We start from the raw sequence: 144,179 nt of genomic DNA, 5'->3' as shown, positions 1-144,179 counted from the left end.
AACTTTTACTCAGTCTGTGACCTCTCCTTCTTCTTTTCATTGTAAAACAGGCTCCTTCCCTTGACATATTCCTGTGGATGGTCTCCAGCTTCTCACTCTCAGTGTTGTCAGGTCCCAGTGGCGGCTTTATTGGATGACAGGCATTTCTCCCAGGCCATCTCCTCTCTCCTTTTATCTGCGCCTCTGGACCCCTCCAGAAGTTCTTACACAGCTGTGGAAAAGACAGTGATTGTTCTTGCGAGCAAGAAGTAATGGGTTAGCTGGTCCAATATTCCTAGCAGGGCAAAGTCAAGCAGATCATGTTATGGTCTGGTTGGGGCCAGGCTGGAAGGTTTGATTTTTTTCCTGGCTGTGTCAATCCTTTCTCTACGAATGAGTGGTCATGTTTCTAAATTTAAACTAGGTCTTCCTTTTTTGCAGTTCTATTGTTGTGACAGCTTTCTTCTGTGGTGGACGAAGGAGAGGATCAAAGTGCAGCGTGGTTAGTGTTCATCATCTTTAATAACAACAAAAAACGTGAACACTACAAAATACTAAACAATAAATGTGGAAAAACCGAAACAGTCCTATCTGGTGCATAGACACAAAGACAGAAGACAACCACCCACAAAACAGGCTACCTAAATATGGCTCCCAATCAGAGACAAACGACTAACCTGCCTCTGATTGGGAACCATATCAGGCCAAACACAGACACAGGAAAACTAGACAAACAACATAGAATGCCCACTCAGCTCACGTCCTGACCAACACTAAAACAAAGAAAACACAAAAGAACTATGGTCAGAACGTGACAATTGTTGGCACAGTGCAGTGTAGTTTGATTCCCAACCCCAGTCAGAGGTTTATTTACTGGTTACTGGTCATTCTTTTTGTGTCTCACCGCATAGCAGAGCAGTCTCCTCACATGGCACTTTTTTGGGACAAGCCCAGTCAAAGTATTTGAACCCAGTTCTGGTCTGGTGTGAGTAAGTCAAAGTGAGAAAGAAATCTCTCACGACGACACTGACATGGGGAATGTCTGAAAAGGACTCATTTCCTGTCAGTGTGAGGTCACTTTCTGTGACAAGTCTGGTAGTGGGCACAACAGTGTCCGTCACTGAGCCAGGCTGGATTGTCATGAGGGCTCTGAGGGCTTGTGGGACACAGTTACTCAGCTATGGGAGATCTTTAACCATTGTGGCACAGCAACAGGGAAAAATGCAAGGCTCAAACTGAGCCCCCATTACAGACTGCATCAATCAGGGGCCCCCACAAGAATTGATCAACGTCAAAGATTTTCAAAAAGTCAACAATTTTGAAATCAGGCACCCCCAAGAGTCAATGTGTAATGTGAACTATGTCTTCCCAAAAGAAGCAAACTCTACACTTTAACCTCTTTGATAATCTAAATTTACATAAAAAAGGTAGTAGACTAATCCAGTCATAACACATGAATGACATTATGATGAGGACAACCTAAGGATCAATTAAATGATTTACGCAGCAGCTCTTTTCTTCATGCTCAAATAAAATCTGAGACTAAAAACCTACAACTTCTACTAGGTAGATTCCCCTCACAGGTATGCTATTAAGGAGTTTGTAAACAAAGAATGCTAACCATTGCTATGACAGGTTTGACTTAATTTATTGAGGAAAAATGTACCTACTATGACACCTTTTGAATTTATAGTGTATGTGGACACCCCTTCAAATGATTGGATTCGACTATTTCAGCCACACCCGGTGCTGACAGGCATATACATGTATATAAAAAATATAAAAAATTATAATCAAGCACAAGGCCATGCAATCTCCATAGACAAACATTGGCAGTAGAATGGCATTACTGAAGAGCTCAGTGACTTTAAATGTGGCAGAGTCATAGGATGCCACCTTCCCAACAAGTCAGTTTGTCAAATTTCTGCCCTGCTATGGTTGCCCCGGTCAACTGTAAGTGCTGTTATTGTGAAGTGGAAACGTCTAAGAGCAACAAAGGCTCAGCCACGGAGTGGTAGGCCTCACAAGCTCACAGAACAGGACAGCAGAGTACTGAAGTGCATAACGCATAAACATTGTTTGTCCTCGGTTGCAGCACTCACTACCAAGTCAAACTGCCTCTGGAAGCAACGTCAGCACAAGATCTGTTCGTCGGGAGCTTCATGAAATGGTTTTCCATGGCCGAGCAGCCGCACACAAGCCTGAGATCACTATGCGAAATGCCAAGCGTCGGCTGGAGTGGTGTAAAGCTCGCTGCCATTGGACTCTGGAGCAGAAGGAAACACGTTCTTTGGAGTAATGAATCACGCATCTGGCAGTCTGACGGACAAATCTGGGTTTGGCGGAAGCCAGGAGAACGCTAACTGCCTGAATGTATAGTTCCAACTGTAAAGTTTGGCGGAGGAGGAACAATGGTCTGGGGCTGTATTTCATGGTTCAGGCTCCTTAGTTCCAGTGAAGGGAAATCTTAATGCTACAGCAAACAATGACATTGTAGATGATTCTGTGCTTCCAACTTTGTGGCAAAAGTTTGGCAAGGCCCTTTCCTGTTTGCGTATGACAATTCCCCCGTGCACAAAGCGAGCTCCATACAGAAATGTTTTGTCGAGATCAGTGTGGAAGAAGTTGACTGGCCTGCAGAGCCCTGACCTCAACTCCATCGAACACCTTTGGGATGAATTGGAATGCCAACTGCGAGCCAGGCCTAATTGCCCAACATCAGTGCCCGACCTCACTAATGCTCGTGGCTGAATGGAAGCAAGTCCCTGCAGCAGTGTTCCAACTAGAGGTCGACCGATTATGATTTTTCAACGCCGATACCGATTATTGGAGGACCAAAAAAGCCGATACCGATTAATTGGATGATTTTTAAATGTATTTGTAATAATGACAATTACAACAATACTGAATGCACACTTATTTTAACTTAATATAATACATCAATAAAATCAACTTAGCCTCAAGTAAATAATGAAACATGTTCAATTTGGTATAAAGAGGCCAGTGATTTCAAGTCTATGTATATAGGCAGCAGCCTCTAATTTAACAGTCTGATGGCCTTGAGATAGAAGCTGTTTTTCAGTCTCTCGGTCCCAGCTTTGATGACCCTGTACAGACCTCGCCATCAAATCAAATTTTATTGGTCACATACACATGGTTAGTTAATGTTAATGCGAGTGTAGCGAAATGCTTGTACTTCTAGTTCCAACCATGCAGTAATATCTAACAAGTAATCTAACAATTTCACAACAACTACCTTATACACACAAGTGTAAGGAATTAATAAGAATATGTACATATAAATATATGGATGAGCGATGGCCAAACGGCATGGGCAAGATGCAGTAGATGGTATAGAGTACAGTATATGTATCCATATGAGATGAGTAATGTAGGGTATGTAAACATTATATAAAGTGCATTGTTTAAAGTGACTAGTGATTACATTTATTACATCCACTTTTAATTATTAAAGTGGCTAGAGATTTGAGTCAGTATGTTGGCAGCAGCCACTCAATGTTGGTGATGGCTGTTTAACAGTCTGATGGCCTTGAGATAGAAGCTGTTTTTCAGTCTCTCGGTCCCAGCTTTGATGCACCTGTACTGACCTCGCCTTCTGGATGATAGCGGGGTGAACAGGCAGTGGCTCGGGTGGTTGTTGTCCTTGATGATCCTTTTGGCCTTCCTGTGACATCGAGTGGTGTAGGTGTCTTGGAAGGCAGGTAGTTTGCCCCCGGTGATGCATTGTGCAGACCTCACTACCCGCTGGAGAGCCTTGCGGTTGTGGGCGGAGCAGTTGCCATACCAGGCGGTGATACAGCCAGACAGGATGCTCTAGATTGTGCATCTGTAAAAATTTGTGAGTGTTTTTGGTGACAAGACAAATTTCTTCAGCATCCTGAGGTTGAAGAGGCGCTGTTGCGCCTTATTCACCACGCTGTCTGTGTGGTTGGACCATTTCAGTTTGTCCATGATGTGTACGCTGAGGAACTTAAAACTTTCCACCTTCTTGACTACTGTCCCGTCGATGTGGATAGGGGGGTGCTCCCTCTGCTGTTTCCTGAAGTCCACGATCATCTCCTTTGTTTTGTTGACATTTAGTTTGAGTTTGTTTTCCTGACACCACACTCCAAGGGCTCTCACCTACTCCCTGTACGCCGTCTCGTCGTTGTTGGTAATCAAGCCTACCACTGTAGTGTCGTCTGCAAACTTGATTATTGAGTTGGAGGCGTTCATGGCCACGCAGTCATGGGTGAACAGGGAGTACAGGAGAGGGCTGAGAACGCACTCTTGTGGGGCCCCAGTGTTGAGGATCAGCGGGGTGGAGATGATGTTTCCTACCCTCACCACCGGGGGGTGGCCCGTCAGAAAGTCCAGGACCCAGTTGCACAGGGCGGGGTCGAGACCCAGGGTCTCGAGCTTAATGATGAGTTTGGAGGGTACTATGGTGTTAAATGCTGAGCTGTAGTCGATGAACAGCATTCTTACATAGGTATTCCTCTTGTCCAGATGGGTTAGGGCGGTGTGCAGTGTGATTGCGATTGTGTCGTCTGTGGACCTATTGGGGCGGTAAGCAAATTGGAGTGGGTCTAGGGTGTCAGGTAGGGTGGAGGTGATATAATCCTTGACTAGTCTCTCAAAGCACTTCATGATGACGGAAGTGAGTGCTACGGGGCGATAGTCGTTTAGCTCAGTTACCTTAGCTTTCTTGGGAACAGGAACAATGGTGGCCCTCTTGATGCATGTGGGGACAGCAGACTCGGATAGGGATTGATTGAATATGTCCCTAAACACACCAGCCAGCTGGTCTGCGCATGCTCTGAGGACGCGGCTAGGGATGCCGTCTGGGCCGGCAGCCTTGCGAGGGTTAACACGTTTAAATATTTTACTCACGTTGGCTGCGGTGAAGGAGAGTCCTCAGGTTTTGGTAGCAGGCCGTGTCGGTGGCACTGTATTGTCCTCAAAGCGAGCAAAGAAGTTGTTTAGTTTGTCTGGGCGCAAGACATCGGGGTCCGCGACGGGGCTGGTTTTCTTTTTGTACTCCGTGATTGACTGTAGACCCTGCCACATTCCTCTCGTGTCTGAGCCGTTGAATTGCTACTGTACTTTGTCTATACTGAGGCTTAGCTTGTTTGATTGCCTTGCGGAGGGAATAGCAACACTGTTTGTATTCGGTCATGTTGCCCTGATTAAAAGCAGTGGTTTGCGCTTTCAGTTTTGTGCGAATGCTGCCATCAATCCACAGTTTCTGGTTGGGGAAGGTTTTAATGGTCGCTGTTGTTACAACATCATCGATGCACTTGCTAATAAACTCTCTCACCGAATCAGTGTATACATCAATGTTGTTGTTCGACGCTATCCGGTACATATCCCAGTCCACGTGAACGAAGCAATCTTGAAGCGTGGAATCAGATTGGTCGGCCCAGCGTTGAACAGACCTGAACACGTGCATTTCCTGTTTTAGTTTCTGTCTATAGGCTGGGAGCAACAAAATGGAGTCGTGGTCAGATTTGCCAAAAGGAGGGCGAGGGATGGCTTTGTATGCATCGCGGAAGTTTGAGTAACAATGATCCAGAATTTTCAATTCGATATGCTAATCAAATTTAGGGAGCCGTGTTTTCAGATTAGCCTTGTTAAACTCCCCAGATACAATAAATGCAGCCTCAGGATGTTGTTTCCAGTTTACACAGAGTCCAATGAAGTTCTTTCAGGGCATAGAGATCATTTCATAGAGATGTATAGAGATCATTAAATTGGAAATAACCTGTTTTTGCATGGACATTGTCATTGAGGGCTTCCACCATTTTAAAGTAGTCAACTGGGTGGTGATTCCTATAGGTTGAGAGCGACCAGCCAATGATCAGAGATTTGTCTTCTTCAAATTGGTTTGCCTAGTTGGAAATGGCTTTTACGCTACAATAAATTAATGACAAGATTTGGTTTAAGACTCCAACACTGCATGTGGTAGTAAGTCATCATTATTAGCTTTGTACTTTTTTCAAACATCAAAAGACTACTTTACCTTAAAATGGAGATAGCATAGTGTCAATGGTGCTGCCCATGCTGTCACAGTCACCACAATGGCACAGATATCCCTATGGTTACGATACCAAATGGTTTATACTTTTGTCTACAACTCACAAGGTTTGTTAATCTTACAACCTTTATGATTATTTTTGTATCTCAAATATGAGGGTGAGAAGTTTGTTCAAAATCCAAACATTCTCATTCACCAGAAACTTCCACTCGTGCCTAATAAACCTGGGGATAAAATGTGCACTAGGCCAAAGAGCAGGGGCGTAGGAGCGACTGACATTGGGGGACACACATTTTGCTACGTTTAAAATATATAAAAAAAGGTTTAAACATCCATTTTGTACTCTGTATGCTAATGTATAACTAATTTCCTATTATTTTCAGATTGATTCACTCCATGACAGATCATCAGTATATGAACTCTATGGCCTTGGAGAAGCACTTCTCACCATCTTACCTGTTGGTGTGTGGTCTTTCCCTCTCTCTCCCTCTCTGCCTGTCTGTCTGTTCATGGCTGTCACTCTCCTGCCATGATCATGATGGCACCAAATAAAGTCTATACCTTCATGACCCATAATCACTGTGATGAAGTTGAAGACATCTAAGCTGAAAGCACTCAAATTTGCCAGCTAGTTTGCTAGGGTTGGTGTTAGGGCTGTTGCCAAGAACCTTACTTGCAGTCCTTCTCTTCTTGACTGGTGGCACATCCATTGCTAACTTGCTGACCCGAAGTAATTCTGTAGCTAGCAAGTATTCGTGCCTTCAAGACACAGCCAGAACTACCCAGCATGAGCTAGTCAGATAAAACCGAACTCTAAAAAACTCTAGACGGCATTATGCTTTCTCTCTACAGTTCTCAGCCATTTTAACTTTGCACACGACTGCCTCATGTGAACTACAATCCTGACGCTGCGTTGTAACTTTTAGAAACATCAATAATCATTGCTTGCGATACAGCTTTCGAAACATATGGACCTTATCTTTCATCAGCGAGAAATAATCCTATAAAAAATACACTTACTGTAGCAGTTTTGCACAGATCCATACAACTGAGTGCCTCCATCCAAGGAAACTTCCCAAGGTACACTTACGGTACATGTACATTAGAACATGGTAAATTGCCACGTGCTTCTCCGGCAGCCCAGAGTGGATCGCTTGTGGGTGTGCTGGCAGCATATAGCACCACGTTCAATTGTGTGTCAAGAATTCAGCATAGCAAATTTGTATGACGGTCTGGTTATTAAATTGGTAAATAGTTTAATCCATTCTTAATTTTATTGAATTTATTCGGAGGTAAATAGTAATATGCGCTAAACCGCTCTGGTGACAAACAAACTTTGCTGCCCTTTTTCCAATCGTCCAAATCCAATCGTCCAAAAAGTAAATACATTTAGAAAATGTAAAAAAATAAAATAATGTATTATTAGCTAACTAGCTACAGTGCATGCTAACTCAAATGAGCTGCTAACGTAGCTAGCTAGCTATCTAGCCAACTTTACATACTGTATAGCTAGCTAAGTGAACTCAATATCACCAGCTACCTAACTTATATTAGCTAGCTATATCTATGTATTTTTCATTGTAAAAAACAACCTCCAAATGCATTTGTAGGTACCTAGCTAACAGACATGGAGGAGGGTGAAAGGATAGCAGCCCTAATTGTCAAAGTGAAAGAGTAGGCTATTCTGGATATGGCAGGTACTTTTGTGTAGTTCCAGGCCCTAGAAGTGAGGCCAGAGATAATAGTAACATAATATTCATTGCTGTCTAATTTGAGTATAAGGAAGTCTGTTTCTTGTGATGTTTTCTGTCCTCAGATACAGAGAGCTGTGAAAGCCTGTCTGCAGATGAAGAGGTCCCAATAAAGAGCAGTGGGTCTCAATCCTGGTCCTGGGGTCTCAAAGGGGTGCACATTGTGTTTTTTGCCTGAGCACTACAAAGCTTTTTCCTCAAGTTTCAAATGGTATTTATGTACTCATTTGTGATGCTGTGGTTGATATGATCCCGCTGTTGTCACATGCTACACATGCATCTATCAATTCAATGTTATCATGATTTGTTATAAGATATGATACTTTAGTAATGCACAATGACCTGGTGATGTAAAAGTCTAATAATGACATTATCTTCCATATTACTACAGATAACTTGCAACTGGATTGCCTAAAGTTACCGTGTAGTGCACAGCAAGGTTGGGTGACCAGGGCCATCTGGGACTGCCTCCTGGGGGAATTCAGGCGTGTGAAGGCTACCTGTGTCCCGTAATCTGTGTGCAGGAGATCTTCACTTCCAACACCATAGACTACACTATGCCAACCAAAGGCTCATTTAAGAGCCATCTACATTGCAATAAGAGTATTCTTCCGTTTACTTAGCTATGTCAACTGCAGTTATTCAATTCGCAGTTTCTCTCCCTGTAAAGCGAAATATATTTTGCTCATATGATTTGAAAAATGAATCATCAGGAGTAGGCAGGTCCATAAAGTAAGTGAGTAAACTGAGATATGACTAAGGGGTTAATCAGGGTAATTTCCCCATAAATAGACAGCTATTTACCTCTCCATGGTTGCAGGATCTTGTCTATTTTTACAAGTTTTCTATTGAAATTCATTGTAGAAATGAATTTATATCTTTTGTGATATGAATACCAAGTATGTCTACTTCACCGTCAGCCCATTTTATAGGTAAACTGCATGGTAATGTAAAAGTTTTATTTTTTTAAAGATCCAATACACCTTGTACACTTATCATAATTAGGTTTTAGTCAAGATAGTCCATAAAAGTTATCTAGATCTTCAATGAGACATTGCAGGGATCTAGCTTATGGACGTAATAAAAAAACTTGAGTCATCGGCATACATGGACACCTTTGTTTTTTAGCCTTGGATTTCTAATCCTCTGTTGTTATTGAGCTAGCATTTCGATGGCCATAACAAATAGATATGGTGACAGCGGACACCCTTGTTTAACTCCTGACAATTCAAAACTCTCTGAGAAGTAGCCTCTATTTACTATTTTACACCTGGGGTTGCTATACATTACTTTTACCCATTTTATAAAGAATCACCGAAATTGAAAAAATCCAGGCATTTATAAATAACATTTATTCTTACTTTATCAAAGGCCTCTTCAAAATTTGCTATAAATACCAGGCCTGGCTTCTTAGATGTTTCATGGTGTTCTATTATTTCTAGTAGTCTAGTAGTCGTATATTATCTCCAACGTATCGTCCATGTAAAAAACCTGTCTGATCAGGATGAACAATACCTGGTAAAACCTTTTTAATTCTGAGTGCTTATGCATTTCACTAGTATTTTTGCATCACAACATTGAAGTGTAAGGGGCATCCAGCTTTTTTAGATAGACTGGACCTTTATATTTGCCATCTGGGTCTTGTTTTAATAATAGTGAAATCAGACCTTCCTGCTGAGTACCTGACAAACTACCATTTCTATAGGAGTAGTGAAAACAATCTATCAATGGAGCTTTTAGTATATCAAAAAATGCTTGATATACCTCTACCGGTATGCCATCAAGCCCTGGTTTTACAGACTGAAAGATTTAATAGCCTCAAAGTTATTCCTCTGTAATTTGGCCTTCACACTGATTTTTCTGTATATTTGTTATATATATATATATATATATATATTTTATTATTTGGAAAGAATTCCTTACCCCAATCTTTCATTCAGTGGGAGAGGATGAGACGGAAAAGAGCACATCTGCTTAAAATAATTAGGTTCTTCTTTTAAAATATAATTAGGAGAATCATAGATGAATCCGTCTTCAGTAACGAGTTTCAGAAAATTATTTTTGTTAGCGTTCCTGTGTTGGAGATTCAGGAGGAATATTTGGGAATTTTTCTCTATATTTTTATGTTTGTAATAGATTACATTAGTTCGTTCTTGAGTAAGTTCCTGAAGTTCTTTTTGTTTTTCCTCCAACTTAAAGTTCCTCCAACAATAAAGTTATATTATATTCTACTCAATCCATGAACTCATTATACCATTCAGACTGTTTTGAAGTTGATACAACCGGCTATGATAGCTGAGGATCATTACTAGGTTCCATACTAATATTTAAAGCAAACGTTTAGGGTCCATACACAGATCGGCTACATAGCTAGCTACACATTCATAGGTGTATAGGTATCTTTATCCTCCACCACCCAATAAGCCAGAAAATAGTTAGCTAGCTACGTTACTTCAGCTGCATTTCATTGCAAATATCAGCAAGGCAAGCTTACAAAATTGTACATACAATTTCCAGTAAATGCTTTAGGTAGATTCTTTACATCCACTTTCACAAGACGACAGCCTAGTTTGCTGGTTTTCTCTGGAGTCCCTAAAAAATTAAACAACATGTTAGGAATTTTGTTAATAAATAGTTAAAACAAATTCTAGCTTTAGATAAAACTATAACTAATTGAACTCTGCATGCCTGGTGAAAAGAGATTTGTGTTGTGGGTCATAAAATAAGCAGAAAGGGTCGTTAAACTATGGTTGAACTGACCCAACTTAGCCCTGAGGTGTTTAGATAACTTTTTAGGTTTTCCATTATCTTGAGTTGTCTGCTAAAGTGGTAATCAATTATAGTGAGCCTTCAGGATAAATGATTATATGGTGTTTCATGTGAGTGCCCTGTGAGGTTAGAATGAACTTTTGAACCTGTTTTCTATTTGTCAGGACAATGAGACTTAATTCTGTAATCTATGACGTCATATCTTGTATATAAACCTGTGTTAAGGATCAAATGGCAGCTTGCTCCGAGAATAAACCCTATTATCTAATTTTAATACGACTGTATCCTGTCTATTTTATGTTAATAAGTATCTTACAAATTCTTATAAATAGACAGATTGAATTTAATTAATGAGTACATTAGAGGAATGATTTAATTCCACTAACACAACACTAATTAGCTAGCTAGCTGGCTAATGTTAGCTAGTCAACTTGCTTGCTAAATAGCGATTTTCTTAAATTAACTTAATGACAAAAAATATCCATAATCGTTTGTCTCCACATTAACTTATTTCTCTCAACTGTATATTTTTTTGCATGATTTGTTATGACGTCATAATTACTTACATTTATATCCATTCGAGTATTTTTGTCAGCCATCTTTGCTGAAGAAAGTCTCCAACGTTGGGTCGCATAGCATTATATTCGTTGTGGGAACCACTCGATATGATTGGTCATCGCCCAGCAGTTGCCGCTGGTGATTTGCATGAAGTTGGGAAATGCTGAGCTTTTTCACCACCTCCCACGCCACGTTCGCCCGCACAACGGTCCCCTGCCCAACGGTCCCCTGCCCTCTCCGCTTCTCATAGCTTTCCCTGCACTGAAAATGATTGGGAAGTTTCACTGTGTTTCACCGAGCTGCACTGCGTGCTGGTGTACAGTCATGGCCAAAGGTTTTGAGAATGACACAAATATTAATTTTCAAAGTTTGCTGCTTCAGTGTCTTCAGATGTTTTTGTCAGATGTTACTATGCAATACTGAAGTATAATTACATGCATTTCATACGTTTCAAAGGCTTTTATTGACAATTACAAGAAGTTGATGCAAAGAGTCAGTATTTGCAGTGTTGACCCTTCTTTTTCAAGACCTCTGCAATCCGTCCTGGCATGCTGTCAATTATTCTTCTGGGCTACATCCTGACTGATGGCAGCCCATTCTTGCATAATCAATGCTTGGAGTTTGTCAGAATTTGTGGGTTTTAGTTTGTCCACCCGCCTCTTGCAGATTGACCACAAGTTCTCAATGGGATTAAGGTCTGGGGAGTTTCCTGGCCATTGACCCAAAATATCGATGTTTTGTTCCCCGAGCCACTTAGTTATCACTTTTGTCTTATGGCAAGGTGCTCCATCATCCTGGAAAAGGTATTGTTCGTCACCAAACTGTTCCTGGATGGTTGGGAGAAGTTGCTCTCAGAGGATGTGTTGGTACCATTCTTTATTCATGGCTGTGTTCTTAGGCAAAATTGTGGTTGAGCCCACTCCCTTTGCTGAGAAGCAACCCCACACACGAATGGTCTCAGGATGCTTTACTGTTGGCATGACACAGGACTGATGGTAGCGCTCACCTTGTCTTCTCCGGACAAGCTTTTTTCCGGATGCCATAAGCAATTGGATTCATCAGAGAAAATGACTTTACCCCAGTCCTCAGTAGTCCAATCCCTGTACCTTTTGCAGAATATCAGTCTGTCAGTGATGTTTTTCCTGGAGAGAAGTGGCTTCTTTGCTGCCCTTCTTGACACCAGGCCATCCTCCAAAAGTCTTCGCCTCACTGTGCGTGCAGATGCACTCACACCTGCCTGCTGCCATTCCTGGTGGTGCCCTGATCCCGCAGCTGAATCAACTTTAGGAGACAGTCCTGGCGCTTACTGGACTTTCTTGGGCGCCCTGAAGCCTTCTTCGCAAACATTTAACCGCTCTCCTTGAAGTTCTTGATGATCCGATAAACGGTTGATTTAGGTGCAATCTTACTGGCCCTTTTTGTGCAGCCCTTTTTGTGCAAAGCAATGATGACGGCATGTGTTTCCTTCCAGGTAACCATGGTTGACAGAGGAAGAACAATGATTCCAAGCACCACCTTCCTTTTGAAGCGTCCAGTCTGTTATTCGAACTCAATCAGCATGACAGAGTGACTCCAACCTTGTCATCGTCAACACTCAGACTCAGCTGGTGCTTTTGTGGCAGGGCTGAAATGCAGTGGAAATGTTTTTGGGGATTCAGTTAATTTGCATGGCAAAGAGGGACTTTTCAATTAATTGCAATTCATCTGATCACTCTTCGTAACATTCTGAGATATATGCAAATTGCCATCATACAAACTGAGGCAGCAGACTTTGTGAAAATCACTATTTGTGTCATTCTCAAAACTTTTGGCCACGACTGTACATGAAGGAACACACAGGCATCCGCGCGTGGTAGCTAGCTAACTAGCACAGGTGGTCACCTTGTCTTCTGTCTATTTTCCGTAAACAAATCTTGTAACATAGAGATTTTATGTTATGAAAGAAGGTCCTTATGGTTCCAATACTGTACCACAAGCGATGTGTGTTCATGTTCAGATTGAGTGTCGGGGATCTTAACAAAACTCCCCCCTACAGAATACGCTTTCATCCAGTGATTCACATGTAATGTAACGGAACTAGATAAAACCTTACACAGATAAAAATGACAAAACTGTAAATGTAAAGCTAATAGCTAAACGCCAGGAGAAAGCTTATAGTTGCTCATGTCCTGGCAGTGTGTCCATCCTATTGACCTTCATACTCTTTTTACTTAAACTTCCTTTGTTGTTGCCACAGAACAATTACTTTACCTGGTCCGGTGAGTAATGATGGTGGTGCTGCACAGTGCTTTTCTTCACTCACACCCTGCCAGTCTTCTTCTTCTTCGTCTGTAATATAATGGTGGCCCACAAACAAATGTTTAAGGTGCATGTTTAAGGTGCATGTTTAAGGTGCATGTTTAAGGTGCAGCACCTACTGTGCTGGAGTGTGTGGTTAATCACGGTTTACAACATTAGCTCCACAATTCTAAATCCTCTTACCTAACTCAATACTTCTGAGAAAATAAAGAGCCCTACTAACTTTTAAAATACCCTCCCCCATCCCCCAAATCCCTTCAAAAAGCCTTCCAACCTCAATGACCTACACTTCAATCTTCCCCTCTCTTCAACATACTTAAAACAATAAAAACAACACTCCAGAGACAAACCATTCACATGCTTGCCAACCAGATGTAATGACGAGTTCAATGTACAATGTCCTAGGCACAATCGATCTACAAACACCTCTTCCTTCCTAAACTGGCCTTTGAATCTTGGTACACAAACCTTTCTTTGGAGGGCAAATAAACACGTATTTTCTGCTACACATCTATCAAAATGTTTCTGATCTGACATTTGTTCTCACCTCAACCCAGTGGAACATGAATATCAATTATATCTCATTTCAAAGCTCTTTTGGCTATCTCAAATCAAAGTTTATTTGTCACGTGCTCCGAATACAACAGGTGTATGCTTACTTACAGGCTCTAACCAATAGTGCAAAAAAGGTATTAGGTGAACAATAGGTAAGTAAGTAAATAAATAAAAACAACAGTAAAAAGACAGTGAAAAACAGTAGTGAGGCTATATACAGTAGCGAGGCTATAAAAGCAGCGAGGCTACATATATATTTTACCTCTTGGGGATGTCATTCGAAAACATAATGTTAACTTTCACTGCTATGCGGATGACACACAGCTGTACATTTCAATGAAACATGGTGAAGCCCCAAAATTGCCCTCGCTAGAAGCCTGTGTTTCAGACATAAGAAGTGGATGGCTGAAAACTTTCTACTTTTAAACTCGGACAAAACAGAGATGCTTGTTCTAGGTCCCAAGAAACAAAGAGATATTCTATTAAATCTGACAATTAATCTTGATGGTTGTAAAGTCGTCTCAAATAAAACTGTGAAGGACCTCGGCGTTATTCTGGACCCTGATCTCTCTTTTGACGAACATATCAAGACTGTTTCAAGGACAGCTTTTTTCCATCTACGTAACATTGCAAAAATCAGACATTTTCTGTCCAAAAATGATGCAGAAAAATTCATCCATGATTTTGTTACTTCTAGGTTACTTTCCGGCTACCCGGATAAAGCACTAAATAATCTTCAGTTAGTGCTAAATACGGCTGCTAGAATCCTGACTAGAACCAAGAAATTTGATCATATTACTCCAGTGCTAGCTTCCCTACACTGGCTTCCTGTTAAGGCAAGGGCTGATATCAAGGTTTTACTGTTAACCTATAAAGCGTTACATGGGCTTGCTCCTACCTATCTTTCCGAGTTGGTCCTGCCGTACATACCTACACGTGCGCTACTTTCACAAGACGCAGGCCTCCTAATTGTCCCTAGAATTTCTAAGCAAACAGCTGGAGGCAGGGCTTTCTCCTATAGATCTCAATTTTTATGGAATAGCCTACCCATGTGAGAGACGCAGACTCACTCTCAACCTTCAAGTCTTTACTGAAGACTTATCTCTTCAGTAGGTCATATGATTGAGTGTAGTCTGGCCCAGGAGTGTGAAGGTGAACGGAAAGGCTCTCGAGCAACGAACCGCCCTTGCTGTCTCTGCCTGGCCGGTTCCCCTCTCTCCACTGGGATTCTCTGCCTCTAACCCTATTACAGGGGCTGAGTCACTGGCTTACTGGTGCTCTTTCATGCCGTCCCTAGGAGGGGTGCGTCACTTGAGTGGGTTGAGTTACTGACGTGATCTTCCTGTCTGGGTTGGCGCCCCACCTTGGTTTGTGCTGTGGTGGAGATCTTTGTGGGCTATACTCGGCCTTGTCTCAGGATGGTAAGTCGGTGGTTGAAGATATCCCTCTAGTGGTGTGGGGGCTGTGCTTTGGCAAAGTGGGTGGGGTTATATCCTTCCTGTTTGGCCCTGTCCGGGGGTATCATCGGATGGGGCCACAGTGTCTCCTGACCCCTCCTGTCTCAGCCTCCAGTATTTATGCTGCAGTAGTTTATGTGTCGGGGGGCTAGGGTCAGTTGGTTATATTTGGAGTACTTCTCCTGTCTTATCCGGTGTCCTGTGTGAATTTAAGTATGCTCTCTCTAATTCTCTTCTTCTCTCTTTCTTTCTTTCTCTCGGAGGACCTGAGCCCTAGGACCATGCGTCAGGACTACCGGGCATGATGACTCCTTGCTGTCCCCAGTCCACCTGGCCCTGCTGCTGTTCCAGTTTCAACTGTTCTGCCTGCGGCTATGGAACCCTGACCTGTCCACCGGACGTGCTACCTGTCCCAGACCTGCTGTTTTCAACTCTCTAGAGACCGCAGGAGCAGTAGAGATACTCTTAATGATCGGCTATGAAAAGCCAACTGACACTTATTCCTGATTATTATTTGACCATGCTGGTCATTTATGAACATTTGAACATCTTGGCCATGTTCTGTTATAATCTCCACCCGGCACAGCGAGAAGAGGACTGGCCACCCCTCATAGCCTGGTTCCTCTCTAGGTTTCTTCCTAGGTTTTGGCCTTTCTAGGGAGTTTTTCCTAGCCGCCGTGCTTCTACACCTGCATTGCTTGCTGTTTGGGGTTTTAGGCTGGGTTTCTGTACAGCACTTCGAGATATTAGCTGATGTACGAAGGGCTATATAAAATAAACTTGATTTGATTTGATTTGCTACATACAGTCACCGGTTAGTCAGGCTGATTGAGGTAGTATGTACATGTCGATATGGTTAAAGTGACTATGCATATACGATGAACAGAGAGTAGCAGTAGCGTAAAAGAGGGGGTGGTGGGTGGCGGGACACAATGCATATAGCCCGGTTAGCCAATGTGCGGTAGCACTGGTTGGTCGGGCCAACTGAGGTAATATGTACATGAACGTATAGTTAAAGTGACTATGCATATATGATAAACAGAGAGTAGCAGCAGCGAAAAGGGTTTGGGGGGACACAGAATGCAAATAGTCCGGGTAGCCATTTGATTACCTGTTCAGGAGTCTTATGGCTTGGGGGTAAAAACTGTTGAAGCCTTTTTGTCCTAGACTTGGCACTCCGGTACCTCTTGCTGTGCGATAGTAGAGAGAACAGTCTATGACTGGGGTGGCTGGGGTCTTTGACAATTTTTAGGGCCTTGAACGCTGAGCTGTAGTCAATGAATAGCATTCTCACATAAGTGTTCCTTTTGTCCAGGTGGGAAAGGGCAGTGTGGAGTGCAATAGAGATTGCATCATCTGTGGGTCTGTTTGGGCGGTATGCAAATTGCAGTGGGTCTAGGGTTTCTGGGATAATGGTGTTGATGTGAGCCATTACCAACCTTTCAAAGCACTTCATGGCTACAGAAGTGAGTGCTACGGGTCTGTAGTCATTTAGGCAGGTTGCCTTTGTGTTCTTGGGCACGGGGACTGTGGTGGTCCGCTCAAAAAATGTTGGTATTACAGACTCAATCAGGGACATGTTGAAAATGTCAGTGAAGACACCTGCCAGTTGGTCAGCACATGCCAGGAGCACACATCCTGGTAATCTGTCTGACCTCGCAGCCTTGTGTATGTTGACCTGGCTACGGAGAGCGTGATCACACAGCCGTCCAGAACAGCTGATGCTCTCATGCATGCCTCAGTGTTGCTTGCCTCGAAGCTAGCATAGAAGTGATTTAGCTCATCTGGTAGGTTCGTGTCACTGCGGCTGTGCTTCCCTTTGTAGTCTGTAATAGTTTGCAAGCCCTGCCGCATAAAATGAGTATCGAAGCCGGTGTAATACAATTCAATCTTAGCCCTGTAATGACGCTTGCCTGTTTGATGGTTCGTCGCATGGCATAGCGGGATTTCTTGTAAGCTTCCGGGTTAGAGTCCCGCACCTTGAAAGCAGCAGCTCTACCCTTTAGCTCAGTGCGAATGTTGCCTGTAATCCATGGCTTCTGGTTTGGGTATGTACGTACAGTCACTGTGGGGACAACGTCCTCAGTGCACGTATTGATAAAGCCAGTGACTGATGTGGTGTACTCCTCAATATCATCGGAAGAATCCTGGAACATGTTCCATTCTGTGATAGCAAAACAGTCCTGTAGTTTAGCATCTGCTTCATCTGACCACTTTTTTATAGACAGAGTCACTGGTGCATCCTGCTATAATTTTTGCTTTATGGCTGGAATCAGGAGGATAGAGTTGGGATCGGATTTACCTAATGGAGGGCGGGGGAGAGCTTTGTACGCGTCTCTGTGTGTGGAGTACAGGTGATCTAGAATTTTTTTCCCTCTGGTTGCACATTTAACATGTTGATAGAAATTTGGTAGAACTTATTTAAGTTTCCCTGCATTAAAGTGTCCGGCCACTAGGAGCGCTGCCTCTGGGTGAGTGGTTTCCTGTTTGCTTATTTCCTTATACAGCTATCTGAGTGCGGTCTTAGTGCCAGCATCTGTCTGTGGTGGTAAATAAACAGCCACGAAAAGTATAGCTGAAAACTCTCTCTAGGCAAGTAGTGTGGCATGCAATGTATCACAATATACTCTACTTCAGGCGAGCAAAATCTAGACTTCCTTAGATTTCGTGCACCAGCTGTTGTTTACAAATATGCACAGACCGCCGCCCCGCCCCGCCCCCTCGTCTTACCGGAGTGTGCTGTTCTGTCTTGCCGGTGCAGTGTGTATCCCGCTAGCTGAATATCCATGTCGTCTCTCAGCCACGATTCCGTGAAACATAGGATATTACAATTTTTGATGTCCCGTTGGCAGGATATTCGTGATCGTACCTCGTCTATTTTATTGTCCAATGATTGCACGTTGGTAAGTAATATTGACGGTAACGGCAGCTTTCCCACTCGCCTTCTGCGGGTCCCCACGAGTCATCCCGCTCTGTGTCCCCTGTACCTGCGTTTCTTCCTCTTGCAAATATCGGGTGTTTGGAGAATGTCCTGTGCCTCCTGCTTGTTGAAGAAAAAATCTTTGTCTGATCCAAGGTGAGTGACCGCTGCTCTTTTTTTGCCGTAAGATAGAGACATTATGTACAAAATAATTTACAAAAAAACACATAATAGCACAATTGGTTCCGGCGCCATTTTAGTCTACAATTGGTCTACAATTGCATGGCCTGCCACACCTGAATGGGCTGGGACCCAGTAGAATCTCACTACTACGCCCAGTCTTTCGATTCTCCATAATAACATTAATGCCTCATAGATAGGTCACTCCTTTTAGATTTGCCAGATGATATACTATTCAACACAGACAGAGAATCTGAGCATACTATAACTCTGACAAGTTGAGCGTCCTCCACCCACTGGAGGGCAAATACTATCGCTAACAGTTCAACTGAGTATACTGACAGTTCATCTATTAGTCTTCTGTATATCTGCACATCAAGTTCAGGAATGTAAACGCCTGCTCCTGTGCGCCCACTATCTGGGTCCTTGGATCAATCTGTGAAAAGCGGTAAAAATGCATAGAAACTTCCACCAATGTAATTGTCAACCAGTTTCCCTATAAAACAGACTTCTGACCAATCTTTCCTTTTCTCTATCAAGGTTAGATCAACAACAATAGCTGGGAGTAACCATGGAGGAACATCCCCTGTCACCGCAGAAGGGCCAACCTCCAACTCCCTAAAACCACTCTCATCAGCAAGCTTTTCAACTGTCCAACCAAAACCACTGCCTTGTGTACTAGTATATTCCCAACAGCCATCTAGAACAGGAGCAGTGGGATGCTCAACCTCACAGCCTTTCAACCTAACCCAATAACCGAAAGACACTTTTTTACACCGTATATCCAAAGGCATCTCACCTACCTCCATTAGTAAGACACATACAGATGTGGATTTAAATGCATATCCATAAATAAATGCATGTGCATAAATAGATATCCTTAAAAGCTATATACTGGATTCTGTCCAGCTTCTGAAGCCAAACCTTCGCCGCATTTCCATAAACTATACACCCGTAATCAATTGTCATCCTGAAACCCTCCCCATAGGCTGTCCAAACAGAAACAACATATTAAAAAACAATATATTATCAGCAACTTCCTTCTTTGAGAAGAACACACAGCGAGACTTGGCCACTGGCAATTTAAAACCCCAGTTAATCGACCATCTTTCAACATCCACTATAGCTTGTTGAATAGATTTGGTCACGAGAGACTTTCCTTCCCCTCTTCCAAATAGCTCCATCATCAGCATATAGGGACCTACATTTTGAAAACACATCATTAATCATAGTTGAACAAAAAATTGGACTGACAGCACTGCCTTCAGGAATACCATTGTCGACTCCCATAGGCTTCATATAAAAAAAGTGATTAAATTAGGCCAAAACCCAGTTATATAACCTCCCACCAATACCAAGTGTTTTCCATCTTAATCGGGAGGCCTTCTCTCCACATAGTGTCGTATGCCTTTTCAATGTCAAAAAAGACAATAGCCATTCCTTCTTTCATGACCAGATAATTTTTCTCCTTCATTGCGCACCATTACTAATGCATCAACAAATCAATCAATGACTCAATAAACCTCTATGTTCCAGGAAATAAGGTTGTCTGTTGACTATGATCTTTCCCATCAGTTTACACAAGTTAGAGGTCAGTGCTGTTGGTCTGTAACTATTAGCACATGAAGGATCCTTTACCAGGCTTTGCAAAATGTAATATTACTGCACATTTCCATCCAGAAGGTATAACCCCCTCACTCCAACTCTCATTAAATTATCCCACGAGAACATGTTTGACCTCATCAGGTAGACGCTTAAACATTACATAGCACAACTGATCATGACTTGGGGCCGTATATCCACAGCCTATTAAGGCTAAACACATATCGTGTATGTGTAACGATGTGCGCTGAGAGTTCAGGGAGTGAGCGTTTTAATAAATAAATGCAACATAATACAAAACAAGAAACACAAACAACGCACAGACAAGACACTGAATTGAACCCAATCAAACATCTCTGTAGAGACATGAAAATAGCTGTGCAGCGATACTCCCCATCCAACCTGACAGAGCTTGAGAGGATCTGCAGAGAAGAATGGGAGAAACTCCCCAAATACAGCTGTGCCAAGCTTATACCCAAGACGTCTCGAGGTTGTAATCGCTGCCAAAGGTGCTTCAGCAAAGTACTGGGTAAAGGGTCTGAATACTTATGTAAATGTGATATTTCCGGTTTAAATAATATATATAAATGCGCAAACATTTCTAAAAAACAGTTTTTTCTTTATGGGGTATTGTGTGTAGATTGATGGGAGGGGGGGGGGGGTCTATTTAATCCCTTTTAAAATAAGGCTGTAACAAAACAAAATGTGATAGAAGTCAAACGGTCAGAATACTTTCCGAATGCACTGTACTTCGTTCAAAATTACCCCACTATGTACCCTATCAAATGTCTTCCCCAAGAAGTCATCTTTTTCTTTATCAATCAATTTTCAATCAATTTTATTTTATATAGCCCTTCGTACATCAGATAATATCTCGAAGTGCTGTACAGAAACCCAGCCTAAAACCCCAAACAGCTAGAATGCAGGTGTAGAAGCACGGTGGCTAGGAAAAACTCCCTAGAAAGGCCAAAACCTAGGAAGAAACCTAGAGAGGAACCAGGCTATGAGGGGTGGCCAGTCCTCTTCTGGCTGTGCCGGGTGGAGATTATAACAGAACTATGCCAAGATGTTCAAAAATGTTCATAAGTGACAAGCATGGTCAAATAATAATCATGAATAATTTTCAGTTGGCTTTTCATAGCTGATCATTAAGAGTTGAAAAACAACAGGTCTGGGACAGGTAGGGGTTTCGTAACCGCAGGCAGAAACAGTTGAAACTGGAATAGCAGCAAGGCCGGGCGGCAGTCCCGACGCATGGTCCTAGGGCCCAGGTCCTCCGAGAGAAAGAAAGAGAGAAGGAGAAAATTAGAGAGAGCCAAGATTTTCAAAATGTTCATAAATGACAAGCATGGTCAAATAATAATCAGGAATAAATCTCAGTTGGCTTTTCATAGCCGGTCATTAAGAGTTGAAAACAGCAGGTCTGGGACAGGTAGGGGTTTCGTAACCGCAGGCAGAAACAGTTGAAACTGGAATAGCAGCAAGGCCGGGCGGACTGGGGACAGCAAGGTGTCAGCATGCCCGGTAGTCCTGACGTATGGTCCTAGGGCTCAGGTTCTCAGAGAGAAAGAGAGAACGAGAGAATTAGAGAGAGCATACTTAAATTCACACAGGACACTGGATAAGACAGGAGAAGTATTCCAGGTATAACCAACTGACCCTAGCCCCCCGACACATAAACTACTGCAGCATAAATACTGGAGGCTGAGACAGGAGCGGTCAGGAGACACTGTGGCCCCATCCGAAGAAACCCCCGGACAGGGCCAAACAGGAAGGATATAACCCCACCCACTCTGCCAAAGCACAGCCCCCACACCACTAGAGGGATATCCTCAACCACCAACTTACAATCCTGAGACAAGGCCGAGTATAGCCCACAAAGGTCTCCACCACAGCACAACCAAGGGGGGGCGCCAACCCAGACAGGAAGTTCACGTCAGTAACTCAACCCACTCAAGTGACGCACCCCTCCTAGGGACGGCATGAAAGAGCACCAGCAAGCCAGTGACTCAGCCCCAGTAACAGGGTTAGAGGCAGAGAATCCCAGTGGAGAGAGGTTACGGTTACGGAACATTGTTTTACCCACAACCAAAACTGGAATTCGAGTGGACTTGCTTCCCCAAACTCAGTATCCCTGCCTATTGCAGAGAAGAACTGTCTCCATGTATTTCTCTTGCCAGACTACGTACTAAAGCGCTCTTCCTTTGAAAATCAACTAGATTCTCAGGAGTCATATTCCTACGCAGCACTCTGTAAGCCCTATTTCTTTCTCGAATAGCCGCAGTGCACTCTTCAGTCCACCAAAGAACCACCTTCCTTTTCTCACCCACTTCACTCACTTGCAAATCAGAGAGGTCACAGAAGCAGCACATTCTAGAGTAAGAAGCCAGTGTGAGGTCCAGGCAGGATGTAACCCCTTTAACAACATCAATTCTTGTACCACATCCATCGTTAAGACATACTAATGCTCTTGTTTCCATCATATTCTCCACAATACTACCATTAGCATCTGTATGTGCGCTTCCCCACTATTATGGGCATTAAAGTTGCCTCACCATATCTCTCTAGAGCCCAATTCTCTTGATATTTCATCAAACACCTCTGCAGATAGTTGATGACAAGGCTTGTACAAATTTAGCAACTTAATATTACTTCCTGCACTAGATTTCCACCATCACACATTTGTATTCAGATAGGACAGGTATATTACGATATACAAGACCTTCCCTTATGAACGTAGCACAACCACCCTGTCCAGTGGATCTATCATATCTGATTGAACAATAACCAGGAATAATACAATCAAGATGTGGTGTAAGGCATGTTTCTTGAAAAAGTATCTCATCAGGTTTGATCTCTAAATCGATTACATATTTCTTCAACTCCTGACCGTTAGCAATAAAGCTTCTGGCACTCACACTGAAGGATGACAAAAACCATAACTCTAGTTATCGTCATACTGAGACATTCCATCATTAGTATTATTAGGAAGTCAATCCGATTTAACTATCAAGGTTTCCTTTGGCACGACACATTTGTGAGAGCAAGATTTCTGAACAGGTCTGGTATCCGTGTCTGGACCAACATAGGCAACATTTTTTACAGTAGGTCCCCTTATTCCAGGACTGACCCTATTATCTCCACCATTCTGCCTAATAGGTCCACCAATCTGCCTTGCATTCTCTGCATAAGAGACATTACGAGTGACTTTAAATCTTTGGGCCACTCTAACCTCTTTTTGCACCTTGCGTCCACCAAATGCTACACTGTGTTCCCCCCATAATTACGACAGTTAGCCATAAACATTTTTCCACACAGCCACCATAATCATGTTCCCCTCCATACTTGGCATGTCTTCTTTTTCACTGAGCAGCTACATGTCCCATTCTTTGGCATTTAAAACACCTTAATGGGGGTGGGTGGCACACCCTGATCTGTTTCACCTGTCTTGTGCTTGTTTCCACCCCCCTCTAGGTGTCACTCATTTTCTCCATTATCCCCTGTGCATTTATACCTGTATTTTCTGTTTGTCTGTTGCCAGTTCGTCTTGTCTCGTCAAGCACACCAGCGTGGTTTCCCATACTCCTGTTTCTCTCTAGCACTTGTTTTTCCAGCCTGCCCTGACCCTGCTTGCCGTTCTGTACCTGTCTGACACTGCCCTGGATTACCGACCTCGGCCTGGCCTGACCCTGAACCGGCCTGCCGTTCTGTACCTTTCTGACACTGCCCTTGATTACCGACCTCAGCCTGCCATTGACCTGTCATCTGCCTTCCCCCGGTTTTGTTAGGAAACATCTGTTATTCGAACTGTCTGAATCTGGGTCTTATCCTGAGGTCTGATAGTACGAACTGGCCATGACTGACCCAACAGACTCGGACCAGCTCGGCAACGCCATCTCCTCCAAGGGAGCCACCTTTGGATGACACAAGGAATTCCTTCAAGGTCTTATGGAAGGATTCCAGACCTTTTTATTTTTTTTACTTTTTTTATTTAACCTTTATTTAACCAGGTAGGCTAGTTGAGAACACGTTTTCAGTTTTCAGCTGTGCTAACGTAATTGCAAAAGGGTTTTCTAATGATCAATTAGCCTTTTAAAATGATAAACTTGGATTAGCTAACACAACGTTCCATTGGAACACAGGAGTGATGGTTGCTGATCTACATAGGCCTCTGTACGCCTATGTAGATATTTTTTTTAAAATCAGATGTTTCCAGCTTCAATAGTCATTTACAACATTAACAATGTCTACACTGTATTTCTGATCAATTTGATGTTATTTTAATGGACAAAAGGACATTTTTTTTCATTTAAAAAACAAGGACATTTCTAAGTGACCCCACACTTTTGAACGGTAGTGTATGTCTACCCCAAAAATATATGGGGGATTGGAAGTGATGCAGGCGATTACATTGATGGAAGAAACAATCTATCCACAATACTAAAGCTGATCCACTCTCTGAAAAACAACAAACAATACTACTTGAGTAAAAGTATTTGGTTTAAAATGTACTTAAGTATCAAAAGTAAATGTAATCTATAAAATATGCTTAAGTGCCAAAAGTACAAGTATAAATCATTTAAAATTCTTTATATTAAGCAAGCCAGACGGTACGATTTTATTTTTATTTTTAATTTACGGATAGCCAGGGGCACACTTCAACACTCAGACATAATTTACAAATGAAGCGTTTGTGTTTAGTGAGTCTGCCAAATCAGAGGCAGTATGGATGACCAGGGATGTTCTCTTGAAAAGTTTTTTGAATTAGACAATTTTCCTGTCCTGCTAAGCATTCAAAATGGAACTAGTACTTTTGGGAGTCAGAGAAAATGGAAGGAGTAAAAAGTACATTCTTTTCATTAGGAATGTAGTGAAGTAGAAGTTGTCAAAAATATAATTAGTAAAGTACAGATACCCCCCAAAACTGCTTAAGTTGTACTTTAAAGTATTTTTACTTAAGTACTTTACACCACTGTCTCACAGCCCTCTGACCTCTGCCTGCCCTTGACCTGTCGTCCGCCTGCCCCGCTTTGTTAGTAAACATATGTTATTCGAATTGTCTGCATCTGGGTCGTATGCTGAGGTCTGATTGTGGGACAAATTCTATAACGGTGAAAGCCAGGAAGTTCATCTGTACTTTCTTAGGCAAAACCTTCTCAAACATTAATAGTACTGAACAGCCTTTTGGCTTCAACCACTACGCCCCCTTCTGCATTTTATTTTATATAATCTATGGACATAGATAGTGGAACCCCAGAAATGACACCACTCAGCTAGGCTGAAGCTCCAGGGACATGACTTGTGATTTTCTTCCCATTGAGAGTTTTCATTTTCATAATCTTCCCTCATTTTCATAATATTCCATTTCTCTTTGCTTATTTCAGCTGTTCTTGCCATTATATGGACTTGGTCTTTTATCAAATAGGGCTATCTTCTGTATACCACCCCTACCTTGTCACAACACAACTGACTGGCTCAAACGCATAAACTTTTAACAAGGCACACCTGTTAATTGCATTCCAGGTGACTACCTCATGAGCTGGTTGAGAGAATGCCAAGAGTGTGCAAAGCTGTCAAGGAAAAGGGTGGATACATTGAATAATTTAAAATATATTTGGATTTGTTTACATGATTCCATATGTGTTATTTCATAGTTTTGATGTCTTCACTATTATTCTACAATGTAGAATATAGTACAAATAAAGAAAAACCCTGGAATGAGTAGGTTTGTCCAAACTTTGACTGGTACTGTATTTTGGGGGGGACAATTTTACCTGCTTCAAACATTGGGGGCCCCTCCTACGCCCTTGCCAAAGAGCATCTGACTAGGCCTTCTATCCTGCTTTACTAGGTACATTGTTTTACAAGCATCAGAAAGGAATTCACCACATGGACAACATTTTAGAATGCCATTTTAATGTCATTGTCTTTTCAAGAATCAAATATAAATGCATACAAATACATTTATTTTCACCTAAGCCACATGTAACCACTATTGCAATGAACATCACAACACAAATACAATATTTTAACAGAAGTTGCCTTTCAAGCTCGAATGGTCAAAAGGGGCAACATGCACACATGCATTCATTCATACAAGGACACACACACACACACACACACACACACACACACACACACACACACACACACACACACACACACACACACACACACACACACACACACACACACACACACACACACACACACACACACACACACACATTATAGATGGGACTTTTTACAGCATTAAAGAGGTATGGCTCTAACAATACTATGTGGAGGGAGGGAGTGGGAAAGAGGGAGGAATTGTGGTAGCAGTAGATGGAAGGGCGGGGGATCGGGGGAGGGAGAAGTGGTAATAGGAAGGAACAGCTAAAGTGTACATAAAACACATATTTCTATATTAGTCAAGCCAACTTTTTACTCAGTAAGTATAAATATTCTTCATCCAAAAGTCAGTGCAGTGTCTTCTGCTCTAGCCTGAGTCCCAGTTAGCTAGCAAGACAGCACAAACAGATCTGGGTCTCAAGCTACTTCTGCTGCAGGGCAGGCTTCAACCGGGTCCTCTTATTTACCACGCCTGGTTTCACCCAGGTCCTATTCGCGTTCCACTACAATACACCCGGTCCGTGTTAGACCTGGTCCATGAAACATCTGTTTCACTTTACACACAAATCACTTTACATACGTTTTTCTTGTCATTTTCCTGCCGTTCTTGTCTTTTTTCTCTTTCTATCCTTTCTTTTTTTTGTCACCAAATACCTCAAAGGTCCAGCTGAGAAGTACTAGTTGTTTGTTTTCTGAGTGTTGTTTCGTTTGTTTTCCAACCAATCAATCAATTTTGGCAGATATAAAAAAGAACGATAAATTTACAAGTGTACATTTTTCTTTCCCTTCTCCTGATTTCCCTTTTCTAGCTCCGAAAAGTACTCCTGTCCGGCGTGTGGTGCGCTAATCCTACTGGATACCTCTGAAGAGACACATGGCAAAGACCATGGCAAACAGCTGTGGAGAAGAACAGAGGAGTGTCAGAACAGCAGTCAGGACAGAGAACAAGACACAAAGTAAGTGTTTAAATTCTGCTAGCCTAATAAACTGGTCGACTGTTCTGCAGCCAAACGATGATGATGATGAAACTAGACAAAATAAACCAAACTATCTACATGATGACGATTAGACAATTCAGCTCTGGCTTAATCTAATAAATCGACTAGATTGCCATATCCATAATTATGACTTCAGAGATACCTCCCCAGTATATTATCCTATGTAATGTATGGTGTGTAACAGTCCTGCAACACCAATATTCTCCACTAAGTGGGGCAATCGTACTATAAACGGGGAAGTGACCAGCACTTGCTTCAAATGATACATTCTCCAGTATTTCAGATTCCGTTGCTGTGTACTGTGTGGGGAAGATAAACTACATGGATTTTTCTAAACAGCTTACATTACCAATCACACGAAAAATGTGTTGATTTGGAGGCTACTCACAAAGGCGCTTATTATAAGTAACAAAATATTAAATCCTACCTCAATGGTGAGCACCACGATGGCCAGCGCTCCAGCCACATAGATGTACAGCTCAAAGTAGTCCACCACCGCTGAGTAGCAGCCCTGAAAACACACAGAGAGGAAAGAGTCTCAGTCACAATTCAATAGTATGAGTCAATATGAGAGAGTATTGAAATGTGTGTGTTTGTGTGTCTGTGTGTGCACGCATGTGCATAAATGCATGCATGTGTGTGTGTGCTGAAATGCATGGACAATATAAATAGCATCAGAGCCATAACTGAATGCGTCAGTGAACAATAGACTAGATGAATGGGCTGAGAGACAGAGACTGAGACAGGGACCCTGGCCTCATTGGCTTTTAATGAGGCTCTGTGTGTGAATGGGAGAGAGACAGACGCCTTCCGGAGATACTGCATTGTTCCACAGGCCTTAACAACAACAGTTGGAGCCTCTTCTTCCCATCAGTGTTGACTGTAATTACATTTCCCTCTCAAGACAGTGATTAAAACAGGCAAGCACACACAGAGATAAATATAGACCCGCACACACAAGCACACAAACGTGTGCATTCCGTTTGTCAATATGGCTAAATCCATTTGTCAATATGTCTAAATCTGTTTGTCAATATGGCTAAATACTGTATGTTTCTACCTCCACACACACGCACACCCACTTCCATACCCTACTCCAAGCCCGCACTACCCTACCCTACTCCAATCTACATAGTCAAACACAAGCATGCATAAGTATACACACACACACTGCACTACTCTACACTACACAGTAAAACATACTTCCTTGACACCCAGAACATAGAAAAGCACTAATTAGTCTACCGGTATGAGGACAGTGCCAGTAGAGAAGCAGTCCCATTATATCATCACTCCAACATACACTCTTCTGCTCTAGTTTAGCTGATAGGCCAGAGGAGGGTTTTGTCTCCCAGTGTGACAGGGAGAGGGGGCAGTGGTAGCCTCGTGGTTAGAGTGACGGACATGCAACTGGAAGGTAGCCAGTTCAAATCCTAGGGTAGGAATGTGGAGGGCTGCCAGTTATCTCAGGTGCCACCCACTGCTGATGTGATGCACTACCTGTTCTGTGGGAACTGCTCTAGGTGCCCTGCTCTGGAGGTCCTGCTCCAGGGGCGACATTTTTTTATTTCCATGCTCTTTGTTGAATGGGTCAATAAAGATGATTCAAGGGTTCATAGTAGTATTTTTGAAGTACCAGTACCCACCTTGTTGTTTCTGAACAGCATGTTCCCCATCAGACACTCCTCCTGGGGGATGTAGGCTGAGTCTCCGGGGTGACTACCCCTCCTGCAGCAGGCCGCAGGGACCATCTCATTAGGGTTGATCAGTCTGAACAGGCTCTCCTCAAAGTCCACCGGGCTGTTCACGCCACAGCAGTCAAACTGGGGAGGAGAGCTGGGTAAATTACACCGAGTATACAAAACATTAAGAACACATGCTCTTTCCATGACATAGACTGGCCAGGTGAATCCAGGTGAAAGCTATGGTCCCTTATTGATGTCACTTCAATCAGTGGAGATGAACGGGAGGAGACAGATTAAATAAATGTTTAATCCTTGTGAACATTGAGACATGGATTGTGTATGTGTGCCATTTAGAGGGTGAATGGGCAAGACAAAATATTGAAGTGCTTTTGAACGGGGTATGGTAGTAGGTGCCAGGCACACTTGTTTGTGTCAAGAACTGCAGCGCTCCTGAGTTTCTCAGGCTCAACAGTTTCCCATGTGTATCATTAACCTATACGGTCCAAATAATGAAGATTCAAGCTTCTTTGAAAATATTTAAGAATTTATCTATTACCCTGCCTAGAATGCCAGCATCCCGGAGTCGCCTCTTCACTGTTTTGCCGGGACTATTTAATGAAGCTGCCAGTTGAGGACTTGTGAAGCGTCTGTTTCTCAAACTAGACACTCTAATGTACTTGTCCTCTTGCTCAGTTGTGCACAGCAATAATTAAATATTAAACTATAGGAAGATTATGCAATAGTCATGTAAACACCTTACTCTGCTTATCTTAATCGGCCTATGGTCAAAATTGTATTTTTTCCCCTCATCAATCTACACACAATACTGACAAAGCAAAAACATATATATATATTTTAAATTTTGCAAATGTTGTAAAAAAGAAGAAAAAAAGATCACATTTACTCAGTACTTTGTTGAAGCACCTTTGGCAGCCTTGAGTCTTCTTGGGTATGACGCTACAAGCTTGGCACACCTGTACTTGGGGAGTTTCTCCCATTCTTCTCTACAGATCCTCTTAAGCTCTGTCAGGTTGGATGGGAAGCGTCGCTGCACAGCTATTTTCATAATCCAAGATGGCGTAGCAGTGGGAGCAGTCTGTTTTGATTGTCTTGTCGTGTCCCTTGTATATATCGTCTTTATCTTCGTATATATTTTTTATCTAATTTTCCATCTACGGACTGAACATACTCTCCTGCAACCCGCCTCACCCAATGTGGTATGGATCTGCTATTTTTTCTCTACCACATCTCCGGATTCCTACCGCAAGCTCTGAACCTTTACCCCGGATCATCGCAGCTAGCTAGCTGCTATCCGAGTGGCTACTCCTGTCTAACGTCTCTGTCCCGAAGCAAGCACCAGTTAGCCTGGAGCTAGCCTCGAACTAGGCCCATCTCCCGGCTAGCCGAAGAGATCTATCAAGCAATTTCTGGGCTTCAAATACCTCTTTTCCCAATTGGCCTGGACCCTTTGCTGCCGACACGGAGCCTAGCCGGCCATCACGACAGGTCTGCCGACGTAACCTTCCGAGGGGGTTTCAACAGGCTCTCCCAATGCAACGTCCCCCTGAGGCCCATCTGCTAACCCCGGCCTGCTAGCTGTCTGAATCGCCGTGCCTCCAGCTCGCCTAGCTACTCACTGGACCCTATGATCACTCGGCTACACATGCCCCTCCCTAATGTCAATATGCCTTGTCTATTGCTGTTTTGGTTAGTCATTTTTATCTTATTTCACTGTAGAGCTTCCAGCCCTGCTCAATATACCTTAGCTAGCCCTTATGTTCCACCCCCCACACATGCGGTGACCGCACCCTGCTTAAATGGTGCCTCTAGAGACAAAACCTCTCATCGTCACTCAATGCCTAGGCTTACCTACACTGTACTCACATCCTACCATACCCTTGTCTATACATTGTGCCTTGAATTTATTCTTCCGCACCCAGAAACCTGCTCCTTTTACTCTCTGTTCCAAACGCACTATACGACCAGTTCTTTCAGCCTTTTACGTACTCTTATCCTACTCCTCCTTTGTTCCTCTGGTGATTTAGAGGTTAACCCAGGCCCTGCAGCCCCCAGCATCACTCCCATTCCCCAGGCGCTCTCATTTGTTGACTTCTGTAACCTAAAAAGCATTTGTTTCATGCATGTTAACATTAGACGCCTCCTCCCTGAGTTTGTTTTATTCACTGCTTTAGCACACTCCACCAACCCGGATGTCCTAGCCGTGTCTGAATCCTGACTTAGGAAGGCCACCAAAAATCCTGAAATGTCCATCCCTAACTATAACATTTTCCGACAAGATACAATTGCCAAAGGGGGCGGAGTTAGCCTGCAGAACTCTGTCATACTATCCAGGTCTGTGCCCAAACAATTCGAGCTTCTACTTCGGCCACAGCTGTGCCCTGGACACCATATGCGAATTGAACGCCCCCCATCTATCTTCAGAGTTTGTACTGTTAGGTGACCTAAACTGGGACATGCTTAACATCCCGGCCATCCTACAATCTAAGATAGATGCCCTCAGTCTCACACAAATCATCAAGGAACCTACCAAGTACAACCCTAAATCCGTAACCATGGGCACCCTCTTAGATATCATCCTGACCAACCTTCCCTCTAAATACACCCCTGCTCTCTTCAACCAGGATCTCAGTGATCATTGCCAGTGTGCGTAATGGGTCCGCGGTCAAACACCCCTCATCACTGTCAAATGCTCCCTAAAACACTTCGGCGAGCAGGCCTTTCTAATCGACCTGGCACGGGTATCCTGGAAGGATATTGACCTCATCCTATCAGTAAAGGATGCCTGGTTGCTCTTCAAAAGTTTATTCTCCATCTTAAATAAGCATGCCCCATTCAAAAAATGTAGAACTAAGAACAGATATAGCATTTGGTTCACCCCAGACTTGACTGCCCTTGACTAGCACAAAAACATCCTGTGGCGTTCTGCATTAGCATCGATTAGCCCCCGCGATATGCAACTTTTCAGGTAAGTCAGGAACCAATACACTCAGTCAGTTAGGAAAGCTAAGGCTAGCTTTTTCAAACAGAAATTTGCTTCCTTTAGCACTAATTCCAAAAAGTTTTGGGACACTGTAAAGTCCATAGAGAATAAGAGCACCTCCTCCCAGCTACCCATTGCACTATTAATAAATCTATGATAATCGGTAATTTCAATAAGCATTTATCCACGGCTGGCCATGCTTTCCACCCCCCCCCCCCCCCCACTACTTCTTCACCCAAATCCAGACAGCTGATGTTCTGAAAGAGCTGCAACATCTGGATCCCTACAAATCAGCTGGGCTAGGCAATCTGGACCCTCTCTTTCTAAAATTATCAGCCGAAATTGTTGCAACGCCTATTCAACCTCTCTTTCGTATCATCTAAGATCCCCAAAGATTGGAAAGCTGCTGCAGTCATCACCCACTTCAAAGGGGGAGACACCCAAACTGTTACAGACCTATATCCATCCTGCCCTGCCTTTCTAAAATCTTCAAAAGCCAAGTTAATAAACAGATTACCGACCATTTCGAATCCCAAAGTACCTTCTCCACTATGCAATCTGGTTTCCAAGCTGGTCACGGGTGCACCTCAGCCACACTCAAGGTCCTAAACGATATCATAACCGCCATCGATAAAAGACAGTACTGTGCAGCTGTATTCCTCGACCTGGCCAAGGCTTTTAACTCTGTCAATCACCGCATTCTTATCGGCAGACTCACTAGCCTTGGCTTTTTAAATGACTGCCTCGCCTGGTTCACCAACTACTTCTCAGAGTTCAGTTTGTCAAATCGTAGGGCCTGTTGTCCGGACCTCTGGCAGTCTCAATGGGGGTGCCACCGGGTTTAATTCTCGGGCTGACTCTTTTCTCTGTATATATCAATGATGGCGCTCTTGCTGCTGGTGATTCTCTGATCCACCTCTATGCAGATGACACCATTCTGTATACATCTGGCCCTTCTTTGGACACTGTGCTAACAAACCTCCAAACGAGCTTCAACGCCATACAACACTCCTTCCGTGGCCTCTAACTGCTTTTAAATGCAAGTAAAACTAAGTGCATGCTCTTCAACCGATTTCTGCCTGCACCCTCCCGCCCGACTAGCATCACTACTCTGGACGGTTCTGACCTAGAATATGTGGACAACTACAAATACCTAGGTGTCTGGTTAGACTGTAAACGCTCTTTCCAGACTCACATTAAGCATCTCCAATCCAAAATTAAATCTAGAATCAGCTTCCTATTTTGCAAAAAAGTCTCCTTCACTCATGCCGCCAAACATACCCTCGTAAACTGACTCTCCTACCGATCCTTGACTTTGGCGATGTCATTTACAACATAGCCTCCAACACTCTACTCAGCAAACTGGATGTAGTCTATCACAGTGCCATCCGTTTTATCACCAAAGCCCCATATACTACCCGCCACTGCGACCTGTATGCTCTCATTGGCTGGCCCTCACTACATATCTGTCGCCAAACCCACTGGCTCCAGGTCATCTATAAGTCTTTGCTAGGTAAAGCCCCGCCTTATCTCAGCTCACTGGACACCATAGCAACACCCACCCGTAGCACGCGCTGCAGCAGGTATATCGGTCATGCACTGGTCATCCTCAAAGTCAACACTTCCTTTGGCCGCCTTTACTTCCAGTTCTCTGCTGCCAATGACTGGAATGAATTGCAACAATCTCTGAAGCTGGAGTCTTATATCTCCTTTAAGCATCATCTGTCAGAGCAGCTTACCGATCACTGTCCCTGTACACAGTAAATAGCACACCCGACTACCCATCCCCATATTATTACTTACCCCTCTTGCTCTTTTGCACCCCAGTAACTCTACCTGCACATCTAGCACTCCATTATTAATGCTAAATTGTAATTATTTTCGCCTCTAGGGCCTATTTATTGCCTACCTCCCTACTCTTCTACATTTGCACACACTGTACATAGTACTGTACACTTTTTATTTTATTTTGTGTTATTGACTGTACGTTTGTTTGTGTAACTGTGTTTTTGTCGCACTGCTTTGCTTTATTTATTGCAGTTGTAAATGAGAACTTGTTCTCAACTGGCCTACCTGGTTAAAAATGTTCAACTCTCCAGAGATGTTTGATCGGGTTCAAGTCCGGACTCTGGCTGGGCCACTCAAGGACATTCAGAGACTTGTCCCGAAGTTACTCCTGCGTTGTCTTGGCTATGTGCTTAGGGTCATTGTCCTGTTGGAAGGTGAACCTTCGCCACCAGTCTGAGATCCTGAGCGCTCTGGAGCAGGTTTTCATCAAGGATCTCTCTGTACTTTGCTGCGTTCATCTTCCCCTCGTTCCGGGCTAGTCTCCCAGTCCCTGCCACTGAAAAACATCCCCCTAGCATGATGCTGCCACCACCATGCTTCACCGTAGGGATGGTGCCAGGTTTCCTCCAGACTTGAAGCTTGGCATTCAGGCCAAAGAGCTCAATCTTGGTTTCCTCAGACCATAGATTCTTGTTTATCATGGTCTGAGAGACCTTTAGGTGCTTTTTAGCAAAATACTGAGGTGTGGGTTCCGTCAGGCCACTCTACCATAAAAGCCTGATTGGTTATTTCCTGTCAGAGTGACCATCGGGTTCTTGGTCACCTCCCTGATCAAGGCCCTTCTCCCCCGATTGCTCAGTTTGGCCGAGCGGCCAGCTCTAGGAAGAGTCTCGGTGGTTCCAAACTTCTTCCATTTAAGAATGATGGAGGCCACTGTGTTCTTGGGGACCTTCAATGCTGCAGAATTGTGCCCTTCCCCAGATCTGTGCCTCGACACAATCCTGTCTCGAAGCTCTACGGACAATTCCTTCGACCTCCTGGCTTGGTTTTTGCTCTGACATGCACTGTCAATTGTGGAACTTTATATAGACAGGTGTGTGCCTTTCCAAATCGTGTCCAATCAATTGAATTTACCAGTTGTAGAAACATCTCAAGAATGATCAATGGAAACAGGATGCCCCTGAGCACAATTTCGAGTCTCATAGCAAAAGGGTCTGAATACTTGTATAAAAAACAGAAATACCTTATTTAAATATTTGTAAACATTTCTAAAAACCTGTTTTCGCTTTGTCATTATGGGGTATTGTGTGTAGATTAATGAGGATTTTTTTTTATTTAGTTCCCAGTGATGTACTAGGCCGTCTTCACCACCGGCTGGAGGGCATTGCGGTCATGGAAGGAGCAATTCCCGTACCAGGCCGTGATGCAACTGGTCAGGACTCTCTCGATGGTGCAGCTGTAGTATTTGGAGAGGGTCTGGGGTGGCATGCCAAATTTCTTCAGCTGCCTTAGGAAGTAGAGATGCTGTTGCGCCCTCTTGACAAGAGTGGTGGTGTTGTTGGTCCATGTCAAGTCCTAAGTGATGTTGACACCGATGTATTTAAAACTCCTGACTCTTTCTACTGCAGTACTGTTGATCGGGGCATGTTCCCTCATCTGCTTCCTGAAGTGAACAATCAATTCCTTTGTTTTGCTGAGGTTGAGGGAGAGGTTGTTCTCCTGGCACCACAATGCCAGTTCACTTACCTTGAATTGAGTATATTGACATGGAATTGACCTCAAGCTTAGCAAGTACAGTATTTTAGCCTTACAGTGTTCATGATAGCGTTCCACGTTCCAGTGAAGACATCAGTGTTATTGTAGCCCAGGTAGTGCATCTTCAGCTCCTTAGTGAAGTACTCTCTGGTCAGCTAGACAGGAACATGGAGAATGTTGGTATTAGTGCTGTATGGTCCGAGGTTTTACTGTATCACCATGATGAAGGGGACAGTGTTTGCACACTACAGTGGATGGTCACAGGATCCATATAAGGACAGAATTTACTCACGTGCTCCCGGAATATGAAGGCCAGGATGGCTGCAGCTAGTTCCGCCAGGAAGATGACCAGGATGAGCATGAAGAACTGCAGGGACACAGGAGAGAGAGGGCAGGAGGGAGGGAGAGAGAGAGAGAGAGGGAGGGAGTGGTGGACAAGACATTTAGTGAGAGGAGAGACGGAGAGAGATAAAGGGAGAGAACGAGTAACAGAGTTCGTGTCAGCAAAAGTGAGTGCGAGTCACAAAAAATTCAACATTAAGTATGCATGTGGCCTGGTGCGTCGAAGGCAAATTATTATGGCTTATTTATTTTCCATCTATCTCAGGCCAGCATGACTCTCTCTCTCTCTCTCTCTCTCTCGCTCACACACAAAGAGCAGCAGACGCTTGTTCTCAATAATGACTCCACAGCAGCAAAGGAATGTTTATAACACTGTTATAACGCTGCTATAATATAACACAGTGTGGGCCTACTTACAAACATCAGCAGACACTTGTTCTCCCGGATGGCTCCACAGCAGCCCAGGAAGCCCAATAGGAAAAGCATTCCCCCCAGGGCCAGGATGATGTAGACTCCTGTGAAGAGCAGAGGGTTGGCTGCTACGATCTCCTTGAAGCCTGTAGGGTCCACCAGCACCCACACACCCACACCCAGGAGGAAGGAGCCTCCCAGCTGGGAAAAAGAGGGGGGAGGGGGGAAGTGGGAGGGAGAGGGATAAGGTTAGTTTATCTGCATATAATAATTACAATTAATGGAAGAAACAGAACACGTGCAGTTGAGGTAGGAAACCTAACAGGGGAACCTAAAACCTCACCAAAGAGGGATGGAGGGAGGGAGAGTTAAATCACAATTTCTACTTATTGAATACGGTACTGAACTCCTTGTATGTGACTCCTCCATCTTGGCTCCATGTCCATCTTATCAGCAGTAAAAGTAATATTTACATGATAACTGTATGTCAGTGTCACTGGCTCTGTAGTAGATCCTGAGGAAGTCTGTGGGACTAGGAAATTGGGTCAGCACTCCCTCTAATGGTGTCTCTGGCTCTGGTCCAGTCTCCCTATCTTTGCAACTGTTCCCCCAAGAGATCATTTCAGCTCTTTCATACTACCAATCTGTTACATTTGTATACCCCTTGCAGGGGAGTAACATGTAAAATGTGTGTTCCTTATGTTTCCTTATGTGGTAGTATGGCAAAGTAACTGAATGTTGAGGGCTTCAATGAAAAGTCATAGCAAGCCAAGAGCAGTCTCCGGGAGATATTTCCACCTCTGAGAGAAGTCGCTGGTGTAGAGCCGGCTGCTTCCTCCAGCCAATCTTCCAGCTTTCCATCAGCCCTGAGTGCCCTGCCCACCTCGCTGCCATGCCCTGCCCACCTCTCCACTTTCTTTGCCAGCTACCTGACAAACAGGGATCTCTGTAATCTGTAACTACGGAGACGGCGACTCCTAGCATCGTTCACCCACTTCCACGAGAGTCCCCACCAATAAAAAAAAAAACTGTTTATTACTGTGTGGTAATAATGTCTGTTGGCTTTCTGACCTGCTAACACAGAGAGTGGGGGAATGAATTTAAAGTAGTACTACCGACACATGGAAGTGGGTTTGGGGAAGCCAAAAAAAAGAGGTGACCAGGGTGGAGTATAACTACTGAGTAAAGGGGCCGCCCCCAGGTGGTGAGGGTAGGTAGCAACACATCTGCCACGCTGATCCTCAACACTGGAGCTCCCCAGGGGTGCGTGCTCAGTGCCCTCCTGTACTCCCTGTTCACCCACGACTGCATGGCCAGGCACGACTCCAACACCATCATTAAGTTTGCAGACGACACAACAGTGGTAGGCCTGATCACCGACAACAACGAGACAGCGAGGAGGTCAGCGGGAGGAGGTCAGAGACCTGGCCGGGTGGTGCCAGAATAACAACCTATCCCTCAACATAACCAAGACTAAGGAGATGATTGTGGACTACAGGAAAAGGAGGACCGAGCACGCCCCCATTATCATCAACGGGGCTGTAGTGGAGCAGGTTGAGCGCTTCAAGTTCCTTGGTGTCCACATCAACAACAAACTAGAATGGTCCAAACACACCAAGACAATTATGAAGAGGGCACGACAAAGCCTATTCCCCCTCAGGAAACTAAAAAGATTTGGCATGGGTTCTGAGATCCTCAAAAGGTTCTACAGCTGCAACATCGAGAGCATCCTGACTGGTTGCATCACTGCCTGGTACGGCAATTGCTCGGCCTCTGACCGCAGGGCACTACAGAAGGCAATGCGTACGGCCCAGTACATCACTGGGGCTAAGCTGCCTGCTATCCAGGACCTCTACAACAGGCAGTGTCAGAGGAAGGCCCTAAAAATTGTCAAAGACCCCAGCCACTGACTGTTCTCTCTACTACCGCATGGCAAGCGGTACCGGAGTGCCAAGTCTAGGACAAAAAGGCTTCTCAACAGTTTTTCCCCACAAGCCATAAGACTCCTGAACAGGTAATCAAATGGCTACCCGGACTATTTGCATTGTGTGTCCCCCCAACCCCTCTTTTACACTACTGCTACTCTCTGTTTATCATATATGCACAGTCGCTTTAACTATACATTCATGTACATACTACCTCAATTGGGCCGACCAACCGGTGTCTGTATGTAGCCTCGCTACTTTTATAGCTTCGCTACTGTATATAGCCTGTCTTTTTACTGTTGTTTTATTTCTTTACTTACCTATTGTTCACCTAACACCTTTTTTGCACTATTGGTTAGAGCCTGTAAGTAAGCATTTCACTGTAAGGTCTACACCTGATGTATTCGGCGCACGTGACAAATAAACTGATTTGATACCTCAATAAAGAGATATTTCGATGCCCACTCTTGCTGGAACATTGTCTACTTTCCTTTTCTTTGAAATCTTTTGAAAAACTAATTTTTCCGCAATTTCTAGCTAGCTACTATTTGTAACGGTGACGTGTGTGTCAGCCTGTCAGTCAATGTCTGTCCTCGTGCAGTTGTTATTACATGCCTTCAAAATAAACGTCCCACAAGCGGTGGGAGTTAAATCATTACCCAAAGGCCAGTATTCATTGGGCTTTTAATTTGAATAACAAATACGTCTTTCAAAACTTTACTATCGCAAGTTCTTTATGTGATCTGAGCATGATTCCGCGGGCTGTATTGAATTAGGTCGCGGGCCGCATACGGCCCCGTACCGGCCTTTGCCCAGTCTGTAGTAGATCATACAAATAAAACATGTTTTTTAATTTGTAACATTGTGTGTTGATTTCAGAGGTGGCACCACACGTCCCAGAGTGGTGGGGTGGAAATTGTTTTCCTAAATCAGCTGTAAAAAATTGGTTTTGTAATGGAGTGCGTAACTGGCTGCAGGGAAGTCAGGCGCAGGAGAACAGAGATGCGTAGCAAACGGAGCCCTTTATTGAGGCGAACAAAACATGGCACTCAGAAAACTAACCACACACGGGTTACAATAACCCGGCGCAAACCAGCCTGGAGTACACATATATTTGCACATAACATTTCCACACAGACATGGGGGGAAACAGAGGGTTATATGCAAGACGAGTAATGAGGGAATGCAAACCAGGTGTGCGGGAAAACAAGACAAAACAAATGGAAAATGAAAGGTGAATCGGCGATGGCTAGAAGAACGGTGATGTCGACCGCCGAACGCCGCCCGAACAAGGAGAGGAACCGACCTCGGCGGAAGTCGTGACAGATGGGACCAGATTTCTTCTAATCAGGTCATATGCTTTTTTTTTTTACTCCTGTTAAAACTCCTGGCCCTAGGGAGGATTAAAACATGAAAATCCTGTCAAACAAGTCGAATCAGTCTAAACAGTACTTTGTCCCTCTTTTCAATGCTTTTTGTCTATTTTTTTATTAAACCGAATCAAAAGTGCTGGTGCAAATGCCAGCTTGCCACACGTACTGCTGTGCTGATCTCTGCAACAAATTAAGAAACATAACCTACATGTATGATTTATATGTATCTTATTTTGGGGTCGCTGGAATGAGCTTCGATACAAACACCTCATGTCAACTACCCGGTGAATTATACCCCCGTTTTCAGTCGTAATTTGCATTTACCACATAGCCCAATGATTTGCATGATATTGATTAAAATGAAGCATGGTTTGTTGTAAGGTAGGCCTACTGTACTTTCATATTTGTATTAGAAGGGTAATCATTCATTTTTTTTTTATAGGCTAACGTTACTTGATGAAGCTTTAGCTAGCAGTAAACTCTGCTTTTGTCTTGAAGCTAAAATGTAATGAGTGTAAAGACGAGAAAACACTTTAATTGTCTGCATATGTTTGTGAATTGTTGCGTTAATAGTGTAATATGGTAGATGCATGAAAAATTGCTTGCTTAATGGTAGCTAGTTGCTAGCTGGTTTAATAGTTGAATCGTTTGTAATACTTAGCCTCCTGGCTAGTGGCTACTGTGACATTTACGCTACTTTTGAGTTGCAAAGCAAGAACACCAAACGAACCCTCTCTCGGCTCTTGACATTCCCGTCGCTAATGTGAATTGAAAAGTGTATGTGCAGATTATGTAAATATACATTTCATCCCAATAACTCCATTCAGAGGTGAATATGTCTATCTGTAGTCTTTATGCGCATGAGCAGGGGGTGGGTTAAGGCACATACAGTGCCTTCAGAAAGTAGTCACACCCCTTGACTTTTCCCACATTTTGTTGTGTTACAGCCTAAGTTTAAAATTGATTAAATTGAGAATTTTCGTGACACATCCCACAATGTCAAAGTGGAATTGTGTTTTTTTTTTAATTTTTACAAATTATAAAAAAATGAAAAGCTCACGCCTTGAGTCAATACGTATTCAATCCCTTTGTTATGGCAAGCCTAAATGAGTTCATGAGTAAAAATGTGCTTAACAATTCACATTGCATGGACTCCGTGTTCAATAATTGTCATGGTGTATCAATAAACCCAGTCACTACAAAGATATAGGTGTCCTTCCAAACTCAGTCGCCAGAGAGGAAGGAAACCACTCAGGGATTTTATCATGAGGCCAATGGTAACTTTATAACTGTTCCAGAGTTTAATGGCTGTGATAGGAGACAACTGAGGATGGATCAACAACATTGTAGTTACTCCACAATACTAACCTAAATGACAGAGTGAAAAGAAGGAAGCCTGTACAGAATAAAAACATTCTAAAACATGCATCCTGTTTGCAACAAGGCACTAAAGTAATACTGCAAAGCAATTCACTTTTTGTCCTGAATAAAAAATGTTTTATTGGATTTGCCCCAAACATAACACATTACTAAGTACCATTCTCCATATGTTCAACCATAGTGGTGGCTGCATCATGTATGGGAATGTGTGTAATCGTTAAGGACTGGGGAGTTTTTCAGGATAAAGAAACAGAACGGAGCTAAGCACAGAAAAAATCCTAGAGCAAAACCAGGTTCAGCCTGCTTTCCACCAGAAATTGAAAGATGAATTCACCTTTCAGCAGGTCAATAACCTAAAACACAAGGCCAAATCTACACTGGAGTTGCTTACCAAGAAGACAGTGAATGTTTGAGTGACCGAGTTACAGTTCTGACTTAAATCTGCTTGAAAATCTATGGCGAGACTTGAAAATTGTTGTCTAGCAATGATCAACAATCAATTTGACAGAGCTTGAAGAATTTTGAAAAGAATAATGGGCAAATATTATACAATACAAGTGTGCAAAGAACTCAAGGACATACCCAGACTCACAACTGTAATTGCTGCCAAAGTTGATTCTAACACCTATTAACTCAGAGGTGTGAATACTTAGAATTGAATTAGATATTTAATTTTCAATAAAATTTTTATATATTTGCAAAAATGTCTAAACATGTTTTCCCTTTGTTATTATGGGGTATTGTGTTACAACCTGGATTTAAAACGGATTTCATATATTTGTAATCACAACACAACAAAATGTGGAATAAGTCCAGGGGTATGAATACTTTTTCAAGGCACTGTAAGGTAGGTCAGCGGGGGGCTTCAGCTAACTGCCTTTGCCCCCTTTCCTCTAACCTCTCAAAGGGAATCCACCCTTCCCTCCATTCCTCCCTCCTGAACATTCTCTTATCTCCATCCTCCCACTTTCACTAAACCCTATCGGCAGCACCAGTGGGTGACTCTTTAGTGATTAGAAGAAGGGGGATAGGAAGGAAAGGAGAAGAGGGGGTAGAGATATGAGCATCACACACTCATCCTCACACCATTCCCTTCCTCCTGGAAAAGAACCTGTCTTTCAATAAACGTCCAAGAAAACATTCCGTCAAAGGCAGAGCTTAGAGCTATAGAGGCAACCATTGTCTCATGGGATGGTGGGAGGGTAGAATTGTCTGAGAGTATAAACAAAGGAATGGACATGGTAACAGTCACTGGTTGCTACTGAGAAGTTATACAACCCTCCCCACTACATTTAATTATATGACCCTCCTCACCACTACCCCCATACCCCCAGTTATTGGCTCTCTCTGGAGTTACCTTTGATTGTCTGATCAAAACTGAACAAGCAAAACGTCAATTGCAAGCTGCATACCCAGTGGAACTGTAAATATGTGTCATCACCAAAATCAATTCAACGATTTTAATAGAATAAAAAATGCCTCCCTGTGTCTTATTAAATACATGCGAGACCACAATAGAGAGATGGAAAGAGTACTGTTAGATACCATAGGAGGATATACAGGATATACAGAGTATATACAGTGTACTGTATATAGGAGGACAGCTTATAATATAGGGCGTAAGAGAATACTTACGAAGATGAGAAAGTTGAAGACAAACATTAGGTATTTGATGCAGCTGAGACAGTCTCTGTCCATGGCTGTACCTCTCGCTGAAGCCTCTCCCAGCCCCTGAGAGAGAGAACACACAGAGACAGAGCAGTCATTTAAACTGATTTTGTTCTGCAAGAACACACACAATGCAAAACCCAGCACTCACTTTTTCACGAGTTCAGCCCTTCAAATATACAGTACCATTCAAAAGTTTGGACACACCTACTAATTCAAGGGTTTTTCTTTATTTTTACCATTTTCTACATTGTAGAATAATAGTGAAGACATCAAAACTATGAAATAACACATATGGAATCATGTAGTAACCAAAAAAGTGTAAAACGAATAAAAATATATTTTTGATTTGAGTTTCTTCAAAGTAGCCACCCGTTGCATTGACATCTTTGCACACTCTTCACATTCTCTCAACCAACACATTAAATGCTTTTCCAACTGTCTTGAAGGAGTTCCCACATATGCTGAGCACTTGTTGGCTGCTTTTCCTTCACTTTGCGATTCAATTCATCACCAACCATCTCAATTGGGTTGAGGTCGGATGATTGTGGAGGCTAGGTCATCTGATGCAGCACTCCATTACTCTCCTTCTTGGTCAAATAGTGTTGGATCATTGTCCTTTTGAAAAATAAATTATAGTCCCACTAAGAACAAACCAGATGGGATGGCGTATCACTGCATAATGCTGTGGTAGCCATGCTGATTAACCTCTCTTGGGCACGTGAGACGTTAGCGTCCCACCTCTTCAACAGCCAGTGAAACTGCTGGGCGCCAAATTCAAATACAGAAATACTCAATATAAATGTGAATCCAACCACGGTGTCAGATTTAAAAAATGCTTTACGGCGAAAGCATACCTTACGATTATTTGAGAACATAGCCCACTAGACAAATCATTACAAACAGTAACCAGCCATGTAGAACAGTTACACCATTTAAAAATAGAGATAAAATTAATCCCTTACCTTTGATGATCTTCATATGGTTGCACTCAGCAGACATTCATTTACTCAATAAATGTTCCTTTTGTTCGATAAAGTCTCTTTACTCCCAAAAACCTCCGTTTTGTTTTGCTCGTTTTCTTCAGTAATCCACAGGCTCAAACGCAGTCAAAACAGGAAGACAAAAAAAATCTAAATTGTATCCGTAAAGTTCATAGAAACATGTCAAACGATGTTTATATTCAATCCTCAGGTTGTTTTTAGCCTAAATAATCAATAATATTTCAACCGGACAATAACGCTGTCAATATAAAATGTAAACAAGAAAGGCACTCTCTCGGTTGTGCGCATGAAAAAGCTCCGTGACACTTTAGGGTCCACTCATTCAGACTGCTCTTACTTCCTAATTTTTCAAGTTACAAGCCTGAAACAATTTCTAAAGACTGTTGACATCTAGTGGAAGGCATAGAAACTGCAATTTGGGTCCTAAGTCAATGGATACTGTAATGGCATTGAATAGAAAACTACAAAACCAACAAAAAAACTACTTCCTGAATGGATTTTTCTCAGTTTTTCGCCTGCCAAATCAGTTCTGTTATACTCACAGACACTATTTTAACAGTTCTGGAAACTTTAGAGTGTTTTCTATCCAAATCTACCAGTTATATGCATATCATATCTTCTGGGCCCGAGAAGCAGGCAGTTTAATTTGGGCATGCATTTCATCCAAAATTCTGAATGCTGCCCCTTACCCCAGATAAGTTAAGTGTGCCTTGAATTCTAAACAAATCACTGACAGTGTCACTAGCAAAGCACCCCCACACCATAACACCTCCTCCTCCATGCTTCACGGTGGGAACCACACATGCAGAGATCATCCATTCACCTACTCTGTCTCACACAAAGACACAGCGTTTGGAACCAAAGATCTCAAATTTGGACTCATCAGACCAAAGGACAGATTTCCACCAGTCTGATGTCCATTGCTCGTGTTTCTTGGCCCAAGCAAGTCTCCTCTTCTTATTGGTGTCCTTTAGTAGTGGTTTCTTTTCAGCAATTAGACCATGAATGCCTGATTCACACACTCCTCTGAACAGTTGATGTTGACATGTGTCTTACTTGATCTCTGTGAAGCATTTACTTGGGCTGCAATTTCTGAGGCTGGTAACTCTAATGAACTTATCCTCTGCAACAGAGGTAACTCTGGGTCTTCCTTTCCTGTGGCTTTCCTCATGAGAGACAGTTTCATCATTGCGCTGGATGGTTTTTGCGATTGCACTTCAAGAAACTTTCAAAGTTCTTGAAATTTTCCGGATTGACTGACCTTCATGTCTTAATTTTTGGGATAGGGGGCAGCATTCGTAATTTTGGATGAAAAGCGTGCCCAAAGTAAACTGCCTGCTACTCAGGCCCAGAAGCTAGGATATGCATTTGGATAGAAAATACTCTAAAGTTTCCAAAACTGTTACAATATTGTCTGTGAGTATAACTGAACTGATATGGCAGGCGAAAACCTGAGGAAAATCCATCCAGGAAATGCTATTATTTTGAAATGGCTGTTTTTCCATTGAAAGCTTATCCACCATACAAAGACTTATGACCCAGTTCCCGATCCCTATGGCTTCCACTACATGTGGCCAGTCTTTAGGCATTGTTTCAGGCTTTTACTCTGAAAAATGAGGGAGAAACACCACTTTCAATGAGAGGACAGTGGAAATTTCCAGACATGAGTCCTGCGCTTGACGGGGAGTGCGCCTTTCTTGTTTTTCCTTTTCTATTGACGAAGCTATTGTCTGGTTGAAATATGATCGATTATTTATGACAAAAACAACCTGAGGATTGATTATATACATCGTTTCACATGTTTCTACGAATTTTTATGGTACTTTTTAGATTTTTCGTCTGCCTGCTGTGACCGCGCTTTGTTCCAATGGATTACTGAACAAAACGCACCAACAAAACTGAGGTTTTTGGACATAAAGAGGTACTTTATCGAACAAAATGAACATTTATTGTGTAACATGGAGTCTTGGGAGTGCAACCATATGAAGATCATCAAAGGTAAGTGATACATTTTATCGCTATTTCTGACTTGTTACTCCTCTACTTGGCTGGTTACTGTTTGTAATGATTTGTCTGCTGGGCGCTGTTCTCAGATAATCGCATGGTTTGCTTTCGCCGTAAAGCCTTTTTGAAATCTGACACAGCGTTTGGATTAACAAGAAGTTTATCTTTAAGCTGATGTATAAACACTTGTATCTTTTATGTATGTTTATTATGAGAATTTCTGTTTTGTTGAGTTTCACAACCTGCAATTTCACCTGGATGTTGTTTGAGACAGTGGATTACTGAACAAAACGCGCTAACAAAACTGAGGTTTTTGGATGTAAAGAGGGACTTTATCGAACAAAACAAACATTTATTGGGTAACTGGGAGTCTTGTGAGTGCAACCATATGAAGATCACCAAAGGTAAGTGATTAATTTTATCGCTATTTCTGACTTTTGTTACTCCTCTACTTGGCTGGTTACTGTTTGTAATGTTTTGTGTGCTGAGCGCTGGCCTCAGATAATCGCATGGTATGCTTTCGCCGTAAAGTATTTTTGAATTCTGACACAGCGGCTGGATTAACAAGATAAGCTTTATTTTGATGTATTGCACTTGTGGTTTTATGAAAGTTAAATATTTACAGTAATTTGAATTTGGCGCTCTGCAATTTCACCGGATGTGGTCGAGGTGGGATGCTAGCATCCCACTGTTCCATAAGAAGTTAAAGTAATGATGGAGTGTAGTTTCTCTTTGCTTATTTGAGCTGTTCTTGCCATAATATGGACTTGGTCTTTTACCAAATAGGGCAGTCTTCTGTATACCACCCCTACCTTGTCACAACACAACTGATTTGCTCAAACGCATTAAGGCAAGAAATTCTACAAATTAACTTTTAACAAGGCACACCTGTTAAATGAAATGCATTCCAGGTGACTACCTCATGAAGCTGGTTGAGAGAATGCCAAGAGTGTGCAAAGCTGTCATCAAGTCAAAGGGTGGCTACTTTGAAGAATCTCAAATCTCAAATATATTTTGATTTGTTTAACACTTTTTTGGGGGATACTACATGATTCCAAATGTGTTATTTCATAGTTTCGATGTCTTCACTATTATTCTACAATGTAGAAAATAGTAAAAATAAAGAAAACCCCTGGAATGAGTAGGCGTGTCCAAAATTTTGACTCGAATTGTACGTAAACAAAGTGAGTATCTTAATTTCAGCCAATATAATCGCAACAGAAAAACACCAAAATCATACCCACAGGCATTCTGCACCAGCAACAGTTTCTGAACTATCCCATAAACCAGAAACCTACAGTATAGGTTGGGACAACAAAATATTCTCAGTGTCAGAACCACACAACCTGACATGGCACACAACTCGGTGAGCCCCCAAATTGTGACTGACAACTTATGTCAGTGTTTAACTTTGCTAGTATCGGCCCCTCCCAGGGTATTTTCTTGAACAAAATGGGGCTTAGGTAATGAGCGTGGCAGGGGAATTATAGGACTTCCTGTTGGCCGCAGTGACAAAATGTAGCTGTTTTAAAGCTAATTTCCCATAAATCTACATATTTTGCCATGGCTTATGCTATCGGAGTGACTCTAAACAGTATGACAAAATCAATTGCACTTTTGGAGCTACAAACATAAGCCATGAAAAAAATACTCCTGAATGCATCATTTTTTAAAATGTAAGATTCTCCCAGACTGTCTAGCTTTCATTTTGGTGATTGTTAGTTCTCAAAGATGCTCTTATTTAATCATATATAGGTCCATTATCTTTTTTACATACTTTATATCTGTTTTTAGTCGTTTAAGTTTACACTGAAATATTCAGACATTGCTCGTTCTGATATTTCGTAATTTTTATTTTGGGGGGATTTGTGTGTATTATTTAGTATTGTTAGGTATACTGAACTTTTGGAGCTACAAACATAAGCATTTTGCTGCACCTGTGATATCTGCAAAATATGTGTACGCGACCAATAAAACTTGATTTGTTTCCATTTTTTTTTACTGTTTGCACATAGACTTTGAACGTCACAGCAGTGGGGATCAGACATTCAGGTCCAAACACAGTTGAGGCTCCAAGCTTTTCCCCTGATAGCTTAAAACCATCAAGCCCTGGATTGGTAGATATTGCCCTGGTTTTAACCACTGACTCAGAGTTCCTGAGAGAAATGGAGATAACTCCTCTAGGCTTTCACAGCAGATAAGGCTAGAGGAAAAGGCACCTAGAAGATTAGGAGTCTGAAGCTAGAAAGGAAGACAGGGAAAATGGAAGCCATTTCAACTTTTTTTTAACAGATTGGCAGTGTCTCTGAGGAGTTGTCTGGTTGCCCAACCCAGGTCTATTCATAACTCCTACACTCCCTAAAGGTAGATTTACTTAATGCCGTCTCGGAAGAGTTAAGTACCGTCGCTTATATGTGAAATAAATACGGGCATGTCGGGGAAAAGTATTTTGTTTTTGTTGGTTTTACCTCTGACACCAGTGGCGATTGGTACCATTTAAGATGAGGGAGGATGATAGTTTGTTTTCTTGAGCATGGCCTTATTTCTATTACAGCATAGTGGATGACTGTCATTCAGATTCCATTCACCCAGCTCAATGTAACATCAATAGGTTTAGGCTACTACATGAAACCAAAATGTTCCCTATACCCATCATGAGGTTGCTACAACCTCATCTATGAATGGAAATTTACAACGTAGGTCGAGAGAAATTTGTATAATAAAGGTGACAGACAGTGACACATTCAATAATGCCTTGCACACTCTTGCCTGCATCTAGCTTATCTAGGGTATAATCATTAGTCCAACGGTTGCAAAAGAGAGTTTCTATTGGACAAACTCAGGTATGTTTATCGCCGTTTCGTTCAGTTTGCTTCCATTTAAGAAAGCAAAATCGTCTGAATGAATACACCCCTGATCACATGCAAAGACAGTTCACTTACATAGCAGCCACATACAAACAGCATGATCACTTTGATCATTGTAGCTATAATTCCTTCTCGCATCTACGCGCTCTCCTCCTCTCACATTTTCCCTTTGCTTGTGGACTTCAGTGCACAACACAACACATCACCAAACCTTCATATTATAATTGCTAACCACTACACACAGCCTACATCGTTATCACCATTAATAGCTAACATCAAAGTCAACATACACTACATGACCAAAGGTATGTGGACACCTGCTCGTCGAACATCTAATTCTAAAATCATGGGCATTAATATGGATTTGGTCCCTCCATTTGCTGCTATAACAGCCTCCACTCTTCTTGGAACGCTTTCCACTATATGTTGGAACATTTCTGCGGGGACTTGCATCCATTCAGCCACGAGCATTAGTGAGGTCGGGCACTGATGTTGGGCGATTAGGCCTGGCTCGCAGTTGGCGTCAATTCATCCCGAAGGTGTTCGATGGAGTTGAGGTCAGGGCTCTGTGCAGGCCACTCAAGTTCTTCCACACTGATCTCGACAAACCATTTCTGTATGGAGCTCGCTTTGTGCACGGGGGCATTGTCATGCAAAAACAGGAAAGGGCCTTTCCCAAACTGTTGCCACAAAGTTGGAAGCACAGAACCGTCTAGAATGTCATTGTATGCTGTAGCGTTAAGATTTCCCTTCACTGGAACTAAGGGGCCTAGCCCAAACCATGAAAAACAGCCCCAGACCATTATTCCTTCTCCACCAAACTTAACAGTTGGCACTATGCATTCGGGCAGGTAGCGTTCTCCTGGCATCCGCCAAACCCATATTCGTCCTTACCACTTTGTGGCTGAGCCGTTGCTGCTTCTAGACGTTTCCACTTCACAATAACAGCACTTACAGTTGAGCTCAGCTCGAGCAGCGCAGACATTTGACGAACTGACTTGCTGGAAAGGTGGCATCCTATGATGGTGCCACGTTGAAAGTCACTGAGCTCTTCAGTAAGGCCATTCTACTGCCAATGTTTGTCTATGGAGGTTGCATGGCCGTGTGCTCGATTGTATGCACTTGTCAGCAACAGCTGTGGCTGAAATAGCCGAATCCACTGATTTGAAGAGGTGTCCACATACTTTTGTATATATAGTGTAGCTGGTCTGATGTACAGAAGCTCCTTTTCTGTCATAGGAAATTATGGCAGAAACATTATGTACAAAAAAAGTTATGATCAGCACAAAAAAAACACAACCTAGCAGAATTGGTGAGGAGCCTGTAAAACAGAAGCTATCCATTTTAGTGACATTCTATTCTTTATAACCTTAATTTAACTAGGCAAGTCAGTTAAGAACAAATAAGACAGTGGCTTAACTGCCTTGTTCAGGGGCAGAACAACAGATTTTTTACTTTGTCAGCTCAGGGATTCGATCTAGCAACCTTTCGGTTACCGGCCCAACGCTCTAACCACTAGGCTACCTGCCGCCCCATACCATGACTTATATTATATTTCTCCTTGTAATACTGAGGATGTCTCTCATGTCATCCCTGTTTAAAAGTAAGGTACTATATAGGGAATAGTGTACCATTTGGTACACCATCTGCTCCACATTCTCCATACGATCGATCTGCTCTACAGGCAATAATCTCTGCACTCTACACAGACCAAGCCAGTGATAGTCTCTCAACCCTCTCCCCCTCTTTATGAAAAAGGTAAGAGACACTAACACACAAACTGGCCTCTCTTACAAAATATATTTTATCTCAATGAGAATAACCTGCAAAGGTTACATTTAAGGAGGATGGGGGAGATGGTGAAGAGGAGAGATAGGGAGGGGGAGTTAATGGTAGTGGTTGGGTTCTCTTTCAGAACTGAACACCCTTGGCTGCATGGTGGTTTCTCCTTGAGAGTGACACTTTCAGCTCAATTAATGAAGTGACTCTATTGCCCCCCTCCTCCCTCCCCCATCTCTCCTCTCCACCATCTCCCCCATCCTCCCATCTCTCCTCCCATCATCCCTCTCTCCTGACCAAGGACAGTAATGAAGTGACTATTATCCCCATCTCCTCCGTCTCTCCCCCTCCCTCCCTCATCTCACCCATCATCTCTCCCCTACCCCCCCATTCAGGACAGATGTACCAGCAGGACAAGGACACTGTGTCTGCTCTGAGCCAAATGGCACCCTATTCCCTATTTGGTGCACTACTTTGGACCAGGGCCCAGCCAAAAGTAGTGCACTATATAGGGAATAGGGTGCCATTTGGGAGGTAGCTGTGTCTGATCTGAGCCAAACTCCCCCAGTCACCTTCACCCTCCCTCAACCCCGACCATGAGCCTGCATACCAAATCCTCACCCTCCCTCCCTCACCTTCCCCCACCCTGCTGCTCACCCTCCTTACCCTCCCTCCCTCCTCAAACCCCCTGCCCAGACCATGAGCCATGAGGCTGCATAGCAAGTCATCATTAACCCATCAGACACTGCTAGGATCATGAGGATGGAACTTGACCCCTCTCAAAGGCCTATAATTGACCCCTAGGGACCCAGGCTGATTGTCCCCTCTCCACCGTGCAGGGGGAGCAGGTGTGTGTGTGTGTGTGTGTATGTGTGGTACATTGTTTGCATCAGTCTGGATACATAAGGTGCACACACCACGTACACACACGGGTGATACTGCTAATACCTCCTGATACGGATGCAGAGGGAGGACCACACACACCTGTAACATCACCCTTCATCTCAATGAAATACTCATTTTCATATTGTAGCATTGACGCCTTTAAAATGTGTCTTAAATAAGTAAACAGCCCAGAATGAAGAAAGAGAGAAAGTACAAACATATGAAAGAAATGGAGGGAGAAAAATAGAGAAAGAAACAGAAACAAAGAGAGACACTGAGAAAGAGAGCGGTTTGAAATCAAGAGTTCTCCCTTGAGGAGCAGACTGTCCCTAAATGTCCCCTAAATGACCCTAAATGTCCCCTAAATGACCCTAAATGTCCCCTAAATGACCCCTAAATGCCCCCTAAATGACCCTAAATGTCCCCTAAATGACCCTAAATGTCCCCTAAATGACCCTAAATGCCCCCGAAATGTCCCCTAAATGACCCTAAATGTCCCCTAAATGACCCTAAATGACCCTTCTCTCCAATTAAGAGAGAATGCTGCTGTGCTACTGTCAAACTGTGGTAAAGTGGTGGTGCATGCTAAACTGCTAACTAGCTACTTGATATACACACTCCTATAGAGGGCATACAGCTCACTGACAGACAGAAGGAGTGTACTATGTAACTACTCCACACACCTATACACACTACATTAGACGGCATCAAATCAAAGTTTATTTCTCACGTGCGCCGAATACAACAGGTTACAGTGAAATGCTTACTTACAGGCTCTAACCAGTAGTGCAAAAAAGGTATTAGGTGAACAGTAGGTAAGTAAAGAAATAAAAACAACAGTAAAAAGACAGCGAAAAATAACAGTAGCGAGGCTATATACAGTAGCGAGGCTATATACAGTAGCGAGGCTACATACAGACACCGGTTAGTCAGGCTGATTGAGGTAGTATGTACATGTATGTATAGAAGTGACTATGCATATATGATCAACAGAGAGCAGCAGCAGCGTAAAAGAGGGGGGGGGGGGGGGGGACACACAATGCAAATAGTCCGGGTAGCCATTTGATTACCTGTTCAGGAGTCTTATGGCTTGGGGTGAAAACTGTTGAGAAGCCTTTTTGTCCTAGACTTGGCACTCCGGTACCACTTGCCATGTGGTAGTAGAGACAACCGTCATTGACTGCGGTGGCTGGGGTCTTTGACAATTTTTAGGGCCTTCCTCTGACACCCTGGTTTAGAGGTCCTGGATGGAAGGCAGCTTAGCCCCAGTGATGTACTGGGCCGTATGCACTACCCTCTGTGCCTTGTGGTTGGAGGCCAAGCAACTGCCGTACCAGGCAGTGATGCAACCAGTCAGGATGCTCTCAATGTTGCAGCTGTAGAACCTTTTGAGGAACTCAGGACCCATGCCAAATCTTTTTAGTTTCCTGAGGGGGAATAGGCTTTGTCGTGCCATCTTCACGACTGTCTTGGTGTGTTTGGACCATTCTAGTTTGTTGTTGATGTGGACACCAAGGAACTTGAAGCTCTCAACCTGCTCCACTACAGCCCCGTCAATGAGAATGGGGGCGTGTTCGGTCCTCCTTTTCCTGTAGTCCACAATCATCTCCTTAGTCTTGGTTACGTTGAGGGAGAGGTTGTTATTCTGGCACCACCCGGCCAGGTCTCTCACCTCCTCCCTATAGGCTGTCTGGTCGTTGTCGGTGATCAGGCCTACCACTGTTGTGTCGTCTGCAAACTTAATGATGGTGTTGGAGTCGTGCCTGGCCATGCAGTTGTGGGTGAACAGGGAGTACAGGAGGGGACTGAGCACACATCCCTGGGGGGCTCCAGTGTGGATGATCAGCGTGGCAGATGTGTTGCTACCTACCCTCACCACCTGGGGGCGGCCCGTCAGGAAGTCCAGGATCCAGTTGCAGAGGGAGGTGTTTAGTCCTGGGATCCTTAGCTTAGTGATGAGCTTTGAGGGTACTATGGTGTTGAACGCTGAGCTGTAGTCAATGAATAGCATTCTCAAGTGTTCCTTTTGTCCAGGTGTGAAAGGGCAGTGTGGAGTCCAATAGAGAGTGCATCATCTGTGGATCTGTTTGGGCGGTATGAAAATTGGAGTGCGTTTGGGTTTCTGGGATAATGCTGTTGATGTGAGCCATTACCAGCCTTTCAAAGCACTTCATGGCTATGGACGTGAGTGCTACGGGTCTGTAGTAATTTAGACAGGTTGCCTTTGTGTTCTTGGGAACAGGGACTGTGGTGGTCTGTTTGAAATATGTTGGTATTACAGACTCAATCAGGAACATGTTGAAAATGTCAATGAAGGCACCTGCCAGTTGGTCAGCACACGTCCTGGTAATCCGTCTGGCCCCGTAGCCTTGTGTATGTTGACCTGTTTAAAGGTCTTACTCATGTTGGCTACGGAGAGCGTGATCACACAGTCATCTGGAACAGTTGATGCTCTCATGCATGCCTCAGTGTTGCTTGCCTCGAAGCGAGCATAGAAGTGATTTAGCTCATCTGGTAGGCTCGTGTCACTGGGCAGCTCGCGGCTTTGCTTCGCTTTGTAGTCTGTAATAGTTTGCAAGCCCTGCCACATAAGACGAGCGTCGGAGCCGGTGTAGTACGATTCAATCTTAGCCCTGTATTGACGCTTTGCCTGTTTGATGGTTCGTCGCAGGGCATAGCAGGATTTCTTGTAAGCTTCCGGGTTAAAGTCCCGCACCTTGAAAGCGGCAGCTCTACCCTTTAGCTCATTGTGAATGTCACCTGTAATCCATGGCTTCTTGTTGGGGGTATGTACGTACAGTCACTGTGGGGACGACGTCCTCAATGCACTTATTGATAAAGCCAGTGACTGATGTGGTGTACTCCTCAATGCCATCGGAAGAATCCCAGAACATGTTCCAGTCTGTGATAGCAAAACAGTCCTGTAGTTTAGCATCTGCTTCATCTGACCACTTTTTTATAGACCGAGTCACTGGTGCTTACTGCTTTAATTTTGCTTGTAAGCAGGAATCAGGAGGATAGAGTTGTGGTCGGATTTACCAACTGGAGGGCGAGGGAGAGCGTTGTGTCTCTGTGTATGGAGTACAGGTGATCTAGAACTTTTTTCCCTCTGGTTGCACATATAACATGGTGATAGAAATTTGGTAGAACTGATTTAAGTTTCCCTCATTAGTCTCCGGCCACTAGAAGCACCGCCTCTGGGTGAGTGGTTTCCTGTTTGCTTATTTCATACTGCTGACTGAGCGCGGTCTTAGTGCCAGCATCTGTCTGTGGTGGTAAATAAACAGCCACGAAAAGTATAGCTGAAAACTCTCTAGGCAAGTAGTGTGGCCTGCAATTTATCACAATATACTCTACTTCAGGCGAGCAAAATCTAGAGACTTCTTTAGATTTCGTGCACCAGCTGTTGTTTACAAATATGCACAGACCGCCCCCCCTCGTCTCTCCCGGAGTGTTCTGATCTATCTAGCTGGTGCAGCGTATATCCCTGCTAGCTGAATATCCATGTCATCATTCAGCCACAATTCTGTGAAACATAGGATATACAGTTTTTGATGTCCCGTTGGTAGGATATTCGTGATCGTACCTCGTCTAATTTATTGTCCAATGATTGCACGTCGGCGAGTAATATTGACGGTAACGGCAGATTTCCCACTCGCCTTCTGGCGGGTCCTCACGAGGTATCCGGCTCTGTGTCCCCTGTACCTGCGCCTCTTCCTCTTGCAAATAACGGGGATGTCGGCCCTGTCGGGTGTTTGGAGAATGTCCCGTGCGTCCTGTTTGTTGTAGAAAATAACTTTATCAAAGGAAGATTGACAGACAGACAACTTTGACTAAACACTCAGGGAATGAGAAGTTCTACAAGCAGATCTCATATGAAGAAAGTGTTTAGCTTCAAGCTTCACGGTATGGGACTCACAGAGAGGATACAGTGTTCTCACGGTCAAACTGTAACTCTTTTGGATCTGGTTGTTAGGGAAACTGTATGTGGCTGGCTGGCCATAGCCCAAATGCTGTTTAAAAGCCCAGGTGGAAACATACAATACTGCTACTCCTCTGCCATAAGGCAAGGTACTTTAATTGGTTCCGAGAAGGCTATACAATATAGCTCTTATAGATGTAAGATGAGATCTTACAGATGACCTCTGCAGGCGCTGTACTGTACACCAAGACAAGTGGGTAAGATTGGTCTCAGTTATCCGCGCTCAGTAGACCCATTAATCATTTCTATTCATTGTACAAATAATCTTTGTTAAGACTAGAAAAAAAATCAGTAAAGGCATTTGGAGACAAAACAGCTATTGGGAAAAGGTATAATGTGTATTACAATTTCAGAAACTGTAGCATGCCAGTGTACAGTGAACAGTAATCCCCTTTATTGCCTCTAGGGAGCGCTTTTCATGCTGGTACAGTCCCAATGAGTAAGTCTGAGGCCCATGGATAAAAGTTGTCCTCTGACCAAGCAGCTGACACAGTCCTGAACAATAGTCTGATTTACTAACAGTCTTTCGAGTCTGGATACAGAGTCCTGACCCAGTCGAGAGAGAGAGAACCAGCTTTTGGAACTTCTGTGAGTGTAATGTTTACTGTTAATTGTTATTGTTTATTTCACTTTTGTTTATTATCTACTTCACTTGCTTTGGCAATGTTAACATATGTTTCCCATGCCAATAAAGCCCTTGAATTGAGTGAGTGAGTGAGAGTGAGTGAATGAGTGAATGAGTGAGTGAATGAGTGAGTGAGTGAGTGAGTGAGTGAGTGAGTGAGTGAGTGCGAGAGTGAGAGAGTGAGAGAGGGAGTGAGAGAGTGAGAGTGAGAGAGAGAGTGTATCCAGACCATATGTTATCAACAAGAATGCAGGCCAAGGTCTCTGCCATCTAGCATTTTTCAATTCAATTCAGTACAACCTCAGGAGTAAGGGGAAAGATCCTGGCTGATATCCATGCTCGGTGTGGTGGTGATCCTTGTCCTCCTTCGTCTTCTCCCTCACCCTCCTCCCTCCCCCTCCTCCCCCTCCTAGTTCTCAGTCTTTTCCCTCCCCTCCTCCGTCTTTTCCCTCCTCCACTTCCATTCCACCCTCTTCCATCTCCTCCTCCACATTCTCCTTCATACAGCAGATACATAGGCTTTGCTCCAGTTCTCACTTAATAGTGTCAACACCTGTATCAGACAGAGTGGAGATAGTAACATGCTCAGGGAGGATGGATCGATTCATAGCCCACGGATGGCAGACGGTCAATGGGCATTGATCCACTGAATCACCCCCTCTCCTCCTTAGTCCTCTCTCTCTCTTTCTCTCTCTCTGTGTATGCGGTAGTGTTGAACAATGAACACAAACACATTTGTGGTCTGCTGTGTGGCTCAATTGGTAACAGGATGTCTCTAGCAACACACGACTAGGTTGTGGGTTTAATTCCCGCAGGGATCACAAACACTTCAACACAGAGGCCTGTTAGGGCGCAACCAGTGTGTTCCCAAGGGGGCTGTAGACACACACACACGCATACATACACGCACACACTGGGGCTTTCCATGAGAATGAGCTCTAAGTCAATGTAAATCATGTGTGAAATGATAATGAGTTGATGTCAATGGGGTATATTATTAGACTGACTGCATTCCTGTTGGGTTCAGACCATTTGAACCGGAATGCTCTGGGAATGGACGTATGGAATGGATTGTCTGCCTAGGCATGTGTTGATAGAATCAATGATTATCAAAGCACACACATCGTTCATTGCATTACAAACTCCTTTGAATATTGTCCAAATCGAAGAACACACATCATTACGTTGGAACCTTCTCAGAATGACCCACAGCATCTACTATCACAAAACGGTCTTCTGCTACTTCTAAAATCTAGATACTACTGTAATAGCGACCAAGCTAGTCCAGTAAAACTGTCACACCTGCTCCCGCTCTCCCTCTCTGGCTCTCGAGGGCGCCAGGCTGCCCTTCATTACGCACACCTGTCACTAACATTACGCGCAGAAGCGCTCATTGGACTCACCTGGACTCCTTCCCTTTGTTGATTGGCCGGTCTAGTTGTCTGCTCCCCTGGTTGTTCCCTGTGTCTGCGTTAATGTCGTTATGTGTTTATGTCGAGACGCTGTCCTGTCCTGTTCCACGTCCGTGCTAATTAAATGTTCGCTCCCTGTACTTGCTTCTCATCGCCAGCGTCGACCCTTACAAAACCCACTGGGCACAGACATCATTTCAACGTCTAGTTTTGATTTATTTTTGGTTGAGATTCAGGTGAAAAGTTAGGTGAAAAAAATACTCAATTCCCTTACGTTGATTACTTTTTGGAAATCCAATCAGTTTTTCCATGTTAATTCAATGTCATCAGATACATTTTGTTGTTGAAATTATGTGGAAACAACGAAGATGGAAGTAAACAGCGGCAGAAACAGGTCCTTATAGGGACGTACAACCCCCTCTGCCCATGAGCAGTATACACACACACACGCACGCAGGCACGCACACACACTTCTGGCAGGGTTATACGTAGAGTGCAATAGAGGAACTGAGACAGATTTTGTTCTAAATAGCATAAGACTCCTAGCTGAGTAGTCAGCCCAGATTGGGCAAACATGTAAACACGTTTTTAGGGGTAAGAATCGACCGTGTTGTTGATGCACTGTGCATACTTTTTAGTCCAAGACTAGGCTTAATCTGTCTGGGAAACTACCCCTTTATGTCTGTTTTATAATCCCTAAAAAAACAAATACAGAGTGAACATAAAAAAAGGGGTGAAAATGTAACATGGGACTCTATGACCGTTTTTTTTATCGTAATATCCCCCTGGGATTTTCAACAACATTTAGAAAACTTTCCAAGACTACGAGCTCTGCAAAAAAGACTGAGCACGGGCTGAGGTGTTGTGTGCTGTGGGGAGGGGGTGAGAGTGTATTTTGTCTTTGCAGACTAGTGTTTGGCATCTCCACTTAGCACTACCCAATGGGCACACACATGTTTGAATCGACATTGTTTCTTCGCCATTTAATGAAATGACGTTGAACCAACGTGGAATAGACGTTGAATTGACGTCTGTGCCCAGGCGATAGTTTCTGTTGCTGCAAACAAAGAACTCCAGGGTGAAGTTTCCCCTAGGTACAGATCTAGGATCAGCTTCCCTTGCCCCTATCCTAACCTTAACCATTAGTGAGGAAAATGCTCAACTGACCCAAGATCAGCGTCTAGGAGTAAATTCACCCTACACCAACAAAAGCACAGCACATCAGAGCTGCGGGAGAACTTTAGCGTTAGGAACAGCTTGGATGGCCATTTGTCTAATGAGTGATCACTCACGCGGCTCAGCTCCCTATTACCAGGCCATATGTTAGTTAGATAGAGGACCAGAACCACAGGCCAAACCATGCCTGAAACCTGTTACTCTTTACTTTGCTGGTTTGTCAGCTAAGCCTCTCACCGTGAAGCTTTTTTTTGAAGGGACACATTCATATTCAAGATAGGCTACAAGACAGAGGGATCAGACGGAGTGCACGGAAAGAGAAACGATCAAAACAACCACAGTGGGGCCTAGTCGTGTTACAGGTTGTACCTTTTGAGGGAGTCAAAAACCAAAAGCCTGGAGAAAGTGTGTGTGGTGGGGGAGGGGGGCGGGGCGGTCTGTGTGTGGGCGTGCGTTTGTGTCTCAAAAGAAAAAGGAAGATGGCCATCTGCTACGCACATGTAAGTACACCACTTATTAAATAAAACAAGTAAAATTCCACGTGCAAAGTGCATTCCACGGGGCACGTTTATAAGTCAGTGTTCCAAAAAATAATCAAATTAGGAAAAGTTATGGCACACCTGAGAGTTGGGGAACCACTGCTCTAGGCTACCATCTGGAAATGGACATACATTATTTCATCCATAAAAGTCATCAGGCAAAAACACACACGCGCGCGCACACACGCTTGTTTTCTACCTTTTAAAGGGAAAGCTGTATGGTGAAAGGTTTCCATGTCTGTCTACAGGCTACGTTGTGGCTTTGTCTGAAGTCCACTTTAACCTCTCAATCTATGCATGTCTGCTGCCTAGGCGTGCATGGAATGCTAATGCTATAGATCTCTATGTCAATAAAGGGTCTAACCCTAACCCACTGCACCGCTGTGACAGGCTGAGGGGTCAAAGCCCACTGGTGGTGTCTTAATAGGACCCAGCCATCCTTCTCTGAGCTCTGGTGGTGTGCGTAAGACCCATCTATCCCTTGCCATTCCCTTGGTTCATATCAAGGCGCGGATGTACCGTGTGTTGCAATGGAATGCAGACTGTTGGTAATCTCTGTAGAAAGCTTGAGACTCAGATCATTCACCAGAATCCTTCTCCAAGCCTATAAGTCTCAGCCATCCATCTCCAACCCTATAAGACCCAGCCATCCTTCTCCAAGCCTATAAGAACCAGCCATCCTTCTACAAGCCTATAAGACTCAGCCATCCTTCTCCAAGCCTATAAGACCCTGCCATCCTTCTCCAAGACTATAAGACCCAGCAGTCCTTCTCCAAGCCTATAAGACCCAACTATTCTTCTACAAGCCTATAAAAACCAGCCATCCTTCTCCAAGCCTATAAGACCCAGCCATCCAACTCTAAGCCTACAAGACCCAGCCATCCTTCTCTAAGCCTACAAGACCCAGTCATCCTTCTCCAAGCCTATAAGACCCTGCCATCCTTCTCCAAGCCTATAAGACCCCACCATCCTTCTCCAAGCCTATAAGACCCAGTCATCCTTCTCCAAGCCTATAGACCCAGCCATCCTTCTCCAAGCCTATAAGACCCAGCCATCCTTCTCCAAGCCTATAAGACCCAGCCATCCTTCTCCAAGCCTATAAGAACCAGCCATCCTTCTAAAAGCCTATAAGACCCAGCCATCCTTCTACAAGCCTATAAGACCCAGCCATCCTTATCCAAGCCTATAAGACCCAGCCATCCTTCTCCAAGCCTATAAGACCCTGCCATCCTTTTTCAAGCCTATAAGACGCAGCCATCCTTCACCAAGCCAACTGGTGGTGTGTATATGGTATATGGATCCTTGGTCAAACCTCCATGCCTCCTGTTGACGCACGTGCGCGCACACACACACACACACACACACACACACACACACACACACACACACACACACACACACACACACACACACACACACACACACACACACACACACACACACACACACACACACACACACACACCAGTGTGCTTGATTAAACTGGGGCTGGAGGAAGAGGATAGCAGTTTGGGCCTAAACACCTCCACAATTCTCTGGGCTAAGATAGACATGCACAGGGAAATAACTGATGTGAGAAAAACACAGAGGGAGAGGAGGCTTTGAGAAATGGGCAATTATAAAGAAATGGAAGTGTTTTTGAGAGAAAAGTATTAGTCAGGCAAACCAAGTGTTGAAGCTATATGCTGCGAGATCATGAGTTGAGATTTGGATGGAAGTGACAGCAACATACCATGAGTTTCTGTTTCTGCTTCTTCGTTCAGATGAAGCAGATGACTTCTCTGTTTCCCCTCCTCTCCTGTTTTCATTTAGCTGTGGACATAAAGACGGACACAGGTCAGAGGTCATAGATCACGTGCAGAACCCTAATGGTTACAGTTTCTCTATTTTCACTCAATTACAGAGAAACTGTCTACAGAACAGGCATGAAGAACATGTGCTGAACCACAACAATGACAGTCAGTTTCTCTGTGCTGAAAACCTGTAGGACCCGGGTATTAAGAACAACAAAAGTATAAACTTAACATGTAAAGCGTTGGTCCCATGTTTCATGAGCTGAAATAAAAGATACTAGAAATGTTCCATACGCACAAAAAGCTTACTTCTCTCAAGTTTTGTGCATACATTTTTTAATATCCCTGTTAGTGAGCATTTCTCCTTTGCCAAGATAATCCATACACCTGACAGATATGGCATATCAAGAAGCTGATTAAACAGCATGATCATTACACAGGTGCACCTTGTGCTGGGGACAATAAAAGGAGCGTGCAATTGGCATGCAGGACTGTCCACCAGAGCTGTTGCCAGATAATTGAATGTTCATTTCTCTACCATAGGCCGCCACCAACATCGTTTTAGATCATTTGGCAGTTCATCCAACTGGCCTCACAACCGCTGACCACGTGTAATCACGCCAGCCCGGGACCTCGACATCCGGCTTCTTCAAATGAGGGATCGTCTGAGACTCAACGGCTGGCCATGCTTTTTAACCTGGCTACCCCTACCCGGTCAACTGCCCGGCACCCTCCACAGCAACCCGTCAAAGCCCCCACCATTTCTCCTTCTCCCAAATCCAGATAGCTGATGTTCTGAAAGAGCTGCAAAATCTGGACCCCTACAAATCAGCCGGGCTAGACAATCTTGACCCTCTCTTTCTAAAATGATCTGCCAAAATTGTTGCAACCCCTATTACTAGCCTGTTCAACCTCTCTTTCGTATCGTCTGAGATTCCCAAAGATTGGAAAGCTGCCGCGGTCATCCCCCTCTTCAAAGGGGGTGACACTCTCGACCCAAACTGCTACAGACCTATATCTATCCTACCCTGTCTTTCTAAGGTCTTCAAAAGCCAAGTTAACTTCTTGCGAATATAGGGGGTGCTGTTTCGACTTAGCATAAATCGGGCTCCAGATTAAACGGCTTCCTACTCAATTCTTGCTCGTACAATATGCATATTATTATTATTATTGGATAGAAAACACTCTAGTTTCTATAGCCGTTGGAATTTTGTCTCTGAGTGAAACAGAACTCCTTCTACAGCACTTTTCATGACAGGGAGTGAGATTTCAGACATCTTGGCCCCTGTTCCCAGGTCGGTTGTAATGTCCCTGTAAATGCTATGGAGAAACAGACACTGCCTACGTCTTCCTCTGGATGTCAGTACGTGGTGACGCTTTGAATGGAGTCGATTGCGCAATCAGGGCCTGTATAAAACACCAAATACCGGAAGTAGCTTTCTTTTGCTGCCTGCGCCTGACGCACGAAGGACTTCGGACTTGCCTCCTTCCAAGCAGTTGTTTAGCCAGTAATATTTCTCCGGTCATGTTTTTACTCGTTATAGGTGTTAAAAACATCATAAGGTTGTTCATTTGAACCGTTTTATAGCAATTTATATCCGTTTAGGGCGATTTTATGGCATTTCTGTGTAATACACTTTGAAGCGCTGGGCACTTTTCGAGTGCATGGTGAACGTTAGTGACCATTTCGACCGGACAACAGGAGATCTTTCGACCAAAAGACAATTAGACCGGAGAAAGGATTCATTGCCCAAGATTCCTATGGAAGAACAGCTCATAGTAAGAACAATTTATGATGATAAATCGTGTTTCTGTCGAAAAATGTTAAACGCTTATGCCGCCATTTTGTTTGGTATAGCTTCGCTTGGCGCAACCTGTATTGAAAAGTAAGGATAAGTAAAAAATGTAATTCAGCGATTGTATTAAGAATTAAATTGTCTATCAATCGCTGTCCACCCTGTATTTTTTAGTCAAGTTTATGAGTATTTATGTATAAGACTAGATCACTGTCTAATATGGCGCCCGACATTTTCTGACCAGCTGGTCTACTTTTCTCATTGTCTAACCATGATTTTGGTGGCTAAATATGCACATTTTCGAACAAACTGTATTTGTACGTTGTAATATGATGTTACAGGAGTGTCATCTGAAGAATTCTGAGAAGGTTAGTGAAAAAACTAATACATTTTGGTGGTGATAATGCTATCGCTCTTTTTGCCGTGAATCAATGCTGGGGTAATGTTTGCACATGTGCTATGCGAATATAACGATTTATTGTGTTTTCGCTGTAAGACACTTAGAAAATCTGAAATATTAGCTGGATTCACAGGATCTGTGTCTTTCAATTAGTGTACGCTGTGTATTTTTAAGAAATGTTTTATGATTAGTAATTAGGTAATACACGTTGCTCTCTGTATTTTTTCTAGTCGAGTTGTGATGGTGGGTGCAATTGTAAACTATGATTTATACCTGAAATATGCACATTTTTCTAACAAAACCTATCCTATACCATAAATATGTTATCAGACTGTCATCTGATGAGGTTTTTTCTTGGTTAGTGGCTATCAATATCTTTATTTGGCCGAATTGGTGATAGCTACTGATGCAGTAAGAAAATGGTGGAGTAAGAAAATTGTTGTCTTTTGCTAACAGTGGTTAGCTAATAGATTTACATATTGTGTCTTCCCTGTAAAACATTTTACAAATCAGAGATGATGGCTTGAATCACAAGATCTGTATCTTTCATTTGGTGTCTTGGACTTGTGATTTCATGAACATTTTATTTTATGATATCCCTGTAACTTTAGGCTAGGCTATGCTAGTCAGCTTTTGTGTTGGGGGGGATCCCGGATCCGGGTTAGGGAGGCGTTAGAGGTTAGCGACCATTTCGAATCCCACCGTACCTTCTCCGCTATGCAATCTGGTTTCAGAGCTGGTCATGGGTGCACCTCAGCCACGCTCAAGGTACTAAACGACATCATAACCGCCACCGATAAGAGACATTACTGCGCAGCCATATTCATCGACCTGGCCAAGGCTTTCGACTCTGTCAATCACCACATTCTTATTGCCAGACTCGACAGCCTTGGTTTCTCAAATGATTGCCTCGCCTGGTTTACCAACTACTTCTCTGATAGAGTTCAGTGTGTCAAATCGGAGGGCCTGTTGTCCGGACCTCTGGCAGTCTCTATGGGGGTGCCACAGGGTTCAATCCTTGGACCGACTCTCTTCTCTGTATACATCAATGATGTTGCTCTTGCTGCTGGTGATTCTCTGATACACCTCTACGCAGACAACACCATTCTGTATACTTCTGGCCCCTCTTTGGACACTGTGTTAACCTCTCTGGGGCAGGTGGACCGGCCAATAGCCAGGGAAAATACAGAGCGCCAAATTCAAATAACATGATATAAAAATCAAACTTTCATTAAATCACACATGTAAGATACCAAATTAAAGCTACACTCGTTGTGAATCCAGCCAACATGTCAGATTTCAAAAAGGCTTTTCGGCGAAAGCATAAGATGCTATTATCTGATGATAGCACAACAGTAAACAAAGAGAGTAGCATAATTCAACACTGCAAGCACGACACAAAATGCAGAAATAAAATATAAATCATGCCTTACCTTTGCCGAAATTCTTTTGTTGGCCCACCAATATGTCCCATAAACATCACAAATGGTCCTTTTGTTCGATTAATTCCGTCGATATATATCCAAAATGTCAATTTATTTGGACCGTTTCATCCAGAAAAACACAGCTTCCAACTTTCGCAACGTCACTACAAAATATATCAAAAGTTACATGTAAACTTTACCAAAACATTTCAAACTACTTTTGTAATACAACGTTAGGTATTTTTAAAATGTTAATAATCGATCAATTTGAAGACGGGATGATCTGTGTTCAATACAAAAAGAAAACAAACTGACGCAACTTTTTTCGTAACGTGCCTCTTCTCAAAAAATGTACTTCATGTGACCCTCATTTACGATAGCCCTACTTCTTCACTACACAAAGGAATAACCTCAACCGATTTCCAAGGACTGGTGACATCCAGTGGAAGCGGTAGGAACTGAAAGCAAGTCCATTAGAAATCTGGTGTCTCTAAGAAAACTCATTGAAAAGACAGTGACATCAAAAAAATACAAATTCTGAATGGTTTGTCCTCAGGGTTTTGCCTGCTACATATGTTCTGTTATTCTCACAGACATGATTCAAACAGTTTTAGAAACTTCAGAGTGTTTTCTATCCAAATCTACTAATAATATGCATATCTTATATTCTGGAGATGAGTAGCAAGCAGTTGAATTTTGGCATGCTATTTTTCCGAAAGTGAAAATGCTGCCCCTGCCCTCAAGAAGTTAACTAACCTCCAGACGAGCTTCAATGCCATACAACTCTCCTTCCGTGGCCTCCAACTCCGCTTAAACGCAAGTAAAACTAAATGCATGCTATTCAACCGATCACTGCCCGCACCTGCTCACCCGTCCAGCATCACTACTCTGGACGGCTCTGACGTAGAATACGTGGACACTTACAAATACCTAGGTGTAGGGTTAGACTGTAAACTCTCCTTCCAGACTCACATTAAGCATCTCAAATCCAAAATTAAATCTAGAATCGGCTTCCTATATCGCAACAAAGCATCCTTCACTCATGCTGCCAAACATACCCTCGTAAAACTGACCATCCTACCGATCCTCAACTTCGGTGATGTCATCTATAAAATAGCCTCCAACACTCTACTCTACAAACTGGATGCAGTCTATCACAGTGCCATCCGTTTTGTCACCAAAGCCCCATACACTACCCACCATTGCGACCTGTACGCTCTCGTTGGTTGGCCCTCGCTTCATACTCGTCGCCAAACCCACTGGCTACAGGTTATCTACAAGTCTCTGCTAGGTAAAGCCCCGCCTTATCTCAACTCACTGGTCACCATAGCAGCACCCACTCGTAGCATGCGCTCCAGCAGGTATATCTCACTGGTCAGCCCCAAAGCCAATTCCTCCTTTGGTCGTCTTTCCTTCCAGTTCTCTGCTGCCAATGACTGGAATGAACTACAAAAATCTCTGAATCTGGAAACACTTATCTCCCTCACTAGCTTTAAGCACCAGCTGTCAGAGCAGCTCTCAGATTACTACACATGTACATAGCCCATCTATAATTTAGCCCAAACAACTACCTCTTCCCCTACTGTATTAATTTTTTTATTTTGCTCCTTTGCACCCCATTATTTCTATTTCTACTTTGCACATTCTTCCACTGCAAATCTACCATTCCAGTGTTTTACTTGCTATATTGTATTTACCTCGCCACCATGGCCTTTTTTGACTTTACCTCCCTTATCTCACCTCATTTGCTCACTTGTATATAGACTTATTTTTCTACTGTATTATTGACTGTATGTTTTTTTTACTCCATGTGTAACTCTGTGTTGTTGTATGTGTCGAACTGCTATGCTTTATCTTGGCCAGGTCGCAGTTGCATATGAGAACTAGTTCTCAACTAGCCTACCTGGTTAAATAAAGGTGAAATAAAAAAAAGACCAGCCACCCGGACAGCTGATGAAACTGTGAGATTGCTCAACTGAATAATTTCTGCAAAAACTGTCAAACCGTCTCAGGGAAGCTCATCTGTGTGCTCGTTGTCCTCACCAGGGTCTTAACCTGACTGTAGTTTGGCGTCGTAACCGACTTCAGTGGGCAAATGCTCACCTTTGATGGCCACTGGCATGCTGGAGAAGTGTGCTCTTCATGGATTAATCCCGGTTTCAACTGTACCGAGCAGATGGCAGACAGCATGTGTGGCGCTATGTGGATGAGCGGTTTGCTTTTGTCAACGTTTTTAAAAGAGTGCCCCATGGTGGCGGTGGGGTTATGGTATGAGCAGGCATAAGTGTCTGTGCATTTTATCAATGGCAATTTGAATGCACAGAGATACTGTGACGAGATCCTGAGGCCCATTGTCGTGCCATTCATTCGCCGCCATCACTTCATGTTTCAGAATGATACTGCACCGCCCCATGTCGCAAGGATCTGTACACAATTCCTGGAAGCTGAAAATGTCCCAGTTCTTCCATGGCCTGCGTACTCACCAGGCATATCACCCATTGAGCGTGTTTGGGATGCTCTGGATCGAGGTGTATGACAGCATGTTCCAGTTCCCGCCAATATCCAGCAACTTCACACAGCCATTGAAGAGGGTGAGACAACATTCCACAGGCCACAATCAACTCTATGTGAAAGAAATGTGTCGTGCTACATGAGGCAAATGGTGGTCACACCAGATACTGACTGGTTTACCGATCCACGCCCCTACTTTTTTTCCCTAAGGTACTTTATCTGTGACCAACAGATGCATATCTGCATTCCCAGTCATGTGAAATCCATAGATTAGGGCCTAATGAATTTATTTCAATTGACTGATTTCCTTGTATGAACTATAACTCAGTGAAATGTTCGAAATTATTGCAAGTTGCGTTTCTATTTTAGTTAAGTGTATAAAATAAGCCTCTATAAGGCGGTTCAAATGGTGAGATTTGGCGAGCCAATCACAGAGACTGCGCCAGCGTTTTACCCATGGGAATATTACGCTGATACTCAGCTGGAGGGAGAAATAGAAGGGGACAGAGAATAAAAAATGCATGCAGCTGCCGCCTCAAATAGTTCCAATCGTGTATGTGTCTGTGCCTGTGTCTGTGGCTGTGCCTGTGTCTGTGCCTGAGCCTGTGTCTGTGCGCACGCATGCGTGTGCGTGTGTGCGTGTGCGTGTGTTACCAGTCAAGTACAATTATAATGCCTGCCGCCAAGGTAGCCTGGAGGGTAGGAGCGTTGGGTCAGTAACCAAAAGGTTGCTGGATCGAAACCCAGAGCTGATAAGGGGAAAGGTATCCCCCTTGAACCATACGGTTCAGTTAATTGGTCCTTTATTTGTGTGTAACACAGTCTCTCTCTCTCTCCTCACACTGGTTCTATCTGATGCTAACCTTGATTAGGATTACCATTATTTCTATCTCTACTTTGCACATTCTTCCACTGCAAATCTACCATTCCAGTGTTTTACTTGCTATATTGTATTTACTTCGCCACCATGGCCTTTTTTTTGCCTTTACCTCCCTTATCTCACCTCATTTGCTCACATTGTATATAGACTTATTTTTCTACTGTATTATTGACTGTATGTTTGTTTTACTCCATGTGTAACTCTGTGTTGTTGTATGTGTCGAACTGCTTTGCTTTATCTTGGCCAGGTCGCAGTTGTAAATGAGAACTTGTTCTCAACTTGCCTACCTGGTTAAATAAAGGTGAAATAAAAATAAATAAAAAATGAGCATCTCATGCATTATACATAGGTAAACTAGCATACATTGCTAAATACACGTTGCTAGCACTAACTGACTTGTCAAAATGGATATTCAACTTAGTGTGGCTAATGAGCCTCAATGCTTTTAACTTTTCCTACTTTGCTCTTCTGTTCTTTTCAGTTTCCTTTCTTTGCCACAAGTGTCTAAGTTAGTCCCTGCTGAAAATAATTATATGGCAGCGCAATGGAGGGCCAACTACATTACTGCTAGTAGCTATTCCTGCCTGTTTGAACTATTCTATTCTATTCTGATGGAATGACAATACTTTGGAGTGGATTTCAAAGTGATTGACTGGCTTTGACAACTGTACCGTCAAATATCTACAGATAGAAGCGCTAGCTGTCTGTGGAGGCATTCTCCCCCATTAGATGTACAATTCCAGGCTGTGTGTATTCTACCTCTTACAGACGCTGGGATAGAATGGAGAATCATAATGTCCCGAGAGTATTCCGGAACCAAAGCCTAAGCCATCACTGTCGCCATCATCATCCTTCTATCCATCCACACCATATTGCCAGCAGTATTCTACAGAACCAACAAGACACCAAACTGACACTTGCAGCTCCCCAACCACCCATAGAACAAAAACAAGAACACACTCACACCAGCCCCCATATAGCATATGCACACATTTTGTGATTACATCTACACATCTACACAATGCAATCACGGCCTGAGTAGGTAACTAAGCGAGGAAGAGAGATGCTCCGAAATTATACACTGTTATCACAGGGTTTGCACTGTGAGGCTCTTCACAGTAAACACCCAGGGAATCAATAAACCTCCACAGTCGTACAGAGGATATAGAGGCACACATCTACAGTATGTGGAACCAAAATCCAACTGTAGGAGAGCAACAGAGGTGTTTTAAACCAATTTTACAGCCTACTTGTTTACAAACAATCCAATATCATCGGCTCTATTTGCTTCCTGGACAGACAGACAATAGATCTGTCTCACTATCAGGCAAGTCTATCAATACCTAACTCCCCCCCCCCCCCTCCCATATATCAACAACAGCCATACTTAGAAGTGTGTACTGAAACAAAAGGGGTCAAAGTCTATCTATCCTGCCAAGCTGGTAGCAAAAACGCCTCTCCAATGCCCTGTGCTTAGTGCTATTGTGGTTGGCAGGTAGCCTAGCGGTTAAGGGCATTGGGCCAGTAACCGAAAGGTCGCTGGTTTGAATCCCCGGGCTGACTGGGTGTAAACTTGGCCGATGTTCCCTTGAGTAAGGCACTTGACCCTCATTTCTCCAAGGTTGCGGTCAATAATGACTGATCCTTAGCTGTGACCACACTCTCTGAGGATGTCTCAGGAGGAGTGGCATATGCAAAAAAAAAAAACATGTATAATACACACATGAAATAGGACACACGAAAGCACCCACCTAATTACTATCTGCTAGAGTAGCTGGTGGAGAGAAGGCAACAGTAGAGAGGGTCTGCATTATTTTCAGATCTCCATGGTAACCTTGCACAGGGGGAAAGTGGAGCACCAATAGGATCAGAGAGAGAGACTCAGCAAGGCGGCGGTATCGGGTGTATGTTACGTGGGGTGAGGGGGAGATCGGCAACCTTTGCACACACACACACACACACAGCAACAACTAAAGGGTGGCGGTATAGTATAGATCCTTGCCTCGTGGGAGACTAGAAAGGCCAGGCCATTGAGGGTCCGAGTGAAAGAGAGAAAATAGAGAATGAAAGACCACCAGGCAATAGGTTTCATCTACATCCACTCAACATAAACCCTTTCACGTAGGGCTTCTAAATCCCTTTTACGCGCCAATCGTTGACATTTAAGCATCGACCGCTGTGTGAGAGATTTACAAATCAAGCCTGTAGGTAATTGAATATTCAGGCTCTGAGTGAGTTTATTGTTGCATCTACTGTCAGACTCATTGAAAATCGGCTGTGGAGTACCAGAAGGATGTGGTTCGGGACCTTGTTCGGGATCTAATGTCGTCTTACACACTTTGATCATCCTACCTCATTTATTTCAGGGCACTCCTATGCAGAGGGCCTTGCAATGTGACAATACTTCGATCTTACAAACGGCTAAGCGTTCTTCAATAACAGCTTTCGCTTCTCTTTTTGTCATTCTTTGAAAAGTACCAGATGACTTAGACGTAGATAGAAGAGGAGTTAAAACCAATAAAGGATTTCCATTCCATGTTTGTTGTGGGATCACTTCCTCTGACTCTGAGCGTTGTCCATCCACCCCCATCGCTTCGCCTCTCGCTTCTCCTCTTCCTCTCTGTGAACACTGACCCGCTGTTGGACGAGCGAGCTACACCCAAAGCAGGACATCTATTGCTGTAAAATGATGACTTTTAAGAGAGCAGCTCCACAGCCACCAAACAACCTTAAGATTCTGACAGATCGTAGGGCTCTGGTTAAAAGTAGTGCACTATAGGGAATAGGATGCTATTTCGGACACAGCCCAAAGAGCAAAAGAGCAGAGCAATAGAGCAAGAGCTTTTTCAGCTATGTTTCTCCTGGATGTCACAGGTTTTAATGAGCAGAGTGCTGAGACAGACTTATGGCTCTTTTAGCAGATCCAGATTTATTGATCTACAGTGTATAAATCAACCGCCCAGGACAGACGGACAGGGATAAACTGCTGAGGTTGGAGGTTCAATCCCCACACACATCTGATTGAATCCGAAAACTCATCATTCATTTACCTCCCCCTCTCTTTGGTCCTAGCTCTCAATAGATTGGTAAACAGTGGGCACCTTGGGTAAACAAATGGGTAAACCCTAACTCAACAAACACATGTCTAGAATAGTAGGTGGGTAAACCAGATTCACAAAATAAAAAAGGTGTTTCCGCAACATCACTGTCTTCTCAGGCTTTCATTCCAGTTACATATTGAACTCAATCACCCATCTTAAAATATTCTGATTGAACTCATTACGCTGTCCTCTGTCTTCTCAGTGTTAATGTTTTGAGGGGCGATGGGAAACCTGAGAGATGGCAGATGCTGGCCTTCTAGGCAGAGTTGCAAAGAAAATGCCATATCTCAGACTGGCCAATAAAAAGAAAAGATTAAGATGGGCAAAAGAACACAGACACTGGACAGAGGAACTCTGGAGCAGTGGAAACACGTTCTCTGCTGGAGTGATGAATTACACTTCACCATCTGGCAGTCCCACGGACAAATCTGCGTTTGGCAGATGCCTGGAGAATGCTACCTGCCCGAATGCATAGTGCCCACTATAAAGTTTGGTGGAGGAGGAATTATGGTCTGGGGCTGTTTTTCAGGCTAGGCCCCTTAGTTCCAGTGAAGGGAAATCTTAACCTGTTGGGGGTGGGGGCGCTGTTTAGACTATTTATGCTAATTGGGTAATTTTTGAAACGGCTTCCCACAAAATCCTTGATCGTACAATATGCATATTATTATTATTATTGGATAGAAAACAGTCTATAGTTTCTATAGGAGTTGAAATTTTGTCTCTAAGTGGAACAGAGCCCATTCTACAGCAATTTCCCTGACATGGATTCAGATTTCAGAAATGTTGGCCACTGTTCTGAAGTCAGTTAAAAGGGCACTGATATTGCTATGACTATACGGACACTTCTTACGTCTTCCCCTGGATGCCTTTACGTGATGACGATTCCAATGGGGTCGATTGCGCGTTCACAGGCCCTATAAATCAAAAAACCCTGTAGCTAGCAAGTCTTTTCTTGGTGCGTCACGCGCGTGGAGGACACCGACCCTCTCCTGTTCCAAGCGTTAGTTTAGCCTGTTATATTTCTCCGGTCATCTTTTCACTCGTTATAGGAGTTAAAAACATCATAAGGTAGTTAATTTAAAGCGTTTTATAGCAATTTATATCCGTTTAGTGCGATTTTGGGACATTTATTTTTGAAACGATGTGAATAGTTGGGCACGCTTTTCAGTTCATCCCGAACGCAGTTGGCATTTCCACATGGCAAGAGGACAGCTTTCCACCAAAAGACGTTTACTCCCAAGAAAGGATCCTTTGCCCAAGATACTGATGGAAGAACAGCTCAAGGTAGGACATTTTTATTATGATAAATCGTGTTTCTGTCGAAACATTTTAGTGGCTTAGGACGCCATGTTTTTTGACGTAGCTTCGCTTGGCGCAAACTGTATTGAAAAGTAAGGATAAATTAAAAAATGTAATTCCGCAATTGTATTAAGAATTAAATTGTCTATCAATCCCTGTCCACCCTGTATTTTTTAGTCACGTTTATGAGTATTTATGTATAAGAGTAGATCACTGTCTAAGTGGCGCAAGGACATTTTCTGACCAGCTTGTCTACATTTCACATTGTCTAACCATGATTTTGGTGGCTAAATATAAACATTTGCGATCAAACTCTATATGGATTGTGTAATATGATGTTACAGGAGTGTCATCGGAAGAATTCTGAGAAGGTTAGTGAAAAAATTAATGTCTTTTGGCGATGTTGACTTTTATCGCTCACTTTGGCTAGAATCAATGCTGGGCTGCTATGTGCTATGTGCTATGCTAATATAACGATTTATTGTGTTTTCGCTGTAAGACACTTAGAAAATCTGAAATATTGTCTGTATTCACAGGATCTGTGTCTTTCGATTCGTGTATGCTGTGTATTTTTACGAAATGTTTGATGATTAGTAAGTAGGTAAACACGTTGCTCTAAGTAGTTTTTCTATTCCATTTGTGACGGTGGGTGCAATTGTAACCTATGCCATCTACCTGAAATATGCACTTTTTTCTAACAAAACCTATCCCATACCATAAATATGTTATCAGACTGTCATCTAATGAGTTTTTTTGTTGGTTAGGGGCTATAAATATCTTAGTTTAGCCGAATTGGTGATGGCTACTGGTGTTGGTGGACAAATAAAAGATGGTGGATTATGCTAATGTGTTTTTAGGTAATAGATGTACATCTTTACATATTGTGTCTTCCCTGTAAAACATTTTAAAAATCGGACATGTTGACTGGATTCACAAGATCTGTGTCTTTCATTAGCTGTATTGGACTTTAATGTGTGAAAGTTAAATATTTAAAAAAAAATTTTTTTTTGAATTTCGCGGCACTGGTTTTTCAGTGGGGGGGGGGGGGGGTGTGCCGCTAGCGCCACGCTGATCCTAGACAGGTTAACGCTACAGCATACAATGACATTCTAGAGGATTCTGTGCTTCCAACTTTGTGGAAACAATTTGGGGAAGGCCCTTTCCTGTTTCAGCATGACAATGCCCCTGTGCACAAAGTGAGGTCCACACAGAAATGGTTTGTCGAGATCGTTGTGGAAGTACTTGACTGGTCTGCACAGAGCCCTGACTTCAACCCCATTGAACACCGTCGGGATGAATTGGAACGCTGACTGCGAGCTATGCCTAACTGCCCAACGTCAGTGCCTGGCCTCACTAATGTTTCTGTGGCTGAATGGAAGCAAGTCCCCGCAGCAATGTTCCAACATCTAGTGGAAAGCCTACCCATAAGAGTGGAAGCTGTTATAGCGTCAAAGAGAGGCACAACTCCATATTAATACCCATGAGTTTTGAATAAGATGTTCAACGAGCAGGTGTCCACATACCTTTGTGTATATATATACATATCGTGTAAATGGGTAAAAACATACCCATTTTTACCCATATACACATATCGTGTAAACGGGTAAAAATTAAAAATCAGACACCGAATATTCCTTTGAAAATGGTGAAGTTATTATTTACACTTTGTATGGTGTATCGATACACACAGTCACTACAAAGATTCAGGCGTCCTTCATAACTCAGTTGCCGGAGAGGAAGGAAACCGCTCAGGGATTTCACCATGAGGCCATTGGTGATTTTAAAACAGTTACAAAGTTGAATGGCTGTGATAGGAGAGTACTTAGGATTGATCAACCACATTGCAGTTAATCCAAAGAAGGAAGGAAGCCTGTACTGAATAAAATTTTCCAAAACATGCATCCTGTTTGCAATGAAGCACTAAAGTAAAATTTTAAATAATGTGGCATGAAATGAACTATATGTCCTGAATACAGGACATGTTTGGGGAAAATCCAACATAACATATCACCTAGTACCACTCTTAATATTTTCAAGCATGGTGGTGACTGCATCATGTTATGGGTATGCTTGTCATCGGCAATGACTAGAGAGTTTTCTCTTCATAAAAAGAAACGCAATAGAGCTAAGCACAGGCAAAATCCTAGAGGAAAATCTGGTTCAGTCTGCTTTCAGACACTGGGAGAAAAATTCACCTTTCAGCAGGACAATAACCTAAAACACAAGGGCAAACATACACTGGAGTTGCTTACCAAGACGACACTGAAGCCTCATCTCTCTCTCTCTCTCTCTCCCTCTTGTTCCTGCTCTCTTCATCTATCGATTCTCTCTTCATTCATCGTCCACCAGACAAACAGACTAAGTGGCCTAGTTACAGTTTTGACTTAAATCGGCTTGAAAATCTATGGCAAGACTTGAAAATGGCTGTCTAGCAATGATCAACACCAACATGACAGAGCTTGAAGAATGTGCAAATATTGTACAATCCAGGTGTACAAAGCTCTTAAAGTCTTACCCGGAAAGACTCCCAGCTGTAATCGCTGCCAAAGGCAATTCTAACACGTATGGACTCGGGTGTGAATACTTATGTAAATGAGATATTTCTGTATTTTATTTTAGATACATTTGGAAACATTTCGTAGGCTGCCGCAGCTACGACACCTTTTACCAAAATGCCTTTTTATTTTACTTGACACATACCAGAAGCACGAACATGCATTTAAATGACTACAAAAATGACTACAAACATGATACATTATCAGTCACATAGTGACTCCATGTCTTTCATGTGCATATGTAATAAATGCACATTTTAAAAAGTATTTATCTGTACTTCCCTCTGTGATTATGAAGCTGAACATGTGCTCTTTATATCACAGAATGTTGCAATTAGGTGCAATCAATTACTCCCCATCACAATTTAAATTCTATCACTTCCCAAATTTTGGTTTGGTGTGCCCCAAAAAATTTCTCCATTGATCAATGCGTAAAGATGTAATTTAAGAAGCCGAATTAGAAACCACTTTGGCTACTAGATATCATAGCCATGCATTTGTGGAATATTGTCAGGGATTCCATGCATTTTCAGTAGAGATGCAAATGTATCTAAATATATCTTCCTCTATTCAAAGATGGAGGCAAATGGAAGCAAACGTTCACAAATGCCTAGAACGTGTCATCATCAAAGATGCCGATCAGATCCTTTCAGATCTCCGCAAGGGCAAAGGTCAATTTGGGATTGGGCCAAAGGCTGGTGAAGTGTGTCCTGTTCTACTGAGACCTCACCTCTCTAACATCTGTGAATGTCTCCTATAATTACACCAGGCACATGTCGTCTGACATGACGGTCACTTTGACTAACAGCCATGCCGCCAGCTACCCGTTGATGTAATATCTGCCTCTAGTGTGGAAAAGAAGACAGACTCCACACCTTCAATCAGCATCAAAGTAACTCCTTTAGGTATTTATGGAGCTGCAGTCTCACAGGTTTCCATTGCCCCTTAAGCCATTTAGATGGTGAGGGGTGTCCTTTTTGTCCACACCAAACTTGGTGCAAAACCACACCCATGAGTAACGCAGCAACATTCAAAGCCGCACTGATTGAGTTTGGACATTCCCTTTGACAAAGTAAATGCTCGCTATATAGGAAGAACATTAGAGAGGGAATCCCGGGAACAGAGTTCGGAGTTCACTCGTGCCTGCCACAAACTGCGGGAGATGCACAGTTTCGCAGCCTCGTTTGAAATGAACCGGTGAGAGAACCTGACTTAAACGAGACTTCTTCACAGAGCTCCTTGAAATCTCTTCTCTTGTTGCTAGTTATTGAACAAATGATAAAGGAAAATCAACATGACAAGGTAAACACAATCGATCATTATTTAAAAATGGTGTTGTTTACAAAGTCAATGAAGTAGGCTATTTGGGATTTTCAGATTATCAATCATTTATCGATCATGATGAATGATTGAAGTTTGTGATCATAAGCTAAGACCTAACGTTAGCCAACTAGGTAGCTAAAGTTCTTAGTAAAAAAGCATGATAAAGAGTTACATTTGTGTCTTGGATGGTTATATGAATGAAGAGAGTATGGATAGATGAATGAAGAGAGTATGGATAGATGAATGAAGAGAGTATGGATAGATGAATGACGAGAGTATGGATAGATGAATGAAGAGAGTATGGATAGATGAATGAAGAGAGTATGGATAGATGAATGAAGAGAGTGTGGATAGATGAATGAAGAGAGTGTGGATAGATGAATGACGAGAGTATGGATAGATGAATGAAGAGAGTATGGATAGATGAATGAAGAGAGTATGGATAGATGAATGAAGAGAGTATGGATAGATGAATGAAGAGAGTATGGATAGATGAATGAAGAGAGTATGGATAGATGAATGAAGAGAGTGTGGATAGATGAATGAAGAGAGTGTGGATAACATTAAGAGGAAACAAGGAGGGGCATAGGAAATGACTTGTCTGTCCCTTCTTTATTCACATCTCATAATCTCTCTTAAGCCTCATCTCCCTGTCTGTCTCTCCCTCTTGTTCCTGCTCTCTACATCTATCCATACTCTCTTCATTCATTGTCCATCAGACAAACAGACAAGTCATTTCCTATGCCCCTCCTCCTTTCCCCTTAATGTTCATCACAAATGTGGGGGCATTCCTAAAAGATTATATATTATTATTTTGTCATTATCCGGAAGTGGGTAATGCTCTACTATTTCAGTGAAAGTTGCTGGAAAGGGAATCGACACTTGACACCTTGCATTCCCAACAAGGAACAGTTCAAGTCTGTGAACCCATCATCCATATGTGACTATCCTCACTTGAAGGTAGGCCACATTGTCCAAATGATCCTTTATTGTAGCCTATGGCCTACAGATGTAGGTCCATAACCATATGCACTGTAAGTTTGTGATGAAGTAACCCAAGTGTGAATGTTGTCCACCCTTCCTAGGATAAAAAACACAATGTATGTAATATGTCAGAATTCAACAAACTCCTCACAAACCCTTATAGACTTCTACCATAGGGCTGCTTGGCTGATGGTTTTGACTACAATTTTGGCTCTTATGAGAACACACATTAAACTGAAGACCACCAAGACTGAGGCAATTCTCAGAATATCCATCTGTGGAGGAGGTACATCAGTGGGTGAAGAGAACCAAGGATTGACATGTGACATGGAGGGTGGAGAGGACCAGACTGAGGAAGGGGCATCAGATCATTTTTAGGGTACAGTAGGTCCACAACTTCAGCATTGTTCCTTTCTAACTCTGTTTTTCTGAGTGTAGTGAAATGACATGATCAACAGAATGGAATGCGCTCAGACCGGTTTTTACACTCAATAAATGCATGCAACAGCAATAAATTCATGTCTGAAATGGTTATTTATTTGTCAAATTCTTTTGTACTTTTCAGACGGACTACAGGTGTCAACACAACACCAGACGGTGCTCCTCAGAAGCATCAAAACATTGATCAAAAAACACACTGTCCTGCTAAAATGTCATTTTGCTGAGGACTGAGATAAGTCATGGCAAAGATAGCAGCTCAATAATTTACATATACACTACATGACCAAAAGTATGTGGACACCTGTTCGTCGAGCATCGCATTCCAAAATCATGGGCATTAATATGGAGGTGGTCCCCCCCTTTGCTGCTATAACAGCCTCCACTCTTCTGGGAAGGCTTTCCACTAGATGTTGGAACATTGCTGCGGGGACTTGCTTCCATTCAGCCACAAGAGCATTAGTGAGGTCAGGCACTGATGTTGGGTGATTAGGCCTGGCTCACAGTCAACGTTCCAATTCATCCCAAAGGTGTTCGATGGGGTTGAGGTCAGAGCTTTGTGCAGGCCAGTCAAGTACTTCCACACCGATCTCGACAAACCATTTCTGTATGGACATCGTTTTTTGCACGGGGTCATTGCCATGCGGAAACCAGAAAGGGCCTTCCCAAAACTGTCGCCACAAAGTTGGAAGCACAGAATGTCATTGTATGCTGTAGCGTTGATTTTCCTTCACTGGAACTAAGGCCAAACCATGAAAAACAGCCCCAGACCATTATTCCTCCTCTACCAAACGTTACAGTTGGCACTATGCATTCGGGGCAGGTAGCGTTCTCCTGACTTCCGCCAAACCCAGATTAGTCAGTCGAACTGCCAGATGGTAAAGTGTGATTCATCACTCCAGAGAACGTGTTTCCACTGCTCCAGAGTCCAATGGCGGGCAAACTTTACACCACTCCAGCCGACGCTTGGCATTGTGCATGGTGAACTTAGGCTTGTGTGGCTGCTCGGCCATGGAAATCCATTTCATGAAGCTCCCGACAAACAGATCTTGTGCTGACATTGCTTCCAGAGGCAGTTTGTAACTCGGTAGTGAGTGTTGCAACTGAGGAAAGACCATTTATACGGGCTACACACTTCAGCACTTGGTGGTCCTCTTCTGTGAGCTTGTGTAGCCTACCACAACATCTAGGAGCCGTTGTTGCTCCGGGGCAGCTCTAGCAGTGCAGAAATCTGATGAACTGACTTGTTGGAAAGGTGGCATCCTATGACGGTGCCACGTTGAAAGTCACTGAGCTCTTCAGTAAGGCCATTAAAGTGTCAATGTTTGTCTATGGAGATTGCATGGCTGTGTTCTCAATTTGATACCTGTCGGCAACGGGTGTGGCTGAAATAGCTGAATCCACTAATTTGAAGGGGTGTCCACATACTTTTGTATAGATAGTGTATATGTTCAAATACAAAACATATCACATCATCAAAATAATAAATAATCATAAACACTGAACACTTACATAAAAATACAAACAAAAGTTGCAGTACATTGTAGTTAGAGTAGTGGTCTCTAAGTCCAACCCTATTCACAATGGGGTAGCAAAGGTCCAAGCTACCTACCCAAAACGCCAGTGACACCCAGCCCATTCAAATAATGGTGGGTTCTCTAGAGTCTTTCCACACCTTCTCCAACATTGGGCTGTACCTGCATGAGTGCATTTCCCTTGCATAGCATGAGTTCTGCAAATGCAAGTCTGCAATTTCCAGGCAAATAGCACTTCAGAAAGTATTCATACCCCTGGATTTATTCCACATTTTGTTGTGATACCACCGGATTTCACAATTGATTCAATATTTTAAAAATCTCATCCATCTACACACAAAACTACATCATGAAAAAGTGAAAATATGTTTCAGAAATGTTTGCACATTTTTTGAAAATGAAAAATGTATTCACACCCCGTGTTTCAATACATGTTATAATCACCTATGGCAGTCATGATTACAGCGGTGAGTCAATATTTATTTTGATTCTGAGTCAATAAATATATTTATTCTGTACAGGCTTCCTTCTTTTCACTCTGTCAATTAGGTTAGTGTTGTAGAATTAATACAAATTTGTTGATCCATCCTCAGCCATTAAACTCTGTAACTGTTTTAAATTCATCATTGGCCTCATGGTGAAATCCCTGAGTGGTTTCCTTCCTCTCCGGCAACTGAGTTAGGAAGGATGACTGCATCTTTGTAGTGACTGGTTGTATTGACACACCATCAAAAGTGTAATTAATACCATGCACCATGCTCAAAGGGATATTCAATGTCTTCTTCCCCCCCATCTACCAATAGGTGCCCTTCTTTGCCAGGTATTGGGAAACCTCGCTGGTCTTTGTAGTTGAATCTGTGATTGAAATTTACTGGTTGACGAGGAACCTTCAACCAGAAGGAGTGCCTTCAGAAAGTATTCACACCCCTTCAAAAACATGCATCTGTTTGCAACAAGGCACTAAAGTAATACTGCAAATAATGTGGCAAAGCAGTTAACTTTTTGTCCTGAATACAAAGTTATGTTTGGGGCAAATCTAATACAACACATTCCAGAGTACCACTCTCCATATTTACTAGCATAGTGATGGCTGCATCATGTTATGGGTATGCTTGTAATCATTATGGACTGGGGAGTTTTTCAGGATACAAAATTGAATTGAGCTAACACAGACAAAATACTAAAGGAAAACCTGGTTCAGTCTGCTTTCCACCAGACACTGGGAGATTAATTCACCTTTCAGCAGGACAATAACCTAAAACACAAGGGGAAATGTACACTGGAGTTGCTTACCAAGAAGGCAATAAATGTTCATGAGTTGCCGAGTTACAGTTTTGACTTAAGTCTGCTTGAAAATCTAAGTCTAGAGCTGAAAATTGTAGTCTAGCAATTATAAACAATCAATTTGACAGAGCTTAAAGAATTTTGAAAATAATGAATGGCAAATGTTGCAATATTCCGGTGCACTGCTCTTAGAGACTTACCGAGAAAGACTGACAGCTGTAATCACTGGTGATTCTAACATGTATTGACTCAGGGGGTTGAATAGTTACATAATCAAGATATGTTTATTCTTATTCTTTTTTTTTTTACACGTTAGAATTTTTCTTCCACTTTGACAGAGTATTTTGTGTAGATCGTTGACAAAAAAATTACAATTAAATCCATTTTAATCCCACTTGGTAACACAATAATAATTCAGGCAGTAACACAACAAAAAATACATATGTTCTATGTGCTCTATTTCTATGCTTCCCGTTAAGTTTTGTTTTTGCGAGTTTTACTTTCTGTGTTGTACACCAGCTTCAAACAGCTGAAAAAATACAATATTTTTGGTTATTGAAAATATATTTCACAGCAGTTTACATGATACCATGATACCATGACACTACACATTGCATGTTTTGTCACATAAACACAAATTATCAAAACAATTAGAATTTTAGCAGAGCAATTTCTGCATATTGCACCTTTAACGTAATCTCAAATGCAATCTAGGTCATTTGATTTTGCTATTAGATGAAGCACAGTGATAACACAATCTGTTGTATAAATAAACAAAATATCTGACATTGTATTACCAATTGAACTTTGCTGTGCTTTTAGATTGTTGAAAACACAGTGATAGACATTTCCAGGTTGCAATGACATGGGGGCCATCACAACAACAGTGAAGCTTTGCAGTGGAGCGATTAAAGGGGGAAAACCTGTCGAAGCAGCAGGCTGAAGGAGTGAGGTTGGAGGGGGCTGAGGCAAGGGAAGGAGAGGGAGGGAGAGGAAAGAAGAGGGTGAGGATCACTGAGGGAATGGGCTGAATGAATGTTGGTAATGTTGGACAGGGGGAGGGGGAGGGTGAAGGAGAGGGAGGGAAGCAGATCGCTGCGAGGGACAGGAAAGGCTGTGAACAGTGAGAGCGCGGGCCCGTAGGACACAATTAGGAGTTGGAACTCTCAGAGAGAGGGTTACAAAAACATAGCAAGCAAGGTTGCCGGGAGCTAGAAACAGCCTCACTCCACCCAACTCTCCCTCCCTACCTCTCCCTCCCTCTCTCCCCACGCCAAAGTAAAAGTTCATTACCACAGACTCAGAGGGGGCTGGGGAAGTTAAACTCTTCCCCCATTCCTTCCCTACCCACAGCCCTGCAAGATGATGTTGAACAGGAGCACCTTAACCATTTCCATCACAAGCCCTAGCTATAAAGCTTCAGAGGTACACAGCTTAAAACATCACAGAGACTATGACATACTGACTGACTGAGTCCTTCTCGAAGAGCTGCGGGCTGAGGCAGGCTGTCAGTAGCAAGAGGGAGGTACGTGGTGGTCGGTGTGTGTCCGCGTACGCCATCGTGTGCATGTTGATTTTGTCTATCCCTGCCAGACGCAATCATGACACGCAGGTTAAAATACCCAAATCAACTGTGAATCAATTCTATTCATTTTGGGGCAGGTCGAAACACACATGAAACATTCATGGACATTTAGCTAGCTAGCTGTTTTGTTGTTATTTGACCTGACATGCATATGTGACCAACCACCTCGATTTGTTTTTTTGCAAAATGTTAAATGGTGTTTTTCACATTGGATAAAAGTAAAGACTCAGCTACAAAATGGTATATCACAATCTGCAGTTGAAGAACAATGAGAAAGTCATTCTGCTTTGAAAGTTGATAGATTTGTAACCCCACGTTTGCAAAAATGGCCCATGAATGTTTTGGTAAAACTACTGGAGAATTAATCTTTGTCTACACACCTATTCAGCATTGTTCACACCCTCTTAAGCCTTAGCCCCACCCATCTCTTTAAGTGTTCACATGTGAGGCCATGTGCTAAACAGAGTGAATAAGGTAGTGTAGTAAACAACCAAAGTTTTTAAAACTAAAAAAGTGGTGAAAGTAGTAGTCTAGAATAAGGAAAAACTCCAGGCAAAAATACACTTTTCTTGGCCTATATCCTAATCTGACTTTGGTGCAGGTCATGTTGTTCTTCACATTAATGTCTCTGGTAAACACATACCGGTACTATATAAAATAACATCTAAGTGTATTTTTCACATGCACAGGATACAGGTGTAAACGGTACAGTGAAATAGGTTCTTGCATATTTGCATAGTAGCAATATCAGAAATAGAAAGTGTCCAGAAAAATATTGAATAAATATTGGATAATTATTAGATGATGCTTACCCAGACACACTTGTTTAAATTGATGGGTCATGTGAAAGATAAGCTATAACCACTCCCCAGCCACATCTAACTAAGTGGATAGATCAATATTGTCAAGACATGTTCATGAAATACAATAGATAGCTATAATCACCCCCAGACACACCTGGCTAACATGATGGGTCGTGTAATCATCTGGAAACGTGGAGTCTTTTGTTCAGACATGTAGCTAGCTAGCTAGCTAAACAATGAACCATAATCCCAACCCATACAGTACAAACGGATTGTCATAGCTAGTCACCATACATGAAATGCTGTAGTATGAACTAGGTTCAATGTTAGCTAGCTAGCTAGCATTAGGCTATAACTAGCAAATCAAATGGATTTCTGAGATACAAATAATATTACGACATAGATCATACACGTAACATTAGCTAGCTAGCCACCAAGCTAATGTTCGCTAGCTAGCTAACAGAACGCTTTAAATTGCAATGAAAACGACTTTCTGACAAAATTAGCAACATATAATATATCAAAATGTAGCTAGACTCTTATACATGGATGAACGCTTCACGGCAGCCTGGAACCCATTAACTAAGTAAGACGTCCTGTGTCGTTTTCGTTTTGTTTTTAACTACAGCTTGTATCGCGTTGTGTCAAGTCACTCCGGTTCACACTGACCGTGTGCAGAAAGTAGTCCATCACAACCTTCTGCCACTGATCTTTGTCGATAATGCCTGCTAAATTCAGGGCAGCAATGTTATTGAGAGAAGTAGCAACACTTTTGCAGTTCTAGATGGATAACATTATACCTTTCAAAAAAGCTGTGATTTCAAGGATTATCTACACATACTGAGCAGCTCATGTTATAGACAGAAGCAGCTATATGGCAGACCAATCCGAACTCATCTCTCAGCATGTCCTGCCCATCCATTATGGCTAGCAGGAATGTTCCTTCCTTTTCCATGGCTAAACCAACCAGGCTCGTAATTTAACAATTTTATTTGTATTTACAGATGTCATATATTAAGGCACATGAAAGTTCACATGTTCCAGAGGCATTTCTGCCAAAAAATGCCACATTTTGATAAAATAATAATTCTAATGCTGGATCCTTGAAGAATTTGGATCCGGAGTCATATAAAATCGTGTTTCTCTACTCCGACGATTAATCCACAGATAACAAAGGAAACCTAGAGAGTTTTTAGTTAGTAATCTTTCATTAATCTCTCCTCGTTTGTCTTTCAAGCGTCCATGTGGATTTGTATCTTCCTGATAGTGTCTCAAATGGAACTAAGTTCTATTTCAGCGCTTGGCTACGCAGACGCTCGTTCAAGCGAGCAAACAGTGTGGGTGAAATGATTGTAATAACTTATGTGTACATTTATTTTGAAACGCTCGCGCACGCCACGTGGCCGGTGTGGTTTGCGTATTACAGTCTCACCCTAGTCAATCCTGGAATATCATCTATGCCCTCAGCTGAGAGTCTGTGAAACGCCCTCCTATGGCCTCTACATTCCTCTCTATCCAGCTCACTGAGGAACATTTCGGATCATTGTAAATTTAGGACACATGAGATTGATTATAGTCCCTAATAGGTCTTTGCTACCTAATGTTGTTTACACTGCATTCTTCTTTTTTATTCCCTCTTGCAAGTCATGCTCAGCCTAGAAAGCTTGCTCAGCTGCAACTCTTAAAAAGGGGGAGTGGAAATGGAAAGAGAGAAGAGGAGAAAAGAAAAGAGGAGAGATGATGGGGGCTGGTTTTCATGGCGCACACACTGAGGTATGCAGATAAAACCATGAACAATGACAACCAGACACACAGGGCCTTGGGTAGTGGGCTGGTACTAGGCCTAATGCACTAGCTAGCTTTCAATACATAAAGCTGGCTTTCCACATGATCGATTACTATTATACATGATTGATTATTGGCTAAATGCTCTTGGTGACATTTCCTTTACATACAGTATGTTAGGATGTGTGTTAAATAGGTGATTTATTCCTCCACTGTACTGGTCAATTAAGTGTATCCTGTCATTACTGTTCTGTATGCGCAGTATATCTGTAGCCTATACCTTGTAGATACAGTATTGGGATAGATCAGTAGTCTGTCACCTCTTATTATCCCAGTTTAAAGAGGACAATGGGTTTGTGTGTGCTGTGACATTTCAGGCCAGATGACTATAGATCTGGATGGAGATAGCTATAGGTCTTGGATGACCATAGCACGTCCAGTCTGCTAACAGTTAAACAATCCCTGTGTTTGTTGCAGTCTGTGATACACATGGGCTGCCAAGAAGGACTTAAAGAAAATTAGGCCTGTTTGTAAAAGAACGAAAACACAAAGGTCTTCTACTGGTTTTAATTATGAGAGTGAGTGGCAGATGGTCCCTCAGAGCCAGAAAGTGTGTTTCTCCTTTAGTGCTCCCTCAGTCCTGGTCTGTTCTGGTCTTTGAGGTTTTCAGATGTTTACCACACTGTTAGTCAGCACAGCTAAACAAACACCATGTGAGCGCCCGATGGACCGGAGAGAAAAGTGGAAGAGAGGAATAAGGTCATCCTAGAGACAGGTCGGTCTGTCCAGAAAACAACAACAATAGTACCATAATGTAAATCTTGGTGTCCCCCCACAAAACAAACAAAACATTAGAAATGGGAGAATAACGCAAATGGCTTGCAAGGCTTCTAAACATCTATAGTCTCCATACAACAAAATGATTGTGATAAGGACTGTTTCACTTCTCTTGGTATTAGTTCTGGTGAACCTTTATGGTCTTCTCAGTCCCGACATGTTCTAACATCATGTGTTATGTTAAGACCAGATTTAAATGAGACTCTGGTTTAAATGGAGAACAGATGTGGTTTAACATGTGCTTAAGAGACTGCTTTGACTTCAGGGATCAGGGATAACTAACAGAGGCCTGAAGATTCCTGCGCTCTCCTCCTTTAAGTGGAAACTAGAATGGAAGAAACATATGTACAATGGTCCAAGAACTTTCCTTATCTCCTTAGAATGGAAGAAGAACATGTTCCAGGAGTTATACAATTCTCCTCATCTCTTTGGACTGGCTATGATTCTAATCTAGACCCCCCCCTCCTTCTGTCTTTGGATCAGCTAAGTGTCTTGTGTACAGAAATGTGTGTTCTTCTGACAAAGGGTCGACAATGTGACAGTAAAGCACCATATGAGAGAGCACAGCATGCCAGTGATGTCGTTACACTGCCTGACATGACAGTCGCTAGAGTGCAGTGTGAGTGTGACACAGCTGTGGTGTACCCACTATGGCAGACAATAATCCAGGATTCTGTCTGATTTCCCAGGCAGCTCTGGAGCAGGGCAGGGGTCCATATGACAGAGCACACCGTGACGACGGTAGCTTTACCCTGTCTGACATGACAGAGGTGTGGTATGTCATCGGTATGCCCACTGTGACAGTACTATCTGCAGGATTATCTCAGCAGTGAAAGATGAAACCAGGATAAATCAGGACACTCAACAGTGTGATCCAGAGTTATACCATTCCCCCTTTACTTAAAGATACTTGTACACCCACCATCCAAATCGTCTGAAGTTACACTCAGAGAGACAGACAGAGATACTGAGGGAGAGAGATATACAGAAAGAGTGAGAGAGAAAGAGGGTGGGGGCGATAAAGAGAGAGAAACAATCCAGGTTGCATTCCCTCCAATCTCTTGGTTTACTCTAAGTGCCTTTTCACACTTACTACACTTTCGGTAAAAATACCGTCAGCTACACATATTACTCAAATGTAAACTTGCGTACTTGCTACGTCTCGACCGCTATCTCCGGAAGTAGCTCACGACTCCCGCCCGACAGTTGCCCCCCTTAAAGCATGGCAGTGTGAACAGAATTGTCTTGCTGAGCTAACACTCCTACAGTATACATTGCAAGAGCCCTTATGCACATTCCATGATCGAACATTCTAAACACACTTCCTACCGGTGTGGCAATTTCCAGTGGCGCATACTATAGAACGGAAGTCAGTCTAGTTCTTATTGACGATATAACGTTGCTCCACTATGTCGCAGTTTTTTACTTGGTGTCTTCAGGACTTGCCTCAAATTAATATTAATGATGTACATCAAATTCTTAAATCAGCATCAGACTCCAGCTATCAAGAATGAAAATGGGTTCAAGATGTATATAGGAAGCTACATAGACAACTATGAAGGTGAGTACCAAGTCAGTGACAGATAACGTTAGCTAGAAATAACATATTAGCTAGCTAATTTAACTATTAACTGTAGCTAGCTAGTTACTTCGTAAAATGATGTAACGTTGACAGAATCTACCTGAGAATGTCTGTATTTTCGTTAGCTTGGTTAAGTTATGCTTGCAAACTATATTTTCTGGCTAAAAATAATTGTTATTCATGTCTTCTACACAGTATCTAACAAAGATACATTGACAGGGGAGATCACCGTGAGGGCTGTGTCACGATCGTGTACTGGAGAGAATGAGGACCAAGGCGCAGCTGGATATGAATACATCTTCTCTTTTAATTAAACGAACGAAGATAAACATGAAACGAAAAAACACTATTACAAACAAACAAAACAACAAAACGACCGTGAAGCTACAAACGTTGTGCACATACAAACAGGCTACAAACGTTCTGACATAGACAATTACCCACAACCAATGAGAGCCTATGGCTACCCTAAATAAGGCTCCCAATCAGAGACAACCGAAATCAGCTGTCTCTAATTGGGAACTCATTCAGGTAACCATAGACTCTCCTAGACAACTAAAAATACATAGACAATACTAGAAACATGTACTCCACACAAACCCATATACTATACACCATAACCCCTTTACCAAATAAACACCCAAAACTAACAAAACATAAACATTCCCCCATGTCACACCCTGACCTAACTAAAATAATAAAGAAAACAAAGAATAATAAGGCCAGGGCGTGACATAACCCCCCCCTTGAGGCGCGAACTCCGGGCGCACCATACACAGTCTAGGGGAGGGTCTGGGTGGGCTCCCCTCCACGGTGGCGGCTCCGGCTCTGGTCGTAGTCCCCTCGTCACCACAGTACCTAAACACCTCCTAGGCTTTCTCCAAACGACCCCCCTCCACATTAACCCCATTGCATTCAGGGGCAGTTCCGGACTAAGGGGCAGTACCAGGGTAAGAGGCAGTACCAGGGTCAGGGGCAGTACTAGGGTCAGGGACAGTACCAGGGTCAGGGGCAGTACCAGGGTAAGGGGCAGCACCAGGGTAAGGGGCAGCACCAGGGTAAGGGGCAGCTCCGGACTGAGGAATGGCAGCTCCAGACTGAGGGACTGCAGCTCCGGACTGAGGGACTGCAGCTCCGGACTGAGGGACGGCCCATGGCTGGCTGACAGATCTGGCTGCTCATGGCTGGCTAACGGATCTGGCTGCTCATGGCTGGCTAACTGATCTGGCTGCTCATGGCTGGCTAACTGATCTGGCTGCTCATGGCTGGCTGACGGATCTGGCTGCTCATGGCTGGCTGACGGATCTGGCTGCTCATGGCTGGCTGACGGATCTGGCTGCTCATGGCTAGCTGACGGATCTGGCTGCTCATGGCTAGCTGACGGATCTGGCTGCTCATGGCTAGCTGACGGATCTGGCTGCTCATGGCTAGCTGACGGATCTGGCTGCTCATGGCTAGCTGACGGATCTGGCTGCTCATGGCTAGCTGACGGATCTGGCTGCTCATGGCTAACTGACGGATCTGGCTGCTCATGGCTAGCTGACGGATCTGGCTGCTCATGGCTAGCTGACGGATCTGGCTGCTCATGGCTAGCTGACGGATCTGGCTGCTCATGGCTAGCTGACGGATCTGGCTGCTCATGGCTGGCTGACTGATCTGGCTGCTCCTGTCTGGTTGGCGGCTCTGGCAGATCCTGTCTGGTTGGCGGCTCTGGCAGATCCTGTCTGACGGACGGCTCTAGTGGCTCCTGTCTGGCTGGCGGCTCTAGCGGCTCCTGTCTGGCGGACGGCTCAGTGGGCTCATGGCAGACGGGCGGCTTTGCAGGCTCATGGCAGACGGGCGGCTTTGCAGGCTCATTGCAGACGGATGGCTCAGATGGCGCTGGGGAGACGGATGGCTCAGATGGCGCTGGGGAGACGGATGGCTCAGATGGCGCTGGGGAGACAGGCAGTTCAGTCATTGCAGTGCAGACGGCAGACTCCTGCCGGCTGAGGCGCACTGTAGGCCTGGTGCGTGGTGCCGGGACTGGTGGCACCGGGCTGGGGACACGCATCTCAGGGCTAGTGCGGGAAGCAGCAACAGGACGCACAGGACTCTGGGGACACACAGGAGGCTTGGTGCGTGGTTTAGACACTGGTGGTAAAGGGCTGGAGACACGCACCATATAGCTAGTGCGTGGAGGAGGCACTGGTGGTACTGGGTTGGGGCGGGGAGGTGGCGCCGGAAATACCGGACCGTGCAGGCGTACTGGCTCCCTTGAACGCCGAGCCTGCCCAACCTTACCTGGTTCTCTGCTCCCCGTCGCCTGACCAGTGCGGGGAGGTGGAATAACCCGCACCGGCCTATGTAGGCGAACCGGGGACACCATGCGTTAGGCTGGTGCCATGTACGCCGGCCCGAGAAGACGCACTGGTGACCAGATGCGTTGGGCCGGCTTCATGACATATGGCTCAACGCTCAGTCTAGCCCGGCCGATACGTGGAGCTGCAATGTACCGAACCGGGCTATGCACGCGTACAGGAGACACCGTGCGCTCTACTGCGTAACACGGTGTCTGCCCGTACTCTCGCTCTCCACGGTAAGTACAGGGAGTAGGCGCAGGTTTCCTACCTGACTTCGCCACACTCCCTTTAAGGCCCCCCCCAAGAAATTTTTGGGTTGTACTCACGGGCTTCCAGCCTTGTCTCCGTGCTGCCTCCTCATATCGCCTCCTCTCGGCTTTCGCTGCCTCCAGCTCTTCACGAGGGAGGCGATATTCTCCAGGTTGATCCCACGGCCCCTTACCATCCAGTATCTCCTCCCATGTCCAGAAATCCTTTATGGGTAGGTCCTGTTGCCGCCTTCCATGCCGCTTGGTCCTATGGTGGGTAATTCTGTCACGATCGTGTACTGGAGAGAATGAGGACCAAGGCGCAGCTGGATATAAATACATCTTCTCTTTTAATTAAACGAACGAAGATAAACATGAAACGAAAAAACACTATTACAAACAAACAAAACAACAAAACGACCGTGAAGCTACAAACGTTGTGCACATACAAACAGGCTACAAACGTTCTGACATAGACAATTACCCACAACCAATGAGAGCCTATGGCTACCCTAAATAAGGCTCCCAATCAGAGACAACCGAAATCAGCTGTCTCTAATTGGGAACTCATTCAGGTAACCATAGACTCTCCTAGACAACTAAACATACATAGACAATACTAGAAACATGTACTCCACACAAACCCATATACTATACACCATAACCCCTTTACCAAATAAACACCCAAAACTAACAAAACATAAACATTCCCCCATGTCACACCCTGACCTAACTAAAATAATAAAGAAAACAAAGAATAATAAGGCCAGGGCGTGACAGGCTGCCTGTTACAGGTCCATGAGGAAGAGTGAAAAGCCACACAGCATGAGAGTAGGGAAAGGTTATAGATAGCTACTAAGGACCTTGTTAAACATCTCCTGTGGGACACTGTCATCATGGTCAAAATGTGTTGGAGACAGTGTCAACGTTTAATCTTATCAATATATAGATATTAATGATGGGTCCCAATCCCAATTTAGAATTGCCCACTTAACAGGTTATTGGTAAAGATCTGTTGATGCAGTGTTTGGTAATTGTGTTACTGAGACACAATTTATTCCTGTATAGTTAAATGAGCCCCTAGTTAAGAAGACTAGACACTACTACAGTTGAAGTCAGAAGTTTACATACACCAAGGTTGGAGTCATTAAAACTCGGTTTTCAACCACTCCACAAATTTCTTGTTAACAAACTATAGTTTTAGCAAGTCGGTTAGGACATCTACTTTGTGCATGACACAAGTAATTTTTCAAACAATTGTTTACAGACTTATAATTCACTGTATCACAATTCCAGTTGGTCTGAAGTTAACATCAACTAAGTTCACTGTGCCTTTAAACAGCTTGGAAAATTCCAAGCCATGATGTCATGGCTTTAGAAGCTTCTGATAGGCTAATTGACATCATTTTAGTCAATTGGAGGTGTACCAGTGGATGTATTTCAAGGCCTACCTTCAAACTCAGTGCATCTTTGCTTGACATCATGGGAAAATCTAAAGAAATCAGCCAAGACCTCAGAAAAAACATTCTAGACATCCACACGTCTGGTTCATCCTTGAGAGCAATTTACAAACACTTGAAGGTACCACGTTCATCTGTACAAACAATAGTATGCAAGTATAAACACCATGGGACCCCGCAGCCGTCACACCGCTCAGGAAGTAGACGCGTTTTGTCTCCTAGAGATGAACGTACATTGGTGTGAAAAGTGCAAATCAATCCCAGAACAACAGCAAATTACCTTGTGAAGATGCTGGAGGAAACAGGTGCAAAAGTATCTATATCCACAGTAAAACGAGTCCTAAATCGACATAACCTGAATGGCCGCTCAGCAAGGAAGAAGCCACTGCTCCAAAACCACCATAAAAAAGCCAGATTACGGTTTGCAATTGCACATGGGGACAAATATTGTGCTTTTTGGAGAAATGTCCTCTGGTCTGATGAAACAAAAATATAACTGTTTGGCCATAATAACCATCGTTATGTTTGGAGGAAAAAGGGGGGAGGCTTGTTAGCCGAAGAACACCATCCCAACCGTAAAGCACGGGGGTGGCAGCATCATGTTGTGGGGGTGCTTTTCTGCAGGAGGGACTGGTGCACTTCACAAATAGATGGCATCATGAGGGAGGAAAATGATGTGCATATATTGAAGCAACATCTCAAGACATCAGTCAGGAAGTTAAAGCTTGGTCGAAAATGGGTCTTCCAAATGGACAATGACCTAAAGTTGTGGCAAAATGGCTTAAGGACAACAAAGTCAAGGTATTGGAGTGGCCATCACAAAGCCCTGACCTCAATCCTATAGAAAATGTGTGGGCAGAACTGAAAAAGCATGTGCGAGCAAGAGACCTACAAACCTGACTCAGTTACACCAGCTCTGTCAGGAGGAATGAGACAAAATTCCACCAACTTATTGTGGGAAGCTTGTGGAAGGCTACCTGAAACGTTTGATCCAAGTTAAACAATTTAAAGGCAATGCTACCAAACACTAATTGAGTGTATGTGAACTTCTGACCAACTGGGAATGTGATGAAATAAATAAAAGCTGAAATAAATCACTCTACTATTATTCTGACATTTCACATTCTTAAAATAAAGTGGCGATCCTAACTGACTTAAAACAGGGCATTTTTACTAGGATTAAATGTCAGGAATTGTGAAAAGTTGAAATGTATTTGGCTAAGGTGTATGTTTATTATTATTTATGGGCCACATCATTCTTGTTTCTCACTTCAGTCTTTTATCACACTTATCTTCACAGGTGGTGTTAAAGCACTCCATAGCAGTGATTGTCGTAGCTCCTGTGTTGCAGGAAGTGCTATGTGCAATCATCTGGTGGCCCTTCTTTACCAGACAGCGCACTACTCACAACTAAACATTCCTGCTGCACCACCAGTTCACAGCTGCACAGACACAGAACAGCATTGGCACAAGCCAAGAACACTTGTGAGTCTCTCAATATCCATAAAAAAATGCACCTGAAAAGTATTCTGCCTATTGTAGGAAATTGTAATAGATACTGGAAACTTGTTATAACAACTTCTCAACACAAGCTATACTTTGCACAACATGCACCCCCCCCCCCCCCCCCCCCCCCCCCCCCCCCCCCCCCCCCCCGCTTTTCTCTCAGACACATTCTGCTCTCATCAGATAACAACCACAGACACACACACATTCTTTTCAAGGTTGGGACTCGAAGACAAAGAACAATGTTAAGAGCCAATGGAACGTCGACACCAGGCCCCAACAGGACTACCCACGACCCAGATCGACCAATCCGACGAACAGACTCCCAGAATATACCTACGTCATTTTACTGTATAAATGATCTGCACACCATGTTTCGGGGCTCCTTCCGATAGTTCCATAAGAACTAGACGAAAGAGTCCGTGCAGCACGCTTTGCCAGATATCTTTACCTTTGAATAAACTGCCTTTACTATATCTAAAGTCCACCCTGTCTAGCGTCTCAAATGTTCAAATGTAAACAATGTTCATTAGCACCTCCTTTGCGGGGCTGGAATTTAAACGCAGTCATTGCGAACTACTTCAGTCCGAAATGCATCGACAGTTCCGCAAGTCATCAACCCGGTAGGAAGTAAATTAGAACGTTGGAGGTGGTATAATGCATAGAGCCTATAGCAGAGCAATGTTTTTGAAAACAGCTGAAATGTATAGACATTTTCCTAAAATATTTGAGGCTTGCTTTATTGAGTTTTTACCTGAAATTTCAGTAACAGCCTGTTACATTCTGTTACATCCCCACCACCACAAACATGTCAAATGTAGATCATACAAAAAGGATATATTAGTGTAGTCCCAGAGTGGTAGGGGGGAATTGTTTTCCTGGGGCTTGGAGTTTTTCCCGAACCGGTATTAGGCTAACCTAACCAACTCCAGGCCCTAGTTGTAGCGTATGACATAGTAATAAATTAGCTGTAAAAAAATTGTTGTTATGTTTTATGATGGGACCAGATACTTTTTGTTGTCAGGTCATATGACATTTAAAAAAAAAAATCATCCTGGGAAACATCCTGGCCCTAGGGAGGATGAAAACATTAAAACCCTTTACACAGACAAAGAAACAACTGTGAACGGACAAAAACGAACAGGGCTGAACTCGCTGTATGCAGGGTCGCATCACGTAGGCCTTTGCATCTATAATTAGAAAGATACTCCTACAGTATGTATTCATTATTGTTGATTGATTAATTCCAGTCAATCATTTTGGAGTAAACAGGCCTCGATAGCCTAGCCACCCGAAGTGTGAATATAAACCAAATTTGATCACGTTCACATTTTCTCAGAAGAAAAATACAAAATGGGCCTATTTTAAATACATAGCTTAGGCTGTAAAAACATGACATTACAGACAGGATTAGAGCACATAGGCTTCTCTAGGCTACCTGCAGCTGTGGTGGATGTTGACAAATCATTTTATCGAGGCATCTCATTTTATTAAAAAAATGTTGGTTGAGGGTATAGGCTTCCATATAAAACAGCTCATCGTGGTTAATTCCCTTATGCCCATATTTTCAGTCACAATTAGCTTTTACCACATGTAATTATTTGCATGATATGAATCAAAATTAAGCTTGGTTTGTTGTGAATGTTGTAAGGTAGACCTAATGTACTTTAATACTTGTGTGAGAGGGTTAACCGTTCATTTTTGATAGGCTAACGTTACTTGATGAAGACATTTTAACAACTGTGTGCTTTTGTCTTGAAGCTAAAATGTAATGACTGTAGCCTACAGACGAGAAAATAAAACCCTTTAATTGTCTGCACATACTGTAGAGTCTTGTGAAATGTTGCATTATTCAAGAGTGTAATATGGTTTGGTTGCATTATTCAATAATGTAATATGTTTTAGAAGAAACGTTTCTGTCATTGTTGAATAGTTTGTGGTTACTGGCTAGTAGTGGCCACTGTGATATTTATGGTCAATTTGAGCTGCTGATCAAGAATGTTGCGTTGCCATCCACAATGAAAGGTAAGAGACAAGGATGAAATATGAATTGAACATTCTCTTTCGCCACCCCGCTCCTCAGACTTTCCTTCATATCGCATAGTGGGAATAGGGCCTAAGCTCAATCCTTCGTGGACAAGGAGTTGAAAGATATCCTTAAGGACAAACTGTACGTATCCTGCTTCTCTTACTGAGTCTTACTGAGTCTGGAGAGGAAACAAGCTGAAGCTGAGAGGAGGTGGAGGAATGGAAAAAGGGGTCGGACTCTGAACATGATCCACAGCCGTGAGGCTACAATCTCGTGAAAATTCAAAAAAACGAGGAGCGGCTTTTAAGAGTGTTCCACCGCCAGCCTTGAGGAAAGCCACAAGATGAGAAATCACGCTCGGCTTTGACACAAAGAGCACTCAGAGAAATTAGATTTAATCTTACGAGTCGAGCGGCTAAAGAGAAGCAGGGAACCTGACATCAACACTTTGAGCCAACTGTGAGAAAGAAAGTTCACTTCCCGATCAATCCCTCCCAGCCTGGAAAAACAAAACATAAAAAACACACAACACAAAAGCACTGCATGTTTCTGCACTGCAGTAGCTCAAAAACAAAACAAAAAACGTAATAGGCCAAAATAGTTTGATTTTCATTCACAAGGCAGGCCGGGGACATCAGAGTGATCAAACCTTCTCTCCCAGCCTGGGAAAACAAAACATAAAAAACGCAAAACTTATCACGAATGGAGTGAAAAGGGCCACAAACAGAAGTCTTTAAAAGGCATAAATATGTTCGGTATTTACAAGGCAGTCCGGGGAAATAGGAGTGATCTGACATGCCCTCACCAGACCCAGAGGGACTGTTTTTGGAACATGGGGTTGAACTTCACTGTGAGAATGTGTACACACAAACACACTGTGAGAATGCACTGCCTCGCTGAGTCCCAGACTGTGAGAAAGGGAGTTTACACAATTACATCACATTTATGTATGGGAGTGAGGGAGGGAGGCAGGGAGAGGGAGAGGGAGGGAACTGAGACATTTGGGCGAGGTCCAAGATTAGGTCCCTGAAGGAACACAAGTCAATAGGTTTCCACCACAAAACATGATAGATAGGATGGGATTGCAGATGGGCAGACAACATGGCCTGGAGTCATACCAGTGTCCAGAATTTATTTATTGAAAGGCTCCCATATGGGAAAGTAAATAATATACAATGAATTCATAACTTCATGGTTTAGCCTGATCTTAAACCTTTGGAAGGGGTTTATTTGAGGAAATGTAAAGTGAAATGAAATAGCTGAAGTGCTTGAATGCTTAGTTTGAGGCAAATGGGGATCAACAGCGTTCATATTTCAGTGTGCATGCATAATGAGTTTAAAATTACACTACACTACATGGCCAAAAGTATGTGGACTAATTAGTGGATTCGGCTATTTCAGCCACACTCGTTGCTGAGAGGTGTATAAAATTGAGCACACAGCCACGCAATCTCCATTGACAAACATTGGCTGTTTAATGGCCTTACTGAAGAGCTCAGTGACTTTCAAAATGGCACCGTCATAGGATGCCATCTTTCCAACAAGTCAGTTTGGCGGAAGCCAGGAGAACGCTACCTCCTCGACTGCATAGTGCCAACTGTAACATTTGGTAGAGGAGGTAAAATGGTCTGTTTGGGCTGATTTCCATGGTTTGAGGCTAGGCCCTTTAGTTCCAGTGAAGGAAAATCAACGCTACAGCATACAATGACATTCTGCGATTCCAACTTTGTGGCAACAGTTTGGGGAAGGCCCTTTCCAGTTACAGCAGGGCAACGACACCGTACAAAAAGCATTGTCCATACAGAAATGGTTTGTCGAGATCGGTGTGGAAGAACTTGACTGGCCTGCACAGAGCCCTGACCTCAACCCCATTAAACACCATTGGGATGAACTGGAACGCCGACTGCGAGCCAGGCCTAATCACCCAACATCAGTGCCCGACCTCACTAATGTTCTTGTGGCTGAATGGAAGCAAGTCCACGCGGCAATGTTCCAACATCTTGTGGAAAGCCTTCCCAGATGAGGGGAGGCTATTATAGCAGCAAAGGGGGGACCAACTCCATATTAATGCCCATGATTTTGGAATGAGATGTTTGACAAGCAGGTGTCCACATACTTTTTACACCATGTAGTCTTTCTCTGATTAACAGACTCTCTTGTTCAGTAAACAGCACACTGTATACATAACTATGACAATGGTCTTGCTAGTGTCGACACCAGCTGATGATTTGTGAGTGAGTATTTATTAGGACTCAATGGCGATGAAACAGTAAGTACATCTACAGTTGAAGTTGGAAATTTACATACACCGAGGTTGGAGTCATTAAAACAAGTTATTCAACCAAGTCGGTAAGGACATCTACTTTGTGCATGACACAAGTCATTTTTCCAAAACCTGTTTAGACAGATTAATTCACGTATAATCCACTGTATCACAATTCTAGTGGGTCAGAAGTTTACTGTGCCTTTAAACAGCATGGAAAATTCCATAAAATTATGTAATGGCTTTAGAAGCTTCTGATAGGCTAATTGACATCATTTGAGTCAACTGGAGGTGTACCTGTGTATGTATTTCAAGGCCTACCTATAAACTCAGTGCCTCTTTGCTTGACATCATGGGAAAATCAAAAGAAATCAGCCAAGACTTCACAAAACAATTGTAGACCTCTACAAGTCTGGTTCATCCTTGGGAGCAATTTCCAAAGACCTGAAGGTAACACATGCATCTATACAAACAATAGTATGCAAGTATAAACACAATGGGACCACGCAGCTGTCACACCGCTCAGGAAGGAGACGCGTTCTGTCTCCTAGAGACAAACATACTTTGGTGCGAAAAGTGAAAATCAATCCCTGAACAACAGCAAAGGACCTTGTGAAGATGCTGGAGGAAACAGGTACAAAAGTATCTATATCCACAGTAAAACGAGTCCTATATCGAAAAAACCTGAAAGGCCGCTCAGCAAGGAAGAAGCCACTGCTCCAAAACCATTAAAAAAAAGCCAGACTACGGTTTGCAATTGCACATGGGGACAAAGATCGTACTTGTTGGAGAAATGTCCTCTGGTCTGATGAAACAAAAATCAAACAGTCTGACCATCGGTTTGTTTGGAGGAAAAGGGGGAGGCTTGTTAGCTGAAGAACAACATCCCAAACGTGAAGCACGGATGTGGCAGCATCATGTTGTGGAGGTTCTTTGCTGCAGGAGGGACTGGTGCACTTCACAAATAGATGGCATCATGAGGAGGGAAAATTATGTGGATATATTGACATCTCAAGACATCAGTCAGGAAGTTAAAGCTTGGTCGCAAATGGATCAACAAAGCCAAGGTATTGGAGTGGCCATCACAAAGCCCTGACCTCAATCCTATAGACATGGGATTATGGTTCATTGTTTAGCTAATTAGCTACATGTCTAAACAAAAAGACTCCACCATGCAAGTAACCATTTCACGTGTGACAAATAAACATTGATTTTAATTGATATAGTATGTGTTTACCTGACACGGTAATATGAAGAACAACATGACCTGCACCAAAGTCAAATTAGGATATAACGTTAGGCTGGACAATAGAACGAGTCAAAATTCACCCAAGGCTGAAAAAATGGCAAAAGAATGTTGGCTAAGCTGGAAAACTAGCGCGAGCCTATAGCAAATGAATGGAATCGAACGTTCGCAGAGCCTCTTCTGTCTGGTGTGATGCTTAGAATCCCATTTCCCTTAAATGGCCAAAGAAAATGTATCCCTTTTTATTTTACCACTACAATCTGTTCTTAGGACGAAACTGAAAAATAACAACCTGTGTAGAAAGTAAACATCCGCACCTCGATGGTCCCAAGTGTGCTTATGTCTGCATAACGAGAAAGTAGGGGGAAAAAATGGCCTAGCGATTTCTGGTCTAGCGATTGATGACAGCAGAGTACGCTGCCCAACCGTATGTAATTAGAAAGAGGAGATTATCCTGATTAAAATGGTGTCCGACTTGAAAAAATCTAAATATACACATTGCGAGATATTGGGCACAATAGACAGACATACCTATATTTCCCTATAGGAAACAATGGGACAACCTCAGAGTTCCACTACATTTAAAAAAAATGTTGTTTACATTTGAACTACCAACAACGGTGGCAGGTCTCATTGCCAACAATAGCAAAGCAGACATTGTGATGTAGAACAATAGGCTGGGAATAGAACGTTCGGAAGGCAAGTTGATGCCACAGTGCTCAGTAGAACTAATAAGAGCTGGCAGGGTGAAAAATGCTCTAAAATAAGGCTTATTTTTTTGTGATTACTTCAAAACTATGGCAAGCAGCTGGTACATATGGTAATATTATGAAACTGGGCTGCACTTAACAATTAACTATTTTTTGTCAGAAAAAGCATTGTTAAAAATGTAATGTGTCCAGCCTAATAACAAGACAGTGTCCAAGTTCTAAATTTCTCCAGTAGAATGCCCTACTTTTATTTCGCCACACTCACAACTGTAACCTATTTTCTGTAATTAGCTCGCCATTAACATGTTGTGAGTTTATTTTCCTGTAATAATGAATACAGCTATATGATATGGTCATTATTTGAACTACCTAGCTAGCTAACAAGCTAGAAACCAACCGAAACATTGTTTATTAACCTGTTGGGGATGGGGGCGCTGTTTAGACTATTTATGCTAATTTGGCTAATTTTTTAAACGGCTTCCCTCAAAATCCTTGATCGTACAATATGCATATTATTATTATTATTGGATAGAAAACAGTCTATAGTTTCTATAGGAGTTGAAATTTTGTCTCTAAGTGGAACAGAGCCCATTCTACAGCAATTTCCCTGACATGGAGTCAGATTTGAGAAATGTTGGCCACTTTTCTGAAGTCAGTTAAAAGGGCACTGTCGTTGCTATGACTATACGGACACTTCTTACGTCTTCCCCTGGATGCCTTTACGTGATGACGATTCCAACGGGGTCGATTGCGCGTTCACAGGCCCTACAAATGAAAAAAACCTTTAGCTAGCAAGTCTTTTCTTGCTGCGTAACGCGCGTGGAAGACACCGACCCTCTCCTGTTCCAAGCGTTAGTTTAGCCTGTTATATTTCTCCGGTCATCTTTTCACTCGTTATAGGAGTTACAAACATCATAAAGTAGTTAATTTAAAGCGTTTTATAGCAATTTATATCCGTTTAGTGCGATTTTGGGACATTTATTTTTGCAACGATGTGAAAAGTTGGGCACGCTTTTCAGTTCATCCCGAACGCAGTTGACATTTCCACATGGCAAGAGGACAGCTTTCCACCAAAAGACGATTTCTCCCAAGAAAGGATCCTTTGCCCAAGATACTGATGAAAGAACAGCTCAAGGTAGGACATTTTTATTATGATAAATCGTGTTTCTGTCGAAACATTTTAGTGGCTTAGGACGCCATGTTTTTTGACGTAGCTTCGCTTGGCGCAAACTGTATTGAAAAGTAAGGATAAATTAAAAAATGTAATAACGCAATTGTATTAAGAATTAAATTGTCTATCAATCCCTGTCCACCCTATATTTTTTAGTCACGTTTATGAGTATTTATGTATAAGAGTAGATCACTGTCTAAGTGGCGCAAGGACATTTTCTGACCAGCTGAGCTACATTTCACATTGTCTAACCATGATTTTGGTGGCTAAATATAAACATTTTCGATCAAACTGTATATGCATGTTGTAATGTGATGTTACAGGAGTGTCATCGGAAGAATTCTGAGAAGGTTCGTGAAAAAATTAATATCTTTTGGCGATGTTGACTTTTATCGCTCACTTTGGCTAGAATCAATGCTGGGCTGCTAATTGCTATGTGCTAAGCTAATATAACGATTTATTGTGTTTTCGCTGTAAGACACTTAGAAAATCTGAAATATTGTCTGTATTCACAGGATCTGTGTCTTTCGATTCGTGTATGCTGTGTATTTTTATGAAATGTTTGATGATTAGTAGTTAGGTAAACACGTTGCTCATTGTAATTATTCTAGTCCATTTGTGATGGTGGGTGCAATTGTAAACTATGCCATATACCTGAAATATGCACTTTTTTCTAACAAAACCTATCCCATACCATAAATATGTTATCAGACTGTCATCTAATGAGTTTTTTTGTTGGTTAGGGGCTATAAATATCTTAGTTTAGCCGAATTGGTGATGGCTACTGGTGTTGGTGGACAAATAAAAGATGGTGGATTATGCTAATGTGTTTTTAGGTAATAGATGTACATCTTTACATATTGTGTCTTCCCTGTAAAACATTTTAAAAATCGGAAATGTTGACTGGATTCACAAGATCTGTGTCTTTCATTAGCTGTATTGGACTTTAATGTGTGAAAGTTAAATATTTAAAAAAAATATTTTTTTTGAATTTCGCGGCACTGGTTTTTCAGTGGGGGGGGGGGGGGTGTGCCGCTAGCGCCACGCTGATCCTAGACAGGTTAAGTTGACACATACTCAATTCATTTTTAAACGGATGGGTTTATTGGTTTAAAAAACACACCAGTTATGCTATTTTTGACCATAACGCAGCCTGACATTTTTGTGTTTATACTTTTTCATCACGACAACAAGTTTGTTGTGCGACAACTGTCTACAGACATGTTGATAGACGTAGTATAAACCAGCCTTTAATCTAGAAACCTTTGGTTGTTAAGTACACTACCGTACTCACTCTGTTTAGCACATGGCCTCACATGTGAATCCTGAAAGAGATGGGTGGGGCTGGCTTATGATCGATGCTGAATGGGTGTAGACAAAGAAGAGCTCTCCAGTAGGTGCATTAAAACATTCAAGGACCATTTTCTCAAAAGTGGGGTTACAAGTTTATCAACTTTCAATGCAGAATTACTTTCCCATTTTCCCCCTCAACTGTAGTGTATGATATATAATTTTCTAGCTCTGGGTCTTGTGTTTAAACCAATGTAAAAAAAATAATATATAATAATAATAATTTTGCTACATAAGACCGTATTGAGCTGGTCAGTCACAAATGGTAAAGATATGGACGAGGCAGAGAGAAAAGCGAGATAGGCATAGCTTTAGTATAATAATGAGGTAGAAAGATACAAAATTGGGGTTTTGTCTGTGTCAAACTCGTTGGAAATCTCAGCCTCTGATCTATGGTGCCTCGGGTTCCTCAAAAGCATGAAAAAAATGAACTTTGGGTTCAGGCTAAAAGGTGGTGGCATAAATATCTAGGCATGAGTAAGGTCCAAGTAGTTTCGGTGGCGGAGTTTGTAAATCCTGAAACTTACACTTGGTTGTGTTCACTAGGAACAAAACGGTATTGAACTGAGTGTAACATTTTGCACAAGTGTCCTTAATGAACATGGTCCTGGATTATAAGGAATGGTGGGCGCTAGTTGAGGCTGCAAGCTCCCCTTTCACCTGGAGATGTTTTGAGCAGAAAAGACTTTCAACATCTGCTTTCTGTTAGGAGTAGACAAAGAGTGATGTGCTAGCTACTCCAAACTGCCTAAAGTGATAAGGGAAAGTATCTTCCTTTTTCTTTATTATTCTTACTCTTCTCTAGTCATTCACAACTGAGAACAGTCTGAGATCATCTATACTTTTTTTTGGAGTATGGACTTCATTTGCTAGTTTCTCATGTCTACCTCAACATTACATGAGCATGTATTTGGTTTGGAGAAACAGGCTTTTCTATGGCTACAACGCAACCACCATCTCAAACAACATTGGCAACCATATCCAGGCAGAATGTTTTGTTGGCAGACAGATGGATCAATGATGCTGATCTTTCCAAAAAAAAGGGAAAAGGACTGCATGATGGATTTGGACATCATTTTTCATTTTTTGGAAGGTTGAGAATCTATAATATTTCCACAGGCAAGCACCTTATTCTCATAGAAACCTTAAGTAATGCCGACAAACCTACATACTACTCAACGTCAATGAGGTGGCAGATAACGATAACTGAATCTCTGGGCACCCAGAGGCTTAGGAGACACCTCCAAATTGCTTTGGCTAGCTTTATTAAGCATCAAGGCCTATTCCTTTGGGGTCACTTGTCTCTTCTCCTCCAACAGTTATCATTAAAGATCATCATGAGGCCTTAAAGTGTATACTGCTGGACAGTGGTGTAAAAATACTTTAAAGTACTACTTAAGTAGTTTTGGGGGGTATCTGTACTTTACTATTTATGTTTTTGACAGTTTTTCCTTTTACTCCACTACATTCCTAAATAAAATATTGTACTTTTTACTCCATACATTTCCCCAGACACCCAAACGTACTCATTACATTTTGAATGCTTGGACAGGAAAATTGGCAAATTCATGCGCGTATCAAGAGAACATCCCTGATCATGCCTACTACCTCCGATCTGGCGGACTCACTAAACACAAATGCTTCGCTTTTAAAAATGTCTGAGTGTTGGAGTATTCACCATGGCTTTCCATAAATAATAATACATTTAAAAAAGAAAACTGTGCCGTCTCGTTTGCTAAAAAGTACTCAAGTATGACAATTGGGTACCATTTCCACCACTGCTGCAGGAGCACTGCCTAAAACTGTCTGGTTTCTCTTGGCCCTATTGCCTTCACTTTCTGATTAGCGAAGGACACACACACACACACACACACACACACACACACACACACACACACACACACACACACACACACACACACACACACACACACACACACACACACACACACACACACACACACACACACACACACACACACACACACACACACACACGGTGATGAATAGGTTAGACCATTTTCACTTTCTGCTCTCTGGATGAGGGACAGGTCATGAGTAATCATTGGGAACACATCCAAGGCATCCTCTCTCCCTGACCTTCCATTTCAAAATAAAACCTTTAAAAGCGAGAGAGTGTGTGTGCGTGTCTATGTGTACATATGTGTGTGTATGTGTGTGTGTGTAAGAGCTCAATCTTGTTTTAATTACTCTGCTTAAATCGATGAAGAGAAGACTGCAGTCAATTTCAACTCTCATCCTCCTCGGCATCAGGGGTAGGACACCTGCAATGTTTTTGTTATGTCTGGCGAACACAGCTAGCGATGGTGGAGGACAGATGCTGCTGTCAGAAACATTAGTTGGTTGGATGATGAAATACATTGCCATGACAATATCCAAACACCTTCCAAATGTCTCAAATGGTTACATTAAACAGTCTGGTGGCTTCTCATTTTCTCTCTCGCTCTTCTCTCTCTTGCTCTCCTTCTCTCTCTCTACCTCGCTCTCGCAGTAATACTATGGCTGACCCTTTAAAACAACAACTATCTGGTGTATGTGACAATTATTTATTCTGAAAGTGGAGAGAAATGGCATACTACTAAATAACAGAGCCACTGACAGTAGTACGCGTAGGTCTATGCCACAGAAGTAACTAGAACACATCCCACCTCCACTAACTGTACATTGAAATCATGGTCTTTCTCTGTAGTAGAACTACACAGACACATACTGACTTGTTATTCCTCTGTAGAAGGCTGTACAGACACACATTGACCTGCTCAGTACCCAGAGGACAGAGAAGGCTGTACTCTAAGACTATTTTAGCGCACAAACACTAAAGCCTGGAGCAGCGCACTTCTAAAGTGGCGGCGGGCTAAATCTTTTATAAAAGCGACATAAAAAAATCATGAGGCAACTTTCTCTTTACTTCAGCCTTGCTCTGCAATCGTCTGTCCCTGGGTGTACAGGAAATATAACCATCTACATCATGTAGATTTAATCTGCTGTTTAAACATCGGGCCTACTAGGCAGTCTGACATAACATCGCATTTAAAAGTAGTGAAGTGAAGAGTAAAATGTACAGACAACAGTAGAGAGTGTGCAGACAAGGTTACCCGCATAGACCTAGACTGGAGTGGTCTAATAGGTACATATATGTTCTCAAGACATTCAACAACCGCCATCTTTTCTTTAACGAGTCTGAAGCAAAATAATTTACTTCAGACACCGGACAAGGCTCAAATCCCTGTCATTCGCATGAAGAAGAGACAGAGATATTGGGGACATAGGTTGGGGCGCCTTGTAAGAATTTGACGGCAAGTGGGTAATCCGCCTCTACCATCCGTCCTATAAGTCGACGTACAGTCATTAGATAATGAACTGGATGAGCTCTGATCAAGACCATCCTACCAACAGGACATTAACAACTGTAATATCTTATGTTTCACCGAGTCGTTGCTGAATGACGGCATGGACAACATTAGAGCTGGATTTTCTGTGAATCGGCAACATGGAACAGCTGCCTCCGGTAAGGCAAGGGGTGGCGGTCTGTGTCTATTTGTCTATAACAGCTGGTGCACAAAAATCTAGTATTAAGGAAGTCTCGAGGTTTTGCTCACCTGAGGTAGAGTATCTCATGATAAGCTGTAGACCACACTATTTTTCGTAGCTGTCTATATACCACCACTAACCGATGCTGGCACTAAGACCACACTCAATGAGCTATATAAGGCAATAGGATAACAAGAAAATGCTCAAACAGAAGTGGCTCTCCTAGTGGCCGGGGACTTCAATGCAGGGAAACTTAAATCTGTTTTAACTAATTTCTCCCAGCATGTTACATGTGCAACCAGAGGGAAAAAACACTAGACTACCGTTACTCCTCACACAGAGACGCGTACACAGCTCTCCCTCGCCCTCCATTTGGCAAATCTGTGAGATGCTTATGGAAGGCTACCCGAACCGTTTGAAAGAAGTTAAACAATTTCAAGGCAATGCTACCAAAATACTAATTGAGTGTATGTAAACTTCTGACCCACTGGGAATGTGATGAAATAAATAAAAACTGAAATAAATCATTCTCTCTACTATTATTCTGACATTTCACATTCTTAAAATAAGGTGGTGGACGTAACTGACCTAAGACAGGGGATTTTTACTAGGATTAAATGTCAGGAGTTGTGAAAAAATTAGTCTAAATGTATTTGTCTAGGGTGTATGTAAACTTCTGACTTCAACTGTATGCATGGGCTTGGTCTCATGAGTAGAAGGTGTCGACGTAGGCAGTTACATTACTAGGGGTTGACTGCAAGCATATGAAAAGCAACTTGGACTTTTCCTATTTTGCAGACATCAGTTGTATGTTTGGTGTTTGATCGTAGACTTCTGTCTACAGCTGTATTTTGATTAAATTGTTATGATTTATAAAGTGCACATTTGGAATATTCCTAATTTGTTAAGTAAATAGCGGAGCCCAGAAAAGTGGAACCAACAATTGCAAGAATCGTGTCAGAGTCTGGTTGAGTGGCAACGCTCTAGACCAGGCTTGGGCAAAGGCCGGCCCGGGGGCCGTATGCGGCCCGCGACCTGATTCAATACGGCCCGCGGAATCATGCTCAGATCACATAAAGAATTTGCGATGGTAAAGTTTTGAAAAAACGCATTTCTTGTTCAAATTAAAAGCCCAAATGAATACGCGCCTTTGTGTGATGATTTAACTCCCACCGCTTGTGGGACATTTATTTTGAAGACACGTATAAATAACAACTGCACGAGGACAGACAGTGACTGACAGGCTGACACACATGTCAAAGTTACAAATAGTAGCTGGCTAGAAATTGCGCAAAAATGAGTTTGTCAAAGAAAAGGAAAGTTGACAACGAATGTAGGATGTTCCAGCAAGAGTGGACAGGGAATCAGGGAAAGCTGTGTGCTTAGTGTGCAAAGAGAGCATCGCTGTCTTGAAAGAGTCCAACTTGTCCCGACACTTCCAGACGAAGCATGCATAGAAATATAAGAATATGTCTTCTGAGCAGAGGGCAAGTACCTCAAAAGGGTTGCTTTCTCAGTTGCAAAAGCAGAAAGGACTTTTCACAAAACTGCATTCAGCAAACGACGGAATTGCGAGAGCTAGCTGTGCACTGTCCCACAAAATCGCTAAACATAGCAAGCCATTCGCTGAGGGCGAAATCATTAAGGAATGTTTAATTGACTCTGCAGCAATACTTTGCCCCGACAAGAAAGAGCTGTTTGAAAATGTTTCCCTGTCAAGACGAACAGTGACACGGCGTGTTGAGGACATCGCAGAGAATATGGAACAACAGTTGAAAGACAATGTAAAGGATTTCACCTCTTTCTCCTTGGCCCCGGATGAGAGCAGTGATGCACGTGACGCGGCTCAGTTGTTGATATTGTTACGAGGCATAACCCCAGACTTTGAAATTACAGAGGAGCTTGTTTCAGTGCAGTCAATGGAGAGCACACCCACGGGGAAAGATTTGTTGGAGGAGGTTAATAAGTGTGTGGCAAAGCTGGGAGCTGGGAGTTGCTGGGAGTTTTGAAAAGTTATCCAGTGTGACCACTGATGGGTAACCAAACTTGACAGGAAAAAACATTGGCCTTTTGAAAAGGATACAAGATCAAGTGTCTGAAATTATTTTCCTGCATTGCATTATTCATCAGGAGGTGCTCTGAAAATGAGCCATGTTGTGGATACAGTCACTAAAGTTGCAAAGTTCATTAGAGCAAAATCTTTAACCCACAGGGAGTTTGTCTCACTGTTGGAAGAGACAGAGTCGGGTCATGCAGATCTCCCCTACCACACAATCGTGAGATGGCTGAGTTTGGGGAAGGCGCTTAAAAGGGTGTGGGACCTGAAGTCGGAGATTGCAGAGTTTTTGCAAATGAAAGGAAAATATGTGGATTTCCCTCAACTGCAAGATAAAGAATGGTTGGCTGATTTTGCCTTCCCCGTGGACATCATGAATGAACTGAATTCCAAACTACAAGGGAAGGGCCTTTTTGCACATGAGATGTACAGCCTTGTCAAAGCCTTCAAGGGAAAATCACTCCTCCTGACCCGGCAAGTAGAAGCCAACAATCTCACCCGCCTTCCGACACTACTAGTCTGTTCCCTATCAGATGACCAGCGGGAGAAGTATACATCGCTGCTGCGTGCTTTGAACGAAGAGTCATTTTGAGGATTTTAAAGTGTTGGAAAAAGACATGCTGTTAGTTTCCTCTCCTTTCACCTTCAACGTGGATAACGCTCCCACTGACCTGCAACTTGAGGTTATCTATCTTCAGTCGGATGCAGTGATTGGAGAACTATTCAAAACAATGTCACTGACGAGGTTCTATGCATCTCTCGATGAACAACATTTGCCAAAGGTTAGGAGTCATGCTCAGAAGATGTTTGTACTGTTTGGGTCAACCTATGTATGTGAACAGATATTTTCAGTGATGAAATATAACAGGTCAAGGCACAGATCATCTCTTACTGACTCTCATCTCTCAGCAATCCTGCGCATAGCGACGCCAGAAACTATACCTGACTTCACTGCTCTAGTCAATGCCCATCAGACAACTTCACTCCTCACACTGATTGAGTAGTTTAAATGTAATGTTGAGCTCTCGCTCACTGTGTTTTTGTGCATACCCGTTAACAAGAGTTCTGTCCGTGGTGCTGAATGCAGTGTAATTTTACCTTCGTGTAGTTCATTGCATGTTTAATAATGAAAACACCTACCAAAAGGAGAACATGGATGTGGTTTATTTCTGTGCATGTTAAAAAAGTAAAATAAGTAGCATGTCTGGATGTGATTTACAGTAGATATAGTAGTCAACACAGTCATACACATGATGTATAATCCTGTAATATGATTCTGGCCCGCGATGACAAAAATATATTCTAATGTGACCCTCCATGGAAAATAATTGCCCAGGCCTGCTCTAGACTCTGGACCACATAGACCTATGCTCCCATGGCAGCAGTTGTTAGAGCCCAGTAGAGCCACATCTCAGAAATTATGTTAAGCTCTTACTTACTGTACCCTTCTCTACATTATCTCTCTTAAGGAAATATTAAAGGGACGAGAGAAAAAGAAGAAAGATGTACAAGAACCATTGTCACTGGACCGTCTTCACACTGAGTGAGTGACCTGGATCGCTCAAGGATGTAACTAAGAGCGCTTCAGTGGCTTCAATTCCATGTAATGGTTCAGCAAGAAAAATTCTGTAAAACCTGTGCTGTCTAATAGTTTGAGTGTGAAGTTGTCAAAGGTACATGCTCTGTACCAGAACACTACAGTCCTGAAGCAATGTGACAGAAATCCACTATCGCACCAATAATCCAGTGGGTTCTGTGTGCCCTCAAGAAGAAGTAGAAGAAGAGCAACACAAGACTACCTCCCGGGTAGTTAGTGGACATTCCCGTTTTCTCTACATGTTGGATCTTATTTTTTCCCAGCTCATGTTATTAGGCTATTTTATATATGCGTAAAACCATCTCCATTCTGTCTCAGGAAGGGAGGATTGTGACCCTACTGATAGTAGCAGGGGAAGGCTCATTAGCTGGTCCAGCTCCACAGGTAGAGTCTATGAACCACTAGGGCATATTTCAATCAAACAATCAAACATTTATCAGTCCCCAGGATGCACTGTGATGCCATGGATGCCGGCAGAAACGGAGGTGGGGAGATTGGGGGGAAGGCTGGAAGGAAACCTGTGAATCTAATAGGCCAGTGATGAAGGTCAACCTGTGGGAGGTAATGTGATATTATTGTTACTACAGAAGACCTACAGGGAACTAAGGCTGTGTGTGGGCTTCAGAGAGAAAGAGACGAATGAAAGAAGTTGAAGATTGGGAGGTAGAGAGAGAGACAAAGATGGAGAGAAAGAAAGAAAACCAGCCTCGAGTTGAAAAAAAAAAAAATCCCTCCAATATTTATGAGAATCTTTACCTTGATATTAGCATAATATTTGCATAGGATTGTATAGACTCACATTGAAACCTGGAGTTAGAATCAAACTAGGCTACGTATGTCTTCTGAAGTTTACCCAGTTCACCTCCAAATCAAAGGCTAGAAACTGTACTTCTGTTTACCTCAGCCATTTTCTACACCACGTTCTCTGAATCTCAAATATTTAGCCTACATTTCACTAACATTCAAATACAAAGACACATATGTAAAAAAAAAAAATGGATATAAAGGAAAAACAGCTTATGCCTAGGCCCAGGGAGACAGACAGAGATATGCCGGTGGCATGCTGTGACACTGAAATGCATTTCGTTATCCTTGTCAGATAGGCTACAACATCTGCTATACAGATATAGGCAGAAGGAGGCGAATTCATTAACAATTTTTTATAAAGATAAACATTATATTGTTCAATTATAGGACTAACTCTGTTTGGCCTAAAACATTATTTCCTCACCTGAAGTTCAACTGTCGGAGTCAGCCGGTGCGCAATGCCTCATATCATAGGCCTGCAGTATAATAGGCCACACAAAACTAAACCTTCACAAAAGTTTCTAAATATCATCAGGGACCTCAGCCACCCGGGCCACGGCCTGTTGTCACTGCTTCCATCACTCAGACGCGGGCAGTACAGGAGCATCATGGCTAAAACTAACAGACTGGCCAATAGCTTCTACCCCCAGATCATCAGGCTCCTGAATAGCCACCACCAGTCAGCTACAATTTTGGGGGGAATAGGTCAATGGGTATGAATACTTTCTTAAGGCACTGTACACTGGTGCTTCTCCACCTGCATTGCTTGCTGTTTGGGGTTTTAGGCTGGGTTTCTGTAAAGCACTTTGAGATATCAGCTGATGTACGAAGGGCTATATAAATACATTTGATTAAATTTGATTTTGATTTGATTTGTACATTGACGTAAACCAAAGTTTAGAAATACATGACGCCATCTAACCAAAAATCTAAGAATGTTAGCTAGCCAGCTAAAACGAGCTATTTAGCCAACAAGCTTTTAGGCTAGCTAACCTAGCCAACCACCACTGCTTTGGTTGGCAAGCTAGAGGCCAACTACTGGAGACCAGCTAGAACACAACACAACTAAAACATAACCGCAGATCAAAAGCAAAGAGAGAGCATAGACTTACAGATTGATGGCTGGGGCCCATCCGATGGTAAAACTTTTAAAAGAGTGCAGGCTGAGTAAGCTACTAAAGCAAGGAGGAGGTGGGTGCTTCTCCAGGCTGAGGGAGAGTCAAGGAAATCCAATAGCTGTATAGCGAGTAAAATCCAAAATAGATAGATTCCAGATGTCAGTCAGCTAGTGCGCTAGCACTTAGCCAAGGTGGAAAAAGTTTACAAAACTTCCACAGCCTTCTTCACAGAGAACATGCTGAAAAGTTGACAAGGCCAAAAGTTGACAAAACAAAAAGGAGAACCGACGAGGTAATAAACAATCAGAGTAAGCAGGTATGATTTTCTCTTTTGTTTTGAGCTCACGGCAAGAAGGCACTAGAGTCTGCCATGCTAAAGAGTTCCCACTAGATAACACAGCCACAAAGTCTGTGAAGAGCACGAGGTGTGGCTAACCTTAGCCAAATTAAGCTAGCTACCGAGATAGCATACAAACTCGGTAGCACATAGTAGATCCTCCATATGGCGTTGAGCAATAGTGCATTGTGGCTAGTTTAGAAGACATCTGGAAACAAGTTAACAAATATGCAATACCGAAAAAAACAACTATGTTTGGACTTATAGGTAACCAGATAATGACTACAACTAAGTTACTATGTCTGTGTTGTTACATTGGTGAATAAAAGCGCTTCCTATCCTTTAAGCTAAACATTCTGATCTGTTCCATCAGCCTTATTAATTGATACAGAGTATACCTCCACTAAACTACTTTGATATGCATCCTGGGCATTAAGAAGTGAGTAGTCGTAATGCCCACTAAAAAATATAGTGGCGCATAGCTGAGTACAGTGCATTTGGAAAGTATTCAGACATCTTAACTTTTTCCACATTTTGTTACATTACAGCCTTATTCTAAAATGTATTAAATAGTTGTTTCCCCCTTCATCAATCTACACACATTACCCCATAATGACGAAGCAAAAACAGGTTTTTAGATTTTTTTGCAAATGTAAAGAAAAACTCCCTGAACTATCATATTTACGTAAGTATTCAGATCCTTTACTCCGTACTTTGTTGAAACACCTTTGGTAGTGATTATAGCCTTGAGTGTTCTTGGGTATGACCCTACAAGCTTGGCACATCTGTCTTTGGGGAGTTTCTCCCATTCTTCTCTGCAGATCCTCTCAAGCTCTGTCAGGTTGGATGGGGAGTGTCGCTGTACAGCAATTTTCAGGTCTTTCCAAACTTATTCGATCGGGTTCAAGGCTCTGGCTGGGCCACTCAAGGACATCCAGAGACTTGTCCCGAAGCCACTCCTGCATTGTCTTGGCTGTGTGCTTACGGCCGTTGTCCTGTTGGATGGTGAACCCTCACCTCAGTCCGAGGTGCTGAGCGCTCTGGAGCAGGTTTTCATCAAGGATCTCTCTGTACTGTGCTCCATTAATCTTTTCAGCTATCCTGACTAGTCTCCCAGTCCATAGTGCTGCCACCACCATGCTTCACCATAGGGATGGTGCCAGGTTTCCTCCAGACATGACGCTTGGCATTCAGGCCAAAGAGTTCAGTCTTGGTTTCATTAGACAAGATAATCTTGTTTCTCATGGTTTGAGAGTTCTTTAAGTGCTTTTGACAAACTCCAAGTGGGCTGTCGTGCCTTTTACTGAGAAGTGGCTTCCGTCTTGCCACTCTACCATAAAGGCCTGACTGGTGCAGTGCTGCAGCGATGGTTGTCCTTCTGGAAGGTTCTCCTATCTTCACAGAAGAACTCTGCAGCTCGGTCAGAGTGATCATTGGGTGCTTGGTCACCTCCCTGACCAAGGCCCTTCTCCCCCGATTGCTCAGTTTGGCCGGGCGGCCAGCTCTAGGAAGAAGAGTCTCAGTGGTTCCAAACATCTTCTGTTAATATAAGGTCCCAAAGTTGCACCTCAGCAGCAGGCGCAGAGCATGCAGATAAGTCAGCGCTCAAGGAATGAGAATCGGGACGTATGAGAGACAGGCCCGGACAATTTGGCCGGCAATAATTTATTTTATCGCCCAAAAGCCAGCAATTACCGGCTAACAGAAACCCTGGTGTGGTGTTTGTGTGTGTGTTCTACGGAGAACATTTGGCAGGCCCAATCCGTATAATCCATATAAATCTTGGAAAAGCCACTCTATAATTCACTGAAAAAGGCAGAAACAGCAAATAGGGAATAACGTCATCCACATCCATCCACCAAGTCACCAAGTGTGGGTCCCAAATGACACCCTATTCCCTTTATAAGCTCACTAGTTTTGACCAGGGCCTACAGTATAGGGCTCTGGTCAACAGTAGTGCACTATATAGGGAATAGTGTGCCATTTGGAAGCACACCAAATCTCCAGTTGGCTCCAGGTCTATAAATCTGTTTTAACTGCTCCCTCTCAGTATAATACGTTGACTTCCATTCATAAACCCCAATCCCGAGGTAATGACGATGGCTACCCTCAACACCAAACGTGTTTAAATTAAATAGTTTGAATGAATATTAGGCTAATTGGCACGGTCATCACTAACAACCATCCATCCCTGTAACATGTTGACCACACTGGCCGCGATGCATGCACGAGTGTTGCAAAATAAATGTACACATACATGTTATTCAACAATTTCATCCAAACTGCTCGTGCGCGTCTGCGTAGCCAGGCGCTAAAATAGAAATTGCTTCTATTTTAGACGCTTGACGCACTTCAAGTCCCACCTCTCCCATCTCCTCATTGATTTTTAGGAGCATATACCCACGTAGGTGATTGACAGATGAACGAGGTCCTCACTCCAGTCGGTTGCGGCAATGCACCTTGGTTGTCAACCACCATATAAAATCCACAGAAGAAGAAGAAGACTGAACAAGGAGAGATTACTTATCGGTGGATGAATTGTTGGAGTAGAGAAGACATGATTTTGTGTGACACAAAATGTATCAATATGCTTCAAAGATCCAGCAAAAAAAGGACCGTGTACATTTCAGATAAAATAACAACCCGATGTTTATATCCCAGGACTATTTAGCTAGCAACAGCAAGCTAGCTAGCTAAATGTACATGACTATTTAATGTGTTCTGTACCCCAATGAATATAGTTGGTTCAGAGTTTGTTTTGATATTTCAACCTGCGTGTCCTGATCGCGTCTGGTGTGGATGGACAAAATCAACATGCGCACGATGGCATAGTCAGCATGTAAGACAACTGTTTGGTGTCTAGTGCAATCAGCATGCTAAAAAATGAGTGTGTGACTGAGTATTTCAAGTTGAAGCCCTAGTGTGTGTGTTGAAATAAGCAGCTACATAGACGAGTCGTGATAGAAGTTATCTTATGGAAAAATTATACTGGTACATAAGGTACAATGGTATAAAGTGGAGTGATACAATGCCAAAACAATAGCATCCCATTACAGAACAACCACTATGAGCTACAAACGCACAAAGCCCACAATGACTGAGCTACAGTAGGTCTGTCTGCACTGCTACACTCTTCTTCCACTCAACTACAGATTGAAAAAACATTCCAAAGACACTTTTCCAGAACCCAGAGAAAGAGAGAGGAAGGACTGAAAGCGAAAGGGGGAACGACTTGGGACACAGTTGTGGCTGGGGAAATAGAAAAAAGACCAGAAGCTGGAAGAGAAGAGTCCCATTTCATCAGAAGAATGCCAGAGTCAGGGGATTTGTGTGTATGTGTGTGGGCGCGGGTGCATGTGTGTGGGTGCGCGTGTGTGTGTGGGCGCACTTGTGTGTGTGTGTCAGGGGAAGGCGATTGGAGCCATTAGGGCCCAGTGAGTCACAGTCACATAACAGGGAGAGGAAGTTTTAAAAAAAGGACTAGCTCACAGTCACAGCATCAGCCCAGAAGACGAGAGGAAAGGAGAGGCCTAGAGGCACAAACATTTGCATTACATTTTAGTCATTCAGCAGATGAGTCTTCTCCAGAGTGGCATACAATCAATGCACTCAACTAAAGTAGGTAAAACAAGCACATATCACGACCATTGCAAGTTATTTCAAAATAGCCGCTATCTGCAAAAGTACAGTCAACTACAGTGCTTTCTTTCTCTATTGGATATTTATTAAATCATTATTTATTGAGGTTCTTGTCTCTCATCATCATTGAATCTCTGCTAGCTAGGTCCATGCCAATGATTGTTTAGCATAGCAACTTCAAATGAATAGAATTATTCATTCATTAATGACTGGGTCAAAACACGAGAAAATAACTAATGACCAGCCCTTCAGAGTGCAAAAATAAATGTCATATTTATGAAAGATTCCTATTTTTATAAATATGTTACCAACTGTTTTATAAAAGCAATAATGCACTCAAACCCGGGAATTTTGGTGTGAACTCTCCAAAGGGTTTTGCCTCGGGCCTCAGAACAGCACTTCAGGAGTTCTCAGTCATTAATGGTGAATTATTCACTGTGCCTAAGCCAGCCATATTCCACTAAAGCTCCTCTTCTTCACTATATTAATTCAGTGATACACATTTTAAATGGGTACACAATCCACCAATTATGATGACACACAGGATCCAGTGTAAAAGATGTTGCCTTCTGAGACTTTGAAGATTGGTCGACCATCTTCAGCTTGGTGCTGATTTGTAGGAGGTATCCTTCCTGACCAGACGGTGTGTGCAAGGGCAGTGGGAGGCGACACTGCCATTAAACTCCGTGTCGACGCGTGGCGTCGCTACACCGCTTATCTTAAACTTTTTTTTTCAAATTGCCAATTTTGGCACGACAGGACATTGAGTGCAAGACTACAGTGTTAAAGGGAGCGGGTGGAAAACAATCAGTTATCAAAAGGCTTAATAGGAGTTCCTACTCACAGACAGTGCTGTAGGATTAACACAGTTGGGATTCCCCTTGTTTTCAACACGGAACATCTACTCAATACAAGCCACTGTGTCCTGTTGGAGAATGGTACTGACTAGGACATTACGATATACAGGGCTTTAAATGAAAACGTTTCATTTGTTGCACTGGTACTCCTAACTTAGAAAATCTAATTTAGGACTACCAGAAAAATAGATGTTTTAATTGATTGAGATATAGCGTACACTGGGCCTATATAAATCCTACTTACTTTTGAATAACACCTCCTAAAGAAGATATCCCTTTTCCTTTCTTTCTGTGCCATCAAAATGCTTGCATATACCAGGTTGTTATTTGGGTTGCACGATATGGGCCAAAATCGAATTGAGATTTTTCCCCCCAAAAAGTTTGACTTGCGATAATCGATCAAAAGACTTGGGTAAACTGCTGGAATCACAGAAATATAAATGATTATTCTAATTCTACGGTTGGTGTTGTTTGGCATGACAACAAATGAAAAAGCCAGGTTGGAGTTATGACAGGATTGGAACCAAATTTTTGGTCAGTGTTTCCCAAGGGGAACCTAATCACATTTGAATAGATGTTGCACTTAGACAAAGAGCATGCCGTTACACACACAACATGCTGATCCACACCACCACTGATAGCAACCTGTATTAGAGCCAACGTTTGCTTTGCCCTAACTAGTGCATTTAGATAAATGTCTTTTAGCTAGCTATTGGCATTAGCATGATCATTAGCCGGCATTTGCAGCAGACAATCTGATGTCTGACGTAGTGTTTTAAAATCTTAATTTCCCTTTTACTCCCTAATCCCCATTTGATTTGAATGTGACCCGTAGACCTAGGCCTAGTCTACTCTTTCATGATCAACCATTGAATGACTCGATAGACCTAACGGAGTTCAATCTCAGAAAGTTGTTTGTGAACAGCCTAAATAAAAAGTAGTGTTTTAATCATGAGAGAAATAACAAACAATTGCAAGATAGACTAATCAAATAGGAAGTTGAAACAAACCTGATTTGTTCCTGCTTTACTTGACAAAGTGTAGGCAAAATAAATTGTGCTACCAGAAAATCCCTCCTTGCAAACTAAACAGCCAATAATATAGGCTGCTATGTATAATATTGTCAAAGTGTTTATGAATGTCCTTGAATTGCGCAACGGGCAAATGCTCCCTCAGAAGCACTTTCAATAAGCGGGAACAACACTTTATTTTGAATAGCTTACAAATTGAGCATTTACATAAAAGTCAACGACAATCAGATCAAACAAATGATTATTTAGCCTATAACATTCTTTATATATATATTTATATATATTGAATGAACATTGGCTTAGCCTAAAAACAAATAAAGGCTTTGCCTTTTGCCTATTGACCTGTAAAAATCCTAACTATACAATCAGATAAAACAAATCTGCATAACATTCTTCATAACCAGTAACCCCAGCATATTCACCCCCATTTTAGCGAACTCAGCACGATGATGGAGGTTTGTAGTTTGTCCATCCTTTGCCCGGATAAATCGTATAGCGTATTCTGCAAGTGACTTGGTTCAGGCCCTCTGGCTCACCTTCATCATTCAGGCCTAAAAAAACGAAGAACTGCTAAAAAGGAAAATACCTGCTTTCCTTTCCCAACAGCCATAGTTTTTCTCTGATTTAGCTAAGGCAGGTTATCCTGTAGTTACTAAGTGAAATGTTTTTACAGTCTGAAACTGTCGTTAAAAGTATACGGAATGGCGCAAATGCGCTTACACAGATAATCAAGATGAAATAACAATACCCCTAACAATTTGAAAAGCATTCTGCAGCCTACACTAGATACAACACCATCAGGCCTAACAATCATGTTGTTAGGCCTATTGTTTGTGGCTTTTGTAACAATTTCAATTAAGAAGGACATTATGCACCAAATCAATGTTATGTTATAATCAATGTGTCCTTCCAGACATCGCCCAACCCTAATCTTCAGCATCACACAGGATAATTCCACAGTCATTTAGGTAATCTCCCACAGTCAACCCCCAGACAGAGACATGCCTATCAGACGGCTGACACCCTGCTCCCTTTAAGCCTCTCTCTGGACATAGACTGGCTCTCTGACTGAGCCCTGAGCCTAGGGGATGAATAAACTAGTGGGAGACATGAGAGATGAAGCCTAGCAAGGATTTACTCTGTGTGCTCAGTCTCTATAATGACCACCGGCTCCCCTCTCATCTCCTCTGTCTGCTTGGCTGTAGGCTTTAATAGACACATGAGTGGCACGGCGTATTAGGACTAAAAAACACTGTGGACATGTTGTTTTTCAACATCCTTAGACAAATGACTCCTCTCTCTCCTTGCTCTACAAACCGTCTGACTCGCCTGTCAGAATCCAATCTCCCCTTGCTCCCAGCTTCGGCTGCTATCTGTCCGGTCCAGCTTGTCAGTAAGACACCTTTTTACCTAATTACCTGCTCTCCGCAAGTCTCCGCCAGGCTATTATTGAAGGGAAATAGGGAGAGTGTGAGATAAGCACCAAGAATCCTTAGGCCGGGTGGCCGAGGCGAGGAGCAAGGCGGAGGACAAACAACTAGCCTGTTTCCACTAGATAAAGAGGGAGTCTCAGCGAGAGGCCCCTGGACAGACAAACTTCCTTTGTGTGTGTGTGTCTTTCCTCCCATTCTCAGTGAACTCTGGGGTCTCCAGCTGCGCCCAATCTTAGATCACACGTGCCCTGTGGAAGGAAATTTGCAACACAAACAAAGACGGAGGAGAGTGAACGTGACACAGGGCACGGAGAGAAAGAGCTCGTACCTAGAAGAGGGGCTACTTCGGTCGCATGGACGTGGTTTGGGTATGAAAAGTCTGACACAGACCAGAAAACCGTCCTCTGCAAAAATATGCCGCAGGCCGGTCCATACAACAGGCTCAAACACCACTAACCTCTATTACCACCTACGCAAGAATCATGTGAAACAGTACGGAGAGAGTCTCCGGATGAGACCCCAAAAAGTACAATCGAGTGCTCAAAACAAACCTGACTCAGACGTTGCAAGAGGCTTTTGCCCGCGGAACACCATATGGCAAAGAATCACAAAGATGGAAGGAGATAACAGCTGCCAGTACAACTTACATCTGCAAAGACATGGCCTCAATTTACACGGTCGAGAAACGGGGGATTCATGACTTGGTGCTAACACTCGACCCAAGGTACAAAATGCACATTGATATGTGACACGTATTAACGCCAAAATAACATGCAAAACAGGCAAGCCCAAAAAAATATTTATATATTTTAGGCCTATATTTATTTTGTTTGCAACTATAGTTGAAGTGTTTCTATTTACCTTTTCAGATTTTATACATTAATATTTTATATTTTGTTAAATTCTTAATTGAAAATTTGCACAAAGGTTCTAAATAAAAGGAGAAATAATCAAATATGAGTAAGTACCTTTTATTTGTTGAGTATATTTCAAAATATAATAAGAAATATGCCTTTACATGTGGTCATTTTATATAAACTATTTAAATGTGCTATATCATGATATGTATTGTTATTGGGATATTATCGGGACATGAGATTTTGGCCATATCGCCCAGCCCTAACAGCAATAATAATAATCCTAGAGCAGTAAAAAGAATACAAATACAAAACAGAAATGACTACAGAAAAATGAAACGGAAAGCATTTAAACAAGTTCTAAGACATTTTTACAAATGTATTAAAAAAAAACTGCATTTACAAATTCAGACCCTTTGCTATGAGACTTGAAATTGAGCTCAGGATCATCCTGTTTCCATTGATCTTCCTTTAGATGTTTCTACAACTTGATTGGAGTTCATTCAATCAATAAATTCAATTGATTGGACATGATCTGGAAAGGCACACACCTGTCAATATAAGGTCCCACAGTTGACTGTGCGTGTCAGAGCAAAAACCAAGCCATGAGGTCGAAGGAATTATACGTAGAGCTGCGAGACAGGATTGTGTCGAGGCACAGATCTGGGGAAGGGTATCAAATCATTTCTGCAGCATTGAAGGTCCCCAAGAAATCTTTGGCTTCCATAATTTTTAAATGGTAGAAGTTTGGAACCACCAAGACTCTTCCTAGACCTGGCCGCCCGGCCACACTAAGCAATCGGGGGAGAAGGGCCTTGGCCAGGAAGGTGACCAAGAACCTGATGGTCACTCTTACAGAGCTCCAGAGTTTCTCTGTGGAGATGGGAGAATCTTGCAGAAGGACAACCATCTCTGCAGCACCCCACTAATCAGGCCTTTATGGTAGAGTGGCCACTCGGAAGCCACTCCTCAGTAGAAGGCACATGACAGCCCGCTTGGAGTTTTCAAAAAGGCACCCAAAGGACTCTAACCATGAGAAACAAGATTCTCTGGTCTGATTAAACCAAGACTGAACTCTTTGGCCTGAATGCCAAGCGTCACGTCTGGAGGAAACCTGGCGCCATCCCTACAGTGAAGCATGGTGGTGACAGCCTCATGTTGTGGTGATGTTTTTCAGCAGCAGGGACTGGGAGACTAGTCAGGATTGAGGGAAAGATGAACAGAGCAAAGTACACAGATCCTTGATGAAAACCTGTTCCAGAGAGCACAGGATCTCAGACTGGGGCAACATGACAAAGCACAAAGCCAAGACAGTGCAGGAGTGGCTTCGGGATAAGTCTCTGAATGCCCTTGAACAAGATCGAACATCTCTGGAGAGACCTTAAAATAGCTGTGCAGCGTCGCTCCCCAACTAACCTGGCAGAGCTTGAGAGGATCTGCAGAGAAGAATGGGAGAAACTCCCCAATACAGGTGTGCCAAGCTTGAAGTGTCATACCCAAGAAGACTCAAGGCTAAATAAAGCACTAAATAAACTTCCGTTATTGCTTAACATGGCTGCTAGAATCTTGACTAGAACCAAACAATTTGATCATATTACTCCAGTACTAGCCTATCTACACTGGCTTCCTGTTAAGGCAAGGGCTGATTTCAAGGTTTACTGCTAACCTACAAAGCATTACATGGGCTTGCTCCTACCTATCGTTCCATTTTGGTCCTGCCATACATACCTACACCTACGCTACGGTCACAAGACGCAGGCCTACTTACTGTCCCTAGAATTTCTAAGCAAACAGCTGGATGCAGGACTTTCTCCTATTGAGCTCCATTTTTATGGAATGGTCTTTAGGTCTTTATTGAAGACTCATCTCTTCAGTAGGTCCTATGATTGAGTGTAGTCTGGCCCAGGAGTGTGAAGGTGAACGGAAAGGCACTGGAGTAACGAACCACCCTTGCTGTCTCTGCTTGGCCGGTTCCCCTCTCTCCACTGGGATTCTCTGCCTCTAACCCTATTACAGGGGCTGAGTCACTGGCTTACTGGGGCTCTTCCATGCCGTCCCTAGGAGGGAGGCGTCACTTGAGTGGGTTGAGTCACTGACGTGATCTTCCTGTCTGGGTTGGCGCCCCCCCTTGGGTTGTGCCGTGGCGGAGATCTTTGTGGGCTATACTCTGCCTTGTCTCAGGATGGTAAATTGGTGGTTTAAGATATCCCTCTAGTGGTGTGGGGGCTGTGCTTTGGCAAAGTGAGTGGTGTTATATCCTGCCTGTTTGCCCCTGTCCGGGGGCATCGTCGGATGGGGCCACAGTGTCTCCCGACCCCTCCTGTCTCAGCCTCCGGTATTTATGCTGCAGTAGTTTGTGTCGGGAGGCTAGGGTCAGTCTGTTATATCTGGAGTACTTCTCCTGTCTTATCCGGTGTCCTGTGTGAATTTAAGTATGCTCTCTCTAATTCTCTCTTTCTTTCTCTCTCTCGGAGGACCTGAGCCCTAGGACCATGCGGTCATGGTCCTAGGTCGCCTTGCCATGATTAGAAGCAGTGGTTCGCACTTTCAGTTTTGCACGAATGCTTCCATCAATCCACGGTTTCTGGTTGGGGAAGGATTTAATGGTCACCGTGGGTACCACATCACCGATGCACTTGCTAATAAACTCACTCACCGAATCAGCGTATACATCAATGTTATTGTCTGATGCTATCCTGAACATATCCCAGTCCACGTGATCGAAGCAATCTTGAAGCGTGGAATCGGATTGGTCGGACCAGCGTTGTACAGACCTGAGCACGGGCGTTTCCTGTTTTAGTTTCTGTCTATAGGCTGGGAGCAACAAAATGGAGTCGTGGTCAGATTTGCCGAAAGGAGGGCGAGGGAGAGCTTGGTTTGCATCGCGGAAATTAGAGTAGCAATGATCCAGGCTGTTGCCAGCACCGGTCGCGCATTCGATATGCTGATAAAATTTAGGGAGCCTTGTTTTCAGATTAGCCTTGATAAAATCCCCAGCTACAATAAACGCAGCCTCAGGATATGTTGTTTACAGTTTACAGGGCCATCGAGGTGTCTGCTTGGTGGGGGATATACACGGCTGTGATTATAATCGAAGAGAATAGCATTTGATTGTAAGGAATTATAGGTAAGGTGAACAAAAGGACTTGAGTTCCTGTATGTTGTTATGATCACACCACGACTCATTAATCATAAGGCATACACCCCCGCTCTTCTTCTTACCAGAGAGATGTTGAGGCCCATTGTCGTTCCATTCATGCATTGTCATCACCTCATGTTTCAGCATGATAATGCACGGCCCCATGTCGCAAGGATCTGTACACAATTCCTGGAAGCTGAAACAGTCCCATTTCTTTCATGGCCTGCGTACTCACCAGACATGTCAACCATTGAGCGTGTTTGGGATGCTCTGGATCGATGTGTACGACAGCGTGTTCCAGTTCCCACCAATATCCAGAGGAGTGGGACAACATTCCACAGACCACAATCAACAGCCTGATCAACTCTATGCAAAGGAGATGTGTTGCGCTGCACGAGGCAAATGGTGGTCACCAGATACTTACTGGTTTTCTGATCCACGCCCCTACCTTTTTTTAACCTGTTGGGGATGGGGGCGCTGTTTAGACTATTTATGCTAATTTGGCTAATTTTTGAAACGGCTTCCCACAAAATCCTTGATCGTACAATATGCATATTATTATTATTATTGGATAGAAAACAGTCTATAGTTTCTATAGGAGTTGAAATTTTGTCTCTAAGTGGAACAGAGCCCATTCTACAGCAATTTCCATGACATGGATTCAGATTTCAGAAATGTTGGCCACTGTTCTGAAGTCAGTTAAAACGGCACTGATTTTGCTATGACTATACGGACACTTCTTACGTCTTCCCCTGGATGCCTTTACGTGATGACGATTCCAATGGGGTCGATTGCGCGTTCACAGGCACTACAAATGAAAAAACCCTGTAGCTAGCAAGTCTTTTCTTGCTGCGTAACGCGCGTGGAGGACACCGACCCTCTCCTGTTCCAAGCGTTAGTTTAGCCTGTTATATTTCTCCGGTCATCTTTTCACTCGTTATAGGAGTTAAAAACATCATAAGGTAGTTAATTTAAAGCGTTTTATAGCAATTTATATCCGTTTAGTGCGATTTTGGGACATTTATTTCTTTAACGCTGTGAATAGGTGGGCACGCTTTCAGTTCATCCCGAACGCAGTTGGCATTTTCACATGGCAAGAGGACAGCTTTCCACCAAAAGACGATTCCTCCCAAGAAAGGATCCTTTGCCCAAGATACTGATGGAAGAACAGCTCAAGGTAGGACATTTTTATTATGATAAATCGTGTTTCTGTCGAAACATTTTAGTGGCTTAGGACGCCATGTTTTTTGACGTAGCTTCGCTTGGCGCAAACTGTATTGAAAAGTAAGGATAAATTAAAAAATGTAATAACGCAATTGTATTAAGAATTAAATTGTCTATCAATCCCTGTCCACCCTATATTTTTTAGTCACGTTTATGAGTATTTATGTATAAGAGTAGATCACTGTCTAAGTGGCGCAAGGACTTTTTCTTTACCAGCTTGTCTACATTTCACATTGTCTAACCATGATTTTGGTGGCTAAATATAAACATTTTCGATCAAACTGTATATGCATGTTGTAATGTGATGTTACAGGAGTGTCATCGGAAGAATTCTGAGAAGGTTAGTGAAAAAATTAATATCTTTTGGCGATGTTGACTTTTATCGCTCACTTTGGCTAGAATCAATGCTGGGCTGCTAATTGCTATGTGCTAAACTAATATAACGATTTATTGTGTTTTCGCTGTAAGACACTTAGAAAATCTGAAATATTGTCTGTATTCACAGGATCTGTGTCTTTCGATTCGTGTATGCTGTGTATTTTTACGAAATGTTTGATGATTAGTAAGTAGGTAAACACGTTGCTCTAAGTAGTTTTTCTATTCCATTTGTGACGGTGGGTGCAATTGTAACCTATGCCATCTACCTGAAATATGCACTTTTTTCTAACAAAACCTATCCCATACCATAAATATGTTATCAGACTGTCATCTGATGAGTTTTTTTGTTGGTTAGGGGCTATAAATATCTTAGTTTAGTCGAATTGGTGATGGCTACTGGTGTTGGTGGACAAATAAAAGATGGTGGATTATGCTAATGTGTTTTTAGGTAATAGATGTACATCTTTACATATTGTGTCTTCCCTGTAAAACATTTTAGAAATCGGACAAGTTGACTGGATTCACAAGATCTGTGTCTTTCATTAGCTGTATTGGACTTTAATGTGTGAAAGTTAAATATTTTAAAAAATTATTTTTTTTGAATTTCGCGGCACTGGTTTTTCAGTGGGGGGGGGGGGGGTGTGCCGCTAGCGCCACGCTGATCCTAGACAGGTTAAGGTACTGTATACTACATATCTGTATTCCCAGTCATGTGACATCAAAAGATTAGGGCCTAATGAATGTATTTCCATTGACTGATTTCCTTATATGAACTGTAACTCAGTAAAATCTTTGAAATTGCTGCATGTTGCATTTATATTTTTGTTCATTGTAGTTGATGATCCCTGCTGTACAGTATGTGCATGTCCTCGACTTCCTCAATTAATTTTATCATGCTCATGGGAGTCATATTCATAGCGAACCTCACACATTTAAAAAGCAGACATAAACATCCATTGTTCTCTATAGGCTGTTTTAAGAACTGGTTGTTGTTTTTAAAACTGGGCAGCGTTATTGTTTTAAGAACTGGGCAGCGTTATTGCTTTGAGAACTGGGCAGCGTTATTGTTTTAAGAACTGGGCAGCAATGAAAGCAATTGCAGCATGACGTGACCTTTAGCTTAAAGAAATAGCAAGACTACAAAATCCCACTATGTCATTGAACATCAAATCAATTGCAAGAACACAGGTGCAATTCCAATGCATGTGTTGTGTGTGAAACCCCCAGAAACATACACCTATTCCCTTTTATACAAGGTGCCGGAAAAGTACACACCTTTCCTCTCCTTTTCTCACCTCGACTGTGTAAATTATTTCTGCTACAACACTGGAAAGCAAATGTCATTTTCCCGGTGTCTCTCGACAACAAAGATACGGAACCCATTACAGGCTACTCTGCTCTCCTACATCACACACATTAAATGAAGGGTCCTCCAGCGATCGAAAAAAGCAATTTTCACATTGAGCCAATATATAGATACACCATTTAGTTCCGAGCTCTCAGAGGACGGTGTGTGTGTGCTCGTGCGTGTGTGTGTGTGCACATGCCTGTGTGGTGCGGGTGCGTGCGTGAACTGCAGCATGGTGCATGGTGCCGGAGTGAAGAGCAGTGGGGCTGATACGATACCGGGAAGCAAAGTGCACAGAGATGACCCACCGGGCCTGATTTCCCCTTCCTGCCTGCCCCCTCGATACTGATACAGACGTGCCCTCAGGCTGGATGAGAGCAGAGGAGAGAGAGAGTAGGGGGGGGGGAGAGAAAAGGGGTAAGGGAGAAGAGAGAGATATGGATAAGGAAGGAAGAAAAGAGATGGAGAGATGTAAAGGAGAGAGAAAGAAGGAGAAAGGTAGTGGGAAAGTGGATGGTGCATTCGTATGAATGCAGCAATCAAACGACCGGCCAGAGTGAGAGAGAGAGGGGGAGAGATAGAAGTGAGGGAGGGAGGGAAAGAGAAAGGAAGAAGAGAAAGGTAGTGGGTATGGTGAATTAGTATGAATCATGTGGTGTGATTAGGGCTGTGAAAACGGGGCCACGCAGCGATCAGACACCCGGCCAAGCGGACAGCCACATCAGCAGTTATTAACGAGAGAGAGAAAGAGAGAGAGAGCAGAGACTCTTAGCCCTGCCATGTGGAACCTCCGCAGATTGATTAAAGCTACAATGTGTAACTTTTTGAGCCACCAAACAAAATTAATATATGTGTTATAGATCTGTCATTCTCATTGAAAGTACATTTAAGAAGCAGTAGATCTGTTTTATGTGCACTATTTCTATGATTCCCATTTTTTAAGTTTCGTTTTTGCTTGTTTTACTTTCGGTTTTGTAGTTTGTTTTGTACACCTGCTTCTAACAGCTGAAAATACAATCTTTTTCGTTTTGGAAAAGACATTTCACAGCAGTTAGGTGGTACAATGATTCTCTACACTATACTTGCTTGTTTTGTCATGTAAAGTTAAATTAGTCTAACTATTAGAATTGTAGCAACCAAGAAATGGCGGAGCGATTACTGCAGAGTGCATCTTTAATTTGAGCTCTTTTATGAGTGATACTAAGCCAGGCCAGCTTGCGCAGCACGCCACTGTCACCCCTTCCCTCATCAGCTGCAACAGGACGGGATCGGTGACAGTTAGCCTATCGGTTAGAGGGTTGGCCCAGTAACTGAGAATTTCCTAGTTTGAAACCTTCAAGCCCACAAAGTGAAAAATCGGCCGATGTGCCCTTGAGCAAGGCACTTAAACCCTAATTTCTCCAGGACAAAAATAAGCATCCACCAAATTATTATTATTATTGCCATGGGCATTTCACACGTTAATATCTCCTACCCATACCTGGATTGGTCTAGATTGGATAGGGACAAAGAGCACACATCGGCACAGTCCCTTTTCCCAGTCTGTCTCTTTCTGGCTGATTGTGTGTTTCACAAGTATAACGGTATCACCGATGGCAAAATCCAGTTCATCCCTGTAGTGCAGGCTAAAATCAATCCAGGCTTGTTAAGTGGAGATGAGATATTTTCTCACATATCTCTCTCCTGCTATCTTACAGGGTCCACTGCTATATTAGGTAGGCCGTCATTGTAAATAAGAATTTGATCTTAACTGACTTGCCTAGTTAAATAAAAGTTAAATAAATACAAATAAAAGAAATCAAATTAGAAGGTCCGTTGAGGAAACGGAGTGCATTTTTTGCTACTCTCTGACGCATATGACCGTGTAAATTGTAGGGTTTGTAAGAACTGTGTTGTTGACATTAGCATTTTTATATCCTGTGGACATAACTTCTGTATCTGGGCAGCAAAACAATTTTCCAACAACACTCATGTGAAGAAATTCAAGAGAAGAAAAGCTTTAGGCGGTGTTCAGTCATCCTTGTTGGCAGCTGTTCTACCATCATCACACTACTATTTGTTCTTTCTTTAACAAGGCAAATGCTCTCCCACCCAGCCGCAACACACACAAGGAACAAAACACTGTTTACACTTTGCACTGTGTGTGTGTGTGTGTGTGTGTGTGTGTGTGTGTGTGTGTGTGTGTGTGTGTGTGTGTGTGTGTGTGTGTGTGTGTGTGTGTGTGTGTGTGTGTGTGTGTGTGTGTGTGTGTGTCTCACCCCTCAAAAAGCACTCAAAAGGCCCCCAGACATTTGGGAAAGAAAGAAGGAGAAAGAAAAAGAGGGAATGTGAGATAACAAATGTGGGTATGTACATGATCCTTGCCCAACGCATTAATCATCCTAGGGGATGTGATCTGAGTCACACACAGCTATTCAGAGCCAGTGAACTGTTGAATAATACTTAGTCTTCTTTCCTTGTTTTGTTCTCACCCTACAATGTGGATGGAGCGCTACACTCATAGAAATAAAAGTAATGGAATATATTTTATTTATATCGACACACTGACCCCATGATAGGCACGCACTGAATAAATGAACATTATAGCTACACAACGGACTTAGCCTGAGTTTTGTTTGCCATGTACTGTTGTATATACTGCTGGTGTATGTTTTTTGTGTTGTCCATTAATCATGATGTGAGAGGATTCCAATCCTCAGTCAGCTGGCTCTGAAAGACTATCTATAGACGATCTATAACCTATAACAGTCCAGCAATGTCACACACACCTGACCAGAGAGCTGTGTTACTGTGATGAATCCACCAGAGTCAATCTCTTCACACACAAGTGCTGGTCTAATTGAAACCTGATTTGCTATGTGTGTGTGTGTGTGTGTGTGTGTGTGTGTGTGTGTGTGTGTGTGTGTGTGTGTGTGTGTGTGTGTGTGTGTGTGTGTGTGTGTGTGTGTGTGTGTGTGTGTGTGTGTGTGTGTGAGAGAGAGGTCGACCGATTAGGATTTTTCAACACCGATACCGATTATTGGAGGACCCAAAAAAAGCCAAAACCGATTAATCGCCCGATTTTTTATATTTATTTGTAATAATGACAATTACAACAATACAGAATGAACACTTTATTTTAACTTAATATAACACATAAATAAAATTAATTTAGTCTCAAATAAATAATGAAACATGTTCAATTTGGTTTAAATAATGCAAAAACAGTGTTGAAGAAGAAAGTAAAAGTGCAATATGTGCCATGTAAAAAAGCTAACGTTTAAGTTCCTTGCTCAGAACATGAGAACATATGAAAGCTGGTGGTTCCTTTTAACATGAGTCTTCAATTTTCCCAGGTAAGAAGTTTTAGGTTGTAGTTATTATAGGACTATTTCTCTCTATACCAATTGTATTTCATATACCTTTGACTATTGGATGTTCTTATAGGCACTATAGTATTGCCAGCCTAATCTCGGGAGTTAATAGGCTTGAAGTCATAAACAGCGCTGTGCTTCAAGCAATGCTAAGAGCTGCTTGCAAACGCAGTAAAGTGCTGTTTGAATGAATGCTTACGAGCCTGCTGCTGCCTACCACCGCTTAGTCAGACTGCTCTATCAAATATCAAATCATAGACTTAATTATAATGTAATAAACACACAGAAATACGAGTCTTAAGTCATAAATATGGTCAAATCCGGAAACTATCAAACAAAACGTTTATTCTTTCAGTGAAATACGGAACCGTGCCGTATTTTATCAAACGGGTGGCATCCATAAGTCTAAATATTGCTGTTACATTGCACAACATTCAATGTTATGTCATAATTATGTAAAATTCTGGCAAATTAATTACGTTCTTTGTTAGGAAGAAATGGTCTTCACACAGTTCGCAATGAGCCAGGCGGCCCAAACTACTGCATATACCCTGACTCTGCTTGCACTGAACGCAAGAGAAGTGACACAATTTCCCTAGTTAATATTGCCTGCTAACATTAATTTATTTTAACTAAATACGCAGGTTTAAAAATATATACGTGTGTATTGATTTTAAGAAAGTCATTGATGTTTATGGTTAGGTACATTCGTGCAACGATTGTGCTTTTTTCGCGAATGCGCTTTTGTTAAATCGTCAGCCGTTTGGCAAATTAGGCTGTGATTCGATGATAAATTAACAGCCACTGCATTGACTATATGCAATGTAGGACAAGATAGTTGAACTAGTAATATCAACCATGTGTAAGTTAACTAGTGATTATGTTAAGATTGATTGTTTTTTATAAGATAAGTTTAATGCTAGCTAGCACCTTACCTTGACTCCTTGTGGCACTCGCGTAACAGGTGGTCAGCCTGCCACGCAGTCTCCTCGTGGATTGCAATGTAATCGGCCATAATCGGCGTCCAAAAATGACGATTACCGATTGTTATGAAAACTTGAAATCGGCCATGCCGATTAATCGGTCGACCTCTAGTGTGAGATAGGGAGTGTATGTGTGTGAACAAGTGCTGTTAGCAGCAAACCTCTTTATACAGAGCAACAACAGAATGGGAAATGTCCGTGCCCCAGGCTAGTTAGCTAGTCTATGACCAGGCAGCTTCCATGTTTTGAAGCCTCTATACTCATTTGCACTAGCTGCCTTGTGCAGTATAATAAGTAGGGAGCTATCATTTTTTATACAAATTGTTTATAGGGATAATTGGAATGGGGAAATTAAAAAAATAACACACATTTTATGTGTGCATTGTGCTCTCAGTCTCACCTCAAAATTAGAGTTCATCCATGTTTCTCAAATGTCAAATTTCAAAGTTGTTCCAAACTTCAAAAGTGTTTAAGGTTACGTTTAGACATTAACTCCGACATCTTCAGGTTAGGTATTAACCCCCCGAATGGTTAAGGTTTGGCATAGTTTTAAAAAAAAATCTCTAAAATAACATTCTATTGCTGGTTTCGAACATGCAATCAATCAATTCTAAAATCAAATATTTTCAAAACCTCAAAATAACCCTTCTTCACTGCCATCAAGACTATCATCAATTATCTCAAATCAAATACAATTGTATGTCACATGCTTCGTAAACAACAAGTGTAGACTAACAGTGAAAAGCTTACTCATGGCCCTTCCCAACAATGCAGAAAGAAAGAAAAATGAAATACATGATGAGTAATGATAACATGGCTATATACACGGGGTACAGGTACTGAGTCGATTTGCAGGGGTACAAAGTAATTGAGGTAGATACTGTATGTACAGTGCCTTGCAAAAGTATTCACCCACCTTGGCATTTTTCCTATTTTGTTTTCTTACAACCTGGAACTAAAATAGATTTTTGGGGGGTTTGTATAATTTGATTTACACAACATGACTACCACTTTGAAGATGCAAAATATTTTTATTGTGAAACAAACAAGAAATAACTAAAACAAAGAACTTGAGTGTGTATAACTGTTCACCCCCCCAAAGTCAATACTTTGTAGAGCCACCTTTTCCAGCAATTACAGCTGCAAGTCTCTTGGGGGATGTCTCTATAATCTTGGCACATCTAGCCACTGGGATTTTTGCCAATTCTTCAAGGCAAAAATGCTCCAGCTCCTTCAAGGAGGATGGGTTACGCTGGTGTACAGCCATCTTTAAGTCATACCACAGATTCTCAATTGGATTGAGGTCTGGGCTTTGACTAGGCCATTCCAATACATTTAAATGTTTTCCCTTAAACCACTCGACTGTTGCTTTAGCAGTATGCTTAGGGTCATTGTCCTGCTGGAAGGTGAACCTCAGTCCCAGTCTCAAATCTCTGGAAGACAAACAGGTTTCCCTCAAGAATTTCCCTGTATTTATCTTCATCCATCATTCCTTCAATTCTGACCAGTTTCCCAGTCCCTGCCGATGAAACACATCCCCACAGCATGATGCTGCCACCACCATGCTTCATTGTGGGGATGCTGTTCTCGGGGTGATGAGAGGTGTTGAGTTTGCGCCAGACATAGCGTTTTCCTTGATGGCCAAAAAGCTCAGTTTTAGTCTCATCTGACCGGAGTACCTTCTACCATATGTTTGAGGAGTCTCCCACACGCCTTTTGGCAAACACCAAATGTGTTTGCTTATTTTTTCTATAGGAGTCCCACTAGCGGAACAACTTCTGGTGAAACTGGAGGGCGCGCAATTCAAATAAATAATCATAAATATGGATTTTAAACATTTAGGTACATATAAGTATCTTATGTTCGGAGAGCTCATTGGTCTTCATGGTGCAGCTTGCTTGGTGGTTACAGACTCTGGAGCCTTTCAGAACAGGTGTATATATACACTGAGATCATGTGACAGATCATGTGACACTTAAATAAAGTCCACCTGTGTGCAATCTAACTAATTATGTGACTTCTGAAGGTAATTGGTTGCACCAGATCTTATTTAGGGGCTTCATAGCAAAGGGGGTAAATACAAATGCACGCACCACTTTTCAGTTTTTAATTTGTTTAAAAAAAAATTAACACGTCATTTTTTTCATTTCACTTCACAATTTGTACTATTTTATGTATGTCCATTACATGAAATCCAAATAAAAATCCATTTAAATTACAAGTTGTAATGCAACAAAATAGGAAAAACGCCAAGTGGGATGAATAATTTCGCAAGGCACTGTACATATAGCTAAGTATAAAGTTGGTAAGCAACAGGATGTCACACCCTGGCCTTAGTTATCTTTGTTTCCTTTATTATTTTTGTTAGGTCAGGGTGTGACATGGGGGAGGTTTGTGTTTGGGTGATTATATGGTTAAGGGGTTGTTGGGTTTTGTGTGTGTGGTTTTGTGTTGAGTGAGTATGTCTAGGTATGTCTATGGTTTAGTGAGGGTTTCTAGGTATGTCTATGGTTGCCTGAGTGGTTTCTCAATCAGAGACAGATGTCTTTCATTTGTCTCTGATTGGGAGCCATATTTTAGGCGGCCATAGGCATCATGTGTTTGTTGGGTCATTGAGTTAGTCGGTGTCTTAGTCGGTGTCTTAGTCTGTGTCTAGGTCTGTGTCAAGTTTGCATGTTTTGCATTTAGTCGGTTTTGGTTTCACGGTCTTGGATTTGTTGTTTTGCTTCGTTTGGTCATCTCCTTAATAAAGAGAAGATGCATTTTTTACACGCTGCGCCTTGGTCCTCTCTCTCTCCCATGGACGATCGTGACACAGGATAGATAATAAAAAGTAGAGGCAGCATATGTGATGAGTCAAATTAGTTAGTGCACTGTAGATAGTTAAATAGTTAAGCATAGCTACTTGGACTAACTATTTAGCAGTCTTACAGCTTGGGGCTAGAAGATGTTCAGGGTCTCCGCTTGCTGTGCTGTAGCAGAGTGAACAGTCTTTGACTTGGGTGGCTGGAGCCTAGATTGAGGTGTCAAACCTCTCTGCTATCATCCTGTACTCCAGTTTGCATCTAATATCAAAGGGCCCCCTCCCATGTGTGCTAGTCTTTGATTAATGTTAATTATCAGTAAACTCCTGCCCTCAAGCCAAGATGCCTCCAACTGAGACAGCTCCAGACGTTCCCATCTGTTACCACGTGCGTCGTGGGCGACAGGCCCACATTTTGATCGAACCCCCTGGGCCGCGCGCGTTACGCTGTCACTTCGCGTGGGAAAGATGCCATCTTGAAGACGGATGTACTGATTGACTGGCAAACATCAGCTTTCACTCAACTCTCCAATATCGGCCGGCTGCCTCCTCTCTCAAAGGCAAGCTAATTGGTAAATATGTCAACGGTGTTCCTCATGCCTGAGATTAAGTGTGAATTTAGTCTTGCAAGATAAATGGCAGCATCATAAATGTATTGGTCAAAGAACATGAATGTATCCTATCATTAATTTATTCTACAGTGTTAAAGTAGGCTATATTATGTTCAATATAACTTATGCACTCCACTGACAATAAGCTTTATATCTTGAAAAATGAGGCTTGGTATAGGCTAAAGCAAAATCGATTGTTGAAAGTTCAACAGGAATTTTTATAATTACGTTTTCGACTCCACGTCCACACCTAACGTTAATGATGTCCACTCATCTGTGTTTATACTGATACAGTCTTGAACAATGCCCGCTGCTCGACGCAGGAGAAATTGGATACATTTATGAATCCAACGTTCCAATATGTAGCAAAGATTTCCTTTGCGCAATACTGACATTTAATTCAGCAGATAGCCTTTTACTTGTTAAAATTATTGAACAAATGTTGTGCTGGTGTAATAAAGTGTGCATACGACGGTCAGAAAAAACAACCTATACTTGAGCAAACTAGAACAATAGTCGACAGCTGCATTAGTCCATTAGGCTAATCCAAACCATTTCCAAATCAAACATTGCGCACAACATAGACAGTTAATAAGACATGAATAGCATAGTACCATTTTTACCAATATTGCAACGTTATACCACAGAACCCCGTAGCAAGATATAGAAGAGATGGGACAACATTGTTTACATAACAGTTTTCTCTCTATAATTGCTTTTCAAGGAACACATTCGGATTCGGTTCAAATTCCACAGGTCGCAGTGGTTGTGTTGTTCTATTGAGATCGACTAAAGAGAGAGACTACATTGACTGTTCTTACCTCAAAACTGCAGTTTAGTCCAAAACCTCTGCGCGAGCTTTCTGGTGTTCTCTCCACAAAATATGTCAGATAATAGAATTACGCACCTAAAATCAGAGCATAAAAAAACGAAATAAATATTCTAAGAAAATAGCCAAGTAGGAGATGTGTCCAAGAACAGAACAACAAGCCTTTAGACTTCAGTCTTCAACAAATAAATTCCAGAGCCGAAGATAACTATAGCCCCAATTTGGTCATGCTGTCTTCGAGACGAGAGAGAGATTGGTATGCAAACAGTTTTCTTCCTAACTCACTGAACGAACCACACGCTGTAAAGCTCTGGAGTCATCCACACGTTCTTCAGCCCCCGGGGGCGGGCACTCAGCCTGTAAGACACGCCCCTTTTAACTCCTTTATTTTTGAGCTTGAATTAGATTGTATCTTCTAAACACAAGGTAATGATAACTTTACTCACAGGTGAAAGACTATGATACATGGAATGCAATTTGAGTCCCCTGATTATTTAGAGAGGTGCGGCTGGGGTGATGGAAGTGTTTTCTTTTCCGGCGTGTCCCCAATGTCCCAAAATCTACCACAGATGGCAGGTATCCAGGCTGATCTTTTTCCTTATCTCAGAAGATCGTGGCACTGACATTCCCTGTGGCATAGGTGATACCCCCTTGTGTTTTACTAGTGTGTTTGCCTTATCCCTTTCCCCTCTACTTGCCTAACCCTAACAGAAACATTTCAATAAAGAGAGAAAGTGTCAGGATCTTGAGTAGAAGAAACTACTTGTTAAATGACCATCAAAATGGAAGGGTGTGTGTTGTGTGGGCATGTGGGTATGTGTGTGTGATAGCAGCTACATGATAGCAGCTGTCTGGTGTTTTAGGCACAGGGCTCAGAGAGGACAGAGGTCCACGTTTGTCACACACAATAAGGTCAAAATACTGTTTTGGGGGGAAGTCCACCAGATCAGTTAGTTCTGTTGGGTTTTCCTCCACTCTCCAGTCATCAGAAGCTGGGGTGAGTTGACTGTTTCAGCCATTATTGATTGATCACATTAACCCTGAGAGGAAACAAAGAAGCGAGTAGGGCCTGGCCCAAATGGGCTCTGGTCAAAAGTAGTACGCAACATAGGGAATAGGGTGGTATCAGGGATGCAGACTCCATGGTCCTTGAGTTGTATGGCTCTGTGCAATAGAGGTGTAAACTCTGTGTTTACTCTTTCACAATGAGGGACCACACTCTCAGTAACAGGCTCGGTCACTCTTTAACTTCACTGTGTTTGAAGTGAATGGCAAAAGGGCATAGATAGGCTATTGTGGGCATTGGTTATGCAGAATGGCATATATATAGTGGTCCATTAACTAGCACAGAGGAGAAACCAAAGATCCTGACTAAATACGAGCCATTTTGAGTCCGTTTGAATGTCGCTACATAGACATAGGGCGAAGATATGATCAGCCTTACGAGACATTATAAAGGCTCATATATTCTTATGACAAGTTATAAAAGCGTAAAACTTTAACTAAAGTGGAAGTTTAAACATGATAAAGTAGATGTGTACAGGCAATGACTACTGGAATACCAACTGAACACTGTTTTTCAGAATATAAAATCATAGCATTGGTGTCCACACTCTAACAATGGATACAGTGTCTGGTATTAACTAACTAACTCACTGGCTGATTCTCAGGCTGTGTCCCAAGTGGCGCCCTATTCCCTATACAGTGCCTTTAGAAAGTATTCATACCCTTTTTGACTTATTCAACAGGTCAGGCTGTTGTGTTACAGCCTGAATTCAAAATGTATTACATTCTTATTTGTTTCTAACCCATCTATAAACAATACCCCATAGTGACAAAGTGAAAACATGTTGTTTGTTTTAGCAAATGTATCGAAAATGAAATACAGAAATATCTCATTTACATACGTATTCACACCCCTGAGTCAATATTTTGTAGAAGGACATTTGACAGTGATTACTGATTTGAGTCTTTCTGGGTAAGTCCACACCTGGATTGTGCAACATTTGTTCATTATTCTTTTCAAAATTCTTCAAGCTCTGTCAAACTGTAACTCGGCCACGCAGGAACATTCACTGTTGTGTTTTAGGTTATTGTCCTGCTGAAATGGCTAGTACACCATCCACCGCTTCTGAGTATATTACTCGCTAATGTTCAGTCTCTGAACAATAAAGTAGACAAGCTCAAGGTGAGGATCTCCTTCCAGAGAGACATCAGGGACTGTGTAACATACTCTGTTTCACGGAATCATGGCTCTCTCAGGATATACTGTCCCTGTCCATACAGCCAGCTGGGTTCTCGGTTCATTGTGCAGACAGGAATAAAGAACTCTCCGGGAAGAAGAAATGCGGCGTTGTATATTTCATGATTAATTACTCATTGTGTGATTGTGATAACATACAGAAACTCAAGTCCTTTTGTTCACCCGACCTAGAATACCTCACAATCAAAATGCCAACCGTATTACCTTCCAAGATAATTATCTTTGGTTATAGTCACAACCGTGTATATTCCCCCTCAAGCCGATATCACTACGACCCTCAAGGAACTATAATGGACTTTATGCAAACTGGAAACCACATATCCTGAGTCAGCATTTATTTTAGCAGGGGATTTTTTTAACAAAACAAATTTGAGCAAAAGGCTACTGAAAGTCTATCAACTCATTGACTGTAGTACTCGCTTAGGAAAAACAATAGACCACTGCTACTCGCCTTTTCGAGATGCCTACAAGGCGCTCCCCCGACCTCCCTTCGACAAATCAGATCACAACTCCATTTTGTTCTTCCCTTCCTATAGGCAACAGGAAGTACCCATGCTAAGGTTTATTCAACGCTGCTCTGATCAATTGGAATCCATGCTTCAGGATTGTTTTAATCACGTGGACTGGGATATGTTCCAGGAAGCCTCTGAGAATAACATTGACGTATACACGGACACGGTGACTGAGTTCATCAGGAAGTGTGTAGGGGATGTTGTTCGCACAGTGACTATTAAAACCTACCCAAACCAGAAACCGTGGATAGATGGCAGTATTTGCATAAATCTAAAAGTGCGAACCACCTCATTTAACCATGGCGAGGTGAATGGGAATATGGTAGAATACAAAACAGTGTACTTATTCCCTCCTTAAGAAAATCAAACAGGAAAAACGTCAGTACAGAGACAAAGTGGAGTCACAATTCAACGGCTCAGACACGAGACGTATGTGGCCGGGTCTACAGACAATCACGGACTACAAAGGGAAAACCAGCAAAGTCGCGGACACCAACGTCTTGCTCTCAGACAAGCTAAACACCTTCTTCGCCCGCTTTGAGGATAACACAGTGCCACCGACGCGGCCCGCTCCCAAGGACTGTGGGTTCTCGTTCTCCGTGGCCAACGTGAGTAAGACATTTAAGCGTGTTAACCCTCGCAAGGCTGCCGGCCCAGATGGCATCCCTAGCCGCGTCCTCAGAGCATGCGCAGACCAACTGGCTGGAGTGTTTACGAACATATTCAATCTCTCTCTATCCTAGTCTGCTGTCCCCACTTGCTTCAAGATGTCCACCAGTGTTCTGTTCCCAAGAAAGCTAAGGTAACTGAACTAAATGACTATCATCCTGTAGCACTCACTTCTGTCATCATGAAGTGCTTTGAGAGGCTAGTTAAGGATCATATCACCTCTACCTTACCTGACACCCGAGACCCACTTCAATTTGATTACCGCCCCAATAGATCCACAGACGATGCAATAGCCATCGCACTGGACACTGGCCTATCCCATATGGACAAGAGGAATACAACAAGCTCAGTCCGATGATGCTGTGACACACCGCCCAAGACCATGACAAACCATCCACCTCCAAATCGATCCCACTCCAGAGTACAGGCCTCGGTGTAACGCTCATTCCTTCGACGATAAACGCGAATCCGACCATCACTCCAGACCTACCCATTGGGGAAATACTCCTCAGTCTCAGACGATCCCATAGGTGAAGAAGCTGGATGTGAAGGTCCTGGGCTGGCGTGGTTACACGTGGTCAGCCATTGACAGTTATTTTTAGCCTAGGACCATAGGCTTAATCTGGGTCTGGGAAACTGACTGTTGGAGCATGAGAGTTAGAGAGAGCAGTATGGTGGGGTGGGCTTGCTGAGCTATGTGGCATCTCGTAGTGGCAGGCCAAGCGTGGCAGAAGAGCCTCCCTCCATCCTCCCTCCATCCACCTCCTCTTTTCCCAGGAGAAGCTGGTGAATGGAGGAAAGTAGGGCAGGGGAATCACCACCACTCTGTCCCCTCCTCATCCCTCATCCTCCCTCCCTCTTCCTCTCTCCTCCAGCCCCAGAAATCAGATTCAGTGCTGGGGAATGATTCATTTCTGTGTCATATGGAATTTTAATGTGGTGTTTTCATTTTCCACAGCGAGGACATGCCATATATATAATTTTTGTATTATGTTTGCCGACCTCGTAGTGTGTGCGTGTGCGTGCCTACCTACCTGCCGGCCTATGTGTGTGTGTTTGTTTGTGCAATGTGTGTGTGTGCATGCATGTGTATGTAGGCTTTGTCAGCTTCATTTTTTTTCAAGCTTAATTCAAATTGGCAAGCAGCTCTATTAGGGCCAGAACAGAACATACTCTGGTTATGTGCGTTTCAATAGACTCTCGGTGTTGTGTGGGTTCGGTTTGCAGTAGGCTAGTAGTAGTAGCCAGGTGAGGAAGAGGGAGAAACATAATTACCATTGTGTTTTCTCTCACACTCTCCAGGCCAGGGTCAGTACTTTTGAAAATCTTTTATACTTTGAGTGTATGCCTAGAGTGCCAGGTGGGTAGGGTTTGCTCTGTGGGGACTTTTTTTTATTGGTTCCATTGCGCTAGGCAAACTCAATCAAATACTGATAAAGAATTTCAAATATTTCAAAAATCATTGGAACCCAGGTCTGACTCTCCCTCTACTAGCCCCTTCTGTCAGAGACTGTACTGTTGCTCTGCTGAATGTGAAAACCTGTTAATGTTGCTCCATTGAGGCAGTATAGGGCCATAACTCACCACTGTCTAACCCCACCACTGGTCACACACACTCACGCACACACGGACACACACCACCAGTCTAGCCCTAATGTCCATGGACCTAATGATGTTCCCAGAGTTTGTTTGGGATGCGTTACAGTAATAGTTTACCCTCAGTCCTTTTACAGATGCCCATTCTCCCCCCTATTCTACTGTATTCTCCCTCATCAATCTACACACAATACCCCATGATCACAAAGAATAAACAGTTTTTTAAAAAATGTTTGCAACAGAAATATGACATTTACATAAGTATTCAGATCCTTCACTCAGTACTTTGTTGAAGCACCTTTGGTTGTGATTGCAGCCAGCTTGGCACACCTGTATTTGGGAAGTTTCTCCCATTATTCTCTGCAGATCCTCTCAATCTCTGTCAGGTTGGATGGGGAGCGTCGCTGCACAACTATTTTCAGGTCTCTCCAGAGATGTTAGACCGGATTCAAGTGGCTGGGCCTCTCAAGGACATTCAGAGACTTGTCCCGAAGCCATTCCTGCAGTGTCTTGGCTGTGTGCTTAGGGTCGTTGTCCTGTTGGAAGGTGAACTTTTGCCCCAGTCTGAGGTCCTGAACGTTCTGGAGCAGGTTTTCATCAAGGATCTCTCTGTACTGTGCTCCATTCAACATTCCCTCGATCCTGACTAGTCTCCCAGTCCCTGCTGCTGGAAAATATCCCCACAGCATGATGCTGCCACCACCATGCTTCACCATAGGGATGGTGCCAGGTTTCCTCCAGACGTGACGCTTGGCATTCAGGCCAAAGAGTTCAATCGTGGTTTCATCAGACCAGAGAATCTTGTTTCTCGTGGTTTGAGAGTCCATTTGGTGCCTTTTGGCAAACTCCAAGCGGGCTGTCATGTGCCTTTTACTGAGGAGTGGCTTCCATCTGACCATAAAGGCCTGATTAGTGGAGTGCTGCAGAGATGGTTGTCCTTCTGGAAGGTTCTCCCATCTCCACAGAGGAACTCTGGAGCTTTGTCAGAGTGACCATTGGGTTCTTAGTCACATCCCTGACTAAGGCCCTTTTCTCCCGATTGCTTAGTGTGGCCGGGCGGCCAGCTCTAAGGAAGAGTCTTGGTGCTTCTAAACTTCTTCCATTTAAGAATGATGGAGGCCACTGTGTTCTTGGGGACCTTCAATGATGCAGAAATGTTTTGGTACCCTTCCCCAAATCTGTGCCTCGACACAATCCTGTCTCAGAGCTCTACGGACAATTCCTTTGACCTCATGGCTTGGTTTTTGCTCTGACATGCACTTTCAATTGTGGGACCTTATATAGACAGGTGTGTGCCTTTCCAAATCATGTCCGATCAATTGAATTTACTCCAATCAAGTTGTAGAAACATCTCAAGGATGACCAATGGAAACAGGATGCACCTGAGTGCAATTTAGAGTCTCGAAGCAAAGGATCTGAATACATATAGAAATAAGGTATTTGTTTTTCTTTTTTATACATTTACAAAATGTTTTAAAAACCTGTTTCCGCTTTGTCATTGTGGGGTATTGTGTGTAAATAATGTCATCCCTTTTACAAGAAGGCTGTAACGTAACAAATTGTGGAAAAAGTCAATGGGTCTGAATACTTACCAAATGCACTGTATGATATGTGATGCAGAAAGAAGCTCTGTGTGTGTGTGTGTGTGTGTGCCTGTGTGTGTGTGTGTGTGTGTGTGTGTGTGTGCCTGTGTGATGCAGACAGGAGACAGCAACTTCATGGCTCAGCTATTGATGGAACGCTGTTATTCCTTTTTCTCATTGCTGTTCCTTCTTACTCCTACTTACATTTAGACATTTGTACAGAATAACACAAAAATAGTTCACACTTTATTTCCATTGTGGCCCTAGTTCAAACATCAAACGTTACACATTTACAGCTAACCCAGATGAAAAAAGACTATAGCATACCATGATCTAAATACTGTAGTATTACTATATTTATGTACTATAGTATTTGCGGTAGTGGTTTTGCAGACTTTATTGTAGTATTCACTCGTGTTTTTGTAATGTTTTTGCGGACATGACTGTATTATACTTTAGTATTCCCTGTAGAGTTTTTGCGGACATTACTGTAGTATACTATAGTTTTCACTGTCGTGTTTTTTAGGACTTTACTGTCGTATTTGCTGTTGTGTTTTTGACTACATTACTGGAGTATACTGTAGTATTAACTGTCGTGTTTTTGGCACAACTACCAGATAACGAGGGGATTAATGAGGGGAACACCTCAACCAGAACATAAGGCACAGGTTCGTGATAGGCCAACTGTTCGGTCAACAGTTCTGAGCAATGCAACGGACCAGACCAACACCTTAGTGTTGCAACCCGGGGGCCAGCAGGGAGCTACAAAGGAAGGTGCAAGACCTTTTTCAGCTCCAGAGGGCTAGAGAGGCCAAGGCACCAGCTGGTGATTCAACACCCAGTGCAGGTTCTGCAACCAATTGGCACCTGGAATTGGTCGCACCTGGAATTGGTCCCACCTGTCCTTCATTACCCCAAATGAATATAAGTAGAGGTCCAGTCACTCAGGCAGTTGGGCAGACAGGCAGAGGGTACGCCTAGACCTTAGAAGAACCGGAGTGAGTGTGATAAGCACCTCGATCAGACACCAAAAAAGATACTAGGCAATGTTTGACTCACTTGTCTCTCCCTCTCTTTCCTTTCTTTGCCCCAAAGGAAGAGGACCCTTTCCTGGGACTCATCGCTCCCTCTCTCTCTCTTTTTTTGTCCATTACCACAGGCGGTCCGAGAAGCCACCACGCCGGACACCGAGTGACCCACCCGTTACCTGAAAGAAAGGTGTTTCAGTTGTATTTCTCCCCTCCAACTTATATTAAAGAACAACTTTTGTTTGAGCACTGCAAAACAGTCTCCCACTGTCTAATATTATTGTGAGTTTCACCTCTGACTCCCCCTTTTTATTACAATTGTAACATCTAAACATTAGATACCGGTTCTAGGCCCATTAAAGGGAAACAGTACAGAGGCAGATATAAAGAACAAGCTAAGTTTATTAAAACTCAGAGGATTATGTTTGCTAGTTTAATGACTTAGAGCTGTTATTTCCACTAGATAGCTTTGTGAAATAGTGCTTTCACCGAGATTCAGCTGACCAAGTTCACAAGATGATGAAAAACGATATTTCTGATGGTAGAAAAGGAAGAACAATTAGCTACTGCATACACATCAAATCAATGCAATTTATATAGCCCTTCGTACATCAGCTAATATCTCGAAGTGCTGTACAGAAACCCAGCCTAAAACCCCAAACAGCAAGCAATGCAGGTGTAGAAGCACGGTGGCTAGGAAAAACTCCCTAGAAAGGCCAAAACCTAGGAAGAAACCTAGAGAGGAACCAGGCTATGAGGGGTGGCCAGTCCTCTTCTGGCTATGCCAGGTGGAGATTATAACAGAACATGGCCAAGATGTTCAAAATGTTCATAAGTGACAAGCATGGTCAAATAATAATCAGGAATAAATGTCAGTTGGCTTTTCATAGCCGATCATTAAGAGTTGAAAACACCAGGTCTGGGACAGGTAGGGGTTCCATAACCGCAGGCAGAACAGTAGAAACTGGAATAGCAGCAAGGCCAGGTGGACTGGGGAAAGCAAGGAGTCATCATGCCCGGTAGTCCTGACGTATGGTCCTAGGGCTCAGGTCCTCCGAGAGAGAAAGAAAGAGAGAAGGAGAGAATTAGAGAGAGCCAAGATTTTCAAAATGTTCATAAATGACAAGCATGGTCAAATAATAATCAGGAATAAATGTCAGTTGGCTTTTCATAGCCGATCATTAAGAGTTGAAAGCAGCAGGTCTGGGACAGGTAGGGGTTCCATAACCGCAGGCAGAACAGTTGAAACTGGAACAGCAGCAAGGCCAGGTGGACTGGGGACAGCAAGGAGTCATCATGCCCGGTAGTCCTGACGTATGGTCCTAGGGCTCAGGTTCTCCGAGAGAGAGAAAGAAAGAGAGGAGAGAATTAGAGAGAGCATACTTAAATTCACACAGGACACTGGATAAGACAGGATAAGTACTCCAGATATAACCAACTGACCCTAGCCCACCGACACATAAACTACTGCAGCATAAATACTGGAGGCTGAGACAGGAGGGGTCAGGAGACACTGTGGCCCCATCCGATGATACTCCCGGACAGGGCCAAACAGGAAGGATATAACCCCACCCACTTTGCCAAAGCACAGCCCCCGCACCACTAGAGGGATATCTTCAACCACCAACTTACAATCCTGAGACAAGGCCGAGTATAGCCCACAAAGATCTCCACCACAGCACAAACCAAGGGGGGGGTGCCAACCCAGACAGGTTAATCACGTCAGTAACTCAACCCACTCAAGTGACGCACCCCTCCTAGGGACGGCATGAAAGAGCACCAGTAAGCCAGTGACTCCTGTAATAGGGTTAGAGGCAGAGAATCCCAGTGGAGAGAGGGGAACCGGCCAGACAGCAAGGGCGGTTCGTTGCTCCAGAGCCTTTTCGTTCACCTTCACACTCCTGGGCCAGACTACACTCAATCATATGACCTACTGAAGAGATAAGTCTTCAGTAAAGACTTAAAGGTTGAGACCGAGTCTGCGTCTCTCACATGGGTAGGCAGACCGTTCCATAAAAATGGAGATCTATAGGAGAAAGCCCTGCCTCCAGCTGTTTGCTTAGAAATTCTAGGGACAATTAGGAGGCCTGCGTCTTGTGACCGTAGCGTACGTGTAGGTATGTACGGCAGGACCAACTCAGAAAGATAGGTAGGAGCAAGCCCATTTAACGCTTTATAGGTTAACAGTAAAACCTTGAAATCAGCCCTTGCCTTAACAGGAAGCCAGTGTAGGGAAGCTAGCACTGGAGTAATATGATCAAATTTCTTGGTTCTAGTCAGGATTCTAGCAGCCGTATTTAGCACTAACTGAAGTTTATTTAGTGCTTTATCCGGGTAGCCGGAAAGTAGAGCATTGCAGTAGTCTAACCTAGAAGTAGATAAAGCACATGAAGCAGCTCTTTCAGTAGTTTAGTTGGAATAGGATCCAGTATGCAGCTTGAAGGTTTAGAGGCCATGATTATTTTCATCATTGTGTCAAGAGATATAGTAGTAAAACACTTAAGTGTCTCTCCCGATCCCAGGCCCTGGCAGAGCTGTGCAGATCCAGGACAGCTAAGCCCTGGAGGAATACGCAGATTTAAAGAGGAGTCCGTAATTTGCTTTCTAATGATCATGATCTTTTCCTCAAAGAAGTTCATGAATTTATTACTGCTGAAGTGAAAGTCATCCTCTCTTGGGGAATGCTGCTTTTTAGTTAGCTTTGCAACAGTATCAAAAAGACATTTTGGATTGTTCTTATTTTCCTCAATTAAGTTGGAAAAGTAGGATGATCGAGCAGCAGTGAGGGCTCTTCGATACTGCACGGTACTGTCTTTCCAAGCTAGTCGGAAGACTTCCAGTTTGGTGTGGCGCCATTTCCGTTCCAATTTTCTGGAAGCTTGCTTCAGAGCTCGGGTATTTTCTGTATACCAGGGAGCTAGTTTCTTATGACAAATGTTTTTCGTTTTTAGGGGTGCAACTGCATCTAGGGTATTGCGCAAGGTTAAACTGAGTTCCTCAGTTAGGTGGTTAACGGATTTTTGTCCTCTGACGTCCTTGGGTAGGCAGAAGGAGTCTGGAAGGGCATCAAGGAATTTTTGTGTTGTCTGAGAATTTATAGCACGACTTTTGATGCTCCTTGGTTGGGGTCTGAGCAGATTATTTGTTGCGATTGCAAACGTAATAAAATGGTGGTCCGATAGTCCAGGATTATGAGGAAAAACATTAAGATCTACAACATTTATTCCATGGGACAAAACTAGGTCCAGAGTATGACTGTGGCAGTGAGTAGGTCCAGAGACATGTTGGACAAAACCCACTGAGTCGATGATGGCTCCGAAAGACTTTTGGAGTGGGTCTGTGGACTTCTCCATATGAATATTAAAATCACCAAAAAGTAGAATATGATCTGCTATGACTACAAGGTCCGATAGGAATTCAGGGAACTCAGAGAGGAACGCTGTATATGGCCTAGGAGGCCTGTAAACAGTAGCTATAAAAAGTGATTGAGGAGGCTGCATAGATTTCATGACTAGAA

At 42.8% G+C, this 144,179-nt stretch overlaps 1 protein-coding gene across 2 annotated transcripts; it reads right to left on the bottom strand.

Moving 5' to 3' along the window:
* Positions 1-26,005: 26,005 nt before the first annotated feature.
* Positions 26,006-133,335, bottom strand: LOC129866607 (tetraspanin-18-like). Of its 2 annotated transcripts, XM_055939363.1 has the most exons (10): positions 133,004-133,335; positions 89,403-89,623; positions 60,552-60,631; positions 42,514-42,609; positions 36,207-36,401; positions 35,740-35,814; positions 35,504-35,602; positions 28,865-29,041; positions 27,646-27,729; positions 26,006-27,117 (listed from the first exon to the last, which is right to left on the bottom strand). In XM_055939363.1, the coding sequence occupies exons 3-10, from the start codon at positions 60,552-60,554 to the stop codon at positions 27,070-27,072; spliced, it is 777 nt and encodes a 258-aa protein (XP_055795338.1). In that variant the 5' UTR covers positions 60,555-60,631; positions 89,403-89,623; positions 133,004-133,335; the 3' UTR covers positions 26,006-27,069. The 2 variants fall into 2 exon arrangements, with proteins under 2 accessions (XP_055795338.1, XP_055795337.1); XM_055939362.1 differs by lacking the exon at positions 89,403-89,623.
* Positions 133,336-144,179: the final 10,844 nt, after the last annotated feature.

Source organism: Salvelinus fontinalis, chromosome 12 (genome assembly GCF_029448725.1).
Source record: "Salvelinus fontinalis isolate EN_2023a chromosome 12, ASM2944872v1, whole genome shotgun sequence".
NCBI lineage: Eukaryota > Metazoa > Chordata > Actinopteri > Salmoniformes > Salmonidae > Salvelinus > Salvelinus fontinalis.
This window is presented reverse-complemented; position numbering and strand designations above follow the sequence as displayed.

Excerpts from the sequence above, each read along its gene's own strand:
- LOC129866607 (XM_055939363.1), bottom strand. Across the intron at positions 35,603-35,739 it reads CCTTCATATTCCGGGAGCAC|CTGACCAGAGAGTACTTCAC; the intron begins GTGAGTAAATTC and ends GTTCCTGTCTAG. Across the intron at positions 27,118-27,645 it reads TCGTGGTGCTCACCATTGAG|CTGTTTGCCATGGTCTTTGC; the intron begins GTAGGATTTAAT and ends TCTTCTCCACAG.